A 133,705-nucleotide genomic window follows, 5' to 3' on the forward strand; every position below is an offset into this window, starting at 1 on the left:
TACGGGGCGGTTCTTGATCCGAAGTGGATATATGTCATAAAAAAATCAAGAGGATGGAGAGAAAATAACTTTTGAAATAAAAATATTGAAGAAGAGATATAATTTTTAAAAAGTAAAATATTAGAGATGACGATTTCATTTTCTATGGTTCAAAAAAATCTATGAATAAAATACTAATAATGTGTAGAAATGACATATCAATGAGAGCAATAAATTTTCAATATTATGCAGAGGATATCAAGGCAAATATTGAAGGATGTATCCATAGTAATAAATTTTATTTAAAAAATTAATGCAGCTATTATAGAAGGAATAAATTTGGTATCCATCTATGTGCATAAACATAGCGAATATGTCACTGCATTCTATTTTCTCATATTAAAAAAAGTATTGGGCTCACCACGGCTTATGCAAAAATTAATATGCAGAGTTGTATTTTTATATATTAATAGTTATTAATATATGTTTTATCGGGTATTTATACGGGTATAGGGTCGGATAATTAAATGAAACCCATATCCTACCCATTACAGTATCGGTTCCGGTTCGGATATTAAATTATTAATTTTGTAACCATACCCATAATTTAATCGGTTATATTTTTTAAACCATACCCTATCCAAATTAATCGGATCAGGATCAGTTCTGGGTCGGATCCGGTTCTGTTCTGGGTCGGATCCGGTTCGGTTCTGAGTCAGATCCGGGTAATCGGGTAAAAGTAGCATCTCTAGCGGACGCACTGAGCTCCAGTGCGAGTAAACCACCCGCACTGAGGACTTAGTCGATTTTCTGGAAGTTCAATGCAGAAAAATGTCCGAGCCTAATGCGGATGCACTGGGTACTTAGTCAATTTCAGAAGTTTTGTTTTAAGCCCAGTGTGGGTGGCTCACCCGCACTGAACCAGAGTGCGGACGCACTCAAGATACAGACTATTTTCGGGGCTAAGTAAAGCGGTTATCGTGACGCTCCTTTCGACCCAGTGTGGGTGGCTCACCCGCACTGGACCTGAGTGCTGACGCACTCTTGTCGCCAGAAGTGTATAACTATATATAGATGGGTCCCCAAGGCACAAGATGTGAAATAATCACATGGGATCGTAATAATCAGCAAGGGAAACAAAATATTCAGCTTGGGAAATAAATTGATATCAAGCAAAGAAGGAAAGAATCAATCCAGCAGCTCCTCTTCCTAGCCCACTTTCCTTAGATGGTTTAGGATTTGATTTGTTATATTATCTAGCTTTATATTCTAAAATTAGAAGATGTAATATGATTCAATCTTGATGTTAAATACCTTTGGCTGGTGCCGTGTAAAAAAACAACAAATTTCTTTGATCAATAAAATATGGGAGGGAAGGGTGATTCATGAGGTACAAATTGTTGATGGTCATACCGAAGGTGATCTAGATACCTCATTCAATCCTACATCTCTCGTTGTTCCGCTGCTAGATAAGAAATGACGAGCACACCTCCAGAATTAAGCGTTGTCCGTTGACATGCGAGATACAGCGAAAATTCTCATTGAAGAATTCTCAAAGAAGCTCTCCCAAATCATGGCACAAAGTCAGAATAAGCCCTCTGAAGGCGTGAGGCAATCTCATTCAAGCGAAAATCCGAATTCAGGCATCACCATAAAGTTGGATAGCCACAATTATCGAATTTGGACGCAAATGGTTGAGATGGAACTAAAAACTTGAGATAAACTCGGGTATGTGAAAGGGGACCAGAAAATTCCATTACCAACCGATGAGGCACACAAACGATGGGAGATCGAAGACAACATGGTGAAGAGTTGGCTAATTAAATTCCTCGACAACTCATTAGTTGGAAGCTTTATCATTTGTTCCACTGCAAGAGAAGTTTGGGAAGCACTCGCCATGACCTTTTTTTTATGGTAGTGATTATGCCCAGTACTATGATCTACGGCATAAAACCTATAACTTGAGACAAGGAGACAACTCTGTTGAAGCCTATTACAAGGAACTTTAAGGTTTGTGGAGAGAGATGGACTATCGCAGACCCAACACCTTTACTGGCATCGAGAATATCGAAAGGTATAACAAAATAATACAAGAAGAAAGGTTGTTTAATTTTCTGAATGGTCTTAGTGATCGGCTGGACCAAATGAGGACACATATACTCCAAACTTCTCCACTTCCCACCACAGAACAGGCCTTCGCTTGGGTTAGGAGAGAAGAAGTGCGCCATAATCTAATGGTAGGAAGAGATGAGATGTCGACTACAGTCATGTATACCGGAACTAAACCCACTATGAAATCTCCCTTTGAAATGCTACCTAGTAACAAAAAATCAGATCACAAAAAATACCTAAAATGCACTCATTGTGGGGGCACACGACACACTAAAGAAACATGCTTCGAAATCCATGGATACCCTGAATGGTGGCGAGAAGGGAAGAAGAAGACTGGAGGGTACAACCGTGCAAAACCAAATGTGAACATGATTCAGTCAACAGCTGCTGGCCGAACCACTAAAGCTACTGGCCGATCCACTGGAGCTGCTGGAAGTACTGAAGCTGCTGGCCGAACCATTGAAGAGAAGCAGTATGAGGCAACGGCTAGCGCAAGTCAACAGCAGCATGGTTTTTCCCTAATGCCAGTGGTTTCCAACCATACTCATCTAGGTGAAGGTAATTTAAATATCGATAATAATAAAAATTCTGAATGGATAATAGATTCGGGAGCGTCAGATCACATGACGTATGACCAAAATAATTTTTGCAGATTGGTTACTCAACGAAGACTCGAGATTGTAAATGCAAATGGAGAAAAACACCCGGTCACGGGTGCAGGAAGAGTATCTCTTACCCCTTCAATATCATTATCTAATACGTTACTTGTTCCTTCACTATCATCAAAACTAGTCTCTGTTGGACAGATTTCGGATGATTTGAATTGTATTGTACTCATGTACCCACGTTTTTGTCTCTTTCAGGATGCACATATGAAGGAGATTTTAGGGCGTGGTACTAGAAGGGGAAAATTATACGTTATGGAAGATATCAGTGAAGGAAGAGTACATCATGTTAAGTCTCAAGAAATCACTTCTTACCAAATTATCAAGTGGCATAAATCATTAGGGTACCCATATTTTGGGTATATGAAAAAACTTATTCCCGGTATTTTTGAAAAATGTGATAAAGAATCTTTTGATTGTACAACGTGCATTAAAGCCAAAAATCACCGTGTCTCTTTTCAAAGAAATGATAATATAAGTATTGAACCTTTTGCTCTTGTTCATTCTGATGTTTGGGGACCATCCTCGATTAAAATTTTGCATAGCAATAGATTTTTTTTTCTCTTTGTCGATGATTGTACTGTATGACGTGGTTATACTTGTTAAAAACAAAAGGGGAAGTTGCAAGTGTAATCCAATCTTTCTATAATCTAATAAAGAATCAGTATGGGAAAGAAATACGAGTTTTAAGGAGTGATAATGGGGGAGAATTTCTAAATAGGGAATTAAAAGATTTTTTCTGGAAAAAGAGATAATCCACCAAACATCTTGTGTTGACACAACACAACAGAATGGGGTGACGGAGCGAAAAAATAGGCATATTTTGGAAACAACCAGAGCGTTACTTATTGATAATAATGTTCCAACCAAATTTTGGGAAGAGGCCACCACCACCACAGTTTACCTCATTAATAGAATGCCTTCAAAAACCTTGAATTTCAAAACCTCTCTTCAGATCTTAGCATCATTTGTCCATCTTCCTTCCATTCTTACTTTGCCTCCTAAAATTTTTGGTTGTACAATTTATATACACATCCATAAGAATAAAAGAACAAAACTAGATCCTTGTGCAGAAAAATGTGTATTCCTTGGATACGGAACAAATCAAAAGGGATATAGATGCCACAACCCCATTACAAACAAAACGTATATCACAATGGATGTTGATTTTTTAGAAGATGAACCATACTTCCAAAGTAATGAGTTTCCTTCTCAGGGGGAGAGTAATATTGAGCAGGAAATCTTATTTCTTCAGCCACAAAATTATGAGTCGAAAATTTCTATTTCTGGTTCTAAGCCACAAGCCGAATCCCTAATTCTAGCAGCAAATTCAGAATCAGAATCCCCATATTCAGAAACTAAATTCCCAGCAGAAAATTCAAAAACCAAATCCCCATTTCCAGCAGCAAATTCAGAAACATAATCCCCATTTTTAGCAGAAAATTCAGAAACAGATCTAGCAGAATCATACTGAGTCAGAAAGTAGAATAGAAGAAAGGGGGAGTCCGGCTGGCCTCGATATATGGATAGAATTAGGTGATGAAGATGTACAATTTTTCCCCTCTCAACCACAGGACCCATCTCCTGAGATAAGTGCTCCTGAATCTTCGAGAAAGTTACCGCCTAGAATCAATCGTGGAAAGGCTCCAGAGTGGTATGATCCACATTATGATCCGAAAAACCCTACAAAATTTTCGATGTCCAATTTTGTGACATTAAATAAACTAACAAAAGAAGCCGAAGCTTTTGCTTTGAACTTGTCTTTAATACAAGTTCCAAATAAAGTAGAAGAGGCACTTGGTGATCCAAACTGGAGAAAGGCAATGGAGACCGAGATGGAGACACTCCAAAAGAACGAGACATGGTCTGTGACAGAATTACCTGAAGGCAAAAGATCAGTTGGATGTAGGTGGATATACTCCATCAAGTACAATGCCAATGGGACCATTGAGAGATACAAGGCAAGACTTGTTGCGAAGGGGTACACACAGATGTATGGAGTAGACTTTCAAGAGACCTTCTCTCCAGTTGCAAAATTGAACACTGTAAGGGTCTTATTATCCTTAGCAGCAAACATGGATTGGCCTTTGCATCAATTTGACGTGAAGAACGCATTTTTGCATGGAGAAATTGAAGAGAAAATCTATATGGATTTGCCACCCGGGTTTAAATATTCGAGACCAACAAATGTAGTGTGTAAACTAAAAAAGGCATTGTATGGTCTCAAGCAATCTCCTCGAGCATGGTTCGGAAGATTCTCTGGAGCAATGAAGAAATATGGGTTTGATCAGTGTGATTCAGATCATACTCTATTTATTAAACGAAAAGGAGATAAACTAACAGTGCTGATTATCTATTTTGATGATATGATTATCACAGGAAATGATGAGGAAGAGATGCACAGACTAGAGGAGAAATTATCACAAGAATTTGAAATGAAGAACCTTGGAAGGCTCAAATATTTTTTGGGAATAGAGGTAATGAGGTCTAAGGAAGGTATATTCCTCTCTCAAAGAAAATATGTTCGCACAAAAGCGTGCATACAAAGTTTCAGGTACAGCGAGCTGTACCATTTTAAACCGTGATTTAGCTTTTGAATTATGTTGCAAGTGCACAACTTTCGTTCAAGAGTATAATCAGGTATCGATCCTCAGGGACGGTACAATTCTACTCTAAATCTTTGCTTGTCTTAGTTAGGTAATAGATTTTGAGAAAAGATTGGTTTGATTCGTTTAGATTCCTAAATTCAATAACAGAAAAGGAAAGCAATTAAACGTTTGGTTTTACTTTGATTTTAAAACGAAGTTTCCAGGGTTTCAGATTTCATCCTCAATTCTGCCTCTAGACCCTCATGCGACCCGCGTGCTCTCGCACGTGACCCTAGTGACGCGACCCGCGTGGCCATCGAGTGAATGCAACATTGAATCTGTTTCTGAGTTATTCAGTTGTGTAAGGATCTGTTGACCGTACCTAATCTTCCTAAACCTCAACTCTCGTTTATTGGCTTAATGAACCTGGTAAGGAATTGCAATTTCACCTTCTTAGATCTACAACCTCAAACTCTCGTTTACAGGTGTTCAACCTAAGTCAATTGTCTGGTTTGCTAAAGGCATCCACTATCTCTCAATAGATGGAAATTTCACCTCTCAGTTCAATTGATCTATCTTTTCAGATCTAAGATCTACCTCAAATACTTGATCAAATTGCAAGAAATATCAAGGTCAAAATACTAGAAGAGATTCAAGAATCATTCAACAGTAAAACATCAAGATTCATTCACACAATCAAAATCAAGCAATGGAAGAGTAATACTCAGACAATCAAACACAAGAAAAGCTCAAATTCAAGTTCAATGCATACACACAGAATTTTAGATTACATCAACCCTAGAAACAAGATAGATCTACTCAAGCATCATAAAGAAAGAGATAAGAGAAGAAATCATGATAAAACCAAATGGAGAAATGGATCTAGCAAGAATCCTCCAATCTTCACCCCTCAGCTCCTCCTCTTTCTTGAGAGACACTCCAAAGGTCTTGAGATTTGAATTCTTCAATTTTTGACTCCCCTCTCCAGTGGCAGAGGGTGGTCTATTTATAGCTTTCCCAAAACGAATACTTCAAATTTGGGCCTTTACTGGGCTTCATTGGGCTTCGTTGTCTGCTCTGGAAACTCTGGACGCAAGTCGCGTCACCAGTGATGCGACCCGCGTTGGAACCTGTCTGATGCGCCTCGCGTCTGTGGTAGAGTCAGGGCATGACGCTACCAGCGTCAGGTTTGATGCTACCAGCGTCAGGGCTGATGCTACCAGCGTCAGGTCTGATGCTACCCTCATCGACTCTGACGCTACCCGCATCGACTCTGACGCTACCCGCATCGACTCTGACGCTACCCGCATCAGAGTCTCAGAATGTCAGTAACTTCCCTGATTTCGCCAGTTTCCTGCAAAATAAGAATGAAAGCGCAGCAGTACCATATTATATAGATATTCAATGTAATAGACGCTATTTGATGGTTTAAAATGCAGATTTTGGTACGGGAATTGGTTAGAACAATATATCAAATATGGTGATATCATCCCACATGCAAGGAGATGAGTCTATTTTGTGACAACAGAGCTACCATAGCTATAGCTCAAAATTCCGTCCAACATGATAGGACGAAACACATTGAAGTGGATCGACATTTCATCAAGAAAAACTTGGAAACATAAACAATCAACTTCACATTTGTGAAATCTAGTCAACAGCTCGCGGACATCTTAACCAAAGCAATACCAAGCAAGTTGTTTCACGATGTATTGGACAAGTTAGGCATGTTCGATCTTTTCATGCCAACTTGAGGGGCAGTGCAAAATAATCACATGGGATCGTAATAATCAGCAAGGGAAACAAAATATTCAGCTTGGGAAATAAATTGATATCAAGCAAAGAAGGAAAGAATCAATCCAGCAGCTCCTCTTCCTAGCCCACCTTCCTTAGATGGTTTAGGATTTGATTTGTTGTATTATCTAGCTTTATATTCTAAAATTGGAAGATGTAATATGATTCAATCTTGATGTTAAATACCCTTGGCTGGTGCCGTGTAAAAAAATAACAAATATTCTTTGATCAATAAAATATGGGAGGGAAGGGTGATTCATAGGAGTTCTGTGTTATTTAATTTCATACAAGTAATTTCGTTACAAGAGAACCAACTTAACTCAGAATTCTAAAAAGAGGTTATTCTTAGACAGAATTCTGAGAGTCTTCTCACTTCTTCCACCATCAAAGAATTGAGAGGAGAAATTCATTAGAAACTTGGAAATGATTTCTCAAGGGCAATCTTGTTGCTTTGGAAGACCTAATCTAAGATTCAACCAAAAGGGCGAGAAAGGAATAGCTTGCTAGAGTCTTGTCTCGCGCTCACGGAGACGGTTGCTTCTCCAACCTAGGGTTTGATATTCCATGGCAAATGACATGGAATCAGGTATTGTATTCTGCAATAAAGATTTATGTTTTGGGTCTCTTTGGCATAGGACGATCTTAGGTTAAGGTGGGGATTGTTTCTTCTTCCTCGGGGTGTAAGTGTTTGACCCCTAGATGAGATGTAATTGTTTGATCTCTAGATAAGGCGTAATTATTTGGTCTTTATGATTCCCAACATCCAAATCAAACATTTAAAGAGAATTCAAAAATTGCGGCATAATGTATATATTGCTTGTTTCAGTTTATAACCGGTTAAATTGAACCAAACAAAATTTTAAATTCATCTTTAAAAAATTAACAAAACAATATTTATTTCTATGATTAATATCATATTTAGGTTTAATCGAACAAACCGAAATTTACTCAAGTTTGATTAAAACCGAATAAAACTTTTGTTAGCTAATTTTAATTTGGTTTGGACCGAACCGAACCGACAAACAACCCTGATTCAAATCTTTTCTGCACAAATCTCAAAGCACATTAAACTGGCTATTTCAAATGGACACCGAATAAAAAATTGACCCCATTTTGAATCCACTTAAAGTTTGAGATATCTCAGAGGATACAGACTCAACTCCACTCCGGGCCTCCGGCCACCGGTAACTTGATTGGAAAATTTTATTATTTTTTTTTTCAGAAATAAAGATGGGACCAATTTATTTAACTTTTGATATTAACAAAATATCTTAGTTGAATTTTGCACCTATAAACCTTCCTAAACAAAAGCCATTATTAACTCGGTCACTATATTAACATGTGGATTCTTATTTAGACTAATTTATGACTGTGAGTTTTAAGTTTTAACGCGTCGTCAATTAATAGAAAAACTGTAAAAGTTCATGGAAAAGTATTTTTATTCTCTTTTTTAGGAGATAATTAGGCATGTATTTAGAGGTGATAGTAAAATAATATTTATATCTTTTAAATTTTCCGAATATGGATACGGATTGAATATCAGCTGGATACGGATACACATACAAATCAAATTGGATATTTATTAAAATAATATTATAAATATTAAAAAATACTAAAGTTCATAATATTTATCTAATTATAATGGTGAATAATATAAATTTTTATAATATATTTTAAAATATATGATATATATCTACTATTTGGATACGGATAATTGAAACGTAAAACCATATCAGTATTCATATTCATATTCATGCTCACACGGATATTTGAATATCGGATATCCACGTAAAAAATTTCAAATACAGATCAAATACAAATAAGATATTATTCACACCGTTTTCACCCCTACATGTACTGCTTCTGTTATACATCATTTCTGATTTCCTTAAGAATAAAAGCTCGGTAGTTTTTAAACAATATTAGTTTCTCTTTAAATTTATAAGAGTTTGGGAAAAAAAGAAGACACATTCACTGAATATTTAGCTTCTTTGAAAAATTTCAGTAAGTAATAATAATATGGCATCCGGAATAATGGGTGACCAATATATCTTGATCATTGAACTAACTTTTTTTTTAGATATAAAACAAACAAAATTTTAAGAGTGAGTCTATGGTACTATGCATATCACGGGTTGGTCCGTGCCACGACTCAATATTCGACTTTTTAAAATCCTAACGGTCGATCCGAACCGTTCATATTGTTCTCCATATTAATATGTGTTTGGAGACCAAATTTTACATTTTTTGAAATTTTTTTACTATTTTTTTAGATATTTAGAAAATCACTTGATCTGAAAATTCTGGACCATCCAAAAACAGTAATTTTCAATAAATCTAAAAAAATAGTAAAAAAATTTCAAAAAATGTAAAATTTGGTCTCCAAACACATATTAATATGGAGAACAAGATGAACGGTTCGAATAGACTGTTAAGATTTTGAAAAATCGAATATTGAACCGTAGCACGGACCAAATCGTAATATGCATAGTACCATAGACTCACTCAAATTTAAATCCATAAGAATGATACTGTACGCTAGCACGAGTATGTTTAAATCTCACTCTTTATTTCTTGTATTAAATTCAAAAGTTGTTTCAATCATTTTATTGCATTGTTTGTAATAGAAGATAAAAAAAATAACTACCAGATTTTTCTTTTCTATTTTTCCTTAGTAATTTTTAAATTATTTTTCTTAAAAAGGCTAATCGTTTTAATTTATTACCTGTGATTTACAAGTGCATACAAGGAAAATGCTGACCGATCTTTAAAATATATATATTTTTAAAAAGTTAATATATATATAAAAAAATATATTATTTCAAGAGGCAACGGCTGATTTCATAGGAGGCTACATCAAATGTTTAAAAATGAATGAACTAAAATTAATTTATTAACCTTCTAATTTTGACCGATTGACTTTATACTAAACTAATTCGAATGTTTAAAAATTTCACATGTAGACGCATCACACGTAAGATAGGCGGATTTCAACGGTTCAGATTCATCATTTGAAACCGATTTGATGAATTTTGGACTTAAACTCACCAAACACTTTGGTGAGCTTAAGAACACCCTAGTTCTACTCAGAAAGAATTGTGTAAAATCGACTGGAACTGTTTTAGGGTTGTAAGAATTTTGACGAACTTAAATAAAAAAAATTATTTTATTAATTTTAGACAATCAATTCAAATTTTTTGATGAACTTAATTTAAAAAAAAATATATTGAATTAGCTTCAAAGAATCAATTTGAAAATCGATCTACTTGATAAGTAATATGTTTACATGTAAAATTTATAAATTTATAAAATAATTTAGTATAAAGTCAGACGGCCGAAAAATGATTTGGAATTTATAATTTTTTATCACTTAACTTTATACTAAATTAATTTGAAATTTATAATTTTTACATTTAATTCATCACTCATGAATTAGATATTAATGATTGGGATTCATTATTTGAAATCAATATGATAGTTTTTTAAGTTAACCCACTAAAAACTTAGTAAATTAAGAATATAGTAATTCTACCTGGTGAGCTTAAGAACATATCAATTCTGTAGAGTTTTAGAAAAATAGGAAGACACGTGCGGACACTTTTCAGACACAGGAACACAAATTCTAAAGTAAAGGGGAGGGGAAGATGCATGCGGAAACAGGATTCGAAGAACATTTTGGAATTCGTTGTTGAATGTTGAGGAAGGCTGCGGTGTCGAAATGACGAATCTGCAATACTTCTGACATTATTCTTCTTCACAAGTTGTGTTTACATAATTCTATTTTATATAATTTTTTAGTTTAGTATTTTGCATAATATGGATTGATGATGCTTAGTCCAATGAATATATTTTAGTGCCTTCATTTTTTATCTCTTGTAAAAAAAACCTTTGCGAATTTCACATTTATATTTATTACTAGAGCAAGTATATATATATAAATTTTGTATTTTAACGGTCTCCATTTGGGAAACGAAATTTGGCAATGACCTCCCAAAACAAAGAAACAGGATGGGTCAGATTGGAGTTGAGGTTAATTAGGTCATTTGGATCCGTTCAATTGGAATCAAATTAGCACCGTTTATTAGGCAGTAGCCAGTAGTATATATCCCCCACCTTACTTGAACAAATTGCCCAATGGCCTAAAGCGGAAAGGCTCATTAATTAATTAGGTCATACGCAACAAATATACTTCTCACTTACACTTACTTACACTTACACTTACACTTACCGGATTTATAATAGGAGAAAAGCTTATCGTTCACACTGTTTTGTCCACCGTCTTATTCGACTCCCAATTTAAGTAACTTTAACTTCCTTCGGTCCCCACATTCCATATCGATGGGCATATGACATATGATAGAAGAATTAAAGAATTTCCGCCCCTTCTCAAATCTCAAGTGATAGCAATGCGGGTTGATTAACGGATGCGAGCATGGCATGAGTCATGCATATCATCGATTAGATTCAACCGAATTTGATTGAAGAAATTAAGGGGCGGGTTCATTCATTAACGGATGGATATATATATATATATATATATATATATATATATATATATCTGATCGAAGAAAGGGGCCGGGGCGTTCCATTAAGCATCGGATGATCTAGAAACTGGTCTTAATTGCCAGAACTTACCCAATTGGTTCTGTTTCCCGTCCCATTTGCGTTGCAGTTGAACATACTTCCTTAAGCTTATCAAAGTTCAGACTGCATGCGCTTCATCAACAATTTTATTTCTTCTTATCATCTAAACAAGTTCAGACTCCGCTTAAGACCGGAGCCTATATCTTTTCAGCTTTATGGCATGTAATTAAAACTAGTATACCAAGAAATAATTAATTCTTTCTAAAATTTATTTTTAATTTAGAATAGATCATTACTATACTGTAACTTCGACGGTGGCTGCTGATTTTACTGTTTTGTTAAGCCACCGTTGGATCAACAATTTTGTAAAATACTTAATAAATAGTAAAAAAATTCAGAAAAATGTAAAATTTGGTCTCCAAGCACATATTAATATGGAGAACAAGATGAACGGTTTGGATCGGTCATTTGAATTTTGAATTTTAGATTTATGGTCCAATGCACAAACCCCTCCATGCATTGCAATGCACCATAGCCCATCTCTCTCTCTCTCTCTCTCTATATATATATAGTAAGGTTATCATACATTGTAATGCATAGGCATCTTTGTGCATTAGGCTATAAATCACTGGATTCAAAGTCCAAATAACCGATCCAAACCGTTCAAAGCCTTTCATCTCGTTCTCCATATTAATATGTGCTTGGAGACCAAATTTTACATTTTTTGGAATTGTTTTACTATTTATTAAGCCACTTTGAAAATCGCTGATCCAACAGTAACAATAAAATCAAAAGGCACAGTTGGATCAGCGATTTTCAAAGTGGTTTAATAAATAATAAAAAAATTCTAAAAATGTAAAATTTGGTCTCCAAGCACATATTAATATGGATAACGAAATGAACGGTTTGGATTGATTATTTGAATTTTGAATCCGGTGATTTATAGTCCAATGTACAAAGATGTTTATCTCCATTCTATTATTAAGCACGTTGGGTGTCCGATCCGCCAACGGCTACGATTGAGAGATGAAACTTCAGATTTGATCTCAGCTCTTCAATTACATAATTTGTCTTCTTTTGATTAAATGCATCTCTTTTATGTATATAAGTCTAAATTTAGTTAAAAACATACCCACCACATGTGCTGCTACACGATATGTTATAATTTAAAATGAACAAATTCTGAAATTTAGCTATATATTTATTTGTTTCCTTATTCCTTTATTTCCATATTTTTCCTCTTCAATTGAGAAGACTCAACCTTTCATTTTCTTATTTATTGTTTCTTTACTTCTTCATTTCTATACGAATCACAATGGAAATCATTTTTTTTTAATTTCCATATTTTTCTTTCTTTGTTTCTATACATATTGGTGTGGGCAATTTAGAATATATTTCCAATATATAATATATCAATGTGTGTGTGTGTGTATTCTAAATTGGAAACAAAGAAGAATATAAATTGGAACGTGTGTGTGAATATATATTTTTCTTATAATATGTGTGTGTGTGTGTGTGTGTGTGTGTCCTATACATACAAACGATAACACTTTTTATTTATGTTTTTTAATATCATATTATATGTTGATATTGAATTGTTGTATGATATTTGATATTAGATTTGAATCGAGCTATTATTTGATATCATTCATACTTAAAAATAAAGAATCATCACATCATCAAATTGTTATCAGAGATCACGATTAATGTTAATTAAAAATACATAATCATATAAATTTTTTATTAACATGTGTTTTAATTTTTAGATAATTATTATTTTCATTGATATATTTGTTTCTTATAATATGTCCCCGTTGCAACGCACGGGTATGATACTAGTGTATTGTAATGTACGATAGTTTTACTATATATATATATATACTAGTATCATATCCGTACGTTGCAACGGGAACATATTATAAGAAACAAATATATCAATGAAAATAATAATTATCTAAAAATTAAAACACATGTTAATAGAAAATTTATATGATTCTGTATTTTTAATTAACTTTAATTGTGATCTCTGATAACAATTTGATGATGTGATAATTTTTTATTTTTAAGTACCAATGATATCAAATAATAGCTCTATTCCAATCTAATATCAAATATCATACAACAATTCAATATCAACATATAATATGATATCAAAAACATAAATAAAAAGTGTTATCGTGTGTATGTATAGGATACACACACACACACACACACACACACACACACATTATAAGAAAAATATATATTCACACACACGTTCCAATTTATATTATTCTTTGTTTCTAATTTAGAACACACACACACATTGATATATTCTATATCGGAAATATATTCTAAATTGCCCACACCAATATGTATAGAAACAAAGAAAGAGAAATAAGGAAATAAAAAAAATGATTTCCATTGTGATTCATATAGGAACGAAAAAGTAAGGAAACAATAAATAAGAAAATGAAAAGTGGAGTCTTCTCAATTGAAGAGGAGAAATATGGAGAAAAAAAAAAGGTAACGGATAAATATATTGCTAAATTTCAGAATTTATTCAATTTTAATTGTAACATATCGTGTGGCAGCATATGATATTGTAACATATCATATAAATTTTTTATTAACATGTGTTTTAATTTTTAGATAATTATTATTTTCATTGATATATTTGTTTCTTATAATATGTCTCTGTTGCAACGCACGGGTATGATACTAGTGTATTGTAATGTACGATAGTTTTACTATATATATATATACACACGCGCGCGCGCGTGCGCACACAACAAAATTGAGAGAAAAAAATTTGTGCTCGTAGTTTTGCATCATAAATGTTGCAAATACATAACATTTAATGAAGTTCGGTAATTGTGAAATTTTAACATTTTGTAAGTCATTGGAGAAAACCAACGGAAAATTATAATATTATTTTGCTCTTTGCAATATAAAAAATTAAACGGGTTGATGTTAATAATGAAATAAAGTGAAAAAAAAGAATAGTACACATGTGTAACCAGCCACTTGATTATTTGAAAGAAAATAACAAATACAACATTATTAAATCTGCAGTGATGGTCCTTATCGACTAAGGAAACACCAAACAAGCAATGCATAATGTAGTTTCCTTGTACATACTCCTAGGCCTCCCCTGGCCACTCTGATTCGAAAATTGCATCTCTTTTTTGTTCATGTTTTTCCTTTTTTTTTTATAATATATTTTACTTGATATATGAGAGCATCTACATCCCTGAAACTATTAGAGTTTCTAATCTGACGTGGCAGTTTCTAATCCAGTTTTAGAGATGTGGGAGAGTTTCTTATTTAGAAACTATGCAGGAAAGTTTCTTATTAAGAAACTGTTTATAAACTCCATGTTGGTCAAATGATTGGCTCAAATTGTTTCTCCTTTTTAATTTGTTGCTGACGTGGCTTAATAGAAACTCTAAAATGAGTTTCAGGAATGTAAGAGTTAGAAATTTTAGAGACCATAATTTCTAAAGAGTAGTTAATAGTTATTTAGAAATCCTGTTGAGTTTTAGGGATGTAGATGCTCTGAGATTAAATTCAAATGCTCATAAGTCATAAGTTGATATTGAGTGAAATTTGATTCATTTTAGAACTCTTGTAATGTTTTTATTTTTATTTTTATTGAGTGAAATTTGATTCACTGTTAAAACAAAAACGATACACACATTGCACTCGGCTCCTCAAGCAATGGGTTTGGTTAATTATTAATGAGTTTTAGATGATAAGAAGAAAAATGTAGATCGTTATCAGATGGTGCACTGCACTGCTGTCACTTGGCCCATTTGTCGAAATCAGTCTAAGCACTTTAGTTATCCTATTGAGAACTCACTCTTGTTTTTAACTAAAAGTTCACATAACATATATATATATAGAGTTAGGCTGGGGTGCTATGGATAGCATAGTGGCCTCTATGCTACGGCTCAATATTCGAGTTTTCAAAATCCAAACGGTCGATCCGAACCGTTCATCTTATTCTCCATATTAATATCTGCTTGGAGACCAAATTTTACATTTTTCTGAATTTTTTTACTATTTATTAAGTATTTTACAAAATTGTTGATCCAACGGTGGCTGCACAAAACAGTAAAACCGTTGGATTAGCGATTTTCAAAGTGGCTTAATAAATAGTAAAAAAATTCAGAAAATTATAAAATTTGGTCTCCAAGCAAATATTAATATGGAGAATAAGATGAACGGTTCGGATTGACCGTTTGGATTTTGAAAACTCGAATATTGAGCCGTAGCATAGAGGCCACTATGCTATCCATAGCACCCCAGCCTAACTCATATATATATATATATATGCACTTTCCAAGGATTGGATCTCGTACAGTGTTGTGCTCTAGTGAGTAGTGACTTGGCAGCCATTGGATTTGGCCGCCACATGGATTAGACAGCTGAATTAATTCTCTTATGTGCAATTTATTTAAGCTAATTTGTTAGGTCACTACAACATTGTATTCTCTAATTACACGGCACCTTCAGAAAGGATTTCCAATTTTAATCCTATTTCAAAAATTGTATCCAATTTTTAGCAAATGCTACAAACTCAAGGTGAAGATGTGTCATGCGGAACCCCTGCTTTCATATCTTGTCTTCGGATAATAAAATTCTAGATATATAGCTACTCTATTTAACTTGTAGATTTTCTATGTTTGTTGAATATGAGGAAAAAAGAAGATTAAAGTGCATACTGGTCAATTCAATTTTTAAAATAATTAAATGATGGATTACATAATTAAAAAGGGATAGAAGAAAGGATGTCAAGTTTTTGTGGGGATTTTGGATATTATAATATTTTGATGGGAAAATTGGCTATTTCAAAAGTTTGTATGGCACACTAGAAATTTTTTCAAAAAAAATTTAAATCGAGAATCATTTCATTATTTTTCTATCCCTCCTTTTGTATTAAGAATAGGATCGAATAAATGAGACTAATGGAAAAAAAATAGAGATGTAAATGGAGGTAGGAGGAGAAAGGCACCACAAGGATATTTATTGAATGTTTGAAGAGAAACACAATATGTTTCAATTTTTTTAAAAGAAGGACAAAATGTAAAGTTTTTTAATAATTTTGTTAAGTGCAACAATGTTGGCAGTTTTTTTAAATTTATTAGACCTCTTGTGTGAAATTTTTTATATCCGAGATAATTGTTCTAAGTCAAGACTAAATGATTTACTGATGAGATTGAATAATTCTCAGTTTCTCAGTTTGAATGATTCTAAGTCACGACTAAATGATTTACTGATGAGATTAAATGATTCTTAGTTTCTCACACAAAATATATTTTTCGCGTAAAGAAAATGTTATGTGTGCCTAGTCTAGTTATGGCATCTAATTGATGACCACGTATTAAGCATGATCTTCAATATGCATATATGTATGCACACAATAAAGTTAAAAAAAAAAATTATATAGGCTGATAATTATACATTATATATATATATACAAGTAGTTATGCATCATAAATAATTCCAATACTTAATGTTAAATAAAGTTTAATAATAATTAATGTTTAACATTTTGTAAGTTATTGGATAAAATCAAAAAATAATCGAAGCTGAACGGGATATAAAAAAAAAATCGATTTTTTTTCCGGTTTGGGTAGATTTCAAAATCTCTTTCAGCTTCGGTTATTTTTTGAAATTTAATTATTTTTTTGGATATAAATAAAAAAATCGGCTAGGCATGGCCATTGAATGTTTTGAGTTAGAACTTGATACATAAATCATATTCAGTCAAACTGGTACTATGTACTGGGACGAATATATAAATTCTTACTTCAATCTCCAGTTTAATGTCCAAGAAAATACCGGAAAGATATATTCTTTTGCCACAGGTGTTGGAAACATTAATAAACATATTATTTTATTCAAGCCTATATAAGATAAGCTTTACAAATTCAATACAATAACATCGTGACTATAAAAGAAAATCTTGAGCACATTCAACTTCTAATTAAATTAAAAAAAAACATTATTTCACAAAACTGAACTCAAAATTTGATTTAAGCAATTTATCGAACACAATTAAGAGCATTGAGCAATTACACTAATGGATTCGTGTTTTGACAATGAATTCTAATCATGAGGTGGATAAGCTTCTCTTACTTATGGATGAGCTTAATTTTACAGTACGCGAGAGGATTTAGAAATTGAAAACCAACACAATTTCTTCTATTTTCATAAATATTTTCAAATTTTGACAAGTTTTCAATCTAACTATAGAAGAGACGGGAAAGAGAACTGAAAGAAATAAATTCGGAGAAAAAGATGGAAAATGTAAAGTTAGGTACTTAAAACTCGAAACTTTTTGCTGAACTGTTCAGCGTTTTTTCAAACTGGGCGATAATGTCTTCGGATCCGGTCTTCTCATTAAAACGAACCGGTAATGCCTTCAGATCCGGTTTTATTCCGATCAAACTGGCCGGTCCAGTCCAGTTTTAATAACACTCGTTGCTTGGCTACTGTCTATTTCTTTTTTTTTTGACTTCTGAACTTGTTCAAGTAAGAAATTTTTAACACAAAAGGTATCATACGAGGGGAAATAAAATGACTAAATGAGAACAAAAATAGCAAGCAAGCAAAGTACTCAAGAGATAAAACAAAGCTCCATATAAAGCTTCCATAGAACTTTAAAAAAAAGTATAAATAAAAAATCCAGTACTCATGTCTAATTAAAGATAATAAAATTTGAAAAAGATGAGAGTATATTTGTATTAAAATTTTAAAATAAGTAAATAAAAGGTTAAAATAATAAAAGGGAATGGAACAAAATTATTAAGTTTTTTATGGAGATATAAAATATTATGATGTTTTCATGGACATATTGGATTTTTTTATTTTAGAAGTTTATAATGGATACATTAGAATTGTTTCCTTATTAAAAAGTGTTTTTTAATATAAACAATTCAAATCAACCCAATTATATTGCATATCATAACGCGATGTCAATGCCATTCTAACTATGATAGCAAAATCTTTACTCACAAATTAAAAAAAAATTGACATAAAATAAAAGTCTATTGTGAGAATATTGGGTGGAAACTCTCACTTAAAAAAATCCCTTTGCGTCCAACACACGACAATAATTAACTGCGTCTTGTTGACTAATTACAGCACAAATTGGTTCCGTCACTACTCCCGTCCAGTGTTTGGTAAATGCTCACGGGACTCAATCCGGACCGGTCCGCCCGTGCCCGTACCATGGGTATGCACGGGTACATGGGTACACGGGCACGGGTATTAAATGGGCCGGACCCGGTTTTTCAAAAAAAACCCATGCATACTCCCGTGCCCGTTAACCCGTACCCGTGATGCCTGTGCCCGTGAACCCGTGCGCCTGTGATCATGTACCCGTACCCGTTTTTTTCAAATTTCAATTTTTTTTAAAATTCCCTCCAAACCAATCCATTTTCACATAAAAAATAATATTTTAAACTAATTATATTAGACATGCATAAATTTATTTTATATAAAGTGACTAAAATATATAATTTAAATGACAATTTCATTTGCAATTTAATAGACATATGATAATTTCATATATTTTAATGAAATTACTTTCAAAACGTCATATTGACAAGAATATTAATTTTTATTTGATCATCTCATAAATTAATTTGATATATATATATATATTTTTTATTTTTAAATACTAAAAGCAATAAAAAAAATTAATTGCATGAGTACATTGCTTTGATTTATAATTTATTTATATTTCAATAAAAAAATATTTATATTTGATTATAACAAAAATTATTGAGTTCAAATATACAACCATGTCAAATGAATTTTAATTGGTATAAATTTGGATTTACAATTTATTGGTTTTCAAAGAAAAGAAAAAACAGAAAAAAAACAGAAAAAATAGGGAAAAAAAAAACGGACTGGACCGGACCGCCCGGCCCCCCTACCCGGACCGTTCTGCCCCCGAACCCGTGACGGGCACGGGTATTAAACGGGCAGGGCAAGATTTTTGAAAAAAAAATCCGTGATACCCGTGACCGTGTCTACCTATGCCCCTGCCCAGATTTTGCCCAGACCGTTTACCAAACACTACTCCCGTCTAAGGAAAAGAAAAATAACTGTATTTATTTTTCATGCTGAAATTAGCAGCCTATAATAGTAAATAGATTCCAACTGTCAGGGGCATTACAGTCTTAAGAAAAAAATGGGGTAGGTGCGTCCCCGTCGGGTGGAGTAATGACGTCATCATAGTGGCCATCCTAGCTGGCGGTATTATCCACTGAGAAGTGGTGCGTGGTGGTCCACGTGTCACATGGAGACTCCGCCTTAGATTAAACGCAGTTCACCAGTTGCGCTTTGCGCCAGCTGGAGGATAAGCATTGGCTGGTTGGGCAAAAGCGCTTAAAAGCACATCGCCGCTTTTTTTTTTTTTTTGAGTCGAATGCCCTTAGGCTCGCATCGCCGCTTGATGAATGATTACTTTCTCGATGCCTCTTTTTGCTTCTTCTCCAATAAGTGTTGTACACTTGTACTTATACATGTGCTAGCTCGGTTCTTCTGTGGCACATGGGAATGCAATCTTCTTGTAGCCAAGTGTTTTTGGTAGGTGTTAACATAGTGACAAACGAAAAGTTCGGGCTCAGTTTGAAGAGTTGAAAAATTTGTGATTCGGGTGTAATTCGGAAATGATTCGGTACAATAAGTAAGCAAAAAAAAAAATCCCCAAAAAAAACCTAGCAAAAAAAAATTCAAAATTTTTTTTAGCGTTTTTATAGCGAATAATACGTGACTCGTGTTTTATTCGCGAATAAAACGTATTATTCGGAGTTCAGTTTGAAAATGTCAAAAAAATATTTTATATGCGAATTAAACACAAATTATACCCAAATCACATCACTATGGGGCCTTTCGGCAACAAGGAATAAGCCTCCTTAAGACTTAATCCGCTTTCTTTAGCTTCCTTAGCCGCTTAATCCTATCAAATACCGGTTCCTTAGCTTCCTTTAACCTCATTTTGCTCGAATCTTAATTCTCTGCCCGGATCTTAAGGCACCTCTACCCCTTCCTTTAACTTCCTTAGCTTTCATTCACGGATTAAGACAACCAAACATTAGTTCCTTAGCGCTCCTTAAACTCTTAATTCTTCACTCTTAAATCCTTGTTGCCGAACAACTCCTATGGGTGTTGGAGTCTTAGGGTTTGAATAGGTTGCCCGAATTTTTTTTTTTTCTAGTACAAAAGTGGGCCTGTTAAATTGACTGGATGGCTGGATGCACTAATGAATCATTTCTTTTTTGGGGTGTAAGAGTAGTGGGCAGATGATCCGTTTTCATTGAGAGAAACCAGAATACCACTAAAATCGATTATAGGAAATTTTATGGGAACATGTTCATCCCTAATTGAAAATGACAGCATCACTATTTATCAAATATGATATTGGAAACGTGAAAACTATGGCATTATTAGCGAATAAAAGTATGCAACTATATTTGAAAATGTGGGGATATCATCTTGCTCGGCTCATTAAGTTAATGAATGAGTTGATAATGAACGAGTTTAAGTGAGTTGATAATGAGCGATTTGTTAATGAACTTTTAGCGTGCGAGTTATGAGCGAGTCACGAATTATGAGTTATAGAATTTAACAAATTGTCATAATTCATTTAACCTTCACTAAGCAAATTAACAAAAAACTAGTCTATAAGAAATTTAATAAAATCAAATAACACATAATTTAAGTATTTAACAAAATCAAACAATACATAATCCATTCAACAATACATAATTTAACAAAAAAATAATATAGATTGAGCGCTTTAGGTTTTGGTCTGCTAGTTGTTGCGCGTTTTCTTTTGATTGACCTAAAAAACTTGGTTTATTGGATTTCATTCATGAGATTGGATGCGGCAGAGACCTGATTTATTTAGATTTGATACAGTTTGGGATTGGATGTGGTAGGATTCATGTAACTCAGTTCTTAATGAGTGAGTTGGATATGTTCATACTCGGCTCATTAAGTTAATAAGCGAGTTTAAGTGAGTTGATAATAAACGAGTTGTTAATTAACTTTTAGCGAGCGAGTTGTGAGTGATTCACTAGAATGGGCAATTTAGGGGGGTTGGCGTGGTGACTTTTTTATTAGCCTTTAAAAATCTTTCCTATTTATGGACTAAAGCCTTTTAAATTCTGGGCTCAGGCTTTAACGATCGTTCATTCGAAGCCTGCTACCGCAACCGCAACCGCAACCGACTGTTTATATTATATTATATTATATTATTACATTAAAAGGCCATTCACGTACTGTGACACGTGATCCCTAATTTTTATTCGCTTTCTTCTTCGTTGCGCTTCTTTCAACACAAACCCTAGTATTTCATTTAGTCGAAGAGACGAAAATAACAGAAGCCACGAAACCCTAATTCTAAGACTATGGGAAAGAGGAAGGATCGCCGGGCCATGGGGGCTAGTCGGAGATTTAAGCTCGATCTCTTCGCCGATCCCTCTGGTGAGTAAACTATTCTCTTTCTTTTTTTTATGAAAAATCTACGGTTTGTGTCGGACTGGGACGGTACTGTTAGTTGTACCAGGTAGTCATGATCAAATAGAGACGGGTTTCTCCGCTGAAACACTGGATTAATTATACTTCCGAACTTGAAGTTTTATAGTTATTCACTTATTCTTGTTATTTGTATTAAAAACATTGATAATTCAAATTATCGAGTCAAGAAAAACCTCCAAGAGAAATCAAATAACAGAAGGACACCAATTGAAAATCTCCTTCTGGGGTGGGTATCAAGCCTCAGCAAGACATGAAGAAAAGAGTTAGAACAGTAACATCCTTGGTTAGAACAGTAACATCCTTGGTTGTACCACACCCCTCGCAACTCCCTCAATCCTATACCAGTCTATAATAGAGGCGTGTATACCTGCCTGAACCCTAAACCCTAAACCCTAAACCCTAAACATCTTTGGCTATCATATGGCCCCTAACACAGCCAACAAAGGAGACATGAACAAATTCAACATAGACCAATTTGTTACCGCATTGGAAAATGTCAAATGACCCATGCTCATGCCACTATCAAAATCTCTCTGCCTCTGTGTGCATCTTCTACACCTGTGAAACTTCTTTATACCCTGGAATATTAACTCTGACTTAAGCTTTGTGGTTACCAATAATTTTAATTTCACTTCTGCTTCCACCTCGGCTAGGCGATTGCTTGTTCAGTACCAGTCTTTCCTATTTATTTGTTAATATAAATGTTTTTGCTTGCATAACTAAGGGTGTAAAGGGTTGAAATCTGTTTGAGGCTATGTCAAATGTTTAACTGGTTTATGATTGCCAAATGATGGTTACTTTATGTGCATTTAATTAAATTTGATCTGAGTTTTGTAACTGATGCTGAATAGTACCTTTATGTTTTTAGAAGATTTGTCCTTACAAGAGGGAGCTAGAGACAATTTAAACCATGGCGGAGAAACAGGGGTTCCAGATTCACCTACTTCAGGTTGGTTTCACCAATTTCCCTTCAAAAAGGACTATTTAGAGGAGGGAACGTACTATTTGGTCGAAAAAAGGAATACATAATAAAGTCAAGGTTACGTTATATCCAGCAAGTATTTGGTTTCTCTGAGACTTGCAGGGTTGCTCACTGACAAGGAGAGTTCTGACTGGATTCTCACTTCCCAGCCGAACTGGAGGTGATGGTTGATTCATCGGTTCGTATGTCTCTATCTTTTTATATGGTTTGTACCCCCTGACCTGATCTATTTACAAACTGTCAGGTTACCTAATGATTTACAGTATATACTTTTGTCTATATTTATATGTTTCTTATAACATGCTTTGTGTTGTTTATCTATTGAATGTTTGAAAATTCATAAATTTAGGGCCTTGTAAGAATGTTAAATATGTTGTGTTTCAGGTGAGAAGGAGAACCCATTGTCACTTCTCAGCCAGTACACTGATGAGGACTCAGATGAGGATGAGATGGAGAGACCTAGTGATAGGACCATGGCGGGTTCTGTTCCAAATGGTCAGGTAATTGTGGCATTTTTTTTCTTTCAAATTTTCTGCTGCTATTTACATTGCTCTATGAGGAGATTAGTTAAGGTGCATTCATTTTTATTATTGTTTTATTTATTGTCAGATCACAGAAAATACGGTCGAAACTGACAAAGCAGGAAACAGTCTTCAAGAGATAGCTCCTGCTACTATTAAAGATCTTAAACATGGTGATGACCAAATTGAAAATGTTTCCAAAGAAGTTGAAGCAACTGTAACCGAGCAACTAGCAACTGAAAATCAGATTACTCAAAGCTCCTCATGTGAGCCAGTCATGCAAACAATTAGTGATGCTGGTGGTGATTGGAAGATGGTGATGCATGCAGAGACAAATCAGTGCTATTACTGGAACACACTCACCGGAGAGACTTCTTGGGAAGTACCGGCTGGCCTGGTACTTACTGTACCTAATGATGTAGCTGCTAGTGATAATGCCACTTGTACTGAAGCTGGTAGAGGAGTATCTGAACTGGTGGAACCGGGTTCTTTGCCACTTGAGTGCCAAATGTCTGGTTTTGAAGATACTGGTTTGCCGGCTAAAAGCTATCCTGTGGCCACAGAAGAGGATAAGGGAGTGAATGGTGGTACAACATTTTCTGAGGATTTTGACCCAGATAAACTTGTGAAATACGGGGAGGATTTGTTGGAGAGGTTGAAGCTTTTAGATGGGTAAGCCCTTGTTCTTTTGGTTAGATGCTTTTGACTTTAGTGACCTTCGATTCGGGCTCGTACCTGTACCCACCAAAGGGAACTATATCCACTCATGTGTCCTATTGATTCATTTTTTTTCTCTTTGTTCTCTTTTGCTTGAGTGAGAGCATCTCCATCAATGCAATTGATTAGCAATTGCAAGATAGTTGTCAAATTGAAAGTAGCCACTAATTGCAAAATAAATGCATTCACGAAAGAGTAGTAATTGCAAAATTTTACTTTTTAAAGTATAGTAACTACCAATTTTCTCATATGAAAGCTTTCAAATTTTGGAAGGGTTCAATATTTTTGAAAATAGAAATGAAACTGCCAACAAGGACTTTGCAATTGCATTTGCAAGCCATTGGAGATGCTCCGAGGAGTTCAGTTGATTTTGGTCATTGAAATATGATCAAATAATCTGAAAAGGTTTACTTACCAGCTCAAAATACAATCTTGGACACCATAACTTGAGGTACAATACCCGTAAGGCGGCTTATATATTATGAGACCGAGTATTCTTTGCTCTAGTACTTTGAAGCTCTTTGTTTTTTATCTTACATTGCTTCCTTCTTGCTGCAGGTCATCTACCCAAATCGACAAGATTAAAGAGGAGATTGAAATTAGAACATCAGACTGTAAGGAGCTTAAACCATATGGAATGTCCCTGTTCCCTTTCTGGCTTCACACTCAGTCAAAGCTGAGTTGTCTAGAGACTAACATCAAGAATGCAGAAGTTTCTCTATCCAAATCTTCCCCTGACAGCACAGAAGAAGAAGTTGAAAAAGAAACATATGCCACATTATCTAGTTTTGGAACTTCTAACCAGAAGCCAGAAAATGGAGAGGAAAGAGAAAACGAAGAAATGGAAATGGAAATAGGACATGGAGAGAATGGAAAAGAAAACGAAGAACAGGAAGTGGGAAAAGAACAAGATGATAATGGAAAAGAAAAAGTAGAGAAGGAAATGGAAAGAGAACAAGAGAAGGAAAAAGAAAAAGAAGAGGTTAGAGAAGAGGAGACTATACTCCCAATAGAGGATGTAGAAATGGAGATTGATGAAGAAAATATTGTGACAGATGTCACAAACACAAAGAATGAACTGCCTTTAACTTCTCTAGAAGAGGGTGAAGTACCACCTCCGCCCTTACCACTACCTGATGATTGGGCCCCACCGCCACCACCTCCAGAAGATGAACCAGTACCACCGCCTCCTGAAGATGAAGTGGTACCGCCTCCACCTCCAGAAGAACCATCTGTTTCTTATTCTGTTGCAGAGGCGATACCTCCTTACCAGAATTATATGGCTGTACCTTCATATGACTATAGTGCTGCTAACGGTTATACGCAGCCCCACTATTATCAGGCGTACTACACTGCATCAGCACAGCTATCAGCACCAGTCTCGGGAGCAGTTGCTCAGGCAGTAACTGCTAATGGTATGGTGGAACCGGCAGTGTATAATTATGCTGTCCCAGCAGGACAAAGGGCTGCAGAAATTCCTAACAAGCCTGAGTGCAGCTTATCTGTGTATCCTCCTGGATCATATGTGGGTACCGCAAATGAAATCTTAGTTTCTTCTGCTAGCCAAGCTGTTGGAAGTGTCCATGTATCAGGAAATTCATTAGTTTCCAGATCTTCAGATGCTGCATCATCAGCTGTTGTATCATCCATTGGTGCTTCTTCAGCTGCAGCAACATCTGCTGCTGCATCTTTAGTGGCCATACCATCAGGTGCAGCAACGTCATCTGCTGTACCACCAGCAGTTTCTAAAGATCAACCTAAAGGTATTCTTTATTCCTATAGTTGAGGCTCGTATATAGATTTACCAGTGGAATTTACATGTCAGGCAGGGTGCTCTATAAAATACATGTTATGATATAACCCCAAAAGAGAAAATAACAACGTCAAGAAAGACATTAATTGTGGAGGGTTGACTATTATTGTGCGAGGTGGGTATGGTAGCAGTTTCTGCGATTATTCTCTTGAGCGACCTTATTCATTGGGCCTCAATTAAGTCTCAGTGAACTCGGTTGACTCCTGATTTCGTGTTACATTTTCATCATACACATTAAGTCTTAATTGGACCCAAGATATAGTAGGTTTACCCTCAATTGTGCATTTAATTTAGAACTTCCGTCATCAATTTGTGTTAAAAATATGGGTACTACGGGTGACATGATGTTTATTGTTACAGTTGCTCCATATGTTCTAATCCAAACTCCTGTCTTCAATTTGCAGAGAGAATTATAATGCCTTTTATGGTTGTATCTTCGTCAAATTGAACTGCTTTACATGTTATTTTTTTCTTGAAGCAGTTGTGAAAAGCAAGAAGCGTTCAATTGCGGTTGCATCAACATTAAGGTCAAATAAGAAAGTTGCAAGCCTAGTGAACAAGGTACTCCTGAGGCTCTTTCTTTTTCTAGATTTCTCTTTTGTTTGCAGAAGTTTGCATATTTTCCTTTTTGCAACAAGTTCACATTAGAGTTCAACTCTGTATTTGGGCTTGTGGTTATAATGAGATTATAGGGGGCATTTATGTAAAAGGATTAAATAACCTTTTTTTTTTTTTTGCTTTTCTGGGTTTATATAGTGGAATGCGGCAAAAGAGGAACTTCACGGAGATGATGATGATGAGCCTGAAAGTGCTTATGAGGCATTAGAAAGGAAGCGTCAGAAGGCAATAGAGGTACTTTTCACTGTTTACTATGTATATATTAGTCACTTTGGCTACAGTATTATTAATTTAAATATCTGAATTTTCAGTCCTGGCGATTGCATCAATTAACCAGCGGAGAAGCTCAAGACAATGCCAATTTTGTTCCTCTCGGAGGTGACTGGTACACCCCGCCCCCCCCCCCCCCCCCCCCCCCCCCCCCCCCCCCAAAAAAAAAAAAAATTGTATTAAACATAATACTACCTGCACAGTAAAACTCATCTTTTTAAAGATTAAAGCCTATAATAAATAGTATTTAACATTTAATCACTCAAGGATGCATCATGCTAATTAATTTAGTGATGATTGTAACAGGAGAGAAAGAGTGAAAAGGAAAAGAGCTAATAAGGAGACCAAAATGAAGGATCTAACTGAGACCTCACCAGATGCAACAACTGCTGCTACAACTGTTATTGAAAATGAGAAACTAAAAGGACAAGAACAGCTTGACCTTGGCCAACTCTCCATTGGTCTTCCTTCTGGTTGGCAGGTCTGCTTGCTTCTGCATTTTGTAGATTGTCATTAGTGTTTACTACAAGAGTTACTGATGCAATTTTGTTTTTTTTTTAAAAGAGCAAATTACACATGAGGTCCTGAAAAGTTTTGCTTGTTACTTCATCAGTTGTGGAATGAAGGATAATTCAAGAGTGGATTACATTTTTATGTTAATGGACAGCCTACCGAAATGTCTCCTACATTGCCATAGACCAGGATTTTTATTAATTGAAAATGGACTATACAGACCAAAATGGTACAAATCAAGATGCTCTGGGACCACAAGGATACATGATCTAAAAAGGAACATGTGTGATATGTTAATATGTTGACAAATGCCAGAGCTATTGAAGTCAAATATAGTTTGAGACTTCTAGTTTTGATCTCTTAAAACAAAGGAAAAACAATTATGTCAAGCAAAGTTTTCAGTTTACAGATGGTTGTAATATCAAACATGTTTTATCTTTTGTACTATTTGTTTTTGTTTTGATTGCAGGCATACTGGGATGAATCATCAAAGCAGGTGTATTATGGAAATGCTTCAACTTCTGAGACATCCTGGGTCAGACCTATTTAATAGGGGAGAACTGTTTTCAGATAGTGTTTCTTGTATACATTTTGAACTGTATGGCGCTTTAGAAGAGGGTAGAGGGTTGATTGGGGATCAGAGAGACCGGACTTGCCAAACATAGTTGCTTCAGAATTTACAGCAATATACAATTTTGCCCATTTTGTACCCCATCCAGATTGGCTTGTAAGATTTCACCTGTCCCAATCCCTCTTCCTCCCCTAGCCTCCGTGGAGCATAGCTTTAGAGTATATATAGATTCCATTGTGCCTTGTTTAACTGTTATATATAAAAAAAAAAATCTTCACCAAAAATCCCTTTTTATATATACTTTGTTGGGGCCGCCTCTACTACAGACTTGGAGCCTACGTCAGCAGAGTTCCTAAGATTGCCAGCACTATTGGAAAGGTTGTCCTAGGTTCCGCTTTAGGGAGCGTTTTTAGCTTTGAATTCAACGATCTATTTGGGCATGACGACAATAATTAATAGATTGTCGTGCTAGCTACTACGCAATCAGTCACGTATATCTGAATTAAGTAATAGTATGTTTTATAAAATATGGACCTGTTGACCTCTTATGCTTCATGCTATTCTGTATTGTTTTTAAAGTTTAAATAACCGATTCTGTATTGTTCTTAAAGTTTATATAGTCGATTTGAATCGCTCAAAATGATATCTGCAATAAAATATGGTATACCAAATTTTATGTTTTTATGGAAATTTTTACTATTTTATTAGATCGATACAAATTGTTGTTTTTTTTAGCCCATAATATTATGAAAAACAAGTTTGTATCTATGTAATGAAGTGTACTAGTTTTATTTTTTAAAATATAAATTTGGTCTTCAAGTACATTTTGTAATAGAGATGAGCAATTCAGATTGACTACTTAATTAGATTAACTATTTAATTAAGATTTGAAATTAAAATTAAGAGCGTAAAGTGCAAGAGAGCATATGCTTTACAAAGCACCTTACCCCATCATCTATACAAAAGACTGATTGTATATATGTTTAAGATATTGAGTCACCAATTTATAATTATATGCCTTCTCTTTCATTTTATTTTTTATTAATTACATGCTGCCTGCTTTGTGTTGGATGGGAGTGCTACCTAGTATACATGATCACAAAAACATATGTATGTGTGTTCCTAATTTGTGGGTTATTTTGTCACATCAATTAAATATATATCCTTATTTTTATCATATATAAGTTTGTTTGTTTTCGTTCCTGGTACGACGATGGATATAAGCATTGAAAACTACCATGTTTAATAAAATCACACAAATTAGGCTGTGATTTCTAATGTGATAATAGAAACTACCATATGCTGTGATTTAACTACCAGAACATATGATAATATAAGCTCAAACTACCATATGATTTTATTAAACTACCACGTGACTGATTTCCGGGTAGTTTTCATTTTGATTCACATTAGAAACTACCATATGGTCCAACATATATTGGAATATATTGGAAGCTACTCGGTATTATTTCAAAATGAATCACATTAGAAATTGTAGACCCAAATAAAACTATCATATGTTCTGTTACATGTTAATGCTGGGTTTTCTGCAGTCCAAAGGATCACAGATACAATGTTCTTCATCATTGCTATAATTTTTTTGTTTTGGATATGTCAACTACTTAGTCAACGAAGGCATCTAATAAATAGTAACCCGTCAAAATTGGGATAACACCCAAGTTACAGAATTTATTATCACTAATCACAGGAATGAGAGAACATAAAAACAAGGAAAAACATCAACACTATTTTCCTGCCTTAGGTTGTATTAGCTCCACAACACCTGTAACAAAAGAGGCCACAACAAATAAACAAATACTAAATGTAAACAGAAGCAATGTGATTTAAATAATGTTGTGATCTAAGAGAATCAATGGTCATCAATAACCTTCATCTTATATTAGCCAAAATACGAAAGCAAAATGAAATCCTATTTTGTATTTTGCATAAAGTACACCAAATATTTCACCAAACGCAGCAGAACACGCATGAAATTAATAAAATTTTAAGAAAAAAATATTGGTCTTTTGACTAGTTCTATTTCAAAGGCATATGTCAGTATTTAACAGAAAATAATAATAATAATGTTGAGTGAATGTTCAGAGTTATGATACCTTTTATATCTCTTTCCGGATCGACAAGGACACGGAGCATTCCTACTAATTTGGCCAGTTTTTGCCAGGTTTTCCCGACCAACCTCCAAAGGGGTGGTCCCCACCAGCTTTTGCACCTACAACATATCGGCAACTTGTTCTGAACTCAAACACAAACACACAAGTAGGGCTAGAGCCAGGAATTCAGATAGGGTGGGCAATTTTTTTTGTTATTTTAAACAACAAGCATATTTTTGTAATTTTTTCTGCAAAAAAGTATATGTGACAGAATCATATTATTTTATTTTATTTTATTGGGCCAGGAGGTAGTAAGTGCCACCCTCTGGGCCCATATGGCTCTGTCCCTGCACAAGAGACTGAAGTGTAACATCTTAATATTGACTTGACTGTTTCTGTCACCCCACAGGTTATCTTAAGGTTAAGGTTTTGGCAAACCAATTTAACTTGCATCAAGTTTACTGCTATAGTTCCAAACAGTTTGTATGGTATTGTATTTGTTTATGGGTTTTTTGGGTCAAGTGTTGGTTTTAAGCATCCGTTAAGCAAACTGCAACAAAAGAGCAGAGTAGAAAATGGATGTAAATAAAATAAAGCAAAACCAGACCCATCCATGTGTGCATAAGACTTTTACAGGCGTAATTTGTTAACTGAGGAGCAAGGACCGATTAAACTTTGGCTAATTCAGTTTAACCAAATAAATCAATCAATAAGATAGTATGAATTAGCAAAACAATTTGTTCTGGTTTGGTTTATTTGGTATTCACATGTCAAAACCAAAGAGGAAACCAAATGCTACAAGCTACACCTTTTACTAACCAAAGAGAACAACTTATCAAAAGCAGGCAAACCGTTGTTAACAAAATTAATTTGTTTCATGTCATAAACTAAAATAACCAAAACCAGTTATCATTGCGTGCGAGTGCACACACAAATTCTCTTATTAGATCAAAGAAAAAGTACCTCACTAAAGGATTTGGGGAGAGGTTTGCCCTCTTCCTTGAGCTTGTCTATCTTTCTCTGGGCTTCTTTGGCCCAAGAGTACTTCGCTAGTATATGCTCGACGTCTGCAATTGTACAATTGCAATGCTTCACCGCATCACTCTTGTGACTATTTGTCAGATTCTGAAATTATGTATTGTAACATAAAAAACATAGATTGAACAGGACTTGGCTTTGCTTGCCAGTTAAAATTCATTAATGATTATTTTGTTGAATAAGCACCAATTACAAAGTATTTGTCACATTTATTACAGATGCTTATCTCTTGTAACAGTGAAGTAAAAAAATAATCTGTATTAGTTATGTTCAAATTTTGGCTTCAATCCTCTAGCAACCATTAAGCCAAATACGTTGGCAAACTTGCCATGAGCAATTTTCATGCCACAGAAATAAATACTAAACAAGCAAAAAGTAAAATATACTCCTGATTTACATAACTAGAATTTAGGTGAATAAAAGATGAGTACCTCTCCAGTGGCGTCAATGGAGCCGAGATAACGCAAGATTGCAGAGTGCTTCTCAAATGCATTGGAAATGGTGGCCTCACTGCACCGCCCCATCACAAAATTCTTAAATGTCCCCAATTTTCTTGCCTTATCCATTTGCTCTGCAAAATCTGCCACATAACAATATCACGAGCGAATTTATTTGCCATGCAAGTATAGATACCCTTAATTTCAACATTCTTTCATACTCTCAATTAAAAGGTAAATTAGGCAAACTAAGTATGCTACTAACTTCCTAGTATGAGTAAACCAATCCTAAAGGTTCATGTCTATCCACCATCCATTAAGGTCATTATTGCCGAATAAGGGGTATAAATGCAAATGCTCGAAACTTGTGTGGAGTCAATCTGCAGAAAAGTTCAAGCAAAAATCAATTTTGTTCAAATCAATGGGGTAATACATATAAGAGAGAAGGAATCGGGTTGAGGATCTGCTCCTTTGCCAGTGACGGCGCTCTTTATCTTGTCGAACCATCCCATGCTCTCCAGTCGCGGACTGGAGGCTATTGAACGGGAGATGATTCCATAGTCGTAAGAACAGGAGCTCCGATTTGCAACTAGGGTTTGCAAGAATCGACGAGCAGCCATCGCCATTGCTGTTTGCAAGAGATAACCTCTTCCACTTCCAACTTTCTTTTCTTTAACTATCGCGCTTGCAACTGGGCACAAATGCCAGAATGAACACTGAGAAAATGGGCTTATTGAGGGAGCTCAATATAGCGGGCCACTGTTAAATATGACGGGCCGTTGACCCAAAAGTGGGTTTGACCGGATCCCGTTTCGGAAACGGCCCATCGGGCCCAGTTAAATTGTGTTTTTGTTGTGCCATTGGCCCGGGAATTAAATTAGAGTTTTTCTTTGTAAAAATGGCAAAACATATTGGATATTATTTGATTCGTATTTAATAATGAAGTAAATTAGAGTTCTAATATTAAATTAATTTCTTTAAAATCTCTATCCTACATAAATTAAAATATTTATAAAATAGTTTAATTTATTAAACCTCTGAGACTGGTTGTTAGTAAAAAAAAATTGTAATGCATTTTTCTCCCTGCTAATCTTAAAAATTTACCAAACAATAACATTTAATTTAAGATAATTAGTTTAAACCTCTTTAATTTTAAGACCCTATAAATCATCAAATATATCCCATCCAAAATCTTACAGTGGGGCTTTAACTGGTTGTACTTTTAATATAAAAATCAGAATCTTAGCTTATACAAAACATTGGTAAAACTTTTTTTTTTTTTGAGTAAAGTTGGAGGTCAAGTCACCTAACTATTTAATACATTTATTATTACAACAAATGATTTCTCCTATCTGAGTTTCGAGCCCATGACATCTTACATAAAAACCATGTACCTTTGTCACTAGACCAAAAGCTAGTTTTTAAAACGCTGGTAAAACTTAATCAGGTGACGTTTCTTTTTGCTAACTTAACAAAGTAGATGGATATAGAAGAACAAAAACATATTTTTTTATTTATAGAAATTATATAAAAATAATATAAAACAATAGATGAATTGTATAGAAATTTTAATGTCACAGGAGGAACTGAAAAAAAAAAAAAGTGCATCATCAGTTTGATGCCATATAAAATTGTCTAATGAAACAAAAAAGAAATCGTTTTTTTCTATGAGATCAAAATCTCAAGACAATTCGGCTATGCTATATTATTTTGAATTAATTTCTAAAGAAAAAAAATTCTGTGAAAAGGACCGAAGTCGATTTTTTTCCTTTTTCGATTACAACGGAACTCAATTATTGTCCACTATTGCGCTTGGATCTATTAAAACTTCCCTATGCAGCATCATATGTGCGAATCTCTTTACACAGTCACATAGTCACGAGATTCGCGAATTAAAGCCAAATAATTCTTTTTTTGGTTATGTCGAACCGAATTTTGACTGAATTAAATCAGAATAATTCACGAATTTTACGAATTATTCACGTATTTTTCCCGAATTTTTCCTAGAAATTCTTTTTGGTTTTTTTTTTTGGGTCTCTTGCAGACTAAGATCTTTGATCTGGATGATTTCGAATCATTCTCGAATTATACCCAAATTATATCCGAATTATTTCCGAATCACAAATTTTTGACCTCGCCTCGCCGAACCTGAATAATTCATTTGTCCCTGACAGTCACAAAGATGGTATTGGCACACACATAAAGCCACACTGATACTGACGCAGAGTTTCAGAATTACTCTTGCTTGTCAGTTTTCCGCCGTGCAATAATTCGTACCAATAGTCAGCAATAATTCAATGTTTTACGTCAAACAAACAAACAAACAAACGCCGAGATAAGTGTTTGTAGATTAGAATGTGTGAGATTTTGTGTAGCAGCTAGCCGTTGATGCACTTAAATTTTGAATTTAAATGTTGAGTTTTTTTTTAAAATGATATGAAGTCTTAATGCAGAGTGCCGCATAGATATGTTTAAAAGCAGTTGAAACAATACTGTTATTTTTTTAGAATACAATATGAATATATTTTGTTTTTATCAAAATAATATTAGATATAGCCAGAAAGTATAACTAACTGGGTCAAAAATTGAAGAACAATTATATATATATATATATATATATTTTTTTTTTTTTTTTGAATAATAATGGAGAAATTGACCAATCTTGATTAAAACGACATCCTACAGTATAAAAGTGCATGAAAATGGTACCTACATACAACATATACACTACCATAGTACATACCATAGCCGTCCCGTAAGCAATAACAGCCAATACATTCGATAGAGTTGAAATTAGAAAGCATAGAGCTATCAAACCTTAACACAAGCACTTCAGCATGCATTATGCATAACAAGAACACCTACACCTACTACATCGGATCGGATCGGATCTTATAAAAAAACAAAAGTTCACAAATTAAAACATATAAATAAAACATATAAAATATTCTACTTCGAAGCAAGGAGAAAGAATCTATACAAAATTTATATCAGATATCCAACAACCAACCAAAATATTACACTAATAGGATCTATAAATATATATTATAATATAGATATACATATATGTATACCAAGAGCATGCGATTTTATACATTTTTAGAATATTTACACACCAAAAAAGTAAATGAAGTTAGTTTTCAACGAAGCCTCATTATACTAAAAATAACAGCAAGATAGAGGACACATATGTTTCTATGAATTAGAATTAAGAACCGGCGTGTTGTATTAGAACTCCTGTATTTTCTATAAAATAATGTTAGGACGATGTAAAATTTAATCCATATAAATCAATGGTTTAAAATTATACAAACATAAACAAAAAAACTTAACTGAATTAGTTGTAAAGTTAAAGAATAAAATTATATAAAAATAAATTATGTCTATATTCATCAGTGATAATTATATAATATACTTTGGGGGAGAGCTACATATATATTATATATTATATATTATATAGGGTCTGTCTAAATTGCTGCTGGCAGCATTTCAGCAGAGGTGCTGCCGGGGCTATATTTAGCCGTGTGATGTCCAAAAAACAAATCCAAACCGTTAGATGTTTAATCTATATTATAATCTACTTGGAGACCAAATTTTACATTTTTTGGAATTTTTTTACTATATATTAAGCTGGTTTGAAAACCGCTGATTTCAGTAAATTTCTGCAGCATTGAAATCAGCGGTTTTCAAACCAGCTTAATATATAGTAAAAAAATTCCAAAAAATGTAAAATTTGGTCTCCAAGTAGATTATAATATAGATTAAACATCTAACGGTTTATATTTGTCGTTTGAACATCAAAAAATAGAAAAAACAGTGGCAGCACCGCCGGCAGAAATGCTGCCGGCAGCAAATTAGCCACAGCCATATTATATATTATATATACTGTCTAAATACTGCCTGAGCAGCCAGTTCATCACCATTGGATCCCACCTGACCCGAACCCGAACCCGACACATCTTCTTCCTCCTCTTTAATTACCCAAACCTACTTTCCGCTACCCCAAATCTCTCTTCCGATCATCAACCGCCTATCAAATCTGAAAAATCAAATCAATCAGTGGCAAACAAACTACAAGGAAGGAAGAATCGGCGTAAATCGAACGGTGAGTCTCTTCTGATTCAAGCGTTCTTTCGCCCAAAACCAAAACGCAGCCAAAATTGCCCCATAATCGGATCATGCGCTGCCGATACGATAGAATTTACAAACCATGGTAGCAGACGTACTATGGCCTGATATAGTACAAGGTCTAAGTTTTAAGTAAGGTGCTTTGCAAACAATAGGATAAGAGGGGGAGGAGGGTTGGGGGGGTACCGGTATCAATTCATATAAATTTATTATCTGAGATCAGTTTCTATCCCATGTGTTTTAAGAGGTCGAATTACAGTCTGCAGCCGAATCCTGATAATAATAGTTCAGCTCTTCTGTTTTGTTGTTTTAAAATATAAACCCATGTGAACTGACTGCTCTTTTTTAGCTTAATTTGTTGAACATCATAATGAGGCAAACAAATTCTGAAAAGTTTTTCTCTTCATCTAAAGCAACATTGTAATGTCTTTGAAGGAAAAGGGGTTTTATTTTTATGTCTTGGTGCTTATGCTGTGTAGGTATGGATATTTCGAAGAGGAGACAATAAAATAGAGAATGTTGAAGTGCCTAGACGGGACCAAGCAGCTATTTGCTCGTTTTTTTCTCAAGTGTTGCGAGCTTGACAATCCTACTGGCCTTGAAAACCCTGAGCAGCTAGCAAGAGAAACTGTTTGTATGCTGCTTCTCACTTTACTTCTTTATTTTTTAACCATATTTTATTTTCACCAGATGCACTGCTGCATTTGTTGTCCAGTTCACTTGTTGTACCAGCTAATAGGGGTTAGAAATAGTATTGTTATGTCCAGTTTTTTATGTTTATTTATGTTTTAAATATTATTTTATGTGTTTAATGAACCGTCCTTTTGACTTAAAATTGACCAGAGTAGGTACACTGTTTTGAATTGTGGTTCTCTTTTGGAAAACTTGGAAATATAACCCAAAAGGATGAATAAACAAACCTAATCATATAAGTAATAGTCAATGGCTATACACATGTATGGTACACTCAGGAGCATTAATTGTTGATAAAAATTAATTGCTTCTGGAGGGCCCCTATACTATTTGACACTACATACAATTTAATGCAGTTAGTGTTAGTGAAATTGAAGCTCTATATGAGTTGTTTAAAAAGATCAGCAGTGCGGTGATTGATGATGGATTGATTAACAAGGTCAGAATCCCATTAACACTTCATAATTAATTATCTTACATTTGGATTCATTACCAGTGTGTTTTGGTTGTTAATCTGCCATATTTCCATCATTTTGGAACCACTTTGATTTTGGGATAGGACTTCAACAATAAATTTGATTTGGACCATTATCAAATATCATTTAAAATTACATTTGAGAAACCTTTATCTAGTTTCACAGTTCTAGTTAGATTCACGTATCTCAATTGACAAAATAAAATTTGGTTTCATTGTTTTAATGTTGAATTGGAAATGCTGGAGTAGGAGGAGTTCCAGTTGGCACTGTTCAAGACTAACAAGAAGGAAAGTCTGTTTGCTGACCGGGTATGTACAATTTGCACTTCATGTTATTTTTGGTGGAATATTGGTCAGGTCCATTGCTAAAGTAGAACTGTTTGGTATTGGTCTCATTTTTTTTTTCTCTTTAGTCGAAAGCCCCAAGATAGGCACATCTGGTGCTGTAGCCTGTAGGTGTTCAATTTATGCATTTGTTTGTATTGTCTAGTGGTAAAAACACAACATGAATTTTATTTATTGTAATTCTTTTATTTTACTCAGGTGTTTGACTTGTTTGACACGAAGCACAATGGCATTTTGGGGTTTGAGGAATTTGCACGAGCTCTTTCCGTGTTCCATCCTAATGCTCCAATCGATGATAAAATCGATTGTCAGTTGAATTTTCTTCTATTTAATTTTATTATTCATTTTGTGCTGTTCTTCCCTTTTTATTTTGTTATTAAAAGTTTGAGCTGCAAATATATCTCAATTATATAATAACCTCAATGATATATTGTAACCCATGGAATCAGAGTTTTGTTAATCAACCAGCCAACTGCATATTGATATTTTTTTTGTTGCACAAAAACCTTGATTGCAGTTTTTGCTCCCTTTCGTTAGGCCTTAATTGTGTAACTAAAGTTATATGACAAAAAAAAAATCAGGAAAATAAGCAGTAACATTTATGCTGGCTATGTATCCTGGTACTGGACTTGATTGGTGCATGCCTTTTTGTGGTGTGTGATCTTTTGTTTTAGTTTCTTACAAAGTTCCCTACATATATAATGGTACTTGCATACCTAAATTGCTTAATTTTTCTAAGTGTTGTCTTTAAATTATTTCTTTACAAATGTTTCAGTTTCATTCCAGCTGTACGATCTGAAGCAACAAGGCTTCATAGAAAGACAGGAGGTAGTTACATCTATTTAATCTTACCTCTCTTATCATAATCATGTCATATACATTTGTTGTCATCTTGTTGTTTTTCACAATTCACGGGGCATCCTGCGGAAAAAATTTCACTGGGTCCAGGAAGGCAAGTCTGTATCCTCTACGGTACTGCACTCAGAGCAATGAGCTGAGATTAACTCCCAGCCCAGTGATTGGAATTCAGTGCCTATTTAGACATAGGGGTCTGTTTTTGAGATTCGTGCCACAATTAAGGAACGGTCTGGATTTAGTAATTGGACGTGCGGTATCGGGGGTGATTCGAATTCCAGGAAGGCATAATGTTAAAAAAGAAAAAGAAAAGCTGGAGTTTGAGGGAGGGGCGAGCTAGTCCAATTAGCAATGCCCTTTTGGTTTCAAGTTGCCCTAACAGATTTCTTTTTCGAGTTTGTATTATGTATAAGCAATGCCCTTTTGGTCTAACAGGTTTCCTTTGATTTTTATCTGACAGGTAAAGCAAATGGTAGTGGCCACCCTTACTGAATCTGGCATGAATCTTTCTGATGAAGTCATTGAAAGCATCATTGATAAGGTTACTTAGATTTCACATCTATTGGCATGTTCATATGAAATAAATATCAGAAAACTTGTTGAACAGTTTGTTTTTATATTCCTATTTTTCCTCGTTAGAATTCATGCAACAAATATTACCTGTTAATTATACTTAATCCAGCAGATAAACCTCAATATCCATTTTTACTTTGATAAGTGAAGTTCAATTTTTATCCTGTCAAATTGGCTTTTGATAAATACTTTTCTAATAATATCGAGTAGACCTTTGAGGAAGCGGATACAAAGCATGATGGAAAGATTGACAGGGATGAATGGCGAAGTCTTGTCTTGAGGCACCCTTCTTTGCTGAAAAATATGACCCTCCAGTACCTCAGGTTTTATTTTGTCCAGCTTAATATGATTAATATTAACTATAATTCCATTGGTATTTATTTTCTTTGGTTTGGGAGAAACATTTCATATCATTATTTACAGTTTTCAATTTTAGGGGATGTGGGAGGGGTTGGTTTCAATTACAGTTGAGCCATTAAAATTACTTAGTTCACTGAATTATTCTCCAGCTGGATATATAATTTGTATATGGTTGTTGGTTGCTCAATTTGATTGAGGACAGTATCTCTTCAGTAACTTTCAATTAACAAAACTTGAGGTTTGTACATTGTTCTGATTACTGAAATAGAAAAACTTTATGGTGGCTTTTAGTCTTCTGTGGTTACCTTTATTTTTTTAACCGAAGTATCAATCGTTTAAATCATGAGCTGGGAAGATAAATTTTTTAATTGGTTGCTGATGCTTCTATTGATCTTTTATTTGCAAAACAGGGATATCACAACTAGTTTCCCGAGTTTTGTTTTTCACTCGCAAGTTGACGACTCTTGAGGTTTCAGAGCTGTATTTTGTTGTGATAGAGGTCAGATTTGTGCATACCTCTGTTGTTTATTCCTGCTGTACTGAAAATGCGGTGATCATCAAGCTCTCAAACAGGGAAGGAAACGATCGAGCACTTGAACCTACTAAGTTGTAGGCAGGATGTTGTTATTCTATTGATTTATGTTTTATGACCTCTCCGTGTGTTGGTGCCTCTGAATTCCAAGAAGTTTTTGATTTGATCAAGCATGCCTTAATTTGTGAAGAGTTGATGTACTCAGTCTAGCCGTCTAGGTATCTGATTTGATTTGAGATGCGGCCCTTCTGAGCATTTAAAAAAAAAAAAAATGAAGAAATAGATAATTTATGCAATAAAGCACTTGAATGCCTTAATTTATTTTTAAAGATTTTGAAATTTAGTTATTATAATAAGACAAATAATAATAGCTATTCTTGATTTAACTACAACCAAACATACTCTTATTTTATTTTTATTTTTTTGTTGAACTGCCCGTAGGCATTTTATTAAACACATATATTAGTACAACATAAAAGTTACATCGTAGCATGTACTATTAGAATACTAAGTTGAAACATAAGATGAGATAATAAGTGTCTTTCAAAATATTCAGCTATACACAAATTAAAATTGCATAGGAATATATGCATCATGTAGACACAAATGTGATTGTTCTTATTTGATTGGAATAATAGAAGTCTAGTAATTGTTTTCTCTGTATGCATAGTGTGCAGCAGAGAAGATATTGAATTAAATCGGACTGAAAACTGAAACAATCAAACAAGAACAGTCACCACATAGAAGTGTCAATGAAAGCATGAATCAAATCGGACCGAAAACTGAATCAATCGGATCGCAACAATCACCAAGCAGATGTCCTAAAAGAAAGCTGCCAGTGTAGGAGCGCCATAAAAAGAGCTTGGAACATATATAAAAAGAAAGGAGAGAAGGGAGGATGAAGAGGGAGAGAGGAGATGAAAATAATTCAGAAGCACATACTGAAGACAGTCACAAGATCCAAAATAGAAAATAGAAAGCACCTGCTTAAGACAACAAGATCGATCGAAGGAGCTGCGAAAAGAAGAAGGACCCTTGCTAAAGGATAATTTTAACACAGATCGATTCCTAATTCGGTGCAAGTGGGGGGGTGGGGTACAAAACAAAAACAACAAGAGAACATGCATGGCATCTAAATTAAATTTCATGTACCAAATCAAAAATTAAAGTTAGTTCGCAACCAACGTGCTCACATCACATGCATTGCCTCCCTCTTCCCGTTTCTCCTCTCCTTTTTCAGGCTAATCTTTTTTCTCCTATATATATATGTTTCCTTGGCTGGAAACACTCAGCCGTTCACACCACAAAATTAGGTTTCTTTATGAGTTTGAATATTTGGTTGTTGGCAATGAAGATCTGCATAGATTGCGCATTCATTATAGTGAAAATTCTTTGTTCAACTTGTATTAATTTAATCTTCTTCATGCTAGCCTAGCCTATATGGTGTCTGGTATACCGGATTAATTAATTAATTAAATAGAAGAAATTAAAATATTTTTATACAATAAAACATGCATCCGTCTAATCCATTTGCATAATGCCACCTAATTAACCTAGCTAGTGTACACTTAATTGTATAATTAATACGGATGGTATCAATATCAAATTATCAATTGCTCTTGTGCCCCTTCAATCTTTCTTCATTAATGGATTTTGTTGGTACTGTAGCTATAACTGGTATAAATTTAATAATCCAGTTACCAATTTGAGTAAACGCTCCATGTATACATGTTGCTTTCATTTTCATATCGCCTAGAAGACACTGTTGAATCTCCTATTAAATTCATTGAATTTTTAAGGCTAAACTAGAACTAGAACTAGAACTAGAACTAGAACTGGAACTAGAATGTTCAAGTATATATAAATTAATAGCATGAGGCCCACACGGACACGGTGGAAAGTGACAGAATTTTGTAAACCTCCTTTTGAACAATAGAGGAGCACGTAACCAGGCTTGGGTTAAAATATGAGAAATTGCAGGGAACACCTGTCAAGTGTAGAGTGAGTGTGGCAGGCCAGGTGTTGTTGCCTTCTTTACCCCGGTTTTCTATGCCATCGTTCTCTTGACAATGATACATATATAGATTCTGACCTCTCTCTTCTGTTCTGTTCTGTTCTGTTCTGTTCTTTGCTTGAATATTGCATCAAAGATATTACTCAAACATTGTAAGATTGTTTCAACCGACAAAAAATCTCATCTCATCTCATCTCATCTGTACTTGGTTTGGTTTGGATCATTTTTATATATATATCATATACTATATATGTATGTATGGATATTAAAATGTTACTATTTTATTTAATTTTTGTATAAGATTATAGATATCAAGTGATATGATCCTTTTGCATTTAACAAAAACTGATGCAATATCTTTGATGGTGACATTTCAAATAACACTTGATATTAATTAAATTGATATGCAATCTTTAGAAAGTTTGACTATTTCTCACCTTTAACAGTGCATGCTAATCACGAGTTGTATTTTATTGTCTAATACTTTCCATAACTATCATTGTTTAATCTAACTTTATTAATTTCTATATTACTTTTTATATTCACGTCTTAATTGAAGGAAATAAATTGAGCTTGTCTACACTGTATCATTGAGTTTAATAATTTACGTATTAAAAAGCAAGATATAGTTGTTATCAACTCCTTTAGAAGATATATTCCAAATTTATTTATGATATGGTCCCTACTGTTATAAATAAGATATGATTATGATTGATCATATCTAAATAATCATTTTAAAAGTTAGGCAAATAATATCAGTATCAAATTTGGGATTTTTTTAATATGAACTTTCATATTTTTAAGTTGTACCCGTCGGATCACAATTTATAATTACACATCTAAACTATTAGTATTTTGTAAAATATATTTAGAAATATTAATTCCAAGATGACCTCTTAATTGGCCTCTTAGTAAATAATTATATGAGTAAGGCTATGGTACTTTGTAATGATCAGTTTGTACTAAGAATTTATATACTAATTTTTTAGAGTTCAAATAAGTTTATCCAAATTGTTCAATATGTACTTACATATCAAATTTACATTTTTAATTTTTTTTTTATCTAAGTAGAAAATTAATACTTCTAGAAGATCTATTTTTTTTTTTTTAAAGTTAGTGATTTTAGATGATCTAGAATCTTTAGATAAGGTTATTTTTTATTTATCTAAAAGTAAAAAATTATAAAAATATATATAAAAGTTGATTTTCAGGTACATATAAAATGAAGATCATGTTTAACAGTTTGAGCTGAAACTATTTGAATTTTAAATATTAATCTATAGTACAGATCTATGTAGTCATGTAAAGTATCATAATCTAACTGTAATTATAATTATAATCTGTTAGTTGGCCTCGTAGTCGGGCTCGGGCAATAATTTAAGCTTCATGGTTAGGCAAAACCGCAAAATTGATGCACATATGTTGCCCCACATGCCTTGAGCACATCACATATTCCACAGAAAACCTAAGCATGTAGCCCCAACTGCTATTTAAAGCTATTTAGCATCTCCCCACATGAGCCCCTTGAAGCGCTCTCTTTCTCTATCTCTTATTTCTTCTACAAAAGACAAACAATTCTCAGTTAATTTACCTCGTTTAGTATCGAAAAAAATTCAACAAGCTCAGTTCCAGATCGGACGTTGGAAATGGGGCTCTCAAACCACGTGTCACCATCTGATGGTATCCTGATCCTCCTAGTAGCGAACACAGCTCTCTCCGTCTCTCTCCTCAGAGATCTGATCCTCTCTTTCCTGTGCATCTTCACCTCTCGCCTTACCTCCTCGCAGCCTGAGGCGATCAGTACAAGCGTAGAAGCCGAACCGAGCTTGAGAGATCAATTCTTCGACCGGTTTGAGCCTGTCAAGTTTGGCTCAGCGAACCGAGGAGCTGACTGTTGTGTGTGCTTGAACCGGTTCGAGCCCGAGTCGGTGGTGAGCTGGCTCAATTGCGGTCACCTGTTGCACAAGGGCTGTTTGGAGAAGTGGATGGAGTATCAGCATGCCACGTGTCCCATGTGCCGGGCTCACCTTCTTCCTGGCGGAGAAAATTGAAAACTTTCTATATCGTATTATAATTGTAGGAATTTTTACTTAATTTTGTGAGACGTCCGAGAGATCGGTGCTGGGTGTATAGCCAGCTAGTTGATCCAGGAGTACTCATTTCTAATTTTAGTTTTCTTCATATTATTTCCTCTTTATTTTTTTCTGGATTCTCTGTTGCATTATCTCAGTAACAGGCTTTGTTCCAAGTCGCTGACAATTGGATCCTGGGTGGGTAATTTTTTCACCTTGAATGTTTTTTGAGTTCTTCTGTCAGCACTCTTTTGTCAGTGAGATGGAACACAGTCTATTATAGAGAGTATGTATCAGAAGACCTGGATTCCTCGTATGTAAATGAGATTTCTTCGAAATTTTTAAGAAAATGAAGACTTGTACTCTTCCTTCCTTGTATCTAATCATATTTGCTCCTCTGATGACAAAATATAAGGGGATTAACGAACCAACTTTTTTTTTTTTTTTCTCCATCATAACTTAGGTCCAATTAATATCAAATCAAGATATTTAATCCTGGTAAAATCAATGATAATTTAACAGCAAGTCCGAAAAATTATTAAAATTCAGAAAATTACAAACAAGCCCTAGTAAAACAATGATAATTACTTGAACAACTTGAAAACTTTGGATTAAAAATACTCCAAAGCCGCAAGTTATATATTAATTACACTCTTTAATTACAACGAATTTGCTCATAAAATAAATAAAACACAGTAAATCCTTCACTAATTTATTAAACCATCGGCTTATTTAGGAACCAAATTATAGTCTAATTAATCACAGCCGTTGGTTAGATAATCAAGCATTCAAGCCTTGGTGAAGGTTGCAGGGTGCGGGGAGCGAGGCGAAGTGGTCTTGCTGGCGAGCTCTGATAGGTCGGATCCAACGGATCCCGAGCCCAGATCCGATAGCGAAGATCCGATTGAAGCGCTGTTGCGGCGAAAGGAGTTGCGGTGGTACCTGCACCGGAAGGATCCTGTGTGCGTCGTAGGAGAGCACAAGCAATTCCCCTTCTGGCTTGTCTGTTTCTGGAAGATGGGTTTTGGTGTGGTGGATGTTGGTGTGCCCGTTGGTGTGGTCGGTCTTTCATTGCTCTCCTGTGCTGTTCTCTCATTGTTGTTCTCCATTAGTTCAATTTTTTTTTTTTTTTTTTTGGTACCTGAACTGGAATCAATTTTTTTTTTTGTTCTCCATTAGTTCAATGTTGCTTGTAGATTTTTTTTGTTCTTGTTTTCTTCAAAACCAGGCTTTAACTCAAGTCCCTAAATTTATATAGAAAAAATAACCGCTTCCCAACACTTTTTGGCCATATATCCACAAGATGAGAATATTTCAACAAAGAACTCTTTTCAATTTGAATTTGCAATAGAAGATTAAATCTAAAGTACAAAATCATAACTTATTTTTGTGTAGCAATATATGTAAACAGAAAATTAAGAGCCAGAAAGAACAGTTAGGTACATTAACTTAGAAGGATAGAGAAATATAGTCAAAGATAAAATAATGGTTAAGTACGCACCTTAGAATTAAAACCCAAGAAACTCTATTTGTTTTTTGTTTTTCTTTTTTTGAAAGAGAAAAAGAAATCTTCAAGTTCTTGTTTGCCCTTGTACCAATGTACCTTCTCTCGCTTGTCTCCAAATAAAACTTAAAGAAGAATCTACATGAATTAAAACCTTTATAACAAAGATGAAACAAGATTCAAAATTTTCACCTCATGCCTACGCCAATATTCCCAATTTAGTCAGTTGCCAGCTCATATAACGAGGAGTAGGGAAATAGCGGTACCAGCGTAGAGCATTAAGAGAATTTGCGCTAAATAGGAGTAAATTATGGTGTATTAGTTTCAATTTGTATATAGATCTAAGTTAAATTTATATTGTTAATTATAAAGGTAAATATATAACAATTAATAGAAAGCGGTGGTAATAGGGAAACAAAGATAAAGGCCCGTTATGGCCCAATAATGCTCGGAAAGCCTATATGTGGTTGTGGTTGGAGTGAATGCATGACTGCATAGTCGAACAAATTAATCTGATTTGAACGGGTAACCGTGTATATATACCTATTACGTACAGTTATCTATATTATGTCTAAAAATAAGAAAGACAACCTCAAACCACCACTCGTCTCTTGCACCCCTCCAAGGCTCCAACCAATGCATGCAATACCTCAATGCAACCTTCTAAATCTCTCTCCATCGATCCCTCGATCTCTCTTTTTGACACTGACACACATACACGTACTCTTCCATGGACCACCCTCACCACCGGTCCAACAACCTCGAGGTCGAGGACCCTCCCCGGGGCCCCACCAAACCTGTCCGTCCCAATCCCATCCCGAAATACATTTCCCTCTCAACCCATAACTTTTATCGACACAGCCATGCTGACTGCTGTCAGCGCCTCATCTGTTTCTCTTGTACCTTTCTCTTTTTTCTCATTCTTCTTTTCCTCCTCGCCTTCGCTGCCACGTACACCATCCTCAACCCTCAACTCCCCAAATACAAGGTGTCTTCAATTGTAGTCGATTCTCTGAATGTAAACCCTGCAAACACTATGGTATCAACTGCGTTTACAGTATTTATCGAGGCAGATAACCCTAACAAACGTATCGGGATCTGGTACCGTAACGCTGGTACGGTGACTGCTTCATTCCGAGGCGACACGTTGTGTACCGGGGATATACAGCAGTTCTTGCAGCCTGGGAACAATATTACACTGATGGAGATTGATATAAAGGGGAAGAGTGAGACGGAGCCCGGTGAGAGAGCAGCATTATTAGAAGGCATTGCAGGACCGCCTCCCGGTGAAGCCTTGGAGCTGCATGTTATAGCAAGAATTCCAGTTGCGTTCCGCCTCGATAACATTGCAACAATTTGGAGATTTAGAATTGATATATTGTTTACATTGATGCTAAATAGCATTGCCCCGGGGCGACCAGTCCGGATCGAGTCGGCGGAACAACATGTTGAGGTGGATTATATGGATTGGATGTAGTTAATTAGTTATTCATTATTATGATCTTGTTGAATTGTATTGTAGTAGAGCCAAATTGCTTAATTTTAATTGTTATTTAATTTAATTATTCTATCTTTTCGATGGTTGATCTTGCTTTCCTGCTTGCATATATATGTTTATGTTGGTTTAATTGGATCAGATCCTCCGTTATATTGCATGCTTTCAAATTCTTGTTTATTGCTACCAAGCTGAACATATCCGTCTAGGCGATCCCTTAACATCAAACTCATTCAAATTGAAAGTTAAAATTAATTTTTTTTGCTTCATACCACTTATTATTGACAATGTATCGAGTATATATGATGAATCTTAAAAATTCATCGGTAATACATCCAATAATTTGAAAATTTAAAGGTGCAGTTTTGTAACATCTTCAGGGGCGGAGGCGGATTTATTTGCTTAGGCATTTTCATAATTTTTATTTTTGTAATAATATTTGTTGAAATATAATTGATTTTTTTTTTTTAAAGTTTTTATATAATTTACCCTCAAATGCTATTATGTGGTTGGCGAAAACTTGAGTTCACATTCCAGTGGCACAACATATTAATTTATGTTATTCATTTTATGTTATACTTTTATGAGTAAGGCTGCGGTGCTATGGGTTGCATAGATAGGGCTGGCAATGGGCTGAGCCCACAAGTATTTCACCAATTCCATATCCGGCCGGCTTGATAAAAATCTATATGTACCTGACCTGCCTAGCCCATTATAAAGGGCCTAGAAATCTATACTAGGCCCGTCCATGGGCTTTCCCTTCATTCCCACACTTGCCTGTGCTTACCTGCATATGTTAACGGGCTGCCTCACCCGGCCCGGCCCAGCCTGGCCTGGCCCCATCCAGCAACAATTTATACACCAAATATACACATAAACAGTATACACAAAATAGAATTTAAGCAGGCATGGCTGTCAAACAGAATAAAATAGAATTTAACACTCAAACAATAAACCATACAAAATACACAATCAAACAGTATACCATACAAATACAAAAGGGATCTGATGCAATCAAATAACATAATTTAACAGTAAATTTAACATAGTTTAACACCAAATAACATAGTTTAACACTAAATAACATAGTTTTAATACTAAAATAAATTACACAAGCACATTCGCTGATGCAATCAGCTCGATGCCGCCTAATCTGACGTTGTTTTTCTTTCTCCATTATAGAAGACATCTAGCAAGCTGCTGCTGAAATTAACAAAAATGAGATAATTAATACATTAATTAATAAAAACTGCTACTGCTGCTGAACACAAAAAAAATGCCTCTGCTGCTGCATGCTTAACACAAACCTTATGCCATAATTTAATTGCAAAAAAATAAACTCAATAGTATATGCACAACTTATAAACTATGCAAATTATATGCAAACTATAGCAAATTTTAAATCTCAATACAGTTGGTTCTCAGGTCATAAGTCTGATACAGCGCAACAATTACATTAAAGCAAAATTAACAAAACTTACGCCACAGCTTAACCTCTAGAGCACTTTGTTTCCTAGTACATGCATGTGGCAAAGGAATGCACTTTAGCATGGCCAAATCAGATAAACTGATCATCATAAAACCGATACAAAAGAACTTCACAACTTCTCAGATTTTAATATATTCAATGTATCAGAAATTTAATCAAAACAGCTACTGAAAGTTCATGTTTAAATCAGTTCGGCCTGGCCTTACCTGGCTTATTACAGTGCTGGGCCGGGTGGGTATGAGCAGGCCTCCGGGTCGATGGGTTTTTTTGCCATCCCTATTAGCACAGAGGGCCTCTATGCAATGGCTTAATATTTGAGTTTTCAAAATCCTAACAGTTGATCCGAACTGTTCAATATGATTTTCATATGAATATGTACTTGCAAATCAAATTTTATAATTTTAAAAAAAAATTTACTATTTTTTTAGATAGGTAGAAAATTACTTAATCTAAAAAATTCTGCACCATTCAGATATTTAATTTTCTACCTATCTAAAAAATAGTAAAAAAATTCTAAAAAATGTAAAATTTGGTTTGCAAGTACATATTCATATGGAGATCATGTTGAACGGTTCGGATCGACCATTAGAATTTTGAAAACTTGAATATTGAGCTGTTATATAGATGCCCTCTATGCAACCCATAGCACCGTAGCCTTATTCTACTTTTATAGCTCCGGATCTAAATGTTTTTAGTTCCGCCACTGTTATATCTTGATCAATAATCACACAATTTATAATAATTGAATCGTATTAAACTTGACCTTTCTTAATGACAAGTAACACAAGTGCAATTTTATTTTTTTATTTTTTTCAATTTTGACAAATTTCAAAATCATAATATTCTCAACTGATTAGCGAAGCGAACAGTTTGATAGTGTCTATATATTCCGATACATTTCATGTTCACAAAAAATATTTTCCTACACAGAATATCTTGAACCGATTTATAAGAATCCACATATATAAAAGCACAAAAGATGTGTAGGGAGTAGTGTGTGAATTTTTTTCTTTTCGGTAATAGTGGTTTTATGTGAATTGCTCATAATATTTGTTCAAATGCTATGAGAAAAAAATTCTGCTATACTTGAGAATTGATCCGTCCTGTATGAAATTTCTACCCATTTTCATTGGAGGAATCCGTATCACCCAGGTACCTGAGGTGCAAGCTGAAAATCATAACCATTCTTTTAGCTTGACACAAATCTTAAAGCAACCCCCTACAGTCACAGCAGTCAGCAGCTACCGAATTGAGTTTGATCTAAATAGATTTAATGTGGACCGTTCATTCTTTTAAATTCTACCTGGGCGGACATGCACGGACTCCCATTGGAGTGGGATGCGTCTGCATTGCTTGCTTTATATTTTTTTTTAGAAGAAATCAACTTGCAATCTTTTTATGAATCATAATGACTAAGTTTTGTTCATTTAAATTTTAAAAAATAATCTCACTCGTTATTCCTGCTCATTTAACAAAAAGTATGTATTCACCAAAAATTATAAAATTTAGATTTTATTTTGATACTAAAAAATGGGTGGCGTATTTTCTTATACTTGATCATCAATGTACACATAATTTTTTTTTTTTTTTTTTAAAGGGCAAGATCCATTTCATATTACTGAAATCAAATAATTACATCAGTTCCTTAGAGCTAAAGCTCTATATATCACCTAATCAAAAACCAATTTGTCAGAAACCACAAGAGACTAACATAACTGTGCATTATATCTAAAGTCCAAAAATACGCTAAGTTAGCTAAAACTAAGCCACATAACATTGAGCTGAGATTATATATTTCTATAGTCAAAAAGTTGATGCAGGTCTTCTTTAACATATGAGAACTAGGTCATCTTAGAGGTCTTAGCTAGCTGGTAAGCTACTATCTCCAGGGGCATGTATTGATTGAGTGGTATCGCATCCTCAATGATAGGCATCCATTCCTTAGCCGCCTTCTTGAATTTCTTCTTCATATTACCTGTCCAATATCCAAACAATGATTTTATTAGTAAAATTATATTTCTAGGTGTAGCAATATTACAATTAGTAAAACAAAGTTCGTTCCTATGTTTCCATAATATCCAACATACCGCACTAAGAATGATTAGGAATCCTTTTTGTTGTGTTGAGTTAAGACTAAAAGAAAAATCTATCAGATCTGTCCATCTTTCCCAATTGTGCATAACATGTTGACTCTTTCCTAACCAAAACTAGACTTTTCGTGCAGAATGACAGTTAAGGAATAGATGATTCATGGTTTCATCTTCACTACAGAACTGACAAGAGGGGTTTCCTATCCAGCCTCTAATTAAGAGATTATTTTTAGTCAAGATTTTGCCGTGTACAATAAGCCACATAAATACTTTTATTTTTGGTGGTATTGGGAGGTTCCATCACATCATTGCACTACTAGGCTGAATACCCCTAAAATTAAGCAAATTGTAAATGGAGTGTGTAGAAAACTTCCTTGGAGAGTGCTATCGCCATTCTAGAGAATCTTGGTCCCGTGTAAAAGAAGTAGTGCTAATTATGTATAAAATTTCTGCCCAATCAGCCCTATCTATGCCTAACAATGTTGTTCTAAATCTAATACATCTCCCTTGTGTGTTAATTACATCTGACAATAAAACATTGGGGGTCCAGACATTTTTGGAATAAACTATAGTATTTAATCTCTAAAGAACAATCTTGGTGCTAGATATCTTTCCAAAATCTAATTTGAGTGTTAACTCCTGGTTCATAGGATACACTAATGTTTCCTATTTTATCTAAAGAGAGAAGAGCTGTCCAAAAAGAAGAGTGTTGTACTGTATGACCTAATATGTATTTGTATACTACCAGATTTTTCCATGTGCCAGTATACGAGGGATTTTTTAATTTCCACCACCATTTAAGAAGTAGAGATAAGTTCATCTGTCTCAAATCTAGGATTCCTAAACCACCAAATTGTCTAGCTATACAAGCTACTTGCCAATCTAGGAACGAGTATTTTTTCTTAGGGGATGTTCCTTGCCAAAGGAATTTTCTCCTAATTTTGTCTATTTGATTCAATACAGTAACAGAGAGTGTGTACAAAGGGATAGTAGATAGAACCAAATTAAGAAGTGTAATCCTACCTCCTATAGACAACAAGTGTCCTTACCAATTTTTGAGTCTACTTTCTATTTTGTCTACAAGAAATTGCCAATTAGCTACTAGTAATTTTTTAAAGTGTAGGGGCAAACCTAGGTATTTAAGTGGGAAAGTTCTCCAATGGCATCTAAAAATTTGATTGAGTTCTAATGATTCATCTACATGGAGAGGATAGATTTCAGTTTTTTCATAGTTCATTTTGAAGCCATAAAGGGCTTCAAATGCCAACATTGCCCTCCATGCAGCTTTTACATTCTCTTCCTAGGCTTCTAGGAAAAGAATTGTATCATCCGCATAGTGGCAATTAGTAATTGCTGTATTATTTATGCATTGCAGTCCTAATCCTTTAATGATGTTAGCTTGTCTACCCTTATTAAAAATCTTACTTAAAGTGTCAGCAACCAATATATAAAGGAAAGGAGACAAGGGATCTCCTTGTCTCACTCCTCGTTTACAATAAAAGTATTCCGTAAGATCTCCATTAATTGTAAGGCATGACTGATCTATAGAGCCAATTTTTGATCCACTGTATCCATTTAGATCCGAAATTTCTACTTTCTAAAACTTCTAAGAGATAATCCCAATGAATTTTATCATACGTTTTTTCAAAGTTTACTTTTATAACTACTCCTGGTTGTTTACTAGTATTACAAGAATGAAGAATTTATTGACTAAGGATTACGTTATTTAAAATAAACCTATTCTTAATGAAGGCTGATTGACTACTATCTATAATTCTAGGCATAATGGGTTCTAAGCGAAGAGTAAGTATTTTAGAAAGTATTTTAAAGTTACAATTAACTAAACTAATTGGTCTAAATTTTTTAATGAGGGTAGCATCCTTTTCTTTAGGGATGAGATAGATGCATGATTTATTAATCTTGTGTAAATCTAAAGTATTTTCAAAGAAGTAATGTGCTAGAAGTATAAGATCATTCTTAACTATGTCTCAAAAAAATTGATAAAATTTGAATGTAAACCCATCAGGGCCAGGGGACCCATTGGGTTCAGATACAAACACATCTTCTTTCAGCTCAGCTTCCATGAATGGTCGTTTTAATTCCCATTGTTCTAAATGGATTAATTTATCCTTTGGTTCCCAAAACTCATTTGTCAGAAATCCATACTTGTCTCCTACTGTACCTAACAAATCCTTATAGTATTGAACTATGTGATGCTTAATTTCAGCTAGATTATTAGTGATTTGACCATTTATTTCTAAAGTATTAATCTTGTTTTCTTATGTCTATGGGTAGCTACAGTGTGGAAATATTTGGTGTTTGCATCACCTTCAGCCAACCACCTTTGTTTAGATAACAGTTTCCAATGAGATTCCTCTTCCTGGTACAGTGTGTCTAACTCAACTTGAGAGGTTATCCACTCTTCCTCTTCTGTTGTTGTAAATGGCCTATCTTCTCTAATTTTTTCAAATTTATGCAACTGCGACAACAATTGTGTCTTTTCTCTTTTTCTTTTCCTTGTATGTTTTAATATTTTATTCTAACTTTTGGCAATGTCTGGCATGGATTCTTGCCACCACTTACCCATTAGAGCAACAAAATCCTCTTGTTCAGTGCAGGAAGTCTTGTAGCATAAATCCGGTCCCAAGAAATTGACGTGAAAACTCTATCTAAAAGAGCAAATGATCTACCATTTGTCCATGTGTACTTCCTAGATGCTAATTTGTGTTCAATTAAGTGATGCTCATTGATAAACTTATTAAATTTTCTACTTACAGAACTATCAAAGGTATCTCCTATTTGTCTTTCTTGTTTTCTAAGAGCATTAAAGTCCCCACATAGGAACCAAACATCCTTTGTGGAATCTCTAACAGTTCGTAATTCAATGTACACATAATTAATTGAACGAGCCGTTCATTTTTTTGACGTACGTATTGTTTATATACTTAAAAATTCTAAAATTTATATTTTTTTTGACTCAAAGAGTCAATATAGAATATCCTTGACATTGAATAATATATACAGTTTACTGTCACCAAAACAGTTGTAGATTGATCCGTCTTTTCTCTCTCTGTATCTTTGCTTCACTTTCATAAGACTCTTACTAATTGATCTGGAAAACTTGTTACATAACTTGGACATACATATCACGAATTAAAATCAACAGTGTCATATATAATTAATTAAGTAATTTGCTATCAACTTTAATATGAATTAACTCGTTTGCAATTGGTGAAGCACTTTATAATGTAAAAGCCACAAAACCCCTAATAAGAAGCATTGAGTCTAATTACTTTCCATCTTTATCTCCACATAATTTCACTCACTTTATTAAGCGAAACTATTACAATTACAAGAAGCATGTCAAAAAAATGCTTTAAACGAGAATCATTCCTAGTCCACATAGTACTAATAAAACTTTTTAACAGCACAAAGAATTTTCCCACAACAATCAAGAAACTTCTAGAAGTTCCTTTCCACATCTTCTCCCAGCTATGTTGAGACTATCTATTTACACCTATAACCTAAACTTCGGTGAACTTTTATGACTTTGGGAGTGTGAATTCCTTCTCCAGTGTACTAAAAATTTGTTTGATGCGAGAAGAACAACTCGACAATGCATTTTTGGTAATCTTTTTTTGATGCTTTGTGGTCTTCAACCAAGCGATACCAACTGATGCTTGTACCAGACATGCTTTTGCCTTTGGGGCCTGATCCTCTATCTGGTATCTCAAATGAAGCTGCATATACCAAAAATTATAGTCACAAAAATCTTTTATTATAAAATCCTAAATCATAAGGAATCCCCATACTAATAGTGAACTCATAAGGAATCCCCATACTAATAGTCTGGCGCTAGGCCTGACCAGCAGATTACAACTCAACCACACCTTTTTTAGACTCTTTTGGTTCCTTAAACCCAGGTATTTTATGCAAGAAACACCAAAGAGGCCAATTGACAAACATAAATAAATAAAAAAGATCCACTTTGTTGAGTTATATGGGTACCACAAGATAATAGCATGCTATGATAAACTAAGGTTCTCAACTTGACTCCTCACGTGCTTGCAATCACCAAAAAAAAAAAGTAAATAAAAAGGAACTAGAGTAATTGGAAAATCAGTCATACATTGAAGTAGTCACCAAGCATGGCACCCTGGATGGCCATAACCTCTTCAATGATCCAACCATTTCGATCGGGCAGGGTAGACTTCTGCTGAGTGCTTGCTACCTCACCACTGTACCGTGACAGGTTCTTCCCTAACTTAAAATTCATCTGCCTCTGGTACGCGTCTTCCTTCACCGGTTCCCATGTCGATACTGAGTAATCTACGCATCCCACCTTCTCCATCACCCTATGCTCCAATGCTCCACCTTCATATAGTTCCATTACTGACGATATCTGATTCCACAAACAAAATGGTCAATACCAAGATAGTCATCAGTTTTAAATTAGGGAAAATTTCTAGTGTACCCATCAAAACTTTCAAAATAGCCAATATCCCCATCAAAACATTGAAATATCTTATTTCCCCATTCTAACTTGAAATTCTTTCTTATTCCCCCATATGTTGATTAAATTTGATAATTTAAGCTAAATTTATAATTTTCTTTTATTTTAAAATTTAAATGTCTATTTTGCCCCTCTTCTCCTTTCTCCTTCTTCATCCCATCTTTTATAGAGCTTCTCTTAGCTACAAATGGTGATTCGAAAGAGAAAAATAAAGAGGGTTTCTAATGTTATTGAAAAATGGATGACTCGCCCCACCACTCGTTTGCACGTGCTACTACTGGGGCTTCTAATATGGCTGGATGCATATAGACCACCTTCTCCACCTACAAACTGCTTATGTTCTCACCATCGGAAATGGTTTTGCCTTTTGCACAGTCTTTGACTTCTATGTACATGTTATTTGAAAGATCTCCTTTGTCATTGGGACATCACCATCTCCAATGGGCATATTTTGAAATTATCGAAATTGGGTTAAATTTTAACCTGAACCCAGTTAAGCTTGAAGAGATATCTTTTGACTGGTATGAAGTACACAATGTATGAGTCATTTGGTATTGTACCAAGAAAGACCAAATTGAGATCAGTTATACACTTAAAAAACAGCAAAAGAAAAAGAGCCAAAGTATTGATTTTTTTTTTAAAATAAGCATCAAAGTATTGATTATTTATTTTTGAAGAAAATTAAAGTATTGATTATTTTCTGACGGCCTCTAACATTGAAGCTCTCTCCATTTTTCTCTTTCAAATTACCATTTCTAACTAAGAGAAGTTCTACAAAAGATGGGGTGAAGAAGGAGAAAGACAAGAGGGACAAAATAGACATTCAATCTTTAAAATGAAATAAAATTATTAATTCAGCTTAAATTATCAAATTTAATCAACACATGGGGAAATAAGAAAGGGTTTCAAGTTAGAATGGGGAAATAAGAAATTTCAATGTTTTGATGGGGACATTGGTTATTTTGAAAGTTTCCATGGGTACACTGGAAATTATCCCTTTAAATTATAGTATAATAGATGCAAAATGGTATCATAACTGAGAAAAAAATGTGTAATACAAAAAGAAAAACTAATTTATTTATCAAAGAAATGGTATATACAGTGTTTCATTGTTTTGTCAGATGGAGAAAACTGTTACTTCAACTATAAAAAAATAAGCAGAATTTGTTTTTTGTTCAGTAACAATTAAAAAAGAAGTCTGCACATGAAATGTTTACTACAAAGCACATGTAACTGCTCTATCCAAAGGCAGGAACGTATATACAAACTTACATTGAGAGGGAGCGAGCATGAGAAAACCTCTGACATCATTACATCATCCATGCCAATAAAAGATCCGCTATCTTCACTATTGAAAGATCCACTATCTTCACTATTTAAAGATTTGGTATCTGATTCTTCCTCGACTAATTGCACCTTCTGTTCTGGGCTCAGCGACCTCGACTTCCACAATGCCAACATTGTCCTTTCAATAAATCCAACCATGTTAGTTTATTTAGTAATAGCAAGGTCCCTTGTGGAAAGTTGGTTGGATCAATTTAAAAGAAGTTGGTATTATTTCTTTGTCACATGCATGAACTTATGTTGAGTGGGGAATTGGGGGATTCGAATTTTGAGGCTTGAAATGGCGTCAATAATATAAGCTTGTTCTGGTCTTACCACTAATGTTAATATACCTTTACTGATACTGACTGGAACAATACCAGTATCACGGGAATAATTGCAGGAGGGAGGATATTATATTGATGCAGAATTGCACAAACTAAGATTTTGCCGTGGATATATTCCATTGAGATGAGGCTGGTTTGTGACATAATTGCATAATTGAGATATAACGGAGAATGAGATGATTAAAACTGGGTTACATAAATTAATTTCACATTTTGAGTAATTGCTCATTTGATGAATCAAGTACTTTTTGGATAATGGCATTACCTATTGGCCACATTGAAAGACACAAAGGATTGGAACAGGAACCGCAGCCTTCCTTCCTCATCAACTGACTTGGCCCCATGTTTTGCATCATGGCCCCTCCCTTTTCTCAAAATTACAAGGATCGACGGACTTCCCATGGACGAAAGGGAAGCTGGGACCACCTGAATATCCTCTATATCCTCCCAGAGGAAGAAGAATTTTGTTTTGTGCCCAAAAAGATTTGAATAGAAACCTATTATTCGAGGTGATAGAAAAAGCCGTCCCTGCAGATTAGAACCCACATAATTAAATAAAAAAAGAAGTAAAAAAGGAACAGATTATTTTGCTTATGCGAAATAAACTAGTTATCTGGAATCTCGGGGGTCCCATGAAAGAGTTTTTCCTTTTCCTTTCTATTTCTCTTGTGAGCTTTTCTTGCACAAGGGGAAAAGATAACTAGTATAAGGCATGATTGCACATTGCACAATTGTGTAATATTTGGCACAAGGGCATTGCACCATAATTCAAACTAGACATAATTGCCCAATTGACTGTAGATTCGGTACCAATGCCTTTCCATAAGCTAATATTAACCAGAAAAGGGCTAACAATTACTGACCTGGGTATGCATTTTGCGCTTGAGGTGGCATGTGAAATCATTGATCAGAAACTCTTCCGAAGGGAGGCCGAAGATCTTTTGAAATCCTGAATTTGTCTGAGGCGACCTTATATTTACCTACATAATATTAAAACTCAACAAATTACTCTCATTGGAATATTAGACCGGTACACATCCAAATTGCTGATCAGGTATGGTTAGTTCACTTAACCACGACTGAAAATAGTCAATGGGGCTACAACATTAAGGTCTTTCAATAGCATCCCTAAAAGGTTTTAGTACTGGTATGGTGTTGTTCTGATATCATACAACTCAATCCATGTACCACATATACAATTTTATACCAACTGAAATCCCTAAAAGATAACTTTATACCAGTAACAACAAACTGATGCTGCACTGGGCATATCCAGATTCAGTACCACATAGCATAAATATTTTAACACGAAAGCAGCATTAGCACTGCTTAGGCCAAATACATCCTAGAACCAACTAATGATTGTGTGGGCCCCTCAAATTGAATAGCACCAATAAACTATACCATTATATACAGGCCAGGTTTCTTGTTCATACTTTGAAGATAATTCAATATAGACACTGCAAAAGCATCTTTGGCCAGTAAAGTAATGTAATGCTAATAGCTAATGGTATTCTTGTACCTTCTTGCCGACCTCCCTCTCAACCTTGTCGTGGTACTGTTTTACAATGTCATTTCCCTTGGTGTTGTCAAGGAAGATGCGCAGGTGGACCCGGGACTGGCACGCCTGGGCCAGCTTGCCCTGGAGTGCGATCCACATATCAGAAAGGTCTGACAGATTCGATTTCACAAAGTTGACCTCAGCATGGCCTAGGAGAGCCGCTTCTTCAAACGGGCCATCAAAACCATAGACATCTATATCCATTACTGATGGAGGGTCATCCATTGCATCAAATTCAAAAATCTCTGAAAATAAGATATGGCAAGTAATTAAATGGCAACTTTGTATGTGCTGATAAATCAGATTATCAACTAGGCCAAGAATTAATCAATTGACTCATTGATAGACAAGTTAACCCCATTTTTGCAATTAAAACCCGAAAACTCCTTGACTGTGCAATTTACACATTGCACAATTGAGAGTTAAATAAAGTTTGGTTATGAGACTACACCTCAACAAGTGCTCACTAATTTACTCTCAGAAAAGACACCAAATATATACAGCAGTATAGATACTGCAAAAGCCGTCAAATCAAAACTTAATAAACAGTTATTCTACCATTCCATTGGGGCTCTAGGGTTTGGAACTTAATAGAGCTGGTCCTGGATTGCCCATTGCACGTGAAAACAACATATGGGTCAGACCCCGTTGAGTCAACTGCTGCCAGATTTGACCCCTCGAGCAGCGCAACTGTCAGCAACCAACCTTCTCCTTGTGCTTTCACACCATGATCACTTCCTATATATTATAAATGATAATTGCTAAGTTTGTGAATTACATTGGTAGTGTAGACCATCAAACTTAATTTCATTGTTTGACTTTGACCATCCATGATGTGTGAAAGTGTATGTGTACGTGGACAGGGAGAGCAAAACAACAAAATGTAAGTGACAAAGTAAATGAGTTAGGGTGGTTTCGATATGGGAACTGTATTGGTATAATAACCCAAAAAGAAACTGAAAATGAGTCAGTGGGTAACACATTCATAAAGATTCACTGCTAGTAACACCCCGGTACAAAACCCGAGTGTTATAAAGTCTAGGTTCTGACTTACACGCAATACAGTTCAAATAGTTATAGAAAAATCACTTGAAGCTTTTGGCCTCACATAGCGAGTATGGTAATATGTTCTGTACCAGCCAGTAGCTTTCTGTAACTGATCACTACAGATATTAACGCAGGTTCTGTTTTGCAAAAGAAGCAAATCCTAAATAATTTTAAAACTGTAAATATACCTTTTTGCTGCTTGGCATTGAGGAAACGCGACACCATGCCAAGAACCCTCTGCCCCTGTAACACCAAAATCCCACAAACCACTAATTCCCCAAAGGAATCAGGTAAGTCAAGTCCCGAGAACTCTAGTCCCTGAATCACACTAGGCTTTGCCAGTGCTATATGGAGCAAAACGTAACCAGCAGCACAAATAGTGGATAGAACTGTAAAATTTGCGAAGAACCTCAATCCCATCCTCCAGTTTGATTCACTCTCAGGTTTAATAGAGGCCAACATTTGTTCCTTGTTTGCCCCAAGGTCCTTCAATTCCAATACTTTTGCATTTTGGCCCAGAAGTTCTGAGAATTGGTCAAAGCTATCTTTTAGTCCCTGTCTTGACCCATTTTCAATCATGCCTTTCATCATGGTACTTTGTAAAAAGTTTGTTCGCCATGATATAACAAGACAGGTTGTTTTCTGCTCCTCATCTGCAAGCTCAGGACCTGGGCTGATGGAAAAGAGAAGCTCAGTTCTAAAATAAGTCCCGAATGGAACATCAGGCGTGCTAACACTGCATAGAACTGCAAAATTTTCGTTTTCAACCCTGATATAATTTTGTTCCTCAGTTCCCTTCACAGCCTTCACTAGTTTTGTGGCAGCTTTTGTGTATGTGACCAATCTTCTCAAAACTTCCCCGTCATTTTCAATTTTCCAGTTTTCAAACTGTAACCCCACCGTGCCTTGTATTTCAGCAAGTGAATTCCAAAAGTTCGTATTTGGCGAGAATAAGATTGAGTTTAATTCACTAGGAGCAATGACATAAACTTGGTCGACCAATACCCCTCCTGGCAAATTTGCTGGTGCCTCACCACCTTGATGCTTTGATTCAAAAGCCTTTAACAATTCATCAAATGACATGTTTGAACTTAAATTTGTGTCCTCAGATGAGGACTCAGCATCAGAATTGGTCAGCTGGCCTGGCTCCTCTTGCACAGCTTCTAAAGGGTTATTTGCTTCAGCATTTCGACCTGAGAAAACTTGAAAAACTCGATCAAGGAAAGAGGGGCCCGAGAGCTTCTCATCTTTTAATGGGTCTGGGTCACATGACAATATATCAGAACCCGTAAGGTCACCTTCTCTCTTCAACTCAGATGATTTGTCAGAGTTGGAGGTGACGTCGTCTAAAGGGGGTTGAGAGATCAAGGCTGAATCGTCACTTGTGTTTTGAGATAGAGATATGTTTATGCAAATTTCACCTAAGTTTGGAAAACAATAAATAAAAGGATTAGTGGTTATGTTGCACTTTGATCACTCATCAAATAATGAAAAAAAAATTTAAGTTCAAACAAGTATTACTTCCGTCAGGCGAGCCTGAAAATAACAAATTATTCCTCATTTTGCCCCAATTAGCATGAATAATCCAATTAAGCTTTCAATCTGACCAAACTTACCCATAAAATTTACCATCATTTGTTCAATTAAATGATGATCGACCAAACAAACATCTTTTTGATATCACTAATAAAAGGATCTTTATATCTAAACCAATAGTCAAAATGCATACATGTATGCTGTGTACATGCTGGTTTCTGAATCAAGAACTCAAATATCACCAAAATGTTTGATTTCTGAATAAAATAATAACACCAGTACTATACGATATTTACTATTGACCGGCTACTATCAAAAGAAGAAAAGAAAAATCTGAATTAGAAAGAAGAGGAGAAATCTCAAATTACCACAGTTCTTAATTTTTGACTTCTTGCTCTTGGGTTGAAGCTGGTACCATTGAATTCCCAAAGACAAATTCTCTTTATCCAAAAGGGTCGAAACGGGCACCTTTATCTGCCCCAGAAAATCATCTGCAAAGTATTTATCTTCATCCAGTACAGAAATACAAATCTCCTCCTTCAAATTGCCGACCCGAAAGCTGAACTCTTCATCCCAGATTGGATTTAAGCTCTTTTTAACCACCTTTGTTTTAGCTCTTTGCCTCCCCAGCTGTACTTTCACATAGGGATCACTTAATCCATTGCTATCCATGGCCAGGAGACCTCGAGCTTCAATTACTTGAACAATTAGCTTCATTTTGGTGTTATTTGGAGTAATTAGTGGCTAGAGCTGTAGGATTTAGAAGTTTCTGGGATAAATTGGTAATGCCACCACGTTCCAGAGAAATCAAAGGAGATAAAGAGGAAATTACAATATCAGTGTAGTGGCACAGAATTGACGAATTGAGATATAGAAAGAAATTGAAAAGTCACATTACTAGAAGGCTGAAACAATTAATTAAAGAGTCTTTATTCCAAGCTAATTTTGCTTGAATAGAGATGAACAGAATGATCGAAAACTAAAGATGAACAGAGAATGATCGAATTGATTGGAGACTTGGAGTCAATCGGTTCGATCGGACTCGGAGAGAGGGAAGAAGGAAATAGTGGGAGTCGTTATCGGGTTTCGGGCACAGGAGTACACGGCATTTATTTACGAAAGGAGTTGGCAGTTATTGCGGGGGAGAGAGAGAGAGAGATTTCTCCCTTTCTCTATCTAGTCTAGAGAGAGAGAGAGAGAGAGAGAGAGAGAGGTCCGTAGTCCGTACTCGTCTCTCTTCCCCCCGCGTTGTCAGTTGTCACTGCTGACTTTCAAATTTTATTTATTTATTTTGCAGTGTCTTGTACTTCTCCCTTCAATTCAATTTTGACTTTTTCTTCTGGTAATTCAAAAAAAATCTTTATAAAGAATGTAATAGACATTGTGGTGTTGCCACAATCATAACAGTAAACAAAGTATTTCCGCATTACCTAATTTCAGCTAACCGCATAATACTTGAAATTTTATTAAATAAACAAGTTAACACAAGTAATAATAAAAATGATCAAGAAGTGAAATAAAAAAAAGGACCAAAGAATTTCAGATTTAGCGCTAAAGTGATGCACCTAGCAATAAGTTTTCTTATTTTTATTTTGAAACTGTTTAGTTCAGTTAATCTCAATCTCAAATAATTAACGGTAAAATTAATAACAAATGATCCAAGTTGATTCATCCGAATAAAAGGCAACAGTACAAAAAGGAATTCAGTCACCGTCAAAGTTTGCAATTTTAAATATTATTTGATAAAAATAGCATAACTCGTTACTATGTTATTAACATATAAATTTAGGTGTGAATTATAAAAAAAAAAAAAAAACTTATTATTAATTGAGGCCTCGTGTCACTAAATAAAAATAATGTATAAACATATAAAATAACTAAAGCTTGCTCTGCATCCACTATTAGAATCTCAGCTTTAATTTGTCTATTTATTACCACTGATTTTTTTTTAATCTAAATTAAGCCACGGCTTGTCATAGCGTCGTCCAAATTATTTTGTAATGACTATTTATGACTTTTGATTTTTACTTGTAAAACATCATCAAATCAAACTCTACAACCAATCCACATGTGAAAAGCCTTAACTTATGAGTTATGACTATATATTAAAAAGGTTACTGCTAACTCAAAACTTTTAAGTTCATCATCACAAATTAATTGTAGGTATTAATTTGGCAATTTTTTAAAATATAGGGACTAAATTGTAATAATAAAATCAAAGGTAAATTAAGGTTCACTCAACCGTACCTTCACAATTTGATTGTTTTAATCATCGAATATCTTTGAATTAATATTCTTCATTATATATTGGTTGTATTAAAAGTGAGAAAATGACATCATAATGAGATATTTTTACAAATTGAATGATCATCTGTGAGATTTACAAAGTAATCCTTGGTACGTATAAAAAAGAAATTAAAGCCTACCTGAAAGAGACTTTTACACGAGAAGTCAAAATAGTTTACGCTATTGAAGGGAGTTTGAAATATATAGTACGTCTTGCTAAGTAAAGTATTCGATCATTATGTTAAATTAATTTATTAGGTTAATACACTATCTTAGCAAGTTACGATCATTAATTTATTCCATAAAGTGTATGCATGGTCAAATGGATACAACTCTCCATAATTATTGGAAATGATATAACTTTGCTTCTCGCTCAAGCACAATAAACAATTTAATTATGAATTAAGGCGAGATCAAGACGACAGCATTCTGAAAGCAAGTAAAATAAAATAAATAAAAAAATAATTGAATAGAAATTAGCATGCTTCCCACAAGACAATGATCATGACAACCATCATTAATTTCAAATTAATATATGGAGGATAAAAAAAAATTTGTTTAGTCTTAAAAACCTTGTAAAATATAAACCAACAATATGTTGTCTCTGTCTGATTGTTGATCACATATTATAATTTTGTCGACTATCGGATCTCGTGTGTCAGGATTTTGGTTTGAGTAAAAGATAGCAAAAAACTGACATTTGGTGGGGTTCTTGCTTTCCAAATGACCCTATGACGCCAAGTCATCCTTCCCCCTCCAATAATAATAATAATAATAATAATAAATGATGTATTGTTTTATTTTTTGGGATTAACCTTTATTAATATATACTATTGAATTTTTTTTTTTATTGTCAAAACTTAATAAATTTATTTTTATTTTTTTATAATTGCTCCAGTATACTTTTCAACAATCAGATGAAACATGGGCATTATGGAAAAATAAAATATATTTTTGATAATTTTGGATTTATTCTTTGAAATAATAATGGACTTATTTATAAATCTTGTAAACTTAAGGTTTTGTTTACAAAATGTGAAAAGAAAACCTAATAAGTGGCACTATATGAAAGTAAAAAAAATGGTGGGACCAAGCTAATTACAGTTACAAGTCTCTTTCCGTCATTTTTTTTACTATAGTGCACCGCTTAAAAAAATGGTTGGGCCCAGCCGGAGACTTTTAAAAGCCATGATCTCAAAAAAAAAAAAAAAAAAAAAAAAAGTCACAAGATTTTTCTGCGACAGAAATTAAATTGCAGAAAAATCGTGCGACTTGATTATTTTTAATAAACACCCAATGACTTGATTATTTTTATTAAAATATATTATAAAATAGGTAAAAATAAAAATGTCGGCCGTAGACTTATATAAATTAATTCGGTATTTTTACCTCTTTAATTAACTATAGAAGAAACTACAGATAACTTATGCATGAGCTAAATTTAGAACAAGCCAGGTGTATCTCAGATCATACATTTACATACAAAACTTCATCAATCAATTATTCAATTGCATTTCAGTTGCTATTAATCATTACATTATAAATTAACTAAACTTTAAATTTTAAGCTAACATACGGAAAGGCAGATTATTTATATTATTTCAATTGACACACCACTATATGATCATTAATTATTTTGATTGCATAGATATGTAACAACAGTTAATTATTAATAAGAGAAAAGTATGCAACTAGCAATTCAATGAATAATATTTTATGTTGCCTAATGAAATATGCTGCTAAATTAATTGGATCGATCTTAATTTGGAATGAATTCTTCAGTTTCTTTTTAAGTGTAAGTTCGACACCTGATAATGGTAGCTGTTGATTAGAAAATAAAAATTAAAATAGTTTATACGTATGTACGTAGGCGTACACATATATAGTTTGTAAGAGAATATATATATAGGAATATGCTAGAATGCTACGTGTAGCATAGAGGGTCTCCGTGCAACGGCTTAATATTTGATTTTTCAAAACCCTAACGGTCGATCCGAACCGTTCATCTTGTTCTCCATATTAATATGTGTTTGGAGACCAAATTTTACATTTTTTGGAATTTTTTTACTATTTTTTTTAGATTTATTGAAAATCGTTGTTTTCAGCAAATCCGGACCATAAAAAAACAGCGATTTTCAATAAATCTAAAAATAGTAAAAAAATTCCAAAAAAATGTAAAATTTGGTCTCCAAACACATATTAATATGGAGAACAAGATGAACGGTTCGGATCGACCGTTAGGATTTTGAAAAGTCAAATATTGAGCCGTTGCACGGAGGCCCTCTATGCTACGCGTAGCATGCTAGCAGGTTCCTTGCTACCAGTAGCACTTCGACCTAAGTGCTTACGGGGTCATATCTTCGTATTTAATGTTCAAACAACAAATCCAAACCGTTAGATGTTCAATATATATTAAAATGTGCTTGGAGACCAAATTTTACATTTTTTTGGAATTTTTTTACTATTTAAAATCGTTGTTTTTTAATGGTGCAGAATTTTAATAAAAACAGCGATTTTCAAATCACCTTAATAAATAGTAAAAAAAAATTCAAAAAATATAAAATTTGGTCTCCAATCACATTTTAATATAGATTGAACATCTAACGGTTTGAATTTGTTGTTTGAACATCAAATACTAAGATATGACCTCGTAAGCACTTAGGTCGAAGTGCTACCGGTAGTAATTTAGCCATACTCCATATATATATATATATATATATATATATAGAGAGAGAGAGAGAGAGGTTGGCTAAGATTAAAGTGGTAGTTCCTGAGCTTTGGTGCTACCAATTCGTTTTTCAATTTTCAAAGTTCAAAACGTCGATCCGAACCGTTTAAGTTGATCTCTATATTAAAATGTACTTGGAGACCAAATTTTACAATCTTTTGATTTTTTTACTATTTATTAAGCCACTTTGAAAATCGTTAATCCAACGGTGGCTTAATAAAACATTAAAATCAGAAGTCACCGTTGGATTAGCGATTTTCAAAGTGACTTAATAAATAGTAAAAAAATTTAGAAAAATGTAAAATTTGGTCTCCAAGCACATCTCTCCTCCTTATTAAGGAGCTTAATGTCTAGATCCTGCAAGGGTGTCCTGATTTACTGTTTTTTAGATCGCACATAGATGAATTTTCCAAATTATGAGCTTCAACACTTAAGTATGCATTTGGTCGTGCCGCATATGATCCCAGTGCCCGTAGACCGCGCGCCGCACCCGTGGATCGCGCCTCTGAACCACGCACGGCACCTGCGGACCGAGCCTGTGCACCGCGCACCCTTTTTCTTTTCTTTTTTGCTGAAGGCGGGATTCGAACCCAGTTGGGTTCTGTTGGTGCCAAAATTCTTACCACTACACTAGAGTTCACATGTGTTAGCTTGTAGATAAATATAGTATTTAACTATTTTTCTCTACAAATTTGATTTAAATTATCTCTCCTCCCTATTAAGGAGCTTAATGTTTTCTACTACATAATTTGCTCCCGTTGCTGTGCACGGGCACGATTACTAGTTTTAATATAGAGATCAACTTGAACGGTTCAGATCAACGTTTTAATATTCGACTTTTCAAAATCCTAACGGTCGATTCGAACCGTTCATCTTGTTCTCCATATTAATATGTGCTTGGAGACCAAATTTTACATTTTTTGGAAATTTTTTACTATTTTTTTAGATTTATTGAAAATCGCTGTTTTTCAGACAAATCTGGACCATAAAAAACAGCGATATTCAACAAATCTAAAAAAATAGTAAAAAATTTTCAAAAAATATAAAATTTGGTCTCCAAGCACAGTGAAATGAAATCAAAGACAACATAATCAGAATTAATATCTAACTTTATTTCAGTTAAACTAAATTCACAGCAGAGTTGTTTCCACACAAAAAATGCAATATAAAAAACGACTAACGCATGCAGATAGGGAACAAACCACGTACAACATTCGAAAGGATCAAGGCACCTGGTCGCATGCATGTACTAGCTAGTAGCAATATCGTACCTCCATAGAGATGCTAGTACTTGTTTCGCTGTCGTTAACAAACGAATTAATAAAACTGTATCTGTATCTCTTTTCTCAATGGAGATGACTCGGGGAATTGTTCATCATACTCATAAGCCATGGAAGTTGTTGCTGAGGAGGATTAATTGGAGAGAAGGATGGAGCTTAAGTAATTACTTCAATAATTAATGGCACTTACTGGATTAAAGAGCTTAAGTAATGTGCTACAAGAACAAATTAATGTCACTTACTGGATCTTCGATCAGTACATAATTAAGGTGTCTATATTTTGTTCAATACATTTACAGATATATATATATTGAACTTCATCTAACAGACAATTACTGGCACAATATATATATATATATATCTTCAACCGTATGGAATTATTCCAGTTCAATTGGACGAATTGCCCAAGTAGCAGCAAGGTTGTCTTCTTTCTCAAGACACCCCCAAAATTTGTCCACATGACTCAATAACGTAACTATTAGTAAAATTAAGGATCATCATTCGGTGGTGGTATTGTGTACAATTTCTTTCTTGAGGCAACATGATCGTTCGTTGTAGTAAAAATCATTCCATCACAATAACAAGTTTTAAAAGACAAATTGTCAACATATTGCCACCCCCATCTTGTCCGGGTGATAGGTCACGTATCTCCAACGCCCCTCATCAGAAACTAATTAAGGCGATGTCCCAAGTACTGCCAGTTACGACTCGATTGATCTGCACCCTGGCCTGAAGACTGGCCTGATAAAAATTGGACGAGATGAGATGGATCAGTTCTGGCGGGAGATCCGCCCAATCCCTCTCTGAAGACATTAATTAATTAATTATTTGCTCTCTTGTTCTCACACTGATGTTTTCTCTTCCTGGCTTGGCAAAGCGAAAGGGAAAGGGAAAGGGAACCCGTGAAGGTCTGCTACCACCTACCAGTAAAGGAAGAGGAAGAGGAAAACGGAGTGAAGGGGTTTGGTTGGTAACTTGGTACTGAGGGACTGCGTTTGGTTGCGAAGGTGGACAAAACATGGAGCGAATTGATGAAAGAAGAAATCGGTGGACAAAACATTCGGTTTTGTAAAACCATCTGCTAGTGCTACCAGATCACTAATTTGGGCCTCAACAAATTAATATGTTTCCTTTCGACCCGGTCCTGTTTGCTTGTTCCAAGTTGTTAAATTTTAACTAGTCTTATTTAATGACCTAATTTCAACCCCCAAAGTATCTTAACATCATATGGATAACACGAACAACATGATAGAATTTAGATCAGTTAATTATGAAATTTTGACGATGGATAAAACTCGCCGACATATATTTCCAGACTATATCAACTCACCCGTGAGTTTATATTTTATATTTTATAACTCTTACCCGATCGTTTGAAATCTTATCATTAAAGAAGAATAAAAAAAAAAGATAAAAAATAAAAAGATAAAAGATAAAAAGTGACCCAAGGAATTATGACTATTTGCTCGAATACATCTATTTATATATATTCATTTACCCCATCCTTGTGTACAGTTTATACAATGTTAATTTGAAATTTGAGAGAGTTGAATAATTTTCCTTGAGCTACTTCTAAAACAGGAGATAATTAAGGCAATTGTCTAGATGTATTTGTAACATATGTAGTTTTCAAGCACAAGGAAATTGAGATTAAGTCATCTCAAAATATAGCAACTGCAACGGATATCTAATGGCAATGAAACAAAAACAAGCAGTAGCAGAGTCAAAGTAAGTAGTGTCAATTTATTTTATGGGATAAGGATTTTTGTCATAATATAAATATATTTTATAAATTTATAAGGAGATTTTTGTAAATTATTGTAGAACTAAATTCTCCATTTGTTTTAAGTTCTCTCCACTTCATAAAATTAAAAAGAAAGCTATTTAGTTTTATAATAAGGTGTGCTCTACGAAACATAGATGCAATGGTAACAAGTGTAAGAACTAAAAAGTAATAATAATAGAAAGGGAAAGGAAAGAAAATGGAACTTCATTATAACTTGTTCTCGGCAGAAAAAAAAATATATATTAGAGGCACTGTTTCTTATTATTTTATCTTACATTGTGTATGCTCAACAGAAATCTTATGACATTGCCTAAATTTAACAGAGACCAAATTATTTTTTAATTTTTTATCTTTTTGTGAAACTTGGAATCTTATTAGATCGATTGGATCAAGGTTTTAAATAGCAATTATAGTGATATAACGGAGAGATAAAAAATAGCTATTGCGAATAGCGTAGCTATAGGGAAACCTATCATACATAGCGTTTTTTTTTTTCTTTTCAAAATTTATATTCTATATTTCTACTAATTATCAAACGATCAATATTGAAAAATTGAGGTAACAACTAAATAACTATATATTTTTCAATCATGCAAATAAGAAGAAAAAAAAAGAATCTACAAGATAACATCATTTGATAGTTCATATTTCATAGTATTATAAATTATAATAGACGAAGACCAATTAATTTTACAAGTGAAATAAAGTCAGTATACCTATTTGAACATTTTATATATTATAATAATCAAAATCAGCATTCAATGAAACGAATGGCACTAATTTTATAAGTGAATACTAGACGAAAAGCAAGCAAAGGAAGAATTAATAATTAAATATTTTCTGATAAAGAATGAGAGACTAAATCACAAATATTAACAGTAACACATAGTTCAGTTTAGCATACTTATTATAGCAGATCATGTAACATCAGAAATAGAAACAAAAGCACGGAAGTCCATGTAAATCGCAAAAAAAAAAACCATGTAGCATAGCGCGTAGCGGTAATAGTGATCAGCTATTATAGCTATAGTTGTCGTAACTGAATTAGCGCACTTTTATCTCATAGTTTAGTTTTTATAGTTTAAAAAAATTATATTGTAGCTATAATGCACATATAGCTAGCTATTTAGAATACTGATTTGGACTCGACATATCACCTAGTTAAGCTTGATTAGGACTGTGCAAATATACAAACTATGATCTTTTAATAATATCTTATATCTCAAATTCAACACATTTTCTAAAATAATTTGTAAATTTAAAATAATCGATAGCTCATTTAAAAAGTCTAGAATCAATGTTTCAAAAAGTAAATCTCTTTCATGTACCAAACTCTAGAATTTAGTATACATAATATTATTTACTAGTATCGTGCCCGTGCGTTACAACGGAAACATATTATAAGATTGAATAGAATATAAAGAGACATTTTTGTTTGACATTGACACAAAATTAAGAAAAAATATATTCAAATGAAAATAAAAAACACAAATGAGAAAAAATAGATATCCAAATAATAAATAACAATGAGTGAGTCAATGGTACTATGCATATCACGGGTTGTTACCGTGCTACGGCTCTATATTCGAGTTTTCAAATCCTAACGGTCGATCCGAACCGTTCATCTTGTTCTCCATATTAATATGTGTTTGGAGACAAAATTTTACATTTTTTGAAAAAATTTTACTATTTTTTTAGATATTTAGAAAATCACTTGATCTGAAAATTCTGGACCATCCAAAAACAATGATTTTCAATAAATCTAAAAAAATAGTAAAAAATTTTCAAAAAGTGTAAAATTTGGTCTCCAAACACATATTAATATGGAGAACAAGATGAACGGTTCGGATCGACCGTTAGGATTTGAAAACTCGAATATAGAGCCGTAGCACAGTGCCAAATCGTAATATGCATAGTACCATAGACTCACTCAATAACAATAAAAGAAACAACAACAAATGAAGAAAAAAGATCAAATATAATATAAAAAATTATTGAAGTATTATTGCGATTTAATATCTAATTTTCTCCACAAGTAAGACAGGTTATTAAACGATTTAGAGGAGAAGTAATATGTAAATAAACAAAATTGGGAAAGATATGATTAAATGATTCAAATAAGGATTTTCTCTACATATATATTGAAATTGAAAAGATATGATTGTTTCCATCAGCACAAGATCTGATATTCATCTATTCACAAAGATACAATAACTTTAAACAAAATCCGGAAAGATATGATAGTTTTTATTTTTATTGTCGAAACTATGAATGAAGGGGAGAAATGAAATGGAGGAAACAAAGAAATAAGGAAATAATTTAATTGCAGGAATTGAAGATAGTTTTAAAGAGAAATAAGAAAACAGATCGCTAGAGATTCATTCAACTTTAATTGTAACAAACCATGTAGCAGTTTTTGTGGCGAGTTTGTTTTTAACTAAATTTAGACTTCTACACATAAAATAGATGTATTTAATCAAAAGAAGACAGATTATGTGATTGAAGGGCTGATATTCAATTTGAAAGTTCATTTTTTAATCTGAGTCATTGGCGGATCATGACAACTACGTGCATAATTTAAGAATGGAGATATCCATTGCGAATTGGCACTTCTATTTTCATAAAAAAAAAATACCTATTCTCAGTTCCATTATGATAAACCGGTCTTATATTTTTGTTTATAGAAAATATTAAAAAGAAAGTAGAAAAATGAAAAATAGAAAGAATACTTGTGATTCTTCATGTTTTTTTAAGAAAATAGATAAAATATCTTCAAATTTAGATATAATAGAATGACTATCTATTTTCTTAAAAGTTTTATTTTTTAAATAGAGCAAATTAAAAAGAAAAAACAGAATTGGATTAGGATCAAGGTTCTAAATAGCAATTATAGCACTATAGCTTTTAGGTCCAAAAGAGCTATAGCTCAACCATAACTAGCTATTTAGAATCATTATAAAAGAAAAGTGGTTAATAGCGTTATAGCTTTTGAGGTTTGAAAAGGTTACAACGCAGCTATTGCGTAGATGTAGCTAGCTATTTAGAACCCTACTTAATTAGAATCGATCTCTCCCCTACTGATTATAACTTTGGGTTTTTTTGGATATGTCTCTCCATCTTTCTAGTGATGAAAAATTATAGGTACTCTTTTTTATTTTTTTTTGTCTTCTTTTTAGAAAAAAAATCTCCTTATATTATGCATTACATTTTTATGTTCCGTACTTTTAGCAAAAGGCACGAAAACAAATAGAATGAGTTAATTTTGAATGTGTTGGAGTTACCCAAACTTCAATTGGTCCAAAATTGGAGAAATAAATCTGCTGTTAAATTTTATATAAATCTGCTGTGAACATATTATTCTGATTTTAACATTTGATCTTTGTTAAAATTTATATATAAAAAATTATTTCGTTGAAATGTGTATAGAAAAATTTGAACGGTTGAAATCAGAATAACATGTTCCTGGATTTATTTCCCAAAATTGGACCGGTTGAAGAAGAACTTGGGCCTAATCGGAGTTCACTTGGCAGATTAATACGAAGCATGCAGTTTTGAGATTCGTGCCAATCTATAACGGACAGTTCGGATTCAAACTTAAATTTTTAGTCACTTTGGATAATATAAATTCTATAGTTTGATCATCAAATTTTCATGAATTTGTACACATCTAACGGACAAGTATTGTCCTTGTCAATATAAAAGGAAAAAAAAAAAAAAAAATCGGACTGATGTAACCTATGTCTGAGTCTGACTAGTTGAAGGGATCTGTATCCTTCCGGGTACCGTAAAAGATTTACACAACGCAGGAGCCAGTATTATTGGGCTTTTAGATTCGTAAAAAGTTAAAAAGAACAGTCCGGATTCATTCTTATAAAAGATCCCCTCGTCAGATACCTAGGAGGATGTGAATTGGCCGAAATTTTTATTAATAGAAAATAAATATCGGTAAAGGACAACAAATTTGAGTTTTTTTGAGATATAAAAATAAAAGTGATAGTGTTTAATGTCCTCCGAGCGTTATAGACTATCACAGTCTAATTAGCGATAAACTAATTACTGCACTTAGTAATTAATTAAAAAATAAAAAATAAAAATTTACTGGACGTAATTGTTAATCACGTCCAACACATTAATCCAATTTGAATTTCCTCACAGCGTGCTCCACGTGATTCGATAACATTGGGTTTATCCCTAATCACTAAGGAGTGCGTATCCTCTGAGATATCTCAACTTTTGCGACGTGATACTCTATCACGTTCAGTAATTTTTTTTAATTAATTAATAAGTGTGATAATTAGTTTATCGCACGGAAAAACTCCGCAGAAGATAGCGTTTCTGAGTAACTCATGTGAGGACGCAAACCATTAATTTTTCCCATTCTCCCCAACTACCTCCTCTTCGTGTCCTCCCTCTCCGGCCCTCTCTACCGTTTATCTCCTAGCTAGTCTCCTCCTTGCCAAGTCAAAACCTCCAACAAATCAATCTCATTCGCAATTCATCATTTGCTAAATCTACTAAACGTTTTTCTTTGTAAGAAACCGTGAGTGATGTAGCATAGTGGGCATTTACTTGTAAGCATAGTCCCTTGTTTGTTGAAATAATGATTTGGTGGGATGAGTTGACCACAAAAACAATGATTTTATATGTAAATATGACAGTTTAACTTGGCATATGTACAAATTTGTCGTTGCAAATTTCTTTTTCCAATGTATTAACAATGAAGTTATACACCTTTCAGGCGATGGTTAGGCGCCCTGGTGGGGTCGGGTCACCAATTCACAAGTTTGAAGGCCACAACCCACAAGCTACGCTCCTCTGATCTCCGTCTAGGCATAATAAAATCAACTTGTTTGGTGTCTTTTGTGTTTTTTTGTGGATACAATAGCATGTAATTTGGAGAAATGTAATTTAGATCATTTTAGTTAATTATTGTGTTAAGATAATTTTATATGTTGTGTTTAGTTAGCATGCTCAAAACGTTTGTGATTGTGCCATATTAATAAATAAAAATGAAACTACAATCAGGGTCGACTATTTATGGCTGATCCTAATATGCATAAACCACCTAAATAACACAATTAGGGTCAGCTATTTATGATAATTCTCTATTAGAACTTCTCCATGCATCTTCAATTTGTAGAAATAACAAAGCATCTGATCTGAACTTCTCCATGCACACACAATTGCACAACTGACTTAGCTACTAGGCCTTTTTTTTTTGATAGCTTCGCAGATGCTGCCAAGGTGTTCAGAGAAATTAAATTACATCTCATTTAAGTATATCCTATTGCCTAAAATTAGCAGTGTTGCAGCCACAGCTCTGCATCTTGCCAAATTTGTTTAAATATCACCTCAGGCAGCTTCCATATGTGATTGAAAATCCTGTCATTTCTTTGTCTCCATGCATGCCAACAAACAAACAACACAATCGTTGGTCCCTCTTTTTTTCATCTTGCATCTTGACTGACCATTATTCCATCCCAGATTTGTGCCAGTGTGTTACTTGGGATAATATCTTTACCAACTTAGCTAGTAGGCCGGCCTTAATCTCATTTTCCTCATAGACAGTGGTCTTGTGAAGATTTCTTTCGGTTCTCCTATTTAGCATCTTCAATTTATCTTATTAGATGAAGCAACGCAAACCAATAGTACCATCACATCAGTACTATGATATCACACCAGTATGCACCAGTGGCGCATCAGATCAGACCAATAGTACTGTCATATCAGTGCTATGGATTTGAACCAGTAGCTTACCAGAAGATTAATAGAAGTGACAGAATTAGTTAGCATAACCAATTACTATTAGAGATGTAACTGAATGTAGTTAGTGATGGCTTGAATGTAATTAAATAAGGATTAAGCCATTACATTGGCTATATATACTGATGTAATACAACATTGTACAATTACACAAAGAATGAAATAAAAGATCAAGAATTCTCTTTCTATCTACTGTCAATTCATACATCTACACGGAGCAGCCTCTTTTATCACTCAAGGTGCTTATCTTGTGGGCGCTCTACGTATTTGGATATGATATAACCAGCTGCTGGTTATATCAAATTTGGCTTAACAAACTTTTAACACCAAAAAAAGGATGAAAAGTGCTTCCAAAAATTCATTATTATCATAAGAAAAAAAACCGAATAAAAAGGATGAGTCGTGTAGCATCGACCAGTACAGTTGGGTACAAACCATATTCCAAAAATTAAAGACGATGCTCCTTGCTTTCTGTTTAATATAATTGCCACAAAATGACATTTAAACCACCGGCCCATTAATAGTTGTATCAAATTCTTAGAATTGTAACAGTCGTACTCGTATCTCTTCCCATAGCAAAAGTAGCAGTAGCAGCATTGATTTGTTTTTTCCTGACAATTAAATATATGAACTGATATGTTACTGGCAATGATGCATTAGAGTGGGGCAAAAATGCTGTATCACAGAAGAGCGAGCACAGAGAGAAAAAAAATTAACACCAAACAATGAAGTATTGTTAAGATCGAATTGTTGGTACAACCGTGCGTGGTGTTACAAGAGCATACAGTTGCAGATCCTGAAGTACCTCAATGAAACGGAGAAATCACTGAGAGTTTTGTACGCTAGTTTTAATTTATACAGTTTTAAGAGCATCTACGTTGGTAATTAATATTATACATTTATACGTGACAATTTCATTTGCAGTTTCAAGGATTTATGGCACTTTTATAAATAGAATGATATATTTGTTTAATGAAAGTACTTATAAAATTATGTCAGCTTACCAAAAAATATCAATTCATGTTCGCTCATTTATTTCCGAAATTAATTTCTAAGTTGTATAGTTTATTTCTAGCTAATTTATGAACGGTAAAAGCAATCAAAATTAATTGAATGAGTTCAGTATTTTTTTTTTAAATTAGCATTAATTTAATTTCAGTTATTTAATTTCAATATAGTTTCATAAATGTAGATTCTTTAAGTTTAAGTTAAAAAAAATTAAGCTGCCCAATAAAATTTGAGCAATATGGACTCAGCTCCTCCCCGCACAGTACATTTAATCGAAAAACAAAAAAATGCTACCACGCACAATACTATGTACAATTTATTATTGACATCACTATAAAGAGCACTAAAATAATTGTTCGATGTATAAACCTTGTAAAATGTAAACCCAATGCCCAAATCTCTAATAAAAAATCAGAGTTCAAATTCCTCCGTTTTTTGTGCCTCTATTTTAAAACTTTAATAAATCAAAATTTAAAATTTAAATATTAAAATAAAATTGTTAAATATGATATATGCTTTTTTTTATACGCATAAAAAATTATCTCATGTTTATTTATTTTAATATGAATTGATAAGTTGAAAAATCAACATCCGGAAATTATTCACATCATTGTATTTTTATAAGCTTTCGATAACAAACAAAATAAATTAAGTTCAAAAGTCATAATTTTTTATATATGTATTAGATAAAATGATGTAGATCATATCTGACGGTTTTATTTTGATATTTAAGTTTCAAATTTTAAGTTGTTAAAAAAAATTAAAAATGAAGGTATGATAAAAATATAAAAAAAATGAAGACAATTAATAAGTAAATGCAAAATCATTTTAATTTCTAGAGTCTGCAGGAGCTTTATACATTAGGATCACATTATATACGATCCGAAATGGACCAAAAGTTAGAGATGAGAAAAATAAAGGGAAAAATTTCCTATGTGCCCATCTAAATTTTTTAAATAACCAATTTATCTATCAAAATACCACAATATCCAATATCTCCATAATAATTTAGCATTCTTTATGTTTTACCCTATTAATTATTCAACATGTTATTTAATTAGTTTAAAAATTAAATTGACCAACATGCTCTTTAATTTTCACTTAACATCTCTCCTCTTCTTCCTCCATTCCTCCCTTCCTCCTCTGATTTTAACTTGTCAAATTAACTCCATAAAAAAAAAATAGATAGTTGTAATTTAGGGGTTGTCATAGTGAGGGGCCCACCAAATGTCAGACCCGTTGTGTATAGTGTGGTGAATGGTGATACCCTCAAAAGTCAAAACTGAAGAAGGCAAATTTGGAGTGAACTTTATTGAGTTATAATCATTTAACTAATTAATTAATGCGCCCGATAAACCATTGAATAGGATAACATCATATATTTCTCAAATATTATAAGTTTAGGTCAGCGGAAGGCGGAAGGCGGAAGGCGGAAGGCGGAAGGCATGTTCATTCAGAGAGTGTAACAATTTGACTGAAAGACTCATACTGATACTGATACTGATACTGATACTTTCTTTTACATTACATCACATACACGGGTTATTATCCTTCCTTTTCAGCAGAAGAAATATATGTTCTTTTCATGTCCTCAATTTTAAGTGTTTAAACTCTCTTCTTATTAAAGGGAAGTGTCTAATTGTCCACAGACTTTTGTCCACCATTTGTCCACAGTTTTGACTTGCGCGAATACTGTAAAATTACTTCTACATGCTGTATAATTATACAATATATCACATAAAATATATCAGTTAATCACAAAATATCCAGCAACTATTTGAAGTGGTCCAATGATAGTTAGAAAAAGATTGCAACTTGCACAACAGGAGAAAAGAAATGCACTTTCGGAAAATGCAGTTATAGAAAATTATTGGCAATTAGAGTTAGTTATTAGCGGTTATTGGCAGTTAGAGTTAGTTATTAACGTCTGCACTGGGTTGAATCTTGTATACTGTAAAATTGAATCTTGTATACTGTAAAATTGAATCTTGTATACAATAAAATTTTCAATTGAATCTTGTATACTGTAAAATTGAATCTTGTATACTGTAAAATTGAATCTTGTATATAGTAAAATTTTCAATTGAATCTTGTATACTGTAAAATTTTCAAATAATAATGTAAATTTTTAATTGAATCTTATATACTGTAAAATTTCTAAATCTAAACCATAAAATAATACCATATATACTGTAAGATAAAATGTAAAAAATGCTACATTTCAGCTTAAAGCTCTAACTGTAAGATAAAATATCGTCTCTCTATCATCTCTTTCCTCCAGATTTTCACAAGATGAATATTGTAAAATTACAAGATGAATACTGTAAAATTACAAGATAAATACTGTAAAATTAATAAATCAATACTCCATATCGCCTCTCTATCATCTTTTTCCTCCAGATTTCAACAAGATGAATACTGTAAAATTACAAGATGAATATTGTAAATTAATAGGTTGAATATTATAAAATGACAAGATCAATACTCCATATTGCCTCTCTATCATCTCTTTTCTCCAGATTTTCACAAGATGAATACTGTAAAATTACAATATGAATACTATAAAATTAACATATCAATACTCCATATCGCCTCTCTATCATCTCTTTCCTCCAGATTTTCACAAGATGAATACTGTAAAATTACAAGATGAATACGGTAAAATTAACAGGGGAATACTGTAAAATTAACAGATCAGTACTCCATATCGCCTCTCTATCATCTATTTCATCCAGATTAACAGATCTCCTCCATATAGAAATTAAACAGAAATAAAGAAATAATTACGAGGTCCCTTACTGCATCAAATCAAACAACAAATTCAAATAAAAGTTCAAAATAATGCTAGATCCATTACTGCATCAAATCAAATAACAAATTCAATAGAAAAAAATAACTCACTACAACACCGTCACCTCGGTCGGACGTCGCACCTCTACTGCTCCGTGCATCCCCGCCACCTCCTTTCCTTCCACCGTGCCTCCAGAGGAAGCGGCGGCGGCGGCCTTATCGAAAGGCTGGGCTTCCTGTGACATGGTGTTCTTCCCCTTCCTCCAAAAGAGTAATCTCATTTAACCTAGCTAGGTCCTAGGCTAAGAGGAGGAGAGGAGACAAGTAGAAGGATTGATAGTCAGATCAGATTTCAATTAAGGAGAAAAGAAAGAGAGAGAAATCTTATTGGATTTCAATCAAGGAGAGGAGAAGAGACAACGAGCAAGGAGAAAAGAAAGAGAGAGAAATTCAAAAAAGGAAATCTGATCGGAAATTTGGGAAAATGAAATTCGGAAGGTTCCGTCGTTTGGCGATATGTTTAAATACGAGTTAAACCGTTAGAAAGAGAAAACCGGATAACGCTGTGGACAGATGGTGGACAAAATCCAGTGAACAGAAACATTTTCTCTATTAAAGTAATCACACATTCTAGTGTCCTCCGTTCCTTTTATATATATATATATATATATATATATAGAGCTAGGCTACGGTGAGTTGCGAAGTAAAGCAACTATTTTACTTCACGCTCATATTTTGCGATTTTAAAGTTCAAAACTTCGATCCGAACCGTTCATCTTCTTCTTCATATTGAAATGTGCTTGGAGACCAAATTTTATATTTTTTGGAATTTTTTTACTATTTATTAAGCAATTTTGAAAGTCGCTGATCTGATGGTCCAGAAAATTTTACTGTTTTTACTGTTCACAGCAAAATAGCAATTTTAAAAAATGCTTAATAAATAGTAAAACAATTCCCAAAAATGTAAAATTTGGTCTCCAAGCACATTTCCATATGGATTAAACATCTAACGGTTAAGATCGGTCGTTTGGACTATCAAAATAAAAATACGGCGTGAAGTAGAAATGCGTTTTACTTCGCAACTCACCGTAGCCCACCTCATATATATATATATATATATATATATATATATTGTTGGCATTGGTACCGAGTACAGCTTCTATGACTGACACAATACCACATCCGAGGAGGAAGAAAATATATATTAGACAGAGTACAAACAACCCCTAAATTACAACTATCCGTTTTTCTTTTTTATGGAGTTAATTTGGGTCGTTAAAATCAGAGAAAAGGAGGAAGAGGAGAGGTCCAGTTAAAATCAAAGGCATATTAGTCAATTTAATTTCTAAATTAATTAAATAAAATGTTAAATAGTTAAGAGGGCATAGAAGAAAGAACATTAAATATATATGGAGATATTAGATATTACGGTGTTTTAATGAAAAAAATAGCTATTTTAAAAGTTTAGATGGACACACTAGAAATTTTTCAAAAATAGAATATGATTCATCTTTTCTCTGTGATGATGATGTGCTAACGTGGCACAAAAAATGAAAAGAACATTTTGCAAATTGAAAAGGTGTGAAACGGTGCTTATCTTCCATGTATGCAAGCTATTATAAGTTAATGGTAGGTACTTTTCTTATTTGTTTTTGTGAAATACATTGATAATAACTAAAATATTAATTATAATAAAAAAAGGTGTTATAAGATGTTGTTGAAAACTGAAGAGCCGTAGTTTCTAAAAATATAATGATAATAAATTATTAAATTAAAAAATCGAGAATTATTTCTAACCTAGCTAACTTCTCTTAATTTGTTTCATTCTCAATATTTTTATTTTATTTTTTACACCACACATTAGTACTAATTGTTTTAGACTGATATTTATGAAAAGAAAGATTGAGAGAAACTAACTCATTTCTTCATATTTTCTCTAAATGAGATTCTCTACAGGTTCATGTGTTTCCTTTTTTTGGCTCGTGAGAAAGACATAGAGCGAATAGTGAGTATAGTGGTGTTACTTTTACTCATTATACAATTCCAATTTGTTATCAATCTAAATCTGATTAATTTAGATAAAATATGATTTAAAAAATATAACAATTATAATTATTAATTACTATATAATTATTGTATTATTATTACTATAATGACTATTTAGTTTAAAACATAAACACACAAATTATAAAGTATGATATATAGTAGAAGGATATAAAATAATATAGTGAATCTTTTATTTGTCACATTAAAAACTTTGTCCTCCTATGCTCTAATTACATTGTGAAAAGATAAAGCGTCAATAATTATTGTTAAATATATTATCCTTAAATGTACCAAATTTATACTAAATAAAAGTACCAACCGTTTTGTATCAGTTGAATAAATTTTTCATAAAAATATTCATAAAAATATTAAACATAAAATATTATTCAATACGTAATTATTCATAAAAATATTAAAATATGCGATAACAAAACAATTCAAGATTGTCAAGAGCGAAAAGAGCTCTTCCAAAAGCTACCAGCGAATTCTAGCGCAGCCGCTCTCCCTTCCCCTCTTTCCTCACTCTCTCCCACCACTTCTAGCTAGGCTTCATCCTTAATAATATTTTTCCCTCTCTTTGAGCTCTACTTCTTCAAACGGAGATTCAAACGGAGAGAAAAAAGAAAGAGAAAAAAAATCGAAGCTGAAAGTGCAATATCATCGAAACAAAGTGTAGAGTCTCTATCTCCTTCTCGATTGGAACGCGACAGTAAACAAATCCATTCGTCAAGCGATGCAACGGTCGTAGAAAACGGAATAAGTCGTAGAGACAAATGAGGATTAAGATATTATGATCATCAAGAGTGTATATAAGTAAGATTAGAAAATTAAAATATGGAGAGGAATTTGTGAGATAAAAGCTAAGTTACTACATAGGCTTAGTTATAGCTGTGTTATAGTTTTTTAAGACCATAAAAACTAAGTTATAAGATAAAAGTACGCTAAGTTAGCTACAACTGCTATAGCTATAATAGCTGACTGCTATTATCGTTACGCGCTATTGCTACCGTTATGATACATTTTTTTTGGTCAATTTACATGGGCTTCTGTTCTTCTGTTTTTATTTCTAATGCTACATAATCTGTTATGATAAGTATGCTAAACGGAACTATGTGCTTCTATTTTATATCGGTAAATATTCAAATATTAATTCTTCTTTTTACTTACTCTTCGTCTAGTATTCACTTTTAAAATTGTTGTCATTTATTTCATTTAAAGCTGATTTTGATTATTATAATATATAAAATGTTCAAATATGTATACTAACTTCATTTCACTTGTATAATTAATTGCTCTTCGTTTATTATAATATGTAATATTATGAAATATGAATTATTAAATAATGTTATCTTGTAGATCTTTTTTTTTTCTTCTTATTTGCATGATTGGAAAAGGTATAGACTTAGATTAGTTGTCATTTAGTTGTTACCTCAATTCTCCAATATTGATCATTTGATAATTAGTAGAAATATAGAATATAAATTTTTTTTTAAAAAAAAAAACGCTATGTATGATAGCTTCCTCTATATAGCTACGTTATTTGCAATATATTTTTTTTTAACCTCCCCGCTATGCCACTATAATTGTCATTTAAAATCTTGGTGAGAATAAAAAAGTAGATTTAAAATTGTAATTATTCAATTTATCAATGCAATCGTAATTATTCAATTTCTTTATTTTTGTTAAACTTATGGAGTCCACAAATGTGTTAAATGTTTTATTTAAATTTTACTAAAATAAAAGGTTGTACATTTTGATTTAAAGTTTGAAAAACAAAAAAAATACAGTTATAAAATAATTAAAATAAAAGAGTTGAAATAATGCAAGCCTTCCATCCTAGCAAATATATGCGAAATCGGTTTATTGAATGAAGGGGAAGAGCAAGGCAACGGTTCTTTTCTTTATGTATTGATGTACCATAGAGGAAGCGGGTGTCGCAACTCTAGAAAGGAAGCATGCTGTCATTGAAATATCTCAGATTTAAAGGTAAACGAATAAAAAACATAGCAAGGAAACTAGCAAAAAAAATTAAACGTCTATACATTCTGTACTCGATATATAGCACACTGTTTGGGACCTATACAAATGTACTACTCGATTAACTGCTAAAAATGACTTACAACAATCAATAATCAAAACCGTCTAAAAAGGAAAAAAGAAAGGCTCGAAAAAAAGTAACCACTGCAGCACAGAGAAGAAGAAGAAGAAGAAGAAGAAGAAGACGAATAGACAAAAACAATTTCAAGCACAGTACCATACAAATCTGAATATAATTGTTGTACTAATATAGCACACAAATACTAGTCATTGCTTGCCTTTTTGTTGGTGTCGCCTAGAACAAACTCTGAATACAGATTCTTCAGTGCAATCACAAGCGTCAGTATAAGCGGGCCCATTATTGCACCCTGCAATTAAAAATATAACAAAATAACATCATGTCATTTTGAAGGACTAGCAATTAACCATTATAGAAGGCAAAACAAAACTTGGTTGGCCTTCGATGGACCAGCTGAGAGTAAATAATTACTAAATAGGCTTAAATGGAAGCATAATTGCTCAAACAAGTGTTATTTGTAAAAAGACTCAGCATTGTTGGAATTTACTGTGTAAACCAGAAGTAAAAAGCTGGTACTATACAGTATATGTATATCAAAAATGGGTACTAATTTGAAATATAATTGAGTTTGATTAGCTGCCGAGCTATATATCAAAAATGCGCATAATGGATGTATATTTGTATTGCATCGGCTATGTATAAAGGCAGTCCAAAAAGACCATTGATACATTGTTTTATCAGCTTGGTTTCAGCCTTTCAGCTAAGTGGCCATATCCTAGTGCTTGAGCAAACATTAAGTAATTTAAGTACTACAACAACAAAAAACTTAACCCGGGCTAACAACGTTTGAACCAAATTACTAAAACACAAGTAGAAATTAGACAATTACCTCCAAAGCATTCGACAAGAGTGCCACACCACCAATAATACTCAAGCCAGTAAGGTATGCATTGTAACCCGGTATCTCCTCCTGTATAACTTGTGTACCATAATCCATCAGAATTAGATGTGAAGCAGTTACAATGGCCGCTTTCACATATCTCCCCTCCAACAACAGCTGTCCGGCCGCAAAAAGTGACGACAGCCATGGGGGCAAAATTGGAACTAAAGGACTTATGAGGGCAAAAGCCGTGGAAGTGTACACAAAGTGCACCTCAAAGAATCTGAATAGCAACCACGTGAGGCAGCCTTGGAAGATGGCCAGCTTTGCTGTGGCCAACAGCACGCTGCTGATCGCATGGTCAATCACCTCCACGCACCGATCTTTAACTCGTTTTGAGATAGGTAACATCTCAATCACTTGCTCGGTGGCCCCACCTGACTCAGCTGTTATTAGATAGTACAAAAGCCAGAGGAAAACCATCAGCTGGGATACGAAATTTAAAACCTCTGCCGCACCAGAGACTACACGGAGTGTGATGGAGAAGACCAGGTTTGCGCTCCCGCCTAAAACTGATGTGCCACCAGAGAGCACCCGTTTTAGGATCTCAGCTCCTTGCAAGGCCACTTCTTTTGCCTTCACAACCAGATCTACTCTGGTAACCAACAATTCTCTGAAGAATGAATCCAGTTCCCTATAAATCTCAGCCCATTCCCGATTTTTTACCCTAGTCGTAATATCTTGTAATTTGGAACTGATCATAACTGTTGACCCATTCACCACAGGGTCAACAGGGTTAACGGGTGCAGCTGATTGTGAAATTAAGAAATGCCGAAACCCATTAGTGAAATCAGTTAGGTTGTATGCATCAGCCACTTGGTCAATTTGATCCCAGACTGTCTCATAAACCATACCGGAGTATTTGTCGACCAAACCCGGAATGTCATTGTCATCCATCCATTGTTTAAACCCAATTCGCTCTGCATAATTGTTGTTTTGGACATGAGATTTGAGGGTAAGAACAACATCTCTGCCTTCTACCCCGATTTTGTAGGAGAAAAATGCTCCACCGGCTAAGAGCCCTAGGGTCATGCCGAGCATTAAGCCAACAGCCACGATCGTTTTCAGGGTATGCGAAGGAGATGATATGGGTTTGGAAAGTGAACGATTAAGAAGCAAATGGTTAGGATTTATGAAGATGGAGAAGAAGAAAAGGATACCAAGGGACAACGCCAGGCCGAAGTGAGTAGACAAATGGAGGAAGAGGTAACTCGAGAGGAGCCAGCGGAGGAGACGCGGGAAGGAGGGGGATGGAGGGAGGGGTCGCCGGAGTATGGCGGCGCGTGCATCGGCTAGGGTCATAGTAGATGACCGGAGTGCAGCGGCGGGGAGAGCAAGGAGGGTGGCGACCACGCCTTGCTTGAGAGGTTGGTCCCAGAAGGAGACGACCGCGCCTTGCACCTCGCGGAGGGGAATCGAGCAGAGGATCGCCCATTGGATCGGGCGAAGGAAGTCGGAGAGTAGGAGGTAGAGGCCGTACATAGTGACGAGGCAGAGCGCGAGCCCAGCGTGAGCCATGGCTATGTAAACAGCGAGGCGAGCTGACGGGTCTTTGATTAAGTGGTTAGAGGAAGAGCTTTCCTGGTGGTGGGATTTCGGAGGAAGCGAGGGGTCCGGCACGGAGCGGAGCGAGGCGGAGCGAAACATCTCCGCCCATGGAGGGCTCACGGTAGGGTTAGCATTTTGGGATTTGGAGGAGGTTTCTTTCTTGACCTCCATGTGTTTGTCGAAATGCCTCCGAGTGTTTGTGCGCTCTGCCTTCGACGTTCTCCGGAGGAGACGAAGAAAGAAGAAGAGAAGGGAAGAATAATTGAAGAGACTTTTATTAATGTCACCCAACAAATTCTTTTATTGACACAAAACTTAACCCAAATATTTAATAAGATGTACAACTCTACGTCTCTACCCTCTATTATGAGCATTATCTCTCTCATCCATTATTAATTTATTATTAGTGCGGACTTTATGTTTTCTTGTAAAAATACTTCAAATATACTAAAATAATTCTAGTTTTTTTATATAACCTGTAACTCGAGATTATATCCTTTTATTATTTTTAATTGGATAATTTTATTTTAATAGTAAATATTCAGTATCAAAACTATTTTATTTGTATAATAGAAAGTATTTGATAGAATTCAATAAAGTAATTAAAGAAAAAAACTACGCGAGCAAAATACAGAAAAAATATGCATGCCTAATAAAATGGTCACAATTTGATATCATACGCTCATATTATTTTACAAGTATGTAAGAACTAACTTACAGATTTTAATCTAAAGCATTAAGTAAATGGAAATAAACATGATAACAAACTTGAATTTCATGTAAAACTAGAATAAATGATCTCACGGAAATGTACCAAAGTATATCTCCTAAAATATTTTTGTAATTGTTGTATTAGATTTATTAACATCAATTCTTTACGAATGAAAAAAAGTCACACATCACTACATCAGTAAAATAAAACTTGTGATAACAAAACAAGCAATAGAGCAACTGATAAAATATTTACTCAATTCATAATAATGAATTTGTGAATGTGGACTTATTATTTTTCTTACTAAGTTTATGCATTATATTTAATCAATTGATATGTATGTTTTAACTCACTGGAAAGATTCAAATTAAAAGGTATCTGAAAATGCAAATAGTCTATACAAAATATAAAATACATATTTAATTAAAATAATTCTAAATTTTGGTGATTACGATTTACGAACCTTACATGCAAATTAGTCAATTAGGCCCCCTCTTTTTCATGCAATTCTCATTTTCTTTCAATGGAATCTCTTAAAAAGCTGTGTCCATTATTTTCATTCATTCTGTCTATGAGAAAGAGAGCAACACGTATTAGCAATAGCAACTATATTGTTAAGAAACAGTCATTTAAAACTTTTTAAAGAGCAAGAGAAATAGTTACTTAATCATCTTTTTACGATTATTTGTTGTGGTGTATTTTTTCATGAACAATTTTTCAACTTAAAAAAAAAAACACTCATTTCATACTTTGATGTCACACTGAAGCTCTTTTTTTAGTACCGTAATGGCAATTGTGAGAGTTAATGTAGCAGCTATCAGTCTTGCACTTGTCTATGTTCAGTTAGCAGAATTATAGCAGCTAACAACTAATAAACTAGCTCATAATCCATTAGTGTGAATTCATTAAAGATAAAATAAAGCTATATGAATTGTCCCGCGAGAAGAAAATTAATGTATAAACTACCGGTTTAACTAGGTCTGCTAAAAAAAAAATTAGTTCGTAATTCGATTCAACTTCAATTCGAAAGATATGTAGTTCGCAATTAATTCGATTCGAAACAAATCAAATCCAGTTCAGTTTGAATCTTATTCAAATCAAACTCAAACTAGAATTGGTTTGATTCGGTTTGTTTCTGGATTATTGAGTAAATGATTCCCATCTCCCGCTCGTGCTTCCTACTTCCATCCCCTTAATTAGCTTACACGTGAACATTTCTGGAGAACTCGGTCCTTTTCTTTTGATAAATATTTTAACATAGCTGTTTTGGCCTTATGCAGTGTTGTTTTGATTTTATAAGTTATAACCGTGCATTGCATGAAGACAAAACTGCTCTGTTAAAAAAGTTTCTCTTTTATTGGGAACAGAAATTGCACTCAGGGTACCTGTTCGACAAGACAGATTAAGGCTCCTTAGTCTTCCTTAAGATCTTAAGTCTACCGAACAGTTGTGACTTAGTTGAGATTAATAACCTCCTTTACTAAGGAGGCCTCCCCCCTCTCCTTAGGAAAAGTGGTTCCTTAAAGACCTCCTTAGAGCATATTTTGACCTTTTATTACCGATATTACCCATGCTCTCTAAGGAGCTCTCATTTTTTAATATTTTTTTATATCCCACTCTTTCTCTCTCACCAACACAGAAACCCATCTAAAAAAAAACACTTCCTTCTTTCTCTGGCCAAAATCCACAGTTGTCGGACGGCGATCTCAGAAACTAATATCACAGAAATATTTCTCTTGAAATTCTCTATCTTTTGAGATCCATTTTGATAAGTATAATCCACTATTTTCCTTCATGAATTTTCATGGTACAACCTGTTCTTGTAAGTTCTTGAATATTTCTCAAATTTTATGTTTTTTTTTTTGTGTGCTAGAACTGATTTTTCTCGTGTGTTGTTGTCTCTGTCATTGGTACCAATCGGTACTAGCCGAAAGAGAATATACGTTGAAAGCAAAGAATCATAATGGGTTCGCAACTTTGTTTTGTTCTAAATCACTCTGCCAAAGTTAACTTCCTTCGGCCAATCGGTCATAGAAGACAGCTCCTCAACGAAATAGAAAGATTTTGCAACTTTGATTTGTTCTAAACTAATCTGCTAAAATTAACTTTCCTATTTTCGCTTTTTGGTTTTGGTTCACTTCGCAGCTTTGTTTTGTTGCTCCATAATTTACATTTCTGAATTTATAATTTTCATTATTTACTAATTATCATATAATAGAGGTCAAGCATGATACTGACAATACCTTTTGGTTCATTATTTGATACGAACTCAAAAAATTCAATCCTTCTTGTTCATTACATGGTATTTGTATTAAATCCTTTTGGAACAATGTGGTCTTGCGAAGCAAATTGAATTTCTTTTTTCCAATTGCTTGATGCAAAGAGATTTATTATTTATCAGAATTTATTTTTTCTTTTATTTTTTTTAAAATGACTTTAGATTTCAAAAATACTAGTTTTCTTTTTTCTTTTTCTCTCTGTCGGATAAGATAGCAAAGTTGGTTTTTGTAAAAGCAAGAGTGTGAGTATGAAAAGGGAGGGACATTTAGGTCTTCACATATTATAATCTTCATTCTTAATCTTATCATCTTACCGAACAAGTGCTCCTCAGCAAGGATTAAATTTTTAATCCTCACCCTCTTAAGGAGGACTGCCGAACACCCTCAGGTAGACTAATTAGATTGAGGTAAATATGCTAATTAATTTAATTTTAAGGTTTCGCAGACATAATTGTTTTGCAATAGGTAAAAGATAATCGAAGGCTTCATTGATTATTGTGCATATAGAGTAATATTTGTTTAGCTGTCTTTTATTTTAAAACAAAAATAATTAAGATTGAGATAAATAATTAGTTCAAAATATGATGATAAGGGTTCAAATGCCTTTTGTGTCTCTATTATGTCTCCATTTTAAAAAATTTAATAATTCAAAATTCATAACTTAAAAGTCACAATAAGACCTTTAAAACTTAAAAATGGTCTACATCAATTTATCTATGCACATGTAAAAAATTACGACATTTCAACTTTATATTGGTTGTCACAAGAGCTTGTAAATGATGTACTGATGTGGATAATTTATAAATGTTAATTTTTCAACTTATTAATTCACATAAAAACAAAATCGAATATGATAATCTTTTACGAGCACAGAGAAAAATAAATAGATCACATCTAACGATTTTATTTTGACGTTTATATTTTAAATTTTGAATTATTAACTTTTAAAATGTAGACATTTAAATCCTCCTCAAATATGATTTTTTTTTTAATAAGATAGGGGTTAAGCTCCTAATCTTATATTTTATTGGTAAATTAAAAATAAGATACAATCAAAAGAGTCAAAAAGCAAGAAATTGCTCAGTGAGTATTAATTGAGCAAAGATAAAATAAAAATTCATCTCTTGTACCACTTGATCAACCAACTGAAAAACAGAACAAATATTATTTCTAAATATCCGATTGCATCGTTCTCTCCATAATATAAAAATAATAATTATAAAGACTCTCCTCAACTACATAAGATATTTATTTTAAAGAAGAACACCTCAAATATGATTTTGACAAACATGATTTTTTTATGAAAATGAAAGAGAAAATGGGAACATAGTGGCATATTTTGTGGGTAATCTTTTGCTTGCATGCCGTTTTTTAAAATAAAAGTAATAATTAGGCTGGTAACTGGTAAGATACGAGTGGAGCAGCTCCTTTAGATGGATGGAGCCATGGAGGTGGGGCTCCATCCAGGAATGAATAATTAATTGGAAATATCTCATATTGTTCCATTTTGGAATAAGTTACTTGATTGATTGCCTTCTAAACTTCATTATTTTTATTCCTCTTTATAATGCGCTCAGGTTATAAAAAGTCACCGTCTCCAGTTTCAAATAAAGTGGAGATGTCCATGCGCCACTGCCATGCTCAGAAAACAGAGCATCTATCTATGTCAATCAAATCAAATTAAATTAAAAATATCTGTCATATAAATAATAATAATAATAATAATAATAAATTTAGAATATCTTTATTTTTAAAATTAATTAGAATTTGAGAACCAGATTTTGATCTAGCTCAAACACAATGTTTTTGTGTGGATTCGCACGTTCAAAATTCAGATGGGTGATCTCTTGTAGATATTAAAATGTCGGGTGACTTGTCCTTCAATCTTTCTTCACAAAAAAAATATTTTGAATTAAAATTGTAAATTCAATGCAAAATTAATAATTAACAATCTGCAAATGAGAATCTATAATTTTGTCAAAGTGAGAATTAATTTTTTATTTATAAAATTATTATACATTTCAGAAATTGAAAAAAAAAATATACCAGGGGATATTAAAATTAGAATCGAATATCTAAGATAAATGCTCTACTAGTCTGCTCCATGCGTATTAGTGAGAATAGCATGCTAACTTCAAATTCGGAATAGTCACTAACCCAACATTTCAATGGAATAGCGAAATAGCATAATAGCAGCTAACCCGAGCTATTATTTCTGTTAAGAATAGTGTTTTTATCACCCAAACGTGAAATGATAAAAATAGCATGCTAGAAATAGCAACTAACCCTGCTATTCCTTGACACCCAAACACACCCTTAAATGTTCAGTAAGACATTGAGAACTTCGTCGATTTTCGACCTTTTAATAGAAAATTCCATGCCTTTCCAGATCAAAGCATCGCTTGTAGTAAAATACTAAACACTGAGGGCCCCATAGTCAGTGAAAATTCCATATATACATCTTTTCATGGGGCACAACAAGAATGAAACACTTTTCGCGAGGATAAAAAAGTGACTTTTTGTGACGGACTACTTTCATTGTTCAGCTTTTTTTTTGCGACGGACGACCGTCATAAATGCGTTTTTTTCTTCGCAAAAAGTATCTACTTTATTGTAGCGGGTACCGACGTACCGTATGGTCTATGCAGATTGTGTTTGGTGGCTCATTACCTTCGTTCCAGCTGTTTGGTTCGGATAATTAAGCATTTAAGTTTTCTTAAGTCCAGTCTGATCTGACACTGACGAGAATTAGTCAAAATAAGTACTTACCTATTTTTATTTTTATTTTCAGATAAAAATGCGTTTCAAATATTACGTAATGCTGTGCAATGGAAACAACTAATTCGGGAATTACTTGCAAGGACCAAAAATGGAATTTGGATCCCCAGCCCCAGGTACATGAGTTTGCAGTTGGTAAATCTGAATAGTTATTTTAATATGGCACGAATTTTAAAGCGAACACCCTGTAATTTTTATAGACATCGGATTGAATTTGACCCGATTGAAATTAATCTAGACCGTTCGTTCATATAAAATTGCAACAGACTCCCAAAAATGATGACAATTTCCAACCTTTTTCAAAAACACATCCGAATAACCATTTATGTCTTCTTCTTTTTTCCAATATATTCTCAAATTAAATATTATGCATTACATGATATATCAAATCATCCTCATATTTGTAACAAAATTTTCTTTGAGATTCAAAATAATTTAAGATCGCATTCACAATCATACTTGTAATAAAAACATTTTGTAAGAACGAACTTCGGACCTTCGGTACTAACCAGATCATCCTCGTATTATAAATTATTGTATATCTGGCCCAAACGAACCCTATTTTATTTTTTATTTATTTTCTCTTTTGAACACAACTATTAAATATTAATATATGTAAAAAAATGTATTCTAGTGCTTTTCTAATTTTTTTTCTTGCTCTTTTCCGGATGATATTGTATAGCTGCATTGGTTTCGATTTTCGTACGATACTAAAAATAACTTAAAAGCCTAATTTTTTTTTGGTTAATATCTTGCTGAAATTTTTAATCGTTTCCTAATTTTTGTATGTTTGATGGCTACAATATACATGAGTAGCATATTGTCGCCGCAGAGAATCTATAATTACACGTATATATAAATACCCACGGTATAAATTATGAGGAGAGATCAAGTTACAACAATTTTTGAGTTACAACAAGCATTATCTACACTTTCGAAGTCCAAATCGTCGATCCAAACCGTTAGATGTGATCTCTACAATAAAATGTGCTTGGAGACCAAATTTTACATTTTTTGGAATTTTTTTACTATTTATTAAGAAGGGTACAAAAACTAGTCAAATTCAGACCATTGAGTTTTGTACCCATCTTAATAAATAGTAAAAAAATTCCAAAAAAATATAAAATTTGGTCTCCAAGCGCATTTTATTGTAGAGATCACATCTAACGGTTTGAATCGACGATTTGGACTTTGACAATGAAAAAAATACTTGTTGTAACTCAAAAATTGTTGTAACTTGATCCCTCCTCATAAATTATAAATATAAATCAAACGCTACATATCAAGGAAGACTTTACTTTTGAGTTAAAAGTTGGTATAATATTTTATTAATCTACTTGGACTTAAGTTAGATAACTGCTTTAATTGGTGCCTTTTAAGTTGTCCTTTTGGCTGAAATCTTAATTTAAAAGTATGCTTATTTTTATTATATTTTCCTGAGCAAATTTTGTGAAAAAAAAAAAAAAATCTGATTTTTAATTTTGAATGAGGCTATGGTACTATGCATATTGCATATAGGCCCGTACTATGGACTCAAATATTCGGTTTGAAAATTTTAACGGTCGATCTGAACTATTTAATATGGTCCTCATTTGAATATGTACTTGTAAACTAAATTTTACATTTATTTTATAATTTTTTTACTATTATTTTAGATGGGTAGAAATTCACTTGATTTGAAAAATGTAAAATTTAACCGTTCGGATTAACAATTAAAATTTTAAAAATTGATCCGTAGTATAGATCAATCCGCGCTATGCATAGTACCATTCCTGACGTCTAGTATATTCAATATTTTCTCGTCAAATCTTGTTATTATCTCAAGGTTTATTTTGCTAAATAATCTACAAATAAGAAACAAATACCTCGTATGGAAATAAAAAAAAATCCGAAAAATGGTCCATTGAACAGCTGTTTAAAATTATGTGATAAAGCACTAACATGTTAGTAGGACTAGGACCCCAACACTAACAGGATCTGAATCCCCTCAGGTCAGGTACCTAAGGATGTAATTAAAAGATTTAAAATATTTAATGTATGTCGTAGATACATAGATATTCATTTTGAGATTCGTGTCAGAGCTAAAGAATGATTTGAATTTTCTAATTGCACCTTTAGAAAACCTAACCTAAGTAACCTGAAGGAATTAATCACATTTTAATTGGAATTCTTAGTTCGGAGTGTGACACCAACACTAACATAATATCTGGATCTGTATTACCTCAGGTAAATAAATAAATAAAAACAAAATACAGGTACACAGTAGTACTGTACACTACCTGCGCCAGTGAAAATAAAAGCCGAACTGTAATAAGATAAATCTATGACAAAACTGGGTTTGCATGGAAGAAAAAGTACCTTCATTTAACTTTCATTTGCACGAATCTCAAAGCACACATAATACTGACCCCTGCTAAAGTTGGTCACCGACACGTCGGTCACGCAAAAGTTGAGATATCTCAGAGGATACGGATACGCACTCTGATGCAAGTATGAGACAAGTGTGCAGAATGCGTTTCCTCTGCATTAACTCAAAAAAGAATCTTTTTAGTTAATGAATGTCAACCGTCTGATTTTAAACGGAGCCAATCTGGCTCCTGCTAAAGATATAGTGGCCCTTTAATGTTAGTGCAGATCTAGTATCACGAATCTTAAAACAGGTCGAATGGTCAGGATTCATTAAATCAAAAAATTCCCTTTCGAGTTAATGCAGAGGATACGAATTCGTGGTCCGTGCTATGTACGGCATATAAGATCTCTCCCGTGCTTGTTTGTCAAAAAAAAATTTTTCAGATCCCTAAAGTAACTCAAATTTTAAGTTTAAGTGAGAACCGTCGATCTGCTTTGGCACTAATATTAAAGTCACCTCCGCATTCTATCTTGAACTGGATTGATTCAGATTCTAATCGGACGGTGCGAATCTCATGGATCATGGCTATGTTTTCTTCTTATTATAATTATTATTTTTTTGTTCGTGTTAGTTCTGTTCGTACAGTCCTAGATTAGCGAGAACCCTCTCTATTCCCAGAAACAGAAAATATAAATTAAACAAATAAGTCCACAGATTAACACCTTCCGTGAGATAAATAAACCCGGTTTACTACCACAGAGAAGTTTTCCTAATGGTAGGTCCTCTCTGTCAACTTCCAGTCTATTACATACCAAGTTCATTAGTTATTCTCTACCTACAGCCCAAGAATTACAAGCGGGACAGAGAGAAAAGAGGGGGAAAGAGAAAGAGGGGAGAGAGAAACGCAAAAGGAAAAGAGTAAAGACAAACATATGCTCCCTAATTTTTTATTCTGGTTCCAATCGCCGAAATATGTGGAGGTGATTCTGTGGCCTAGTATGTGGCCGAGCTGATGCATTTCTCGAGCGGGAAGCTACAATGGGGTTGCTTCAATCGATTCTGGGAAAAACCGGGAGGCGATTCATCAAGCGCAAGGACAGTGATGCTGGCGAAACCGGTTCAATTTCTCCCTTATATTTCTCCTCAATTTCTTCTGGTCTTCTTATTTTTTCATATTATTTTGAGCAAAACACAGAAAAAAGACGAGTCTTTACCCCTTTTTCATATTTTACTCTCATTTTTCTTTATTCGGTAGGATGTTTTCTTGTATTCCCGACATTTCTTTATTCTTGTAGATGCACATTTCAGTGATTTCAATATTCGGTGTGTTTTATTTCTTAATCAATCCGGAAACAGAAGCAGTAATCTGATTTCGTTTTTGTTCAGTTTATGCCAGCATTGTTTTGTGTGGAATCTACGGAAGTTAGCACTTCATTTCTAAATTTATCTGCATTAATTCAATCTGTACATTTCTTTTATTTTCGTTTTCATTTATTCTTTTATTGCTGGCCCAGTATGCAAATCAACCCCTCTATTGTTTAGAAATTTCTTCACCATGATTTAATGTGGTTGCTTTTTTGGGCTAGAATACAGACTGCGCGTTCTACTTGTCATGTTACTGACACCATCTACATACTAGAAATATGTAATAACTAATAACTTCAAGAGCATAATGGTCATTTGAAACATCAGTTGTTTTGGCTTGTGAAGTATTTTACAGACTTATAGACAGTAACTTTCTGTAGTACATTGTTAAAAACTAAAAAAGAAGTAAATTTAGCTGAAAAGTTTCAAAAAGCGAAATTTTGGTTTGTATCATTTGTTTTAGCTTTTAGCTTGTGTTTCCAAACACTGAAGGCATGCAGAAAAGAAACACTATATTGATTTCTTATAGTAAATTCCATATCATTTAGGCTGTGTTCTACAAAAAGATTAAAGAGGAAGGGTAGGGAATGGTAGGGGAGAGTAAGGGGTGACAAAATTCATTCGTCTCCTCTACACTCCAATTTTAATGTGACAAAAATGCTCATGCCCCTCATCTCATCACTTCTTCACCCCCTCTAGACCAAGCCTTTGCTCTTACAAAAATTATCATTTAGGTTATGATCCCTACAAAGTTTGATATGCTTCTAAAATATGAAAATGACATGAGAAGGTAGATATTTTGTATAGGTTCTTTTTATAATGTTATTCCTTTCCTTTCTTTTAAAATAATATATTATGTTATTTCTTTCCTTTCTTTCTAAAATAACATAATAAATGTTGTCCATTGTCGGTGTTCAGCCAACTATTTTTGAATAATTCAGCAAATTGAGCATCAAGAGAGATTAAACTTGAGTAAATTAAACAATTGGTCTTTGGAGTTATTCCATCTTTGTGCCTTAATTTTAAGATTTTCTTATCTTAGTTCTTCAAATTAGTTATTTATATACATGAGTAATAAATAAACAAAATACCTCACACAGACATCTTTTTCTAGTATTGCTCAGGCTATATCAAAGCTTGCTTAACTTGAATTTACTAAAAGTATGAAGATATTAAGATATATCACATGCTGTACATGTCTTCAAATTAATGTTTCTCTTTCTCCAGTGCCTTGGCTCCTTGTTTGTACTCAAGTTGTCTATGGTTATACTCTCTTAACTTAATTTTTTATTTCATTGTCATTCTCTCTCTGTTTTTTTTTTCATTTTCTATTACATTTGTTCCCTCTTCTCTAAATTTGACTTGAGATTTTCATTCTTGAAGTAAGTAAAATCCTTTGCCAATTTGAGTGGTCATTTTACTGCAAATTAGAAAAACTGGGACGACGTACCGCCATCAATTACAAAAATGAAAAGGTGCAAAATGGAAAATACTAATATTGGAGTTTGCTTGGGTTGGAAGAATATTATTATTGGATTGGCATGGGAGCTTCAATTAGCAATTAACTAAAGCACAAAAATCTTATAGTTTTCTCTCTGTATTCTTGCAGGTAGGGCCCTGGAGGAGCTTAGGGGATTATTGTACCATGAAATCCATACGTCAGAAGGTGCAAAGAGACAGCAACAAAGATTATGTGGGCCTGCTGTGGCCATGTCATTTAATTTTGCAGTTGCTGTCAGTATTATCATGGCCAACAAACTGGTATGATTTATTTTCCTTATTTTAATTTAGCGAAGTGCTATTTTTTTTAAGAAGTGCCCTTATATTTTCCTTTTTGTAACGTAAACTGTTCGGTTTTGGCAGTTTTATAGCATACCAGTCTGTTTATGATGTACCACCAGTCCTTTTGTATCTGGTCTGGTATGCTTTTTTGCTACCTTTCTCCTCCATTGATGTCAGTTGAGGTGTTAGTACATAATCTGATGGTTAACACAGTCTTAATTGATCAAAATGGATAATTCAGACAAATTTTAGTCTTAATTGACACTTATTACTCATTTAGAATAATTTGGGTGAATTGGAAGCTTGTAATGTGACAATATATGATACCATTTTATGAACAGGTCATGGGGAAGGTTGGGTTTAACTACCCAGTTGCTCTTTCACTGATCCATTATGCGGTTGCATGGTTGTTAATGGCCATACTTAGGGCTTTCGCATTATTGCCAGTGTCGCCGCCTTCCAAAAGTACCCCTTTCTCCTCCCTCTTTGTATTGGGCGCAGTCATGTCTCTCTCCACCGGTCTCGCCAATGTTAGCTTACAACATAATAGGTCCAATTTGAATTTTATAATATTTGAAAGAGCACCTACATTATCAAGAAATTGTATGAAGCATTTCCAGTGTCTTCAAATGCTTGATTATTGTTGTTGGAGTTACAAAATGTTGCTGCCTGTTTAGTTCCTAGTATTTTTCCTGTCATACACAAAAAGATTATAGCCTTAAATTGTTCCAGAGAATCTTTTTACACACCAAAAAAAAAAAATTAAGCATTTCTTGCTCCTTCCCTCCTCTACAGTTGTTAAATAATGAAATAGGGCAAATTTGCTCTCTTGTGTTCATTGGGAGTAGAGAGAAAAATCGGGAGGGGGCATATATTGTGCATGCTTCCATCACTGTTGCCATATCATAAATGAGACATTCTCATTTATCTGGTGGGTTTTATATAGGATATTATTCACTGCAATGAGCTTATATGTGACATTCTCACTTTTACCATAATTTATGCAATATTTTGAGATTTTGTGGGTGCTGAACCAAAGCTTTCCTGATAAGTTATTTGTTCGGCTTTGCAGCATAGGATTTTATCAGATGGCAAAAATTGCAGTAACACCTACAATTGTTCTAGCTGAGTTCATGATTTTTAACAAGAAAGTGTCTTCGAAAAAGGTAATTAATTTTCAACATAACTGCACCACCCTGTTGAGAAAAGCAGATATATCACATCAGCATGACAAGGTGGTAATGCAAAGAACATTGTACATGTTTGGTTGGACCTGCACATTTCAAGGATTGAAAGGAAAAATAAATGGCTCCTGGTCGAACTAAAATATTATCATTCCATATTAGCATATTATGCTCTAGGAATTTGTTACACTGGTTCCTCCACTCTATTCTTGATACAAGCTCAATTGTGCAATCAAAACAAGCCCACAAGGAAAAAGATGATCTGAAATCTGCCAAACAATATTAAATTACATGTACTCCCATGCAGGTTATAACATTAGGTGTGGTCTGTGCCGGAGTGGCAGTGGCGACTGTGACAGATTTAGAGTTCAATTTGTTTGGTGCATGTGTCGCATTGGCGTGGGTTATCCCAAGTGCGGTAAATAAAATCCTTTGGTCAAATCTGCAACAAACCGCCAACTGGACTGCCCTTGCGTAAGCTCTTTTTCGTTCTTTTCTCTCTTTTTCTTCAATGTTCCTTCTGTCGCCTCTATCACCTACCAAGTAATAATCTGAACTCAGTTGGGGTCTCTGGCAAAAGAGCTACCATATAATTGATTTAGTTTTGGCCTGAAATCTGAACTAAGTTTTACCAAAAGCTTGAGTTTAATATTTCTAGAGTACGGAAAGGAAGAACAACCAATTTCAGAACTTAAATAGGTTTACATTTTAAAAGGCTGAGTATGATATTTCTCAAGTACGAAAGGAAGAGCAAGCAATTTCAGAACTTAAATAGGTTTACATTTTAAAAGGCTGCTTGATGATTATTTTTCCTAATACAGGTTAATGTGGAAAACAACGCCTATTACGGTATTTTTCTTCATGGCTTTGATGCCTCTGCTGGACCCACCTGGTGTTCTTGCATTCAATTGGAACCTAAAGAGCACCTCGGCTATCTTTATCTCTGCCATTTTTGGATTTTTGCTGCAATGGTCTGGGGCTCTAGCACTTGGGTAATGCTAGTTTACACTATATTTTACTCTTCCAAGTCCCAGAATCATCTTAAAGTGTACCTTAGAAATTTGCAATGATGCCAACTAAGAATGCAAACTTATTCCGTCTAACTAACAAGCCACTCTGCTCTTTCTAGAATTACTTGTTTCCTCTTCATTGACCATTGATGACCAAAGTGGGCGAGGTTTATTCTGACAAGTAAAGGTCACAGGTTTGAGACAAACAAGTTGACCAAGGTGGGGCGTCAAAAGATGCTGGGGCTGGGGGTTCTCTTTAAATAAAATAATGATAATAAATAACAATATTAACAAACAAGCAAATAAAGTAAAAAAAAAAAAGTTTTGTTCCGGTTGATCAAGAGCAAATAAAGTAAAAGAAAAAAACTTTTTCCCCCTTTTCTGTTTGGAAGTACGAATACTTATTTCTTTTAACTTAAATTCAGTGCAACGTCAGCTACTTCTCATGTGGTGCTTGGTCAGTTCAAAACCATAGTAATCATGCTTGGTGGATATATTTTGTTCAAATCTGACCCGGGACCTGTTAGCCTTTGTGGAGCCTTTGTTGCTTTATGTGGCATGTCTTTGTACACATATCTCAACTTAAACAGGAGCCTGGAGTCAGGGGCACAAACAGGTAAGCCTCTAAAGCCCAAGTCCATTGAAGACGGGGAAAACGGTGCTGATACGAAGGCAGTTGATTCTGTTTAGTCTCTCTCTCTCTCTCTCTCTTCTTAGTTAAATCAATGATTGGTAGTCGATAGATTCTATTTCTGTTTTGTCCTCTGCTTTCCTATTTTTGTTCCTTTAGGCAATTTTGGTTAGGAGTTGTTGTTTTGTTGATTGCTCTCAGATCATTTGTATAGATAAAATTGTGTTTTAGGGATTTTTCAAAGAGAATGAAATAATCACTTCCTTGTATGTGTTTAATGTTAGTTTTTCGGGCCGAAGTATTGGGCAAGGATTAGATTAATAGCTTAGCCCTGCATCAGTGCATTATGTTTTGGTTCATAATCAAAACAATGATTAGAACTTTGCATTCATACGCAATGCACCAGGCAAAAATTGTTTGACAAAAAAATTGTAATTTTTTATCAACACAATAAAAAAAGAAAAATATTGAACTTAATCCATGCTATATAGTTGGAGCTTAATGTTTCTTCTTTTTTCTCTCTTTTGAGATGTCGTATGTTATCATATTGAATTAAACGTAACTGTGAAAACAAATAAACAGACCTATCTATCTAGGTTCAACTGAGCTCTATGAACGTGTTGAAAATGGTGCTTTATGATTCCTTCACTAACAAGCATCGGTAGCCATATCTCAGCCAGCAGCAACCAACTGATACATGAGAATGATGTATATATGCCGAGTTGTCAGTTCCAAAGAAATGAAATTTGTTGATGGTGATCTCATCTAATAGGCAATGAGGATTGTCTGTTCTCGCAAAAACAGTCTTTTCTCAAAACTTATTCCTGCTTGTTGCCACTGACGCAATGAGTGAGATATCTTCACAGTACTGCTCCACTGTACAAGTACCAATGTCCCTCCCAACTCTCAAGTACATATAGCACTAGAGTTATGTTACGGTCAGGGGCAGAACTAGAAATATTTTATAAAGGTGGTTGAAAATTAAAATGTAGAATGTGGTGTGGTGAGTGGGATTTGAACTCAAAACCTCTCAAATACAAAATAGAGTTCTAACTACTAAATTTCAAGTAAATATTTGTTTATTATTGAAGGAGGTTGGACTATATAGAAACTTCTGAAAAAAAATAAAATTTAATTAAATTTCAATGAAAATAACTAAAATTTTAAATTTATAGGTGTGGCTTAGCCACTTTTCCAATGTATTAAGATCCGCCCCTGATTGGAGGATCTCCAATCAGGGGACGTTGTATTAAAAAAAAAATGTATAGAAAAAATTCTTTAGCTGTTGAAGGAATGAATGCCTACGGGCTTGTCTTAAAAAAAAATTATGACATGTTAGTAGAAATCAAAAGCATAAAAAAACAAACGTATAGAAATTGTCCATTTTAGTGAAAAGAATTATATATTATATATTATGATTTTTTTTTTGTAGAGTGAAAAAAAATGTTAATCTCAATCGTGTAAGATTTTATTTAGCGTCATCTATTTGAAATTAGATGATGGAGAAAAAGTATGTCAAAGAATAGGCCCATTCACTCTATAACAAAAAAATTGAAAAAACAGGCCCAATGAGGCCCGACAAGGTTCAAGCTTAACCTGTTATCTGTTAACAAAAGAGCTCAACTTGTGGGTTTAGCTAGGGTTTTTCTTTTCTACCGCTCCAGCCTCCTCTCTCTCTCTCTCTCTCTCTCTCTCTACAGCTCCTGCAATGGCGAAGAACAAGGGAAAGGGTAACAAAACCCACAATCCTACCCCTAAGCCTAGTAAGAAAGCGAAGAACAATCCAAAGGATGATATCCTCGCCTCCGACTCCGATCTCGAACCTGAACTGGACGAAGAAGCGTCCGATGATGAGGTGCAATCTCAGTCGGACGATGCCTCATCCGACGGTGAACCTATCACTGATGATTTCCTCGGAGAAAGTGACGAAGAAGGTGAAGAGTGTTCGATTATTTTGTATCTCTCTTAAATTTGATCTTGATCTCTTTGGTATTTTGTATTTACTCCCCCCTAAAAAAAGTTACAATGAAGTTGAAGTTGTGAAATTTTAGTGTGATTTATTGCAGTAAACTACGCCCTTTCATGGTTTTCTTTTATTTGCACAATCACCAAATTGTATCTGAATGCACCAGTATTCTGGTCTTTGCAATCAGCACCCACAATTTTTCTGTTCTTTGTAAACTAAGCCATTCATGAAACTACTGCAAATATAGTAGAAAGTAATTAAATTATATGTAACATTTTCAGTTGATCTCAATCATATATACTAAGAATAATATGTCAAATACTATATTTAATTTGAAGCTGATTATTTTCAGAGCAAGAGGACATGGATTCTGATTCTGAAGAGTCAGACTTGGAAGCAAAATCGAGGGCACTCGATGAAGAAAAAGAAAGAGTTGAAGAAGATGCCATAGCGGATATGGAGACCAATATACTAGGAGAAAGTGATGATTTTAGATTACCAACTGAAGAGGTCTATATATATTCCAGCTCTTGAGTAGTTGAATTTGGTTTCTAGATACTGAGTAGCTATCTGGTTTATTAGGAATTGTAACTGAACCTTCCAGGGATCTATGCCTTTGCTATTCTCCTCGGGAATTAGCTATATTCCAGAAAGAGAAATCACATATCCGTAGCTTTTTAATCTGAGGATTTTGGATCTGCGCCCCACCCTTTATATATTTTCTGTACTTTGAGTATATTGTCTTAGTGTACATTCTTATCAAAACTGTAGGAGAAATATTGTCTTAGTGTACATTCTTATCAAAACTGTAGGAGCTAAAGGAAGAAGCACTAATTCCTCCCAACCTTCAAAATCTTCAAAGAAGAATTAAAGAGAGTACGTACTTCTACTTTAGCAATTGCCAGGGCAGTTATGTGCCCCTCCAAAATGTTAAAATATGATGTATGGCGAATAAAGGAGTTTCATTTATATCATGCATGCTCCTCCAAAAAATGTGATCCTATGTAAACTTCTCTTTCGTATTTACTTGAGATGCTTACAATTTCCTCTCTTTCACACTGTTTATCTCTGCAAAAGTGGAAAAGGAAAGGAGCAATATGAGCATTCATAGAATTATTTGAATGGAGGAGCATTTTTTATACCATTTCACATATTTCAAAGGAAAAATGAAATAGGTTTCCCATACAATTTATACATTATATGTTGATAGTTTGTATGGCTTTGGACAGCTCCAACATTGTTTTAACTAATCCTCTATTTTTGTTCCACCTTATCGAATATCAATCATTGTTTCATTGGGGATGCTTTCTGCAGTTGTGCGTGTACTGTCTAATTTCAAAGTTCTCAAGGAAGAAGGCATTCCCAGGAAGAATTATGTTGAGCAGCTTAAGGCAGACTTAATTTCTTATTACGGGTACAACGACTTCCTCATGGAGGCTCTTATTGAGGTACATATATATTTATTTTACTTATTTTATCATGAGTTAAATTACGGTCTTCTTCAATTTTGGTCCCCTTCCTCCGACTCCAATGGGGTGATTAACTTTAGTTGAACCCATTTGACCTTTAACTCATGTAGTTTTTAGTATGTACTGAGAAGCCCATATTGTACTCAATTAAGCTGTACATTAATTAATGATGTCCATAACTGCAATTGAAAACCAAATGAGCCAAGAAATGAAAAAGGGTGAGCGACTTGAAAAGGAAAAAATATGTTGTTTAATCATGCATGGTAAATAATGCTGCCTGCTTTCCCATTCGTCTAAATGCCAGATTTACCAACAAGAGTTACCAACTATGAGAAGCATGACTAATTTATTTTACCATGCTTTCCCATTCTTTCCCAATTATGAGAAGCATGACTAATTTATTTTACATCCTCTCCCCTTCTCCTCGTCTCCTTCCCTCTCCCTAGATGTTTTCTGCGGTGGAGTTAGTTGAGCTTGTGGAGGCTTTTGAAAGGAAACCTCCAGAAACTTTACGTACAAATACTTTAAAGGTATGCATTTTCGGGCACCTAAATTTGCAAGATCTTCCCTGATTTGAAGTTATTTGTTTACGTATTGGATATTTTCCTTTTTATTGTAGACACGGAGAAGAGATCTTGCTGGTATTTTGCTTAACCGTGGAGTCAATCTGGATCAAATTGGGAAGTGGTCGAAGGTACAAATCATTTTATTTGTTATACTACAAACTGTTTAATAAGGAAAATTTTGTTGTGCTTGAAAATGACAGACTGCATGGTCTTTTAATAAAAAATTTCATGGTTTATACTGACTATGGCTTACAAAAATAATAGGTTGGGTTGGTTGTGTATGACTCGCAAGTCCCAGTTGGTGCAACCCCTGAATACATGGCTGGGCACTACCTTGTAAGTTTCTTGCTAAACAAATTTTCTTTTGGATTATAAACCAGTTCTTACATGTTTTGTCATGCTAATTACAATGCATTTTTTTTTGTCATTCTTTGCGCAGAAACAAGGTGCAAGTTCATTCTTACCTGTCATGGCACTTGCTCCTCAGGAAAAAGAGAGAATTGTTGATATGGCGTAAGATTAGTTTCTTATTGGAAAAACTTCATTTGCACCCTGCATAATAGTAAAATGTCTATTTTACCCTTCAAAACGAGAAGCGTTAGATGTACTTTTGGGAGGCGTGATTTTTTTACTGAAAAAATACTGATAGTAACCCCCACTTCTGTTAGAATGGAAGTTAGTTTTGGTTTTTTCGTTGTCTTGTAAGAAATAGGAGACTGCTTTAGATGAAAATGCCATTCTTATTTGGCAGATATTGGGCCATGGATGATGTTTCTTGTTTTTACATGGTAACATATTTGTGTTACTTTGAAATTTGGTCCAAATGCATATGAAATTGGTACATATTTGTCTTTCACAATTTTGATAAAAGTATACGCTATGAGTTTGGTGTGCATGACTGAATGCCCTGATCACACTTAATATACTAATCATACTTAATTTTTTCTGTAAACTACAACGAAGACTATTGACCATGTACACAACTGTGTCTTTTACAATTTTGATAAAGTATACGACATGAGTTTGGTGTGCATGACTGAATGCCCTGATCACACTTAATATACTAATCACACTTAATTTTATCTGTAAATTACAGTGCTGCCCCTGGTGGTAAAACAACATACATTGCAGCTCTGATGAAGAACACTGGTTAGCTGAATTTTCAAATATTTTATCTTGTTGGGGAATAAGCATGAAAACTAACATTTCTTTTGTTCTTGGTTACTCAGGAATAGTATATGCAAATGAGATTAACGAGAAGAGGCTGCATGGTCTACTTGGAAATATACATCGCATGGGTGTCACAAATGCTGTAGTTTGCAATTATGACGGCAAGGAGGTATTATGTGGCCTTTTTTTTGTTTGGGGGGGGAGTTACTGCTGTACAAATTCAATACTGGGTACTGCCCTATAATAATGTGAGAATATCGTCCATACCCCCTATTGGATAAAAGGAAATATAAAATATATCTTATGTACTTTTCACTGTCCCATTTTCTTTCAAGAGAGTAAGAAGCATGATATGAGATGTATCTCATTTTACAGGGCACACAGTCTTAGATGTGTTGCAGGAGAATTGATGTTTGACGGTGTTGACTGTCGTATTGGATAATTAATTCTAGATAGATGGACTTCATATCACTTCTGTGATCATTGATGTACATCTCTGCAACCTTTTATGTTTAAATTCTAATTGGTTTTACTCTTTTTTAGCTACCGGGTGTTCTTGGTATGCATTCAGTGGATAGAGTATTGTTGGATGCTCCTTGCACTGGAACAGGGGTATGTTGATATATTCTTATTATTAGCCCTAGTATTTTAGTTCTATTTCAACGTGTTCATTATAGACTCTGATATTTGTAATGTTTGTTTTTGGTGGCTTTGTCGGTAGACCATTTGGAAAGATCCACAGGTGAAAACATCGAAGACTATTGACGATGTACACAACTGTGTATTTTTGCAAAAGGTATTTTTGTTTGCTTAGTGCCTATGTTATGTTATATATATTTTCTGGATTTTTTTCATATCAGCTCAAGAACAGATCTTCATGTATAATATAGTGTATTTAAAAAGTGGACCATATACATGGTGGTGTTGATCACCAAAACTATAAATTTGTAACAATTAAATTTCTTTATACTGTTATAGAAACCGTTAGTAATCAAATACAAGTGAACACAATATAAATTATTAGGTGCATTTTTTTGTATGATAGTATCACATTTGATTCATTTCTGATTTAGTTTTTATATTACTTACTTTTCGCAGCAATTGATTTTGGCTGCAATTGATTTGGTGGATGCAAATTCAAAATCTGGTGGTTACATCGTGTACTCTACTTGTTCCATGTTGATTCCTGAGGTCCATTAAAATTGCACGTTTTAGCTAATTACGTGTATGCTATAATCATTGCTCGATCCTTTTCTTGTATCATGTACTTGATTCTCTTTTATTTTATTGTAGAATGAGGCTATTGTAGACTATGCTCTCAAGAAAAGACATGTGAAATTAGTTCCCTGTGGGCTTGATTTTGGCAAACCCGGGTACTCTCTTTTTCTCTGGGGTTTAGTGTACTCTGATACCTATGTTTGGTTCGGTTGGGAATGTTATATTAGTTAGACTGAATCAAATTGATCCCACCACCCATTAGTGTGGCAAGCAACTCAAACCAGTAAAATGTCAGGTCGATGAGTTCAATAGTGGGTTCCAGTTACCCTACATATCCTCACATTTCTATTTGAGACCATACCTGTGTTCTCCATTCTTAGCTTTATCCACAGCAGAAAGCAGCATATCTGAGCCAGTACCAATGCGCTAGTACTATATACTGCATACGCTCTCTCTGAAATCTTTACTTGACGAGCATCTTTGTTTTTCATTTCAGATTAATACGATATAGAGAGAGCAGGTTTCATCCCTCTCTAGAGAAAACAAGGCGGTTTTATCCTCATGTGAATAACATGGATGGGTTTTTTGTTGCCAAGGTATATGTTGCCTCTCTAAAAGATATTGTTGGCGTTATGCTTGCAATCTTTTATATTTTTGTATAACACATGAGAAACTCTCTCGACAAAAACTACTGTTTTTAGTTTGATCTGAATTCTATTTGTCTTCCTTTTACGGTCTGGAGTGCAAAGTTGGCTTGAAGTGTTGAAATAAGCATGGGTCCTTGGAATAGTTAAAATTGTATGGTGCAGTTTACACTTTACACAATATATAGTCTGTGAACAGTACAAAATGGCTTGCATTGATAGCAAGGCCTCTCTACCAAAAGGTATAGGAGCGATATTCTCATTAGTATTGTTATGCATTGTAAATTTTTTTGTGCCCAAAGGTGTACTATTTGACTTGCTTGGGATTATAATGTTTTTGGATCTTATTCCTTGTCATCTTTAGGGACCAAAAGTGCAAAAAGTTAATGAAAACTTATCTTCTCTCTATTTGTGTGTTACATTAAACAGTTGAAGAAGATTAGCAATAGTCTGACTAAAGAACCTTTAATGAAAGAGAAGACAAAGAGGAAGATGCAACTGCAGGAGGCTGCTGCCGAGAATGGCGAAATTGAAGAGGACCAAAATGAAAATGAAGAGCCCGAAAAACCTAAAAACCCTAAAGGTCAAAATAGCACAATGAACAAAAAGAAGGGACCCAAAAGTAAAACTGGGAAGGAAAATGAAAATGGAAAGCCTGAAAAAACTAAAAACCCCAAAGGTCAAAATAGCAAAATGAACAAAAAGAAGGGACCCAAAAGTAAAACTGGGAAGGAAACTGAAGTAAAAGAGGCAGATTCATCAGTACCAAAGGGAAATTCTAAAAGGGAAACTCTGGATTCACAAGGTGTAACGGAGAATTCGGAAAAGAAGAAATCAGTTAAAGGTGATGCGGCCGTTTCATCAAATGGCGAGATGCTTAAAAATCAGAAATCTCCTTCAAAGGGGAAGGACAATAAATCCAAATTTCTAGGTACGTTAATACAAGTATTTTCAATTCTTACTGGGTTTTTACTGAAATCTGCACCATTCTTGTTGGAATATAGCAGTTTGTATTGCCTATTACTGGCTAACATAATTTTTTTTCCCTATATCTGACAGGAAAGAGAAAAAGAAAACCGTTTCAGAAGAACAAGGTGCCAGCTTCTGGGGCCAGTTGAAAATAATATTTTCAGTGTAGTAGGTATTCCTTGTTAGGTTTGTAGTATTATTATTTGTCATTTCTGGGTTTATCTATCCCGGAAACAAAAAATTTTGCAGCAGAAGAGCTCCCTTTTTGTTGTATATGGATCATTTAATTTTATTCCTTTTACGAGGCATACAATTTGGTAACTTGTACTTTTATTTTTTGTATTAAATCTGCAATGTGTTGGAAATTTTAATGCTTCAAGCGTGGATTATTTAGTGGTCTAGGAGTCAGCATTCACTGCTTTGACTTTGGCACCATTTTTCATGTAAAAGTATCATATGAGAAATAATTTGGTTTAAATGATTTGAAAGCACTACCTGACTTTTTAAGGATAAATGATTTATTCACCAATCTAGGAACTAGATGTGAGTTTGTGACAAGTTACAAATGCTCTTAATCCATAACAATCGTGATAGATCATTAGTACCATTGTGTAGAATGTGCACAATATTTGTTAAATGCGAAATAGAAAGATAACCGATGTGGCACGTGTGATTGAAAAGGAAGAAGAAGATCATTATGCATGACATTCGTTGTAATGTCTTCAAATCCCACTCCAAACTGTGAGATTTGCACTTCTCTTCCTCTTCCTCTTCCTCAGCTAGTATTGTTACTTAGTTCACTGATCTCTACACTAACTGAAATCAACTCTTCCGGCGAGGTAAGTGTTTTTTTCTCACAGTTTGAAGTCATAATTAAGTGGTTATCGTTTTGGACTATTGAAACTTCTTACTGAGATAAAGGTTCTTTAATGTTTCTTATGGATGATCAAATTACAATAGAATGAAAATAATAATTACTAATAGCATGTGAAGGATCGGTCTAAAACAAGCATTTCATGCAGGAACAAGGTAAATTGTTTGCTCAAATTAATTAAAATGATTAAATCATATATATATAATGGGAACAAGTTATGAGGAATACCGAATATATATCAAATATAATCTTTTTATAAATTGGCCTAGACCCTATAGGTGGATTTCTTGAGAGCACTTGGCGGCTTGGCGCCTGGCCGCCCCCTCTTGACCCGCCATTACCTTGTCAGAACCCTTAAACCCTAAACCTCAACTCACTATCTCCCGATCTCTCGGCCATGAGATCCCGCCTCTTTTCTTCTAGCATCTCCGCCTACACCTCCACCTCCACCTCCCTTCGTCATCCTTCTCTTTTCCCGATCTTTCTCCTCCTCAGACGTCCCTGCTCCTCCCAAACCCTATTGCAAGAGTCCGAATCGCCGACGCACATCCCTCCCAGTCTTTCTATCTCCGATCTCTCGTCTCTTCTCTCAAAGCAACGGGGGAAGTGGCACAAGCACCGTTCTCTTAAACGCTTCGCTCCATACCTTACTCCTTCTCATGTCTCGGAGCTATTTCGTACATATTCCGTAGACCCAGAAACAGCGCTTCTTTTCTTCCAATGGGTTTCTCAACTTCGCGGCTTCAAGCATGATGTGCATTCACACGCATCCCTCATACAACTCCTCCTTCGGTCTAGAACTCCTGTTGATTTCGAAAAGATGCTCGTTTCTATGGTTAAATCATGTGAGCATGAGAAAGATATGCGTATTGCCATGGATGCCATTGTGGCAATTAAGCGAACAGGTTTTGTGCTTTCTCCTGATTGCTACAAATTTCTACTCAAATCTCTCTTCCGATTGTACATGACCCAGGAGATGCAATGTTTGTGCCAATATATGGTCAAAGACGGAATATTTCCTGATACCATTGTTTATAACCTGATGCTCAAGTGTTACTGCAAGGAAGGAAACTTAAGGAAGGCACATCACTGCTTTAAACATTTACTAGGATCGAGTGCCCCTATTGATACCTTTGCATGCAATTCCATGATTCAAGAGTATTGCAATATTGGTGATTTGAATAAAGCTTGTTGGATTTTTCTCATGATGCCTCTGTTTGGTTTTCAAAGAAATAAGTTCTCTTATACAATTCAGATTCATGGCCTTTGTGGGTCTGGGCACTTGAGTGAGGCTTTAGTATTGTGGGATTTGATGGAAAAAGACAAGTGTGTCCCTAGTGTGCACACTTACACTGTAATGATTGATAATTTATGTAAGGAGGGAAATCTGGAAAGCGCATGCAGGTTGCTTGAGGAAATGTCTGAGAAGGGCTTTGCACCTAGTGTGGTTACTTACAACACCATGATTGATGGGTATTGTAAGTGCGGGAAGGTGGATGATGCTCTGAGAACTTTGCAGCTAATGGAATCAAAGGGGTACAATCGTGATGCATGGACATGTGCAATCCTCATACATGGGCTTTGTAAGGATTCTAGGGTTACGGAGGCTGAAGCCTTGTTGAATGACTTAATTAGGCGAAATTTGTTAGTGAATGCAATCATCTATAGCAACTTGATTGGTGAATATTGCAAGATGGGGCTGATCGAGGATGCTTTTCGGATTAAAAGGTTAATGGAGTCAAATGGGTGTAAACCTGACATCATACTCTACACAATGTTGATTGATTCTTTGATGAAAAATGGAAATCTAGAGGCGGCAAACAAGTTATTGCTTGAGACTTTTGCAAATGGATTGGAACCTAATGTAGTCACTTACACCACCCTGATTGGTGGTTATTGTGAAGCTGGCAAATTTGATGCTGCCTTTGAGGTCATGAAATATATGGAATCAAAAGGGTGTGCACCAAACAATCGCACTTACTATGAAATAATTCATGGTTTATGTATGTATGGTAAGGTGGAAAAAGCAATGACTTGGTTTAACAAGATGGTCTCTAGAGGAATTGAACCTAACACCATGTTGTACACTGCCTTGATCCAAGGTCAGTGCATTAGTAATCAGGTTAATAATGCGCTAAGGTTGTTATATAAGATGGAGAAAGAGGGTCTTGTGCCAGACGAATTTTTATTCTCAATTTTGATCAATTCTCTTTGCAAGGATGGGAGACTTAATGAAGCACAATCTCTTTTTAGCAGTATAGTCAAAAGGGGTTTTTCGGTCAATAATGTTTTGTACAACACCTTAATGGACGGGTTATGTAAAACAGGCCAGGTTGAGTTTGCCCGATCCCTTGTGGACAAGATGGTGGGTTATGTGCCTGATATCTTTGCTTACAGTACGCTTATAAATGGTCTATGCAAAGAAAGCAGGCTGATAGATGCCTTGGAGGTGTTTGATGAAATGTCTCTGAAGGGAATACAACCCAACACAGTCACATATACCATACTCATAGATGAGATGCTCAAGAAAGGTAGCTTTGACTGTGCTAGTCAGATGTTTGACCAAATGATTAGTCATGGGTGCAAACCCAGTACAGTTACATATACAGTTTTCATAAAAGCGTTTTGTGATATGGGTCAGATTGAGGAGGCAGAGAAGCTGTTCATGGAGATGGAAAACCAGGGGGTTAAACCTGACCCTGTAGCATATGGAATATTAATCGATGGTTTTGGTAATATGAATTTGTTTGATCGTGCATTCAGTACCTTAAAACATATGATGGATGGGGACTTTTGTGATCCTAACTTTTGGGTTTATTCTGTCTTGATCAAGCACCTCCTAAGGAGAAAGACTGGTACATATAATGGTGCTGGTACCACCTGGAAGGACACATGTGGCATGTGGAATGAATTGGGGTTGGAAACAGCATTCCATTTCTTGGATGAGATGGTAAATTACGGATGTACCCCTGATTTCACAACTTATTTTTCTCTAATTAAAGGTTTTTGTAAAGCTGGAAGGCTTGAAGAGGCTAATACCTTGTTTAATACCATGAAAGAAGAAGACATATCTCCAGACGAAGATATCTACACCTTGCTCATCAATTGTTGTTTTGAGACAAAATCATACCAGAAGGGATTAGGCTTTATGGAGGTCATGAGAAACTTAGGGTTTCAGCCTCGACTGCACTCCTACAAGCAACTGATTGTTGGATTTTGTGAAGAAGGTGCATTTGAGGAGGCTAAGATGGCTTTCTGTGAGCTAATTGATCTGGAGATAAACCATGACGAGGTTGCATGGGAGATACTGATCGAAGGTCTATTGAAGCTGGGACAGGTGTCAAAGTGCCGTGAGTTGTTTTCTGTTATGGAAGAAAGGGGTTGTGTTCTGTGCACAGAGACGTATGAAATGATTGCTAAAGAGATTGTTAGGCAGTCCGATCAGGCATGTAACGAGTTAGTTGTCGAGGTTGAGGGGTGACCCATTTTGGCTCTCATTGTTGGTTGCAATTATTTCTGTGGCTGTTTGGTGCTGGGATCTGCCCAGAGGTAAGCAAATTTCTCTAGCTACTTTGAGTTGGTTTATTCATCTTCTTGGGAAAGGGATATGTTTGCTATATAGTAAACAGTCTTTGAAACATCTACTGCTTATGGTGTTCTTCCTTTTTTTTCTTAGTTTTACCTGTTGTCACTTCAAAACTCAAACTGCCTCTTTGGTCTTACAAAATTACCCTCTCTGGATGTTAATTTATGTAAAAGTTAAAACAAGATGCCCAAACTGCTGAAAGCACTTGATTCTTGTAAGGTATCATTTAAGCCCTCGAATGATCATAGACAAACAAAATGAGAGTAGTCTCATTTGAATTGACACATGTATTTATATATTTATATTTCGTGGTTATATGAAACAATTATTTTTTAGGCCAAACTTGCAAGTTCCTGCCCATGCGTCTGCAAATCCAGAATTCACCTAACCTTGCCATTTCCCTAACCTGGTGTGATGGCTTAAACAGAGGTAACTTGCAGGTACAACCTTTTCAATTTTCTTTTAGTGAAAGTTATAGCTTAAAATATTTTTCCTGTACCGGGCCCAAACAGTGAGGTATAAGTATGTCAATCCCTACATGCAAAAAGTAAGAAAGAAAGACTGAAAAGAACTATGGCCCTTATTGATATACTTCTCGTATCCTTGCTTTTGCAGGCTTACACCGGTGAAAGATTTGTATTCACAGCAATAAGAATTATATATGAATACAGACTTTACATGAGTAAATTTACTATGGTGTAGAAGAAGGCCTTTATTCTGCTGTAAATTACTGTAATAGAAGAAAGGTAGCTGTCACTGCCTAACAATCTTTTTTTTTTATTAAAGCGCCCCGGTACACTCTAGCATCTTTTAGATGCTATTCTTGAGAATTGAACCTGCCTGACAATAAGAGATGAATTTCTTTTAGTAGTCAACACTTAAGCCAGAAAATAGTAACAATTAAATGAAAATATAAAAGTGAATGCAGTTGTTGATTGGAATATGTTCTGTCAATTCTTGGTAATAATTTGGTGTCATTGTTTACTTTTGGCAAGATGTATATGTGAAATTGTGAATATTTCCATCATGTTACAGGTCGTTTTCCATCAGATACTGTATGCCTTGCCACATATCAAGGAGATGCTTCTAGGATATACTGACTGTAAGTGGAACCTACCTTTTTTTGTAATCATTCATGTTTCAGCACTTTATTCTATCTAGGAACCTTTTGGCTCAATTTATCTCCAGTCTTTTGGTCAACTGGAGACACCACTTTATCCTGCTATTATGTCGGAAACTTCAAATTAATTTGCATATTAATTTCGTCAGTTGCTCAACTGAGGATTGTGCACAAGCTGGTTGTCCACCAGTACTGGTAAGAAGAAATTTCTGATGGCTTTACTTCAAATAAATATAAACCTGGTCAACCATAGTAAATATGATAAGGTGGCATTTAGTAAAGAAGTTTGCTTGGTTCCTTTGTAATAGTTAGTTCTATATTATTTTGCATAAAATAGCGACGATTTCATATGAAAATTTCTCTTGATTCTAATCTTCTGATCATGTTGTCCTCAACACTGCTTATAAAATGTTTTCTATTTTTCAGCTTTACGATTCTAGCAACTTACTTTTGGATCCTATACCTTTGTATGGCTGAAGGATAGCGCCAGAGAAAATCCAGTATTGTCACTTTGTCACATTGGGAATGTTTATGAGACCATGCCCCGTGATATTTATTAGATTTTTTTTTTGTAATAAATTGATAATCATCAAAATTAGAGCAAAACCCCTTATAGAATCAAAATCTGCTGTTATTCTAAAGGAATAACAGAGAACTGTTATTCCGATCCCAACCGTTGATTTTCATTGAGATTCCCACATGAAAAAAAAATTCATTGAGATTTGTGCATAAAAAAATTTGACTGGCTGGGATCAGAATAACAGGTTCCTGTTATTTCTTTAGAATAACATCAGGTTTTGATTCCCCCTTGTAGGACAGCTAATTGACATCAAGTTAACATGGAAATCCAATTTTTCTTTCTTTTTAAACGGGTGTGAAGTCCAAAGAGATCTTCGTAATATTTCATTTGTTTCTTATAGACATATGCATCATTTAGTACTTTAAAGGTGTATTTATAATATTTCATGTACTGAGGGATATAAATGTAGAAGTTTTACAAGGAGCTCACATGGAGACAATTATTCCCTTTGCTGTTTGAAAGTCGTTACCGTTATCAAAAGTGAATAGATGTCAATATAAAAACAGCATCACCATCATAGAATTCATAAACAAGGCGCTCACATCGATTGACAATTTATTTGAAACTTTTTGTGATTTGTGGTTGTGGCACGTATTTCAATTTCTGTTTTCACCGGCTGCCGCACAATAATGATTAATGAAATTATTAATGTAATCGTGAGGTCATTCAGCTAGTCTAGTGCAGTAGTACTTCTACTACTGTATATATGGATCAGATAACCATGGAATATTCTTTATTTTTTGCATATTACCAAGGAATATTCCAAGCATAGTACACCTTTGAAACGTCTAAAAATAGTAACACTATTACCAACTCACCGTAGTTCGTAGATAACGAGAGTGGAAAAACAAAGTGTACCGGTCGTGTTTTGTAATTCTCATATTTTGTGACGTCACGTGGCGAGATCATAATTTCAAAAAAATAAATAACACCACCACGTAAAATAGTTTGATCACATCAGAAAACATAATTAGGTATAACAAAATGTAACTAGTGTTATCAAACATGACTAACCTGTCATGACTATTTGCGTAACATGTTCAATTTTTTTTTTTAACAATTTTAATCACAACATAATACCACGTGTAAAAAATTAAATTAATTATCACGTGACACAACACGTTATAAATTTTCATCCCTATGCTTCATATACTCCTTGACGGACGCAACTTTTTTCAAAAGGATTTTAAGATTCGTTTAAGCACGAATTTTAAAATAGATGAAGTGTCCCGCTGAGTAAGGAATAAAAAATTATATTCATTCTTTTAAGAGAGTTGGATATATGCGATTTTTTTTAAATAGAAATCTTTTTAAAAGTTTCAACATAACAACCACGGTTTGTTTGGACTTTAGAAAAATAGCTTCCACCGATCAATCCCTAAAATCGGTGGAGCAAGAAAATCAAAAGCTACACTGATCCTAGGAATCAGTGGAGCCAATTTTCCACTTGGACACAGCACACTGCACAGATGGCTACACCAAATAGCTCCACCGGTTTTGTGGATCGGTGGATGTCGGGTTTTGACGGTTCAAACCCATTGATTTAGCTTAACTGCGGAAGTGTGTAAAACAAAAATTTTACGTTTAAGTTAAGCTAAGAATTAAACGGGGTATGTCAAGAAACTTTCCAAGGCGGTCCACCTTCAGTATTCCTTCGGCATTAAAACCTCATTTAATTCTTTTACAGATCTACTCCATAATTGATTTCTTTTTTTGAAAAGTAGTGGTAATACCACCGATTTCATTGAAATCAAACATACTTGATATGAGACCCAAATTAGGTACCATAACCAAGTATGAAAAGGTCTACAACAATAAAGTGTCCATAGCAAAAGATAGAAAACATACAAGAATCAACCAACAAAGTAATAGAAATTACACAAAACAACAACAGACCACTAAGTAAACAAACACAAAAGCTAATCAGTTAGCATAAGAAAAAACTACTAATCATAATCCAGTAAGTCTTCATCCATCAATTCTTCTCCAGACATTTGACCTGGAGGGCTGCCAGTTCCAAAAACCTGGGTTGACTCCTCTTCCTCCTCCAGTATCTGATCTGGGAGGTCCTTAACATCATATGGAAGCATTAGACTTAATTTCAAATATGAGTTTTCAGATCTAGATTTACACCAAAAAGTAGCTAAAGATATTATCTTAAAACCTAACGATTTAGCGAAAATTGGAGTAGTATCATCATTAAAAATAACTCTATTTCTTTCTAACCATACAGTCCATAAGATAGCTCCCCTTAGCAATTCTACAAGTAATCTATCCTTTAAGGGAATAGAAGCATCAAGTAACCACAGATCATCTAAAGAATTACAATTAAAGGTAAAAGAATTGTGGGATGCAATCCAATTCCAGATCAATCGTACATAAGAACAATGTATAAATAAATGTTCAGTACTCTCATGTTGGTCACAAAATGCATAAGTAAGATCCCCTGACCAACCTTTAGTTGCTAAGTTAACCTTAGTTAGAATTTCATCTCGTCGGACCAGCCAAAGAAAGATTTTGATTTTTAAAGGGATGTGAGATTTCCAAATGGTATCATATACAGAATTTGGTATACCACCATACTTTAACCATTTATAAAAAGAATGAACAGTGAAGTGATCATCTTGTGACCATCTCCATATCAATCTGTTATCTAAATTAGTAGACAAAGTAAAATGTTGAAATCTAAATTGCAAAGCATTCCATTCTACAAAGTAAATACCCGTAAGTTGTTTCTTGATCCATAATTGATTTCTAAAAGCTTTAAATCTATTTACCAATTAAATAGATTAATATAACATGTTTATACCTCATTTCCAAATCTCAGTTGGAATGTAGCTGAGCGAGAAGATCGATCAGAAATGGTTGCTCGGAGTATCAAACGAATGATACCTCTATTGGTTATCCACCAGGACTAACCGGAGAGCGATTTATTTCTTTTGCCAGAAATACCGTAAACTGCAGTTTTCTGCAAAAAACACTATTCACTGATCTCGTGAAAAACCGTAACCGAGGAAGAGAGAAATTAGAAACTCGAATCGATCAGACAGATCAGATACGATATATGTGAATTAGTAATTTCTCTCTACCCTCACCTCTCCTTTTATAGCAATTTGTGGCGGTTTTGCAAATGATCAAAATGCCTTTGGCATTTAGCATAATTACAAAATTACCATTAATTACGGCGGTTTAGAGGTGAACAAATCAAATTAATTTTTGCAATGTCTTGGCCAACATGATATATATATATATATACATATATATATATATATATATATAATGAAGAGATGGGCTACGGTGAGTTGCGAAGTAAAACGCGTTTCTACTTCACGCCGTATTTTTATTTTGAAAGTCCAAATGACCGATCTGAACCGTTAGATGTTTAATCCATACTGAAATGTGCTTGGAGACCAAATTTTACATTTTTTGGAATTTTTTTACTATTTATTAAGTATTTTTTAAAATTGCTGTTTTGCTGTGAACAGTAAAAAAACAGTAAAATTTTCTGGACCATCAGATCAGCGACTTTCAAAATTGCTTAATAAATAGTAAAAAAATTCAAAAAAATGTAAAATTTGGTCTCCAAGCACATTTCAATATGGAGAACAAGATGAACGGTTCGGATCGATGTTTTGAACTTTAAAATCGCAAAATATGAGCGTGAAGTAAAATAGTCGCTTTACTTCGCAACTCACCGTAACCCACCTCATATATATATATATATATATATATATATAGGAATATGCTAGCATGCTATGCATAGCATAGAACCCCTCCGTGCAACGGCTCAGATTTTGAGTTTTCAAAATCCTAACGGTTGATCCGAACCGTTCATCTTGTTCTCCATATTAATATGTGTTTGGGGACCAAATTTTACATTTTTTGGAATTTTTTTACTATTTCGTTAGATTTATTGAAAATTGCTGTTTTCTTATGGTCCAGATTTGCTGAAAACAGCGATTTTCAATAAATATAAATAAATAGTAAAAAAATTCGAAAAAATGTAAAATTTGGTCCCCAAATACATATTAATATGGAGAACAAGATGAACAGTTTGGATCGACCGTTAGGATTTTGAAAAGTCAAAATCCAAGGCGTTGCATGGAGAGGCTCTATGCTATGCATAGCATGCTAGCATATTCCTATATATATATATATATATATATATATATATATATATATATATGATTTTGCCAACTCATGGCCGACATGCATATATATATATATTTGATTTTGCCAACTCATGGCCGACATGCATATGAATTATTTTGATTTTCGGATTTGAGTTTAATTAAGGTTTTAATTTATAATGGTTGTTTAGCTCAAAATTCAAATCCTTAATTAATATCAAAATCCAAATCAAATATATAAAATTGTTCTAAACAATTATTTTTTTTTTCACGGTTCGGTTTCGGTTGTTGTTCGATAACTTTTATACAACGTACCGTGTACGCTTATAAATTAACCGTTGTTTCTGCTTGTCATTTATATGACATTTATAATTTAATTATAACATGTATAATTAATTATAACCATCTTATTATTTATCATAATCAATTTATAATTAATCAACAAGATTCTCCGAGTAGCTCCTATATGGTGTGACCCAATAGGATCTGTGTTATGTTGGTAAATAGAGTTAAAACTGTTTTAACTTCTATAATCATGAGAGGCATCTGGCAGAATACATCATGACCATCCAATTACACAGATGATGCTGTACTGTACAATATCACGATCCAGTAAACAATTTACTTATGTCAGTTCTTTTGTCACATAGTTATCAGATTAGTTTCAAGGTAGGTGTGTGTGTCATCCTTGTTAACTTAATCTTTTCTTGATCTTGAGTAGATTATCAAATATAATTACTCTTGTAATTATACCGCATGCAGATAATCTAACTCTACCAAGGGGCCCGGTGATGCTATAGCTCGTACAAAATACGAGGGACAATAGTACTTTTGGTAAACCATCACTTCCTTAGCTAAGCTATACATATGGAAGTGCTACCGTTATGACTGTTTTTTACAGACAGCGTTAGATAACACTCACACATACACATCTCTTAGCTGGAACGATGAATACCTCATACTGTAGAACTTTACACTGAATGAAAACATTAATGACACGAACACAATTCTATTTAATGTTTCATTCGAGGTCTGTCAAATACCATGTTCCTAGAACATGTATCTATGTGATTAAAATGACATCTCGTGTCAATGGTTTGTAAAACTTAACCATCTTTTAATCCACATACTAACCTTGTAACGGTTAATTAGTGTTCCTGCTAATTACCTTGGTTAGTGACTCTTGAAGAATATTTATCATCTTTATTATGGAGTTTCACAATTCCAGTCATGAACTCGAAATGATCCATAATCCAATAATATTCAAGGCAACAAAATGATATATAATTAAACATTCAATTCATGAACAAAGCTTTATAATAAATTATCGTATTATTGACTTCTAGATTATTACAAACTAACAATCTCCCACTTAAGCTAGGAGCCAATCATCGTAGGCTCTACTTATACAAATCTCTAGTATTCTAAAAATCTCGTAGATCTAAAGAAAAACTCATAGCTAGTCTCCTATGTGTCTCAGACCCATAGAAGCAGTATGCATCTGGTGCTTGGCTTGGGGAAGAGGTTTTGTGAGTTGATCAGCTGTGTTGCTGACTGTGTCAACTCTCCATATCTTTACATCACCTCTATTTACGATCTATCGTATCAGGTGATAACGGTGTAGAACATGCTTGGATTTCGAGTGCGATCTCGGTTCCTTGGCCTGAGCTATAGCTCCATTGTTGTCACAGTAGAGGTCCACAGGAACTTGAACACTGGGAACCACTCCAAGTTCGCTAAGGAACTTCTTGATCCAGAAACCCTCTTTAGCTGCTTCGGATGCAGCTATATACTCGGCTTCGGTGGTTGAGTCTGCTGTGGTCTCCTGCTTTGAACTCTTCCAGCTCACAGCACCACCGTTGAGTATGAATACATACCCAGACTGTGATCTCGAGTCATCATGGTCAGTTTGGAAACTGGCATCAGTGTAACCATTTATCACAAGCTCGGAATCACCACCGTAGACGAGAAACATATCCTTAGTTCTTCTCAAGTACTTAAGGATATTCTTTGCAGCAATCCAGTGCTTCATGCCTGGATTAGCCTGATATCTACTCGTCACACTCAAAGCGTACGAGATATCAGGGCGAGTGCACAACATGGCGTACATGATAGAGCCAATAGCCGAAGCGTATGATACTCTACTCATTTTGCTTCGCTCATCAGTTGTCGAAGGACACTGAGTCTTGCTTAGCTGAACACTATGTAACATTGGCAGGAATCCTCTCTTGGAATCTTGCATGCTGAACCGATTCAGCACTTTGTCAATGTACGTGCTTTTACTTAAACCTATAAGTCTATTTGATCTATCTCGGTAGATCTTTATGCCTAGTATATAGACAGTCTCGCCCAAGTCCTTCATTGAAAAGACTTTTTTCAACGAAGACTTGGCTTGTTGCAAAAGAGGAATATCATTTCCAATTAGTAGTATGTCATCTACATACAAGATAAGAAAGACAATGGCACTCCCACTAGTCTTTCTATACACACAAGGTTCTTCTTCACATCTGACGAAGTCAAGCTTTTTGACTTCCTCATCAAATCGAAGATTCCAACTCCGTGATGCTTGCTTCAGTCCATAAATAGACTTAAGAAGTTTGCATACCTTCCCAGCTTCTTTTGGATCCTCAAAACCTGCAGGTTGTGTCATGTACACATCCTCTTCTAAATTTCCATTTAAGAAGGCAGTTTTGACATCCATTTGCCATATTTCATAATCATGAAACGCGACAATTGCTAGGAGTATCCGAATTGACTTAAACATAGCCACGGGCAAAAAGGTTTCATCATAATCTACACCGAGAATTTGTTTGAAACCTTTCGCTACTAGCCTTGCTTTGTATATAGTCATCTTACCATCCATGTCTGTTTTCATTTTGAAAACCCACTTGTTAGCTATGGGTTTTGCCCCATCAGGTGGTACAACTAGGTTCCAGATTGTGTTGTCATACATGGACTGTATTTCGGATCTCATGGCCTCCAGCCATTTATCAGAGTCGGGTCTATCCATTGCTTCCGCATAGGTCAGAGGATCTTCAGTGTCATAGACTGAGATCTCGTGCAATCCCAAGTACCTCTCGGGTGCATGGACTGTTCTTCGGGCTGTCGAACTTGATCCACAACGGTCTGCGGATCTAGTTCTTCTTCAACTTGCGTTGAAGTACTTGAGCTCGGGACTAGAACCTCATCCACAGCTACTTGTGGATTTGGTACTTCCAGATGCTCATCAGCCGAAAAATCAAGAGGTGGGTTAATCTGATCTGGTTCAGATATTGTATTGTGTGATGTATCTTGAATTTCTTCAAGTATTACATTACTCCCACTACTTTTTGCAAGAAACTCGTTCTCCAAAAATATACCATGACGAGCAATAACTATTTTGTTCTCGGATTGGTAATAGAAGTAATATCCTTTCATTTCCTTAGGATACCTTACGAAAAAGCATTTGTCAGCTTTGGGATCAAGTTTTCCAGACGTCGGGCGTTTGACAAATACTTCGCAACCCCATATTTTAAGATAAGACATATTTGGGAGTTTCCCAAACCATAACTCGTATGGAGTCTTTTCTACTGACTTGGATGGAACCATGTTTATTGTTCGTGCAGCAGTTTCTAGTGCGTGCCCCCAGAACGATTTCGGAAGTGTGGCTTCACTCATCATGGAACGAACCATGTCTAACAGAGTTCGATTCCGTCTCTCAGAAACACCGTTCCATTGCGGTGTCTCCGGAGGTGTGAGCTGTGAGACTATCCCACATTCCTTTAAGTACTCTTTAAACTCAAAACTCAAGTATTCGCCTCCACGGTCAGAACGTAGAGCCTTAATACTTTTGTTCAATTGATTTTCTACTTCAGTCTTGAATTCTTTGAACTTGTCAAAGGATTTAGAACGATTTAGACTTATGTCTCATCCACGGTCAGAATGTAGTATGATGTCCCGGGTGCAAAATTGGCTCCTTTACATATTCAAAAAAATAAATCTAACCAATTTTTTAACCTATTAAAAATAATTCCGAATTTCAAAAATAAAATCTAACCTATTCAAAACAAATCAAATTACTTTACATATTCAAAAAAATAAATCTAACCAATTTTTTTAACCTATTAAAAAATAAATCCAACATTTTGAAAAATAAATCTAATCTATTCAAAACAAATCTAATTAATTCACATATTAAAAAAAAAAATCTAACATCTTTATTTAACCTACTAAAAATAAATCCGAATTTCAAAAATAAAATCTAACATATTTAAAACAAATCTAATTACTTCACATCTAACAAATCTAACATAAACTAAATAAATCTAACAAATCTAACATAAAATAAATCTTACAAATCTAACTACTTAACAAATTTAATAAATCTAACATTCAATAAATATAACAAATCTAATTACTTAACATTCAATAAATCTAACATAAACTAAATCTAACATTCAATTTAAATTCTAAATTTCTCTACAAAAATAAATCTAACATCAAATTTAATTTTTAAATTACTCTACAAAAATAAATCTAACATTCAATATTTCAATCTAATAAAATTTAATCTAGCAAAATTTAATCTAACAAAATGTAATCTACCAAAATTTAATGTTACCTTTTTAATATCGCGGGAAAATCTTCGAGAATACCTTCGTAATTCTGTTTCCGTTTGCGTGTTTGCGTTTGCGTATTTGTTAAATTAACAACTATATTTTTTTTAACAATAAAATTAAAATTGGAGAATAATAAAAATATTGAGATTGAGATTAAGAGAATGAGAGATGAAAATATTGAGAGAGATGTGAAAATTTGTAAGGAATTGGTGTATATTTATAGAATTTTGTTTGGAGGGATTGAAATTTGAATTTTAAAAAAAAAACTGAAAAAAATAAAACGGGTAGGGGTCCGGGTAGGAAGTGGGGCATGGGGGGGGGGGGGGGGGAATGGGGGGAATTTGAGTTTAAAATTTGAATTTTAAACCAAAAGTAAAAAAAATAATAATTCTTCCACGGGCTCACGGGCAGGGCCAGGGGCACAGACTCACGGGTATGGATTCAAGGGTATGGGGGTCCGGGTTCTCACGGGTTTTTTTTTTTTTTTCTTCAAAAAACCGGATCCGGCCCGTTTAATACCCGTGCTTGTATACCCGTGTACCCGTGCATACCCGTGGCACGGGCACGGGCACGGGCACGGGCGGACCGGTCCGGGTTGAGCCTCCGGGGACATTTACCAAACACTACTTGAAATACCACCACAATACACTTTATTTAAAAGAAATTCACATTACCAAATATAAAGATACTCAGTTCAATTTGTCATAATCAGGGGACCTGCATGTAATCCTGTTACTAGCTAACTAGCAAAATTCGTACTATTGCTGACATTGAAAATATGAAGGCATTAAAGGGACCACCTTGCTTGGGATAAAGTATAGATACGCACAGATATATTTTAGTTATTACAGGGACAAAGCGAAAGTATGTCAAATTTTGCGAAGAATATGCATTCAAACTCGGACTATTTTTTCTTCAAGTAAAGATAAGATGTTCATCCAACTATTTAAAATTTGTAAAAAAAATTATTCAAATTTTAAACTTGTGATTTTCGACATAAAAAATATTGTATTTATCAAGGTTCTAAATAGCATTTATCACGTCATAGCGGGAAGCCTACAAAAAAAGTTATAGCTAAAGTTATGTCACATAGCATTTTTTTTTATTTTTATAAAAATTATATCATATATTTGTACTAATTATCAACATTATCTAAGTTTCATAGAACAATAAATAACATCAAATTGATTAAAAAATTATAATATTCATATTGAACCAATATAAAGTCCAAATTGCAACTCAAAATATCCATAGGAATACTAATATCATAAACTATCAATATTTTTCTATTCAAAATATATTTAGCATCATGACATAATCTATCTTTTTTCTACTTAAATTTCAAAATAATCTAGACATCATTGCATAATTAACCATCTTAATTGATTCAAAATATTCAAACTACCATATAGTAAGTATAATTTTGTTACTTCAAGAAATATCTTAATATATTCAATCTGAGCCTTTATTTAAAGCTCATATAAATTGAAAAGAAGAAGAAAAAAAACAACTAATGTTGCATAGCGTGCTGTAGCTTCTTTATTTGATTTCGTTTGATGGATCTCTCAGTTAATAATTAATAGTTTAATATAAAGCTTCGTACGTCAATTGCAAAAAAAAAATCACGGTTAAAATCTAATCTGAGCCTTTATTTAAAGTCCATATAAATTGAAAAAAAAAGCTCATGTTGCATAGCGGGCGCTATTTGCGCTACACGCTATGCGCTATAGCGGACCGCTATTACTGCTATAACATCTGTAGCTCAAATAGCGTGTTTTGATGTCATAGCTTAGCGTTTAGGGTCCAAAAACGCTATATCACGCTATTTAGAACACTGGTATTTATCATTATATTGAAATCTGGTTTCTAACTTATACGAAGCTATAATCTAATCCATTATTTAGGAAATTAAAATGAAATTAGCGTTTTCCCTTCAAATCAGTATTGTTCATGTACTTTCTTATGGGAATACTAGGTGAGGAAAATGCGGTTACATGTAAAAATAATAATTACCCGTACAATTAATAAAATTACGCCTTTTCCTTCAGACCAAATTTGTTTATTGTTATTCTTTATCATGGTGTCCATAAAAAAAAAAGATAAAAAATCAAAAGCATTAGCGTAACATTCGGGAGTGAAATTTTGGTAGATGTTTTGTTTAATTATTCGTAAGATAATCATGCTCTCAAGCAGGAACGGCAGATGCAAGATTTTCATTGGACAGTGCAAAAAATTATCAAATTGGATTCAATTCATTAGATAATTATATACTAGATAAAATATGACAAAAATCAAGACTATCCATTTAATTTGTTGGGGTCAAACTATGTTTTAAATTGTTAGGCTATCTAAAATATGAGGAGGTTCAATTACTATAATTTTGAGTTACTATAACCATTTTCTACATTTTCAAAGTTCAAATCGTCGATCCAAACCATTCAACATGATCTCCACAATAAAATGTGCTTGAATATCAAATTTTACATTTTTTTTTATTTTTTTTACTATTTATTAAGTATTTTATAAAAATTAGTCAAATTCAGACCATTGAATTTTATATCTATCTTAATAAATAGTAAAAAAATTCAAAAAAAAATGTAAATTTGATCTGGAAGCACATTTTATTGTAGAGTTCATGTTGAACGGTTTGGGTCGACGAATTGAAATTTGAAAATGTAGAAAATAGTTGTAGTAACTCAAAATTGTGGTAATCGGATCCTTCTAAAATATATTTGATTGTTGAGTTACCTATTTAATTTGTTGGGCTATCTAAATATATTGGATTGTTGGGCTCACATCACATGCCTATGGTAAGGCAATATCATTTTTTAGAGTTGAACAAAAGTTCAAAATTCAGTTCATGTACAATAATTTTGGAGCAGTAGCTTACCCCGTAACATGCTACATCCGACCCTGAGCTTTCAAGTCCATTCCAACAACCGGACAGACTTTTCTAGGAAGCTCCGCTGTCTCCTAGGGAGCTCCGCACAGACAGAAAACGAAGACAGGCTGCAGGTTTGAGAGTCGACCGGCTCCTCCGCACCTCTTCACCCTGCTTCTCTATCCACCCATCTTTGTCTGCCCGGTTCAACTTGCTGCGTTTCAACTGAGCGGATGAACTCGTTCAAGAATTTCGCCGCTTGTTGTATTTTCCGTTCGTCTCGAGTTTCCGGGTTCGACTGAGGGTTTGTGAATTCATTCTGCCCGTAGCATCTACTATATATATATATGAATAAGGTATATATTTTGGTTGTTGACGATAACGAGAACGCAACGAGTTGTCTTCTTTCTTCTCTCTTTCTTCTTCTTTCCCCTCTCTCAATGGTGACTGTCCTGGTCCGGTTGATTCAGTTTCCGGTTCCGGTTTGATTCAGTGCCATCTCGGTTGGGTGGTAACTGTCCTGGTTCGGTTTGATTCAGTGCCCTCTTATTTTCTCCTCTCGAGTGGTGACTGTCCCGATCTAGTTTGATTCAGTGCCTCTCGACTGTAAACTCCTCTGGGCGGTGTTGAATTCAAAAAGAAGATGACGTTTCGTCATCAAAAAGGGTTCGATGTGGCATAGTCCGCGGGATATGCAACTCGAAGAACTTACTGCTGTGTTTACATTCTCAGAGAAGAAAATCGGAAGGCCCACCTACTTGTTATTCGGGCGCGAATAGATCAATTCGCATTCTCTGACTTCAATTATCTTTTATTTTCTAACATAGCAAATTAGATGATTGTACAAGTAGGAAAATATATAGGTTTTAATGCTTCTTAATTTTAACAAAAGAAACCTATGTAATAGCTACTTTGTAAACATTGGATCAATGCAATCGCCTACGGGCTTTAAACCAAAAAAAAAAAAGTCCATTCCAACAAATAATGAGATTCTGATCGATGAATTAAATTTTGTTTTTCATATGCTCTGTGCTTATTTTTTTTAATTTTATAAGTAAAGGTTGAAGTTATTCAATTATTTAATATTTATAAATAATTGTTTATTTTGGATTTTGAATCTGTGATCTCCCACACAATGCGATCTCTGATCAAGCTAATTTTGTTAGTAAATTACGTAGAATTTTGGCTTGAATTTTATCTTTTTCTCACATTTAATTGAAACATGTTACTATTGCCCAAGTTTGTATTTTAGTGCAGGAACCATGTTTTGGGCTATTTTACATCATATAGAGCAAGAATCAGATAGATTGGAAAAGCGCAACATCGGTTTTAGAGCTCTGTTATGGGCCGTATGACGTTATATGAACCAGAGCCCAATACGGATCAGGAGATAGCCAAATCCAGTAGCGACACTCTATGGGTACAGGCCGTATGACCCTATACGGTCCGTAACCAAGGCGCCCTTCGGTGAATAACTGCTCCAACTGTATCCAGATCAAATAACTTGGACTCCACTCATCTCCAGGCACCCCCTCACTCTAATAAAAGACCTCTGGACTGAAGAGAACTCATCTTAGATCATTTTTGTATTTTATATTTGATAGATTAGTAGAGAGGAGTGTGTAGAGACTAAATAGCCGGGTACTTCGTGTATGGTTGTATCTTTCCTCTTATCTCTGGTAAACATGTCATTCAGCGGCTAAGCATAGTTCTTAGGGTTGACAGTAAACCTTGTTACTCATGATGCTTTGATATATATTTTATTTGATTATTGTTTAGTCTTTTGTTGTTCGATTGCTTTTGCGCTTTATGTTCGATCTTGCTTGATTTTGTTTATTAGTCTAGACCGCCACTGTAATGGCTACACATGGAAATTAGTCACTATTAGGTTAATCGGATCAGGGAGAATAAAAATATTAGATTAGTGGTGGAGACCTTAGCCGGAGATACCATTAATTGGATCAACAAGAGTATACATGGGAGTCTTGACATTCGTAGACAAATATCGCATTGTCGTGCCTTACCACGGGGACACCCAATATGACCAGGCGAGGGATTTGATTAAGTGTAATAGGAGATCTTTGGGTTAGTCACAGATCTCCTTACACCAATCGAGTCAAGTCTTAACGGGAAGTCTTGATTGGTAGGGTGATTGCTAGACGAAAGCGGTAGTCACTAAGTTGGATTAGAAACCCTAATACAACAATTGAAAACCAATATCAAATAAAGTAAGAATCAAAGCGGATTGAATTAACAATAGTGTGTCAAAACTCTAAAAATTTACATCTCCAATTTATCTATTCTATTTACTTTTAATTTTCGTAAAATATAAATTTGATCTCTGATTCAATAACAACTTTCTGATTTCAGATTTTGTCTAGTTTTTTGAAGGATTGGGATTTAATTGTTCAAGACCTTAAATCTTTATTTTCTACGGATCGGCACTCGTTTAATAAATATCATATATGACAACGAGCTGACTCGTCCGAGTCACGTTTACGCACATCAATCTCCCACGCATAAAATATTATTTTTGCTACCAGACTTACGGCTAATTCTGTTTATTTTTATTTTTTTAGTTTTCTGGTGTGATCATTCGTACTAGTCAGAATTTTTATTAGCAGACAATTTCTCTTTTCCTGGGAATTAACTCAATTCTATTCATATGAATCAGTCCATTTGAAACAAAGGTCAGTATTAAAAGAATTCTGACATATGAATCAGCTGATTTAAAATGGCTGGTTTTTATTTCAATATCTTCCGCAATTTCTATTTTCTTTGAAAATTTGATATCGCTGATTTCTATTTGGTTCGCAAGTTTGCCTGATTCCCGAATTCTGATCGAAACTGACTCGGCACAAAAAAAAAATTGCAAGCTTCACAGGTGTAGGCAGACCAATGTTGTAAAAAAACGTCTGTTTAGGCTGATTAATCGGCGATTAGTTGTTTGTTGTGATCAACCCGTCATGAATTTTTCCGATTAAATGATCAATAATTCCCGATTATAGCCGTATTTCCGATTAATCGCTTGGCGATACCCTATTTGTCCGACGACCGCATACTGTTATTTACAACACTGAGGCAGACTCAGATTTGTACGGATTTTATTTATATTTTTCCAAATTAAAAAATATACGACTGTCTATTTCGGTTTGTTATTGGCCCCGCCACTAATTACCATACAACCATCAAAAAAATTACTGGTATAACTAGTATGGTGTAGACATTTGTCAATTAACTAATTTAAAATGTGAATTGTTCAGAAATAAATTAAAAGAAAAATTCAAAAATAAATAACAGTCTGATTATACATAGATTTAAAGTTTTAAACTTAGTTTTCAAAATTAGAAAATACACAATTGCATATTTCTGATTCAATGTGGCTCTGCTATTACTTATTCATCAATTTTTTTTTTTTTTTGAGAGCCTTTCATTCCATAAAAGAGTGTACACAGTTTCACTACATACATCCTTCGAAAACCAGAACAAAACTTCTAATGACTATAAACAAAGGTATACGACTATGCAATTTAGTGCAACAATAAAGAAATTGGTAATTAATAGTGTGATGAGACAGACAAATATGAAATATCACATGGACACTGGATTTTTTTTTTTTTTTTTGCTAACTGGATGATTTTTATTGGCGTAAAAATGATTTTTCGCTATGTGAATGATAATATCAACGCTTTGTTAATTTTTGACCGCAAAGAAATAGTTAATTGGACCAGATTAAAAAATCAATGACTTGTAAGACATAAATTAAAATATAGAAAATAATTTAATTAAAGACAAAAATTTATGAGATAATTTAAAATAAAGACAAAAATTTAATAACCAAGTGAAATTTATCACTAACAAAGAACTACTTTAATAAATATCATATATGGTAACCAGCTGGCTCGTTCGAGTCACGAGCAAGCTGATTTTAGAGATACGAGTTGAAATCTCAGTTTGAAATCGTCATAAGTTGAACTGAGCTGACTCGTTGGATTTAGCTGGATCTTATTTTAAGAAGAATAATTATACAAACTTTTTGAACCGAGCTTAACCGAACTAGATAGTATAAAATGCACACAAATTCATACAAATTTACAAATTAATGTCTAGCTGAGCTAACTCACGAACTGACGAGCGAGCTAGACTCCAGCTTAAATTCGTTAATTATAAACCGAAATAGTAGTGAGTTGGCTCGTTAATAGGTCAGTCTAATAACAAACAAACAATTAATGAACGAATAAAATACGAGTCACAATCGAGCACTGCGAACATTTTTGCGATCCCTACATAATACAGACTTGCAAACCATTGCTTGCAAATAAGAATAAGCCAGACAAGAACTCATCACATGTGCAAATTTGTTTTCGGCCAGACAATAGATATATCTTTATGTTTATAAAAGAGAGAGATTAATTATTGTCCAGACAATATTATCTGGATTAACTTATCAATCAGAACCTATCACATGTGCAAATTTTGTATAAATAATTCAATATTATTAAATAGATGTGTAAAATTTGTATAAATAATTCGAAATATTTTAATATAATTTAATTTTTTCATGAGCTTTTATCAAGGTTCTAAATAGCGTGCTATAGCGTTTTCGGACCATAAAAGTTATGGCGCTATCAGCGCTATAGCGCACTATTTTGTGCTATAGCGTCGCTATTTGAGTATGGCGCTGTTTTTTTAGCCAACCCGCTATGACGCGATAAACACTATTTAAACCTTTAGCTTTTATATATAATTAGGGGTGTTCACTGGATTTAGTTTAATTGGTTTTAATTCGAATCGAGAGAGTTTTGATTAAACAGTTTGGATTTTTCCGGTTAAACGGATCAAGTCGGTTCATTTTTTTAAATGGTTTAATTATTTGGTTCGGTTCAAAAAAAAAATTAAAACTAGTTAGATCAAACTGATCGACAAAAGAAGTACAATTCTTTTGAACGTATAAAAAATTAATCATGAATATTTTCTTTCTTCTCGAGTATGAAAATCACCAATCCTAGTATTCAAATAAATAATTCTTTTGAACCTATAAAAATTTCAAAAATAACAAACAATATTTTTTATTAATATTTTTATTTCAGTTCAACTGAATAAACTGAAATTTAATTCGGTAATAAGTTTATTTTGTTCAATTCGATTGTATTTTTAAAAACCAAATAAAATTTTAATTTATCTAATTTATATTAATTTTAATTAAACCGAACCGAACCAATTAACAATCCAATGCATGAGGTGTACATGTAACGGTCCTTATTGTTTAGAGCCGATTTAACAAAGACGAGAAACACATTTTCTCTTTGTACAAGGAGCCAAGTACTCTATACCAATTTATGTCGGTTTGGCATGATAGAGACATTTTTGTTCCTGTACGTGGCCGTGTACGATTCGCATAACAATGGATGGACAGTAAAGAACTGAATTTGTGTCGTCCTTTCCTTTTCAAAATGATTTAACGATCAAAATAAAATACCAAATACATGGAAGCCAAAGAGTTGATTTGCTGTGTTAAATCATAACTTGGTTGTGGGCTATGTTACCCCGATACTCCAATATAGGATCTCTACCCGTATCGGTCGACATGGCGTATTAAATATGCCAACTGGCGTATCAACCGACATGACGTATCTTTTATGCACTGATACGGTCACCGATACGCGTTGAAACGCACCGATCAAATTAAATCAAATCAAAGTTATAAAGAGTTACGACATCTCACTCATAGACATATCAAATGTCTTATTTTTTTGACATACACCCTAAACAAAAAAACTAAAATTATTTAAATGAAAACATTAAGATCTCTAAAAAAAAAAAATAGAGGACCGCCCCTACCCCGGGCGATCTGCTAGGAGTGTGGACCGCCCATAGAACGGGTGGTTGGGGCAGTTTTGAAAAAAATCTGAATTCGGAGGCACTTTTGTAAATTTTTTTTTTAGGGTTTTAATAAAAATGGCCGCATATATTACCGTATATTTATTTTTATATATGAGGACGGATCCAATTACACCATTTTTTGGTGACACCGAATTACATTCTCCATTTTCAAAGTTTTCAAATTTCAAACAGTCGATCCAAACCGTTCAACATAATTGATATGTTAAAATGTGCTTGGAGATCAAATTTTACATTTTTTGAAATTTTTTTACTATTTATTAAGTATTTAACAAAATCATTATATTCATACCATTGAATTTTGTACCCATCTTAATAAATTGTAAAAAAATTCAGAAAAATGTAACATTTGATCTGCAAGCACATTTTAACATATCTATCATGTTGAATGGTTTGGATCGACTGTTTGGGCTTTGAAAACATAGAGTGTAATCCGGTGTCACAAAAAAGGGGTGTAAATTGGATCCCTCCTCTTTATATATATATATATATATATATATATATATAATATAGAGATGGGCTATGGTGCATTGCAATGCATAGGCCATGGTGTGCATTGGACCATAAATCACCGATTCAAAGTCCAAATGACCGATCCAAACCGTTCATCTTGTTCTCCATATTAATATGTGCTTGGAGACCAAATTTTATATTTTTTGGAATTTGTTTACTATTTATTAAGCCACTTTGAAAATCGCTGATCCAACGGTGACTGTTTGGAACAGTAAAATCAGAAGCCACCGTTGGATCAACGATTTTCAAAGTGGCTTAATAAATAGTAAAAAAATTCCAAAAAATATAAAATTTGGTCTCCAAGCACATATTAATATGGAGAACAAGATGAACGGTTTGGATCGGTCATTTGGACTTTGAATCGGTGATTTATGGTCCAATGCACACCATGGCCTATGCATTGCAATGCACCATAGCCCATCTCTATATATATATATATATATAGAGAGAGAGAGAGAGAGAGAGAGGGAGAGTTGGGCTATGGTGCATTGCAATGTATGACATATTTTGTACATTGGACAATAAATTACCGGATTCAAAGTCCTAATAACCGATCCAAACCATTCATCTTGTTCTCCATATTAATATGTATTTGGAGACCAAATTTTACATTTTTTGAAAATTTTATACTATTTTTTTAGATTTATTGAAAATTACTTTTTTTTATTGAAAATAGTGGTATACTATATAATTGAATTTATTAGAAAGACTGTGCAATAACTCGAATCAATATTTTTCAGATAAGATTTTTTATGGCTGTAAAAACAATTTAAATATTTTTTTATGTGTTATTGAAAAAAATTATTTTGGATATGAGTTATTGACTTATTGATTTAGGTACAAAAGTCACTTCTGAGTAAATAAAAAAAAAATATCATAGTCCTTCAATTTTCGATTTGTTTTTTTTGCTCTAACAATATGTCAGATGAAATTATTTCATATCAATTTTTTTTTCAAAATAGATGCAATATCTTAGAATTTAAATGTACTAGAAGGACTATGATATTTTCTTTATTTAGACAAAAGTGAATTTTAAAACGAGATCAATAACTTAGAATCAAAATATATATTTTTTTCAATAACACACAAATAAATATTTTAATTTTTCTTAAAGCCGCAAAAAATATGATCTACAAAATATTGATCTGGGTATTTATTGTACTCTTTTTAATAAATTCAATTATATAGAATTCCATCTATTTTCAAAGAAATTATTATTTTTTTAATATTTCAATAAAAAATAAAATAAATCATAACATTTTCTATATAATTAATGAAAATAAAAAAATCTAAAATTAGAAAATTATTTTCCAGAACCTCAAATCCAGAAAATAATTTTCCGGAAAGAGTCCTATGGATTCGGAGAATTATTTTCCGCAAAAAAACGCTAGATCTGAAAAATAATTCTCCGGTTTGGATTGATATTGAAATAAGTTGAAAATTGATGCATATTTTGAATTTTTTTTTTGGATATTAATAAAAATTTCGAAAAAATTCAAGTGCTCTGTCTCTTTGTGTTCCTCTTTATTATTTATTAATAATTTCTATAAATAAAAATACCCCGGGGCACATGAACCTTTCCACTGTACAAGGAACTTATCCATCGGTAATTTCAAGGAAAAAGGTACGAGAGTACAAGTTTCAAAAGAAAGGAGGGTTTAATTAAAAATTATCCAACGGACAGGGTGCACTGTGCCATAAGTTAGTGTCATCTCGTTGCTTCGTTTTTCAAATTTTTTTGAAGTGTTTAACCCTGATTTTATGCAAATATAAAATAAAAATATATCGACAACGCATCTAACATGCAATATTATTTCTCATAATAAGTACCTAGGAAAATTTTATACTTCTATATTTCAAAAACTCACAAATTTACCATATTTATTAATTTTTTTATTAAAACTCATTTTAAATTTATAAAATATCCATTCTATCTTTTATTAAAAGATAAAAATTATATAGTCCGGTTAAGAGAAATATTTATAAAGTGCCCATGAAATTTTGATTCATATTGAACCAAATTCGATCCAATATCTGATTTATACTGTTCGATTCGTGTTTAGATTCACGCATAAACTTTAGTTTAAAATCCACCCCTTGAATTTAAGATGGACACACAAATTTAAAGCAGATTGAATGACTCCGATCGAAAATAAGATCGAATTTTATCCATTATAACCCATTTTTTCAAAAATGTTGGATGAATGTAGTAGGCAATCAAACGACCATTTTTATTAATATCCCTAAAAAATTAATTAATTTTAAAAAGGCCCCTGTGTACCATTTTTTTTTATTCCTACCCTGACCGCCTGGGCCTCGGGCGGCCCAAAATACTAAATGAGGCGCCAGCCCCTGGGGCGCCCCATAAGGCCAGTGAGGCGCCAGCCCCCCGGG

At 34.0% G+C, this 133,705-nt stretch overlaps 10 protein-coding genes across 17 annotated transcripts; 7 read left to right on the forward strand and 3 right to left on the reverse strand.

The window, feature by feature from the left end:
- The first annotated feature begins 21,995 nt into the window (after positions 1–21,995).
- LOC144560396 (WW domain-containing protein) lies at positions 21,996–28,578 on the forward strand. 5 transcript variants are annotated; one of them, XM_078309584.1, is made up of 10 exons: positions 21,996–22,207; positions 23,130–23,210; positions 23,628–23,743; positions 23,853–24,436; positions 25,040–26,244; positions 26,773–26,855; positions 27,051–27,146; positions 27,224–27,297; positions 27,489–27,663; positions 28,165–28,578. In XM_078309584.1, the coding sequence occupies exons 1-10, from the start codon at positions 22,132–22,134 to the stop codon at positions 28,243–28,245; spliced, it is 2,571 nt and encodes an 856-aa protein (XP_078165710.1). In that variant the 5' UTR covers positions 21,996–22,131; the 3' UTR covers positions 28,246–28,578. The 5 variants fall into 5 exon arrangements, with proteins under 5 accessions (XP_078165710.1, XP_078165711.1, XP_078165712.1 ...); XM_078309585.1 differs by having other exon boundaries at positions 26,776–26,855; XM_078309586.1 differs by having other exon boundaries at positions 22,009–22,207; positions 23,133–23,210.
- Positions 28,579–29,906: 1,328 nt separating this feature from the next.
- LOC144560448 (SEC-C motif protein) lies at positions 29,907–32,554 on the reverse strand. Of its 2 annotated transcripts, none has more exons than XM_078309649.1 (5): positions 32,286–32,554; positions 31,847–31,995; positions 31,341–31,502; positions 30,381–30,496; positions 29,907–30,049 (listed from the first exon to the last, which is right to left on the reverse strand). In XM_078309649.1, exons 1-5 carry the CDS (start codon positions 32,476–32,478, stop codon positions 30,025–30,027), a joined length of 645 nt encoding a protein of 214 aa, XP_078165775.1. In that variant the 5' UTR covers positions 32,479–32,554; the 3' UTR covers positions 29,907–30,024. The 2 variants fall into 2 exon arrangements, with proteins under 2 accessions (XP_078165775.1, XP_078165774.1); XM_078309648.1 differs by having other exon boundaries at positions 30,381–30,519; positions 32,286–32,552.
- Positions 32,555–35,750: 3,196 nt separating this feature from the next.
- On the forward strand, positions 35,751–40,000 carry LOC144560449 (calcineurin B-like protein 3). The gene is made up of 9 exons (XM_078309650.1): positions 35,751–35,957; positions 36,460–36,614; positions 37,030–37,112; positions 37,398–37,457; positions 37,692–37,800; positions 38,269–38,321; positions 38,809–38,889; positions 39,132–39,244; positions 39,692–40,000. The coding sequence occupies exons 2-9, from the start codon at positions 36,497–36,499 to the stop codon at positions 39,747–39,749; spliced, it is 675 nt and encodes a 224-aa protein (XP_078165776.1). The 5' UTR covers positions 35,751–35,957; positions 36,460–36,496; the 3' UTR covers positions 39,750–40,000.
- A 3,473-nt stretch (positions 40,001–43,473) lies between these two features.
- LOC144560315 (putative E3 ubiquitin-protein ligase XERICO) lies at positions 43,474–43,878 on the forward strand. Its single transcript, XM_078309475.1, has one exon. It carries the CDS (start codon positions 43,474–43,476, stop codon positions 43,876–43,878), a length of 405 nt encoding a protein of 134 aa, XP_078165601.1.
- A 2,255-nt stretch (positions 43,879–46,133) lies between these two features.
- LOC144560316 (NDR1/HIN1-like protein 13) lies at positions 46,134–46,880 on the forward strand. Its single transcript, XM_078309476.1, has one exon. The coding sequence runs from the start codon at positions 46,134–46,136 to the stop codon at positions 46,878–46,880; it is 747 nt and encodes a 248-aa protein (XP_078165602.1).
- Positions 46,881–53,756: 6,876 nt separating this feature from the next.
- On the reverse strand, positions 53,757–61,892 carry LOC144560432 (C2 calcium/lipid-binding and GRAM domain containing protein). The gene is made up of 9 exons (XM_078309631.1): positions 61,173–61,892; positions 59,457–60,689; positions 58,780–58,959; positions 58,183–58,466; positions 57,524–57,640; positions 56,926–57,188; positions 56,263–56,455; positions 54,607–54,879; positions 53,757–54,217 (listed from the first exon to the last, which is right to left on the reverse strand). The coding sequence occupies exons 1-9, from the start codon at positions 61,519–61,521 to the stop codon at positions 54,020–54,022; spliced, it is 3,090 nt and encodes a 1,029-aa protein (XP_078165757.1). The 5' UTR covers positions 61,522–61,892; the 3' UTR covers positions 53,757–54,019.
- A 20,623-nt stretch (positions 61,893–82,515) lies between these two features.
- LOC144560528 (transmembrane protein C9orf5 protein) lies at positions 82,516–85,317 on the reverse strand. The gene is made up of 2 exons (XM_078309752.1): positions 83,437–85,317; positions 82,516–82,896 (listed from the first exon to the last, which is right to left on the reverse strand). Exons 1-2 carry the CDS (start codon positions 85,204–85,206, stop codon positions 82,792–82,794), a joined length of 1,875 nt encoding a protein of 624 aa, XP_078165878.1. The 5' UTR covers positions 85,207–85,317; the 3' UTR covers positions 82,516–82,791.
- An 8,699-nt stretch (positions 85,318–94,016) lies between these two features.
- On the forward strand, positions 94,017–99,401 carry LOC144560963 (Nucleotide/sugar transporter family protein). Its single transcript, XM_078310182.1, has 7 exons — positions 94,017–94,271; positions 96,129–96,280; positions 96,643–96,851; positions 97,374–97,467; positions 97,793–97,959; positions 98,307–98,477; positions 98,921–99,401. The coding sequence occupies exons 1-7, from the start codon at positions 94,193–94,195 to the stop codon at positions 99,183–99,185; spliced, it is 1,137 nt and encodes a 378-aa protein (XP_078166308.1). The 5' UTR covers positions 94,017–94,192; the 3' UTR covers positions 99,186–99,401.
- A 1,358-nt stretch (positions 99,402–100,759) lies between these two features.
- On the forward strand, positions 100,760–107,527 carry LOC144560403 (26S rRNA (cytosine-C(5))-methyltransferase NOP2B-like). Its single transcript, XM_078309595.1, has 17 exons — positions 100,760–101,060; positions 101,445–101,602; positions 101,905–101,968; positions 102,407–102,540; positions 103,008–103,091; positions 103,181–103,255; positions 103,392–103,463; positions 103,567–103,640; positions 104,224–104,276; positions 104,357–104,466; positions 104,841–104,909; positions 105,019–105,093; positions 105,396–105,488; positions 105,591–105,670; positions 106,012–106,111; positions 106,589–107,090; positions 107,219–107,527. Exons 1-17 carry the CDS (start codon positions 100,835–100,837, stop codon positions 107,275–107,277), a joined length of 2,028 nt encoding a protein of 675 aa, XP_078165721.1. The 5' UTR covers positions 100,760–100,834; the 3' UTR covers positions 107,278–107,527.
- A 776-nt stretch (positions 107,528–108,303) lies between these two features.
- On the forward strand, positions 108,304–113,645 carry LOC144560765 (uncharacterized). Of its 3 annotated transcripts, none has more exons than XM_078310015.1 (5): positions 108,304–111,551; positions 111,925–112,017; positions 112,204–112,334; positions 112,624–112,690; positions 113,135–113,645. In XM_078310015.1, the coding sequence occupies exon 1, from the start codon at positions 108,400–108,402 to the stop codon at positions 111,481–111,483; it is 3,084 nt and encodes a 1,027-aa protein (XP_078166141.1). In that variant the 5' UTR covers positions 108,304–108,399; the 3' UTR covers positions 111,484–111,551; positions 111,925–112,017; positions 112,204–112,334; positions 112,624–112,690; positions 113,135–113,645. The 3 variants fall into 3 exon arrangements, with proteins under 3 accessions (XP_078166141.1, XP_078166139.1, XP_078166140.1); XM_078310013.1 differs by having other exon boundaries at positions 111,925–112,028; positions 113,135–113,644; XM_078310014.1 differs by lacking the exon at positions 112,204–112,334 and having other exon boundaries at positions 111,925–112,028; positions 113,135–113,643.
- The last annotated feature ends 20,060 nt before the right edge of the window (positions 113,646–133,705 follow it).

Source organism: Carex rostrata, chromosome 10 (assembly GCF_964058835.1).
Source record: "Carex rostrata chromosome 10, lpCarRost1.2, whole genome shotgun sequence".
Lineage (NCBI taxonomy): Eukaryota > Viridiplantae > Streptophyta > Magnoliopsida > Poales > Cyperaceae > Carex > Carex rostrata.

What these genes read in the sequence shown, in the direction of transcription:
- LOC144560316 (XM_078309476.1), top strand. Translation starts at nt 46,134, where the DNA reads ATGGACCACCCTCACCACCGGTCCAACAACCTCGAGGTCGAGGACCCT.
- LOC144560396 (XM_078309584.1), top strand. Translation starts at nt 22,132, where the DNA reads ATGGGAAAGAGGAAGGATCGCCGGGCCATGGGGGCTAGTCGGAGATTT. An exon ending in AGGTTGAAGCTTTTAGATGG is followed by an intron (nt 24,437 to 25,039) that starts GTAAGCCCTTGT and finishes TTCTTGCTGCAG; the next exon opens with GTCATCTACCCAAATCGACA. An exon ending in TTCTAAAGATCAACCTAAAG is followed by an intron (nt 26,245 to 26,772) that starts GTATTCTTTATT and finishes TTTTTCTTGAAG; the next exon opens with CAGTTGTGAAAAGCAAGAAG.
- LOC144560315 (XM_078309475.1), top strand. Translation starts at nt 43,474, where the DNA reads ATGGGGCTCTCAAACCACGTGTCACCATCTGATGGTATCCTGATCCTC.
- LOC144560449 (XM_078309650.1), top strand. Translation starts at nt 36,497, where the DNA reads ATGTTGAAGTGCCTAGACGGGACCAAGCAGCTATTTGCTCGTTTTTTT. An exon ending in AATCGATGATAAAATCGATT is followed by an intron (nt 37,801 to 38,268) that starts GTCAGTTGAATT and finishes CAAATGTTTCAG; the next exon opens with TTTCATTCCAGCTGTACGAT. An exon ending in TTGAAAGCATCATTGATAAG is followed by an intron (nt 38,890 to 39,131) that starts GTTACTTAGATT and finishes AATATCGAGTAG; the next exon opens with ACCTTTGAGGAAGCGGATAC.
- LOC144560963 (XM_078310182.1), top strand. Translation starts at nt 94,193, where the DNA reads ATGGGGTTGCTTCAATCGATTCTGGGAAAAACCGGGAGGCGATTCATC. An exon ending in AGAAAGTGTCTTCGAAAAAG is followed by an intron (nt 97,468 to 97,792) that starts GTAATTAATTTT and finishes ACTCCCATGCAG; the next exon opens with GTTATAACATTAGGTGTGGT. An exon ending in TCTGGGGCTCTAGCACTTGG is followed by an intron (nt 98,478 to 98,920) that starts GTAATGCTAGTT and finishes ACTTAAATTCAG; the next exon opens with TGCAACGTCAGCTACTTCTC.
- LOC144560432 (XM_078309631.1), bottom strand. Translation starts at nt 61,521, where the DNA reads ATGAAGCTAATTGTTCAAGTAATTGAAGCTCGAGGTCTCCTGGCCATG. An exon ending in AGCGCAAAATGCATACCCAG is followed by an intron (nt 57,189 to 57,523) that starts GTCAGTAATTGT and finishes TCTAATCTGCAG; the next exon opens with GGACGGCTTTTTCTATCACC. An exon ending in TCTTTCAATGTGGCCAATAG is followed by an intron (nt 56,456 to 56,925) that starts GTAATGCCATTA and finishes ATTTATTGAAAG; the next exon opens with GACAATGTTGGCATTGTGGA.
- LOC144560765 (XM_078310015.1), top strand. Translation starts at nt 108,400, where the DNA reads ATGAGATCCCGCCTCTTTTCTTCTAGCATCTCCGCCTACACCTCCACC.
- LOC144560448 (XM_078309648.1), bottom strand. Translation starts at nt 32,478, where the DNA reads ATGGCGATGGCTGCTCGTCGATTCTTGCAAACCCTAGTTGCAAATCGG. An exon ending in CCATTGACGCCACTGGAGAG is followed by an intron (nt 31,503 to 31,846) that starts GTACTCATCTTT and finishes ACATAATTTCAG; the next exon opens with AATCTGACAAATAGTCACAA. An exon ending in TCCGGAAAGAGATATAAAAG is followed by an intron (nt 30,050 to 30,380) that starts GTATCATAACTC and finishes CTTTTGTTACAG; the next exon opens with GTGTTGTGGAGCTAATACAA.
- LOC144560403 (XM_078309595.1), top strand. Translation starts at nt 100,835, where the DNA reads ATGGCGAAGAACAAGGGAAAGGGTAACAAAACCCACAATCCTACCCCT. An exon ending in ACATGGCTGGGCACTACCTT is followed by an intron (nt 103,464 to 103,566) that starts GTAAGTTTCTTG and finishes TTCTTTGCGCAG; the next exon opens with AAACAAGGTGCAAGTTCATT. An exon ending in GAGAGAATTGTTGATATGGC is followed by an intron (nt 103,641 to 104,223) that starts GTAAGATTAGTT and finishes TGTAAATTACAG; the next exon opens with TGCTGCCCCTGGTGGTAAAA.
- LOC144560528 (XM_078309752.1), bottom strand. Translation starts at nt 85,206, where the DNA reads ATGGAGGTCAAGAAAGAAACCTCCTCCAAATCCCAAAATGCTAACCCT. An exon ending in TCTTGTCGAATGCTTTGGAG is followed by an intron (nt 82,897 to 83,436) that starts GTAATTGTCTAA and finishes TTTTAATTGCAG; the next exon opens with GGTGCAATAATGGGCCCGCT.